This window comes from Chelonia mydas, chromosome 24 (assembly GCF_015237465.2).
Source record: "Chelonia mydas isolate rCheMyd1 chromosome 24, rCheMyd1.pri.v2, whole genome shotgun sequence".
In the NCBI taxonomy this organism is placed as follows: Eukaryota; Metazoa; Chordata; order Testudines; family Cheloniidae; genus Chelonia; species Chelonia mydas.
Window position 1 is genome coordinate 16,032,074 of NC_051264.2, and position 126,261 is coordinate 16,158,334.

At 48.7% G+C, this 126,261-nt stretch overlaps 2 protein-coding genes and 1 long non-coding RNA gene across 6 annotated transcripts; 2 read left to right on the forward strand and 1 right to left on the reverse strand.

The window, feature by feature from the left end:
• Window positions 1–63,411: 63,411 nt before the first annotated feature.
• LOC122463736 lies at window positions 63,412–70,625 on the forward strand. The gene is made up of 3 exons (XR_006287342.1): window positions 63,412–63,585; window positions 67,138–67,140; window positions 70,584–70,625. It is a non-coding gene; the product is annotated as an uncharacterized LOC122463736 (long non-coding RNA).
• An 841-nt stretch (window positions 70,626–71,466) lies between these two features.
• LOC119564204 lies at window positions 71,467–121,337 on the forward strand. 4 transcript variants are annotated; one of them, XR_006287330.1, is made up of 3 exons: window positions 71,467–72,133; window positions 73,551–78,800; window positions 78,951–78,961. XR_006287330.1 is itself a non-coding variant. In XM_043535185.1 (3 exons), the coding sequence occupies exons 2-3, from the start codon at window positions 72,112–72,114 to the stop codon at window positions 120,740–120,742; spliced, it is 804 nt and encodes a 267-aa protein (XP_043391120.1). In that variant the 5' UTR covers window positions 71,467–71,683; window positions 72,017–72,111; the 3' UTR covers window positions 120,743–121,337. The 4 variants fall into 4 exon arrangements, 1 of the variants encoding a protein (XP_043391120.1); XM_043535185.1 differs by lacking the exons at window positions 73,551–78,800; window positions 78,951–78,961 and adding an exon at window positions 119,961–121,337 and having other exon boundaries at window positions 71,467–71,683; window positions 72,017–72,133; XR_006287331.1 differs by lacking the exons at window positions 73,551–78,800; window positions 78,951–78,961 and adding an exon at window positions 100,466–100,934.
• Window positions 102,527–107,314, reverse strand: LOC122463731 (chemokine-like receptor 1). Its single transcript, XM_043535184.1, has one exon. It carries the CDS (start codon window positions 107,116–107,118, stop codon window positions 106,162–106,164), a length of 957 nt encoding a protein of 318 aa, XP_043391119.1. The 5' UTR covers window positions 107,119–107,314; the 3' UTR covers window positions 102,527–106,161.
• Window positions 121,338–126,261: the final 4,924 nt, after the last annotated feature.

A 126,261-nucleotide genomic window follows, 5' to 3' on the forward strand; every position in this document is an offset into this window, starting at 1 on the left:
TTTAAGGTTTTGGGTGCAAGTCATACATTTTAACATTTTTAGAAGGTCTCTTTCTATAAGTCTATACTATATAACTAAACTATTGTTCTATGTAAAGTAAATAAGGTTTTTAAAATGTTTAAGAAGCTTCATTTAAAATTAAATGGAAATGCAGAGCCCCCCGGACCGGTGGCCAGGACCCGGGCAGTGTGAGTGCCACTGAACATCAGTACGCGTGCGTGCCATTGGTTGCCTACCTCTGAGCCTAGACAGATGTGAAAGGATTAAGGCAAAAGACAAAGCACTAGGTTTCTAAATCCAGGAGGGGGGTGTCAATTAATCCAGGTGTTCTTTGCAGTGTCAGCTCTCCCATTATCCAAGTAGCCGGTTTGTTGGGTCTCTGTAGGCTCTTTTCTTTACCACCCTGATAAGAAGTACTGGACAGCGTAATCAGATACACCTGGCACTGTGAGTCACTGGGAACCCTCTCATTCTGCACGTCTGGAGTGAGGATAATAGTATCACCATGAAGAAAAGGAGTACTTGTGGCACCTTAGAGACTAACCAATTTATTTGCGCATAAGCTTTGGTGAGCTACAGCTCATTTCATCGGAGTCACGAAAGCTTATGCTCAAATAAATTGGTTAGTCTCTAAGGTGCCACAAGTACTCCTTTTCTTTTTGCAAATACAGACTAACACGGCTGTTACTCTGAAAAGTATCACCATGGACAATCATAGACATGGTCTCTACTACACGAGGGAGCAGCTCCCCAGCAGCTGTAAATAGGCCTCGAATCACTGAAGTCAATAGAGAAATGCCAGTTTGCATTAGAATAGAATTGAGCCCATTTGAAAAAAGGGGTTTCCTGACATAGAAGCCAGTGAAGCATGTGGGGATCTAGGAAATATTTCAGTAGAAGGGAGGGCGGAAATCGACCAGGGAGCTGGGATATTTCCCACCCCAGGAGCTGCCTGGCTCAGCCACAGCCAGGAAACCAGCATCATTTCAATGATATCGGAGAAGGAGCAGCACTAAATCGCTCCTGCCTTTGTCTTCCTAGCGGTTTGTGGGCACACTGAGCCCTGCTGGTGCTGCTCTCCAAAGACAGTTGACTCTGAGAGTCTGACAAGTGATTCTGGTGCATGTAGCTGTGACCGATCAGATTAAGTGAAGGAAGGCCAAGAGAAGACAAAAGAAAGGCATAGAGAAGGGCAGCGACTCTTCTAAAGTGACTGGGCAAGTCAACAGCAGAGCCCAGAATAGATCCCCGAGCGCTTGTCCCCCAGCCCAGCTCCCTTTTTACCAGACCACACCGGCTCCCATTTCCCAACCAGCAGACGTTTGAGTCCAGTGCCTTTCAGGACATCGTTGTCATTTCACGGCCGCCAGAGAAAGAGCAGCAACAAGTAATTCATCTTTTAGTAACTTGCTTTTTTCCTGTAGGTTAATGGAAGACTTGGAGACAGCGTGTCTGTGAGTATTCAGAATTTACTCTCCTTTGGAGCTTTTACATTAATCTGCTACCTGTAAATCAGATTTGAATTCAGATTAAACATAGCTCCGGAGGTGGGCTGAGAGGTTAGGCTAACCGAGAGAGCTCGGGGAGTCCAAAGGCAAGAAGCGCAATCTATTTAGTTTACCACAGCGACAGTTAAGAGGTGACGTGATCCTGGTATACACCTAACTGCAGGGGGGAAGAGATTTCCGATGGGAGATGGCTCTTTAATCAAACAAAGGAAGACGAGATCCAATAATCTACAACTGAAGTTAGACAAGTTGAATTAAGAAAGAAGGTGCAAATTTTAAACTATATTTATTAACCCTTGGCTATGTCCACAGTAGAGAGCTTACAGCGGCACGGCTGTACCGATCCAGCTGTGCCACCGTAAGATCTCTCGTGTAGCCGCTCTATGCCGACGGGAGAGAGCTGCCTCGTTGATGTAATTAAACCACCCGCAACGAGCGGCAGGAGCAATGTCGGTGGGAGAAGCTCTCCCGCCAACATACCGCCGTGCACACTGCCGCTTCTGCTGGCGAAACGTATGTCACTCGGGGGGGGGGGTATTTATTTCACACCCCTGAGCGACATAAGTTTTGCTGACATAAGTGGTAGTGTAGACATGGCCTTAATCCATGAACATCTTGACATCTAGATGGGCTATCTTTTTTTAAAGTAGGCACTCAATAAGACAGAAGTTATGGGCTAAATGCAGGAATCACTGGGTGAGAGTCTGTGTTGTGTTATGCAGGAAGTCAGTCTAGATGATTCTAATGACCCCTTCTGGCCTTAAAATCTAGGGCTATTATTAATGCCACTAAAGAGATGTCAGACTAAATAAAAGAGATCCAGTTCTCATAGATTCTAGAGATTAATGCTGATGAGAAGAATAATGGGTAGGTGGAATGTTTCTAAAAGCAAAGTTTCCTTCTGCCACTGGGAGGAAATTAGCTTTGTTTGGATGATAATGCAGAAAGAGCAGGGTCAATTCTTTCTGGTTTTATTTCCTGTCAGTTGGTGGGGATATCCTTAGTGCCCTGCCAATGACTATTCAGAAATTACTTCGCTGTCAGGAACTCTTATATTATCGTGCTGTCTCTAAGAAGCCCAAATCTTGAGCCCAGTGTTTGGCTGGAGTAACCTGGGCAGTCAGTTATTATTCTTTGTATGACAGTACAGCCCGTACAGCTCTCCTGACTCACGATCCAGTGACCTAGCCACTGAACAACACTGCCCCGAGCACTGCTGGGTGCATAACTGCTCCTTGTGCCTTTCAGAATCTCCTCCTAACCTACATGAGAGTCCAGGAAAGACCCTCGTCTCTCCTCAGGAGAAATAAGACTCAAGAAAAGAGCTTCTAAATTCATCTTTTTCTTCTAGTTTTAAAAATAGCCCAGGGAATGTTGTTGGTTTCTTAATTGAAAAAGAGAACCATGCAGTTTTGGTTTTCAAAACACATTTTGAGCGTTTCAGCAAAAATATTTAGTTTTGGAAAACCAAAATCACCCACATTTTAGATTCTTATTTTTCATTTAAATGATTTTTTTCCTACAAAAACTTGGCTGAAAAACAACTTTTAAGTTGAAAAATTATTTTGATGAAAACATTTCAACCAGCTCTAGCGAACTCAATATATATTTTTGGTCAATATGAAAAGTTTCATGGAAAAATTGGTGTCTTCCAATTTCTTCTGATTTTTAACAAAAAGAATGAACACCAAAACATGGGGAAAGCTTTGGTTTTAGATCTCCCGCCCTTGTCAGTGGAAAAGCAAAGGGGGGGAGGGGAACAGGACATTTTCAGTTTTTCATTAAAAAAACAAAGAGTTCCAAAAAATGTTGCAAAAAGGTTGAAACTCGCAATTATTTTTTAATTTCTAAAACACACATGATTGTTCGAGCACCTCCAGAAAACAGGAAATAATGGGTGAAAGGAAAAGGGGGGTGGGAATCATAAACGAAACCCCTGCAAACAATTTTCATTTCTGAGTTTGTCCAAAGAAGAAAAAAATTTGAAAAACAATGGACAACATATTTATAAAAATTCATTTGGAAACATTTCAACCAGCTCGAATTGTTATCTTGAGGAGTAAGGAAACTGCCAAACTCTGGAGGTTAAACCCATCACTGAGAAAGAAGGGCAGTGGGAGTGTTGACTATCTGAGGCCTTGTCTGCACGACAGACTTCTGCTGGCACTGTGGTGTTCGTCTGGTGAAGATGTTTGATCTCGGACCGACATGGCTGTGCTGGCAAAAGCCCCCGGACACAGTTATAGCAGCAAAAGTCTGCTTGTGCCCATACAGGTTATATAGTTCAGAATGCGCTAGAATAACCTACCCCCACAAAAGCGCACTACTACGCTGGGATAGCTAGACTGACAAGGGGCTCCTAGCTTGGCCAGGGTGTGGTTAACCTATGGACAATGGGAGGGAAGTAGCTATTTTGTGATGATACTGGAGAAAGCGTAGGATCGAGTAACTCCCAGCTTTTTCCTTCCAGGTTGAGGAGGGCCTAGCTGGGAGCGTTCCTGGGGTGAGCATTCCAAATTTGATTTGCTGTCAGCCTGTCTCATAGTACCGCAGGACCACTTAGCATGCCCAGATCCTCAGCCAGTGCTCAGATGTGGAAGGGCTGGGGCAAAAGACAAAGAATGGTTTTCTAAATCCCCAAGGGGAGTCTCAGCAGTGGTGCAAGTAAACCGGTACGGTCAGGTACACAGAGTCAACAGAGTAGTGGCAGTTTACACCGGAATAGAATTTGGCCCACTTGGAAAAGAGTTTCCTAATATGGCAGATAATGAAGCATGCAAGTGGGGGCATCTACGAGATATTTCAGTGGGAGGGAGGGTGGAAATCTCCTGAATGGCTGGGAAATGTCCAACCCCAGGAGTAAAGTTTCAACGAGTTCTAATTCTTATCCTGAGCAGTAAGGAAACTGCCAAATGCTGGAGGTTAATCCGAGCACTGACAAAGAAGGGCAGTGGGAATGTTGACTATCTGAAGACTTGTCCACACGACAGACTTCTGCTGGCACAGCAGTGCTGGTCTGGGGTGTGAAGATGTTTGATCTCTGACCGAGGATGGCTGTGCTGGCAAAAGCCCTTTCTGTAGCTATAGTTATAACTGCAAAACTGTGTTTTCCCTGTATAGATTATTTAGCTTCGAAAGGGCTAGAATAACCTACACCCACAAAAGCGCACTACTACGCTGGCATAGCTAGACTGACAAGGGGCTCCTAGCATGGCCAGGGTGTGGTTAACCTATGGACAATGGGAGGGAAGTAGCTATATTGTGATGATACTGAAGAAAGCTTAGGATCAAGTAACTCCCAGTTTTCCCTTACAGGCTGTTGGGGGCGTAGCTGAGAGCGTTTCTGGGGTGAGCATTCCAAATTTGATTTGCTGTCAGGCTGTCTTATATTACCGCAGGACCTCTTAGCAGGCCCAAATCCTGAGCCCGTGGTCAGATGGAATAACCTGGACAGATGTGGAAGGGCTGGACCAAAAGACAAAGGATGGTTTTCTAAATCCCAAAGGGGTGTGTCAGAGTTAATTCAGATGCTCTCTGGACTTTCAAGTCTCCTTTTATACTAGTAACCATTTGGTTGGAGTTTTATGTGGCTTCTGTTCTTTACAACCATGATAAGAACCACTTCCTAGTGGAGTCATGCACACTGGGAGGTGTGATTCGCTGGGAAGAGTGTGACCAGATGTCCCAATTTTATAGGGCCAGTCCCAATATTCGGGATTTTGTCTTATATTGGTGCCTATTACTTCCCACCCCTGTCCCGATTTTTCACACTTGCTATCTGGTCAGCCTAGCTGGGAATCCTGTCATTCTGCACCATTGGACCTAGGGATAATAATATCACGACTGGACAACCACATACATCGTCTCAATTCTACAAGGGAGCAAATCCCCAGCACATGTAAATGGGCCAAGCTCCACCGAAGTCAGTCGAGTAGTGCCAGTTTACACAAGAACAGGAATTGGCTTGTTTGAAAAAGGTTTCCTACATGGCAGGTAATGAAGCATGCAAGTGGGAATCCAGGAGATAATTCAGTGGGATGGAGGGTAGAAATTGACTCGATAGCTGGGAAATTTCCCACCCCTGGGAAAATAAAAAAACATTGTAGGTAAATTTATGAAGTTTTCAACGCAAATATTTTCTTTTGGAAAACCAAAACCAGGAACATTTCCCCCCCAAAATCTTCAGATCTTAAATTTTCATCTAAACGATAATTTTTTGAACAGCTTTGTCTTTTATTGAAAACCCATTTGTCAGTTGAAAACTTACTGTGATGAAAAAATGTCAATCAGCTTTAGTGAGCCAAGAAAATTTTTCTTAAATGAATATTTTCATGGAAAAAAATTTCTTCCAAATGTTTCTGAATTTTTAACACAGAGAATGAAAACCGAAAAAAGGAAACAGATTTGGTTTTTGATCCACTGCCATTCTTTATTTTCCCTTTTCCCGCCCGTTATCAGTGGAAAAGTAAATGGGGGGAATTTTTAGTTTTTACATAAAAAAACCCTGTTTCTCCGGTTTCAAATTTTTTTGGAAAACCTTGAGACCTGGTATTTTTGGGGGGCGGGAGTGTGTGTGTGTGTGTGTGTGAATTTACCAAAGAAACATAATTATACAAAAAACCTCTACTTCAGACTTCTGCTGGCATAGCATTTTAAAAGAGTTCATGTGGAAAAACTTGAACCAGCTCTAATTCTTATCCTGAGCAGTCAGGAAACTCCCAGACTCTGGAAGGGAATCCCAGCACTGAGAAAGAAGGGCAGTGGGAATGCTGCCCATCACAGAGCTGTCTGGACACATGTCTACACTACAGACTTCCCCTGGCAGAAGTCCCTTGTGTAGACACAGTTATAGTAGCAAAACTGTACTTTTTCCTGAAAAGATTATTTAGCTCAGAATGTGCTAGAAGAGGGGTCGGCGACCTCTCAGAAGTGGTGTGCCGAACCTTCATTTATTCACTCTCATTTAAGGTTTTGGGTGCAAGTCATACATTTTAACATTTTTAAAAGGTCTCTTTCTATAAGTCTATACTATATAACTAAACTATTCTTGTATGTAAAGTAAATAAGGTTTTTAAAATGTTTAAGAAGCTTCATTTAAAATTAAATGGAAATGCAGAGCCCCCCGGACCGGTCACCAGGACCCGGGCAGTGTGAGTGCCACTGAACATCAGTACGCGTGCGTGCCATTGGTTGCCTACCTCTGCACTAGAATAACCTACCCCCACAAAAGCGCACTACTGCGCTGGGATAGCTAGACTGACAAAGGGCTCCTAGCGTGGCCAGGGTGTGGTTAACCTATGGACAATGGGAGGGAAGTAGCTATTTTGTGATGGTACTGGACAAAGCGTAGGATCGAGTAAGTCCAAGATTTTTCCTTACAGGCTGTTGAGGACTCAGTCGAAGGCGCTGTTGGTGTGAGTATTCATAGTTGTCTTCCAATTTTGGCTGATGGTTTAACAAAGAGATTTAAAAGCAAAACATGGGGAAAAATTGGGTTTTTGATCCTCTATCTCGCTTCACACACTCCGCCCCCCAGTTTTAACCTCTGATTTTCAGTAAGAAAGGAAAGGGGGAAAATTTTCAGCTTTTCTTTAAAAAAAACACTTTCAAAACATTTTCAGAAGTGTTGTCACACGCAATTACTTTGTGTGGAAAATGTCCTAAAACACACCATTTTTCAAACAGCTCTAGTCAAAGGGAAATAAGGAGTGAAAATCTAGGAAAGGGGGTCGGAATCTTAAATGAGGAAATTGCAAACCTTTTTCCTTTCTGATTTTGTCCAAAAAGGGGGCGAAATTGAAAAACAATTGACAATTTCTTTCAAAAAATGCATGCGGAAAAACTTCAACCAGCTCTAATTCTTATCCTGAGCAGTAAGGAAACCCCCAAACTCCGGATGTTAATCCCAGCACTGAGAAAGAAGGGCAGTGGGGATGCTGCCCATCACAGAGCTGTCTGGAGACGTGTCTACACTACAGACATCCCCGGGCAAAGTGGTGCTGGTCTGGGGTGTGAAGATGTTTGGTCCCTGGCTGACACGGCTGTGCTGGCAAAAGCCCCTTGTGTGGACACAGTTATGGCAGCAAAACTGTGCTTTTCCCTGTAGAGATTAGTTAGCTCAGAATGTGCTAGAATAACCTACACCCCCAAAAGGGCGCTAGTACGCTGGGATAGCTATACTGACAAGGTTCTCCTAGCGTGGACATGGTGTGGTTAACCTATGGACAATGGGAGGGAAGTAGCTATATTGTGATGATACTGGAGAAAGCGTAGGATCAATAATCAAGTAACTCCCAGCTTTTTCCTTACAGGCTCTTGAGGACGTAGCTGAGAGCATTCCTGGGGTGAGTATTCCAAATTTGATTTGCTGTCAGGCTGTTTTCTACTATCGCAGTGGCTCTTAGGTTTCAGAGCAAGCCTGAACCCAAAGCCAGTGGTCAGTTGGAAGAGCCTGGACAGATGTGAAAGGATTGGGGCAAAAGACCAAGCAATGGGTGTCTAAATCCCAGAGGGTGTGTCAGAACCAATCCAGAAGTTCTTTGCAGTTTCAATTCTTCTATTATACTAGTAGCCATTTTCTGGGGATTCCGTGAGACCTGTTCTTTATACCCATGTGAAGTACCACTGCCTAGTGGGGTCATACACACTGGGAGCCGTGATTGGCTGCAAATGCTGTCATTCTGCACCTTTGGAGTGGGGACAGTAGTATCACCATAGACAGTCATATGCATGGCCTCAACTAGACAAGGGAGCAGCTCCCCAGCAGCTATAAATTGTCCTCGCACCACTGTTATCAATACAGGAATGCTGGTTAACAGCAGCATAGCATTTGGCCCATTTAAAAGGGGTTTCCTAACTTGGCAAATAAGGAAGCGTGCAAGTGGGGATGTAAGAGATATTTCAGTGGGAAGGAAGGCGGAAATCGCCTGCATGGCTGTGAAATGTCCCACTCCAGGAGCTTCCTGTCTCAGCCACTGCCACTCTGATGAAACTAGCATCATTTCAATGATATTGGAGAAAGAGCAGCATTAAAGAACTCCTGCCTTTTTTCTCTCTCGTGGTTCGGGGGCACAGTCAGCCCTGTTGGTGGTGCTCTGTCCATAAATACACCAAACACAGTTGGCTTTGAGTCTCTTAAGTAATTCTGGGAGATTAAGCAGTTACTGGTCAGCCTAATGGAGGAAGGCAGAGAGAAGAAGAAAGAAAGGCACACAGAGGGGAAATGACTTCTCTAAAGTCTAAATCATCAACATTTGCCGTCCCCCCTCCACGCAAAATGGAGTAGAGCCATTGTGAGGGAATCAGCTACATTTGATGACACTGGAGAAAGAGCAGATCAAGTAACTCCAAGATTTTTCCTTCCAGGCTGTTGAGGACAGAGTCGAAGGCGCTCTTGGTGTGAGTATTCATAGTTGTCTTCCAATTTTGGCTGATGGTTTAACAAAGAGATTTAAAAGCAAAAGATGGGGAAAGTTTTGGTTCTCAAGCAATAAAGAAAGCCCCAAACTCTGGAAGTTAATCCCAGCACTGAGAAAGAAGGGCAGTGGGAAGGCTGCAGACTTCCCCTGGCAGAGTCGTATTGGTCTGGGTGTAAAGATATTGGTTCGTGGCGGACACGGCTGTGCTGGCAAAAGCCCCCAGTGTAGACACAGTTATAACAGCAAAACTGTGCTTTTGCTTACATAGCTTATGTTTCTCAGGGGGGACTAGAATAATCTACAGCAATAGAAGTGCACCAAAACAGCTATACTGACCCGGCGCTCCTAGTCTGGCCAGGGTGTGCTTCAGCTATGGACAATGTGAGGGAATTAGTTAAATTATGATGGTACTGGAGAAAGAAGAGACTCAAGTAACTCTCAGCAATTTCCTTTCACGCTTCTGGGAGCGTCTCTGGAAGCGTCTCTGGGGTGCTGTCCAGCTGTCTTATATTATCACAGTACCTCTTCTCAAGCCCCAGCTATGAGCACAGTGGTCAGCTGGAAAAACCTAGACAGATGTGAAAGGATTAAGGTAAAAGACAGAGCAATGGGCTTCTAAATCCAAAAAGGGGGCATCAGCGTTAATCCAGGTGTTCTTTGCAGTGTCAGTTCTCCCATTATCCAAGTAGCCAGTTTGTTGGTTCTCTGTGGGCTCTGCTCTTTACAGCCATGATAAGAACCACTTCCCAGCAGAGTCAGACACACTGAGAGCTGTGATTCACTGGGAATCCTCTCATTCTGCACCTTTGGACTGGGGATAATAGCATCACCATGGTCAATCATAGACATGGTCTCAACTACATGAGGGAGCAGCTCCCCAGCAGATGTAACTAGGCCAAAAACCACTGAACACAGTATAGAAATGACAGTTTACACCAGGATAGAATTTAGCCCAGGTGAAAAGGGGGTTTCCCAACATGGAAGCCAGTGAAGCATGCGGAGATCTAGGAAATATTTCAATAGAAGGGAGGGCAGAAATCGACCGGGGAGCTGGGAAATTTCCCACCCCAGGAGCTGCCTGCCTCAGCCACTGCCATGAAACCAGCATCATTTCAACAATATCGGAGAAAGAGCAGCACTAAATAACTCCGGCCTTTGTCTCCCTAGCGGTCTGGGGGCACGTTGAGCCCTGCTGGTGCTGCTCTGTCCATAGATCCTCCCGAGGCAGTTGACTCTGAGAGTCTGTAAAGTTATTCTGGCTGATGTAACAGTGACCGATAAGACTAAATGAAGGAAGGCAAAGAGAAGAAGAAAGGCAGGCACAGAGAGGGGAAGCGACTCATCTAAAGTCACTGAGAAGTTCAGCAGCGCAGCCCAGAACAGATGTTCCCCGAACTCTTGTCCCCCAGCCCAGCTCCCTTTTTACCAGACCACACCGGCTCCCATTTCCCAACCAGCCGACATTTGAGTCCAGTCCCTTTCAGGACATCGTTGTCATTTTACTGCTGCCAGAGAAAGAGCAGCAACAAGTAATTCATGTTTTAGTAACTTGCTTTTTTCCTGTAGGCTGATGGAAATCTTGCAGGCGATGTGTCTGAGTATTCAGAATGTACTCTCCTTTGGAGCTTTGACATGAGCCTTTAAATCAGATTAAACATAGGAAGGCCATTGGCCTCCGGAGGTGGGCTCAGAGGTCAGGCTAACCCAGAGAGCTTGGGGAGTCCAAAGACAAGAAACGCAATCTATTTAGTTTACCACAGCCACAGTTAAGAGGTGACTTCATCCTGGTATACACCTAACTGCAGGGGGAAGACATTTCTGATGGGAGATGGCTCTTTAATCAAACAAAGGAAGACGAGAGCCAATAATCTAAAACTGAAGCTAGCTAGACAAATTGAATCAAGAAATAAGGTGCAAATTTTAATAGTATTAATTAACCATTGGAACAATTAACCTAGGATGTGGTGGAGTCTCTGGCTATGTCTGCACTAGAGAGCTTAGCTGAGAGGTTAGTTGGAAGAGCCTGGACTGATGTGCAAGGATTGGGACAAAAGACAAAGCAATGGGTGTCTAAAGCCCAAAAGATGTGTCAGAATCAATCCAGATGTTCTTTGCAGTGTCCATTCTTCTATTATACTAGTAGCCATTTTGTGGGGATTCTCTGGGGTCTGTTCTTTATACCCATGTTAAGAACCACTCCCTAGTGCAGCGGTTTTCAAACTTTTTTTCTGGGGACCTAGTTGAAGAAAATTGTAGATGCCCGTGACCCAACGAAGCTGGGGATGAGGAGTTTGGGGTGTGGGAGGGGCTCAGGGCTGGGGCAGAGGGTCGGGGGTGTGGGGATGAGGGCAGTAGGGTGGGGCCAGGAATGAGGAGGTCAGAGTGTGAGAGGGGGCTCTAGGCTGGGGCAAGGGGTTGGGGTGCAGGAGGGGGTGCGGGCTCTGGGCTGGGGGTGCAGCCTCGGGGGTGCGGCCGGGGATGAGGGTTTGGGGTGCAGGAAGGGGTTCCAGGTTTGGGGGGGAGTGCGGAGCCGGTGCTCAGGGCAGGGGCAGCGCGCGGAGCCCCGTGGCCCCCCTGCCTGGAAGCCGGACCCGCTGCTGGCCGCGTCCGGGGCACAGCGCGGTGTCGGAACAGGTGGGCACTAGCCTGCCTTCGCCGGGCGGCAAAGCCGACGGGACTTTTAACGTGCTGACCAGAGCGAGCCAGCGCCTGACATGCCGTGAGCCAGGACTGGGTCGCGACCCGAACTCTGAGAAATGCTGCCCGAGGGGGATCGTAGACCCTGGGAGCTGCGATTGGCTGCCAGTGCCGGCAGTCTGCACCTTTGGGGTGGAGATAATAGTATCCCCAGGGCCAGTCATATGCAGGTTTCAACTACGCTCCCAGCCACTGAACGACACTGCCCCCTACAGGGCTGGGTACAGCAGTGCCCTTTGCGCTTTCGAAGCTCCTGCTCACCTAAGTGAGAATCCAGGAAAGACCCTCATCTCTTCGCAGGGTGTGTCCTAAGATTCATTAAACAGCTTCCATGTCTTCCTTTGCTTCGAGTCTTACAAATAGCCCAGGCCCTTCTTTTGGTTTTCCAACAGAAAACAAAATCATCATTTTTTTTTGATTTACAAAAACCATTGTTGTTAAATTTTTGAGGTGCTGACTTTCTAATGTGCTGGGGGTGCGGGGGGTACTCAACCCCCAGCTCTGCCCCAGGCCCTGCCCCCACTCCACACCTTCCCCCAAGGCCCCACCCCCGCTCTGCCTCTTCCCGCCATTTCTGCCCCCGCCTTGCTGCCCCATTCTGCCCCCTCCCCCAAGCATGCCCCACCCTCGCTCCTAGCCCCTCCCCCCAGCCCCTCCTGCACACCGCTGCACACTCCTGGGGGCAGAGGGGAGAAGCTGATGGGCGGGGCTCTGACTCCCCTTTCCAGTTTATCAATAACACAGTTTGCAAAAAGAAAAGGAGTACTTGTGGCACCTTAGAGACTAACCAATTTATTTGAGCATGAGCTTTCGTGAGCTACAGCTCACTTCATCCGATGCATCCGATGAAGTGAGCTGTAGCTCACGAAAGCTCATGCTCAAATAAATTGGTTAGTCTCTAAGGTGCCACAAGTACTCCTTTTCTTTTTGCGAATACAGACTAACACGGCTGTTACTCTGAAACCTGTCATTATGCAAGACAGTTTGCAAAGGATGTAAAATGCACCCAGCTGGCTGGGGATAGAAAGGGGTGGAATTCCTTCCGGGTATAGGGGAGGGTACTTGTCTTATTCTCAGTGCGTTCCTGGGACCATAATTGCTGTTTGCCATCTCTCCCTGGCCCTGCAGATCCTGGCATGTTGAATTAATAAGAGACACGGTGATGAAACCAGATTTGCTGATCATGGCGATGATGCCTGCCATTATGCTTCCCATCCTGCTGCCTCACACCTCTCCTGATCAATCAAATCCCACATGAGAATCATCAATCGGCTGATTGGGTCTCTAACTGAGGACTGTGCTGTTCCTTGATTGTGGTGTCTTTCGATGTAACAGAGGGCAAAGAGTTCTGTCCCTCTGTTGCCCTGGGGAATGGCAAGAGCTATGCAAAAATAAAAATAAATCCAACTGCACAAAAAGCTTTGGAATTGTTTGTTGTTTAAATGGTTCTCGGTAAATTAATTTTACTTCCAGACTGGCACGGGATTTACTCCATTCTAAGGGCATGTCTACACTACAGCCCGAAGTTGACCTATGTTAGTAATTCCTGTGGTGGCTGATGTCCACACTACCCTCCTTCTGTCCATGATGTGTGTCCTCACCAGGAGCGCTTCGACAGACTAAAGAGGGGCAGTGTGGGAGGCTGAGAGCCAAAGCTCTCAGTTCCCTGCAGCTCCCCTCCAGGAGCCCAGCTGCCTCCCTCCCTCCCACCCGCCACCCCTGACTCCCCACTGGGAGCAGGGGCCAGAAGCCCAGAGTTGTTGACTCCCTGAATGGGGAGCAGGGAGCCTCCAGGCAGCAGCCTGGCTGGGAGTGGGGAACCGTGGGTAGCCGGGCTCAAGACAGCAAGCAGCTGATGTTAGTAACACAGCGTCTGCACAGACACTGCGTCACCTTAACTACCCCAACATAAGTGCTACGCCTCTCGTGGAGTTATGATGTCGGTGTAGGAGGGCACTTCCACCAGCGGGACACGGCTGCAGTGTGTACACGGACATAATTAGGTTGAAGTAAACTGCCTTACACTTAGACCAGGCCTAAATGCTGTCATTTCTGTTAGGGAATTCTGAACTGTGTGTAGGTGAGGCAGGGGGAATAGGTTGTGCTCTCCGATATCCTTCCCTCTTCCTCGGTTGGGAAGCACCGAGAAAAAATAAATAATGGAGCAACTCACAAATCCAATAGAGCAGGAAGGAAAAGGGTCTGTAACTGAGCTAGAGAGCGACAGTTCCCAGGGCTGTGACTGGGAGAACAAGTCGCAAGTTTCCCTTCAGGGCAGATGTTCCAGCACATAATCCCCAGAGGTCTGGAGATGTCTCCTTGCACTCAGTAAAACGAACCCTGTCCAGAACAGTTACACTCTTTTGGCCTGAACATCACACAGGCATTCGCTCCCATCAAAACAACCCATACGCTGCACCTCAGTCTTGCTTCTTCAAAGGACACAAGTTATGGCACAAACTTATGAGAAGGCTTCATTTGTTGGAAATTATTTTGGGCTTCAGCCCTTTCCACTGGCTTCTCAGCCTCATCCGCTCCTCCTCTCTGCCCAGACCAGCACTATCTATCCTTCACAGGAGAAACAAAATCTTTTCAGAAAAAACGACATTAGGGTGGCATTTTTCAAAGGAGACTAAAGGAGTGAAAGGAGCTGGACACCTAACAGCCTTAGGCCTGTCTGACAATCCCTGTCTAGGGTAGTAGAACAGTAGTTTTGCAAAAGAGAGGGATGCAGGGTTGCTGTTTGGATCATTTCAGGAAGGGCAATGTCGAACACTATTGGGGGAAAGAGTCGTAGCTCCTTCCAGAGCCCTTCTCCTCACTCTCCTGGATTGTGACACACAAGCAGCCACACCCACACAACCTGCTCGGAAGCGGCTGTCACAGCTCGGATTGAGCGCCCCCTCTTGGCCACTCACCACACTGCTGTAGGGAGACCCAGCAACTGCCTTCCATATTTTAAGCCTCCAGCGTCTGAACAGAGCCCAGGCACTGCCCATTTTGAGGTCCCTATGCATGCTCTGGGGGTGCTGATCCTCTATCTAGCATCCCATTGTGAGAGTTGCAATGCAGTCCAACCACACCCCCCCCCCCGGCCCCGGAATCAGAGCAGCCCACTCAATTTACGCTGTATCTTAGAGGGGCTGCCGATCTCGCCACTCCCGTCTGCTCCTGCAGCCATCCCTCCTCCTGCTTCGCCCCCAGTGCCTCAATTACTGCCGCCTCCTTTGTCTTCCCTTCTGGAGCTGGTGTGTGATCACCGTCCCCCCGTGGGGCCCCATGCTCCGGGGCCCCCTGGGGGGTCGTCCGCGTCTGCTCAGGGGCTTTCGCTGGTGCAACAAATGGTTCACGCAGCGAGGACTCGCTCAGATATTACAGCAGAGGAATTAGCTGATCTGGTCTCAGTTTGTCCGGTGACCTGGCAGGATGATGGCCAGGGCAACCAGCTTGCAAACTGGGTCAGTCTGCCTTACTCGGTGATCAGAGAGGTAAAGAAAGCAATTCGCGAGTTCGGCCTGACTAGCACGTATGTGCGCGGTCTCATTGAAGGGCTAGGTAGTGGGTACACCCTGGTCCCTGAAGACTGGAAGGCGCTGTTGCGCATGATGCTGACGCCCAGTCAGTACGTTATTTGGCTTAGTGAGTATCGGCAGATGGCGGAACGCCAAGCCCAGGTATACAGAGAGCAAGGTATCATTTATGAGCACTTGGCAGGGGAGGGCCAGTTTGCTACTGTTCAGCTGTCTCAACTCCCTCAGGCTGTCTTCCCCATTATTTCCACCTGCGCCCAGCATGCTTTCCGGAAGGTCCCGGATTCAGGCAAGCCTACCAAAAGCTTTGCCAGTATCCGTCAGGGTGCGTCAGAGTCCTTTCTGGATTTTACCAACAGATTGCAGGAGGCCATCCTCCGACAGGTGGATAACCCGGCAGCAGCTCAGGAGATCCTGTTAAAAATGGCGGTTGAAAATGCGAACGAGGATTGCCGCCGTGCTCTCCAGGCGGCACAAGCCTCTGGAGTTCTAGAGCTGTCGGACATGCTGCAGGCGTGCCAAAACATCGGCACGCAAGCACATAAAGCTGGGGTTCTGGCCGCCGCCCTGCGGAAAAGCGGGAAGGAGGGGAAGCGTTGTTACCGCTGTGGTAAGGAGGGTCACTTTCAGCGGGAGTGCCGCTCATCGACGGCGCCCGCCCGCCCTTCAAAGAAGTGCCCCAAGTGTCGGAAGGGCTATCACTGGGCTAATCAGTGTCGTAGCGGGTCGGGAAACTGCACGACGGGTCCCCCCCGAACCCAGGGCCAAACGGGGGTGTTCCCCACTCAGACAACTGTTCCTCTGCCTTACAATCCATAGACTCCATGAGGACGGCGACTGCCAGAAGTGCAGGGCTTGATTTGATTATGCAGGAAGACGCTGATTTTCAGTTGCCGGGGGAGGTTTGCGCCATACCTACACAGGTGATGGGACCTCTCCCTGCCGGATTTGTAGGTCTGGTCCTCCCTCGCTCACACGTAGGGAAACAGGGTTTTTTTGTCATCCCAGGGGTCATTGACGCCCATTACACCGGCGTTATTAAGGTTCAGGTGTGGACCCATCTTCCGCAGTCACTCCCGCGTGGACGGTTAATTGCACAATTGATTTTAGTCCCCTATCAGGTGCCAGCCGCAGAGGAACGGATCCGGAGCGGGGATGGCTTTGGATCGATGCTGTCTCAGTCGCCGCCTCACGACACGTCCTCTCCACTTGTTGTTCTAACAATGTCGATCCGCCCCTCAAAACCTCAGTTAACACTTCTTTTAAATAATTTTCCTTTTACAGGACTGGTGGACACTGGAGCTGATGTTACGGTGATTCGTGATCAGGACTGGCTGGTTAGTTGGCCAACAGTTCCTTCTAAAGAGTTGTGGGGGATCAGGGGTAGCAAACCCGGGTGCCAAAGTTTGTCTTGGGTCACGGTCTCTAAACCAGGAGGCCGTGCCCTTGCTACAATCCGCCCTTTTGTGCTCCCTGTCCACCTCAATATTTGGGGCCGTGACTTACTTGCCAAGCTGGACACCACCCTCGATATTAATATATAATGGCCCCAAACCCTCCCACACCCACCTTGCCATCCGCATTGCCATTGGTATGGCAATCCTTAGAGCCCGTATGGATTGACCAGTGGCCCCTCCCCCTAGAAAAACTGAAAGCGCTTCATTCACTTGTACAACAACATTTGCGTGAACGGCGCTTGGAGAGCTCCACTAGTCCTTGGAACTAGCTGCTGTTATTTTGGCCTTTCAATTTTTTGCTGATTGTCCCTTTAATTTGATTGTGGACACGCATTATGTTTATCAGGTAATCGATCTTTTACCCCTTGCCCTCATTACCCCTCAGATTGATGCGGACCTCCTTCGCCTGTTTTTGTCCTTACAGTATCTTATCACCACTGGTAATTTTCCTTATTTTGTTGCTCATATTCGCAGTCATACCCCTCTGCCTGGGCTGCTCGCTGAGGGCAATGCGCGCGCCGATCACGTGTTACGTGGTCAGGTAAATTCCCTTTTTTCTGACCCCATTGAAAGCCATGCCTTTTTTCATCAGTCTGCCTCTGTTTTGGCCCGACAGTTTCACATTCCTGCTGATCATGCACGTTCTATTGTTTGTTCCTGCCCCCACTGTGCTGCTGCTGCCCCTTCCTTTTCTTATGCCGTTAACCCCAGAGGTACCGCAGCGAATCAGCTGTGGCAAGTGGATGTCACTCACGTGCCACAATTCCGCCCCTATTCGTTTCTTCATGTCTCCATTGATACCTACTCTGGATTTCTCTGGGCGACCCCACAGCGTGGGGAAGCCACTCCCAAAGTTATTCACCATTTGCTAGCCTGTTTGGCTGTTATGGGTCGCCCGAGCCACATAAAAACAGATAATGCCCCAGCCTACTGCTCCACAGCCCTCTCCACCTTTTGTGCCCAATGGGACATCCGTCTCAAACACGGGATCCCTTATAATTCCACAGGCCAAGCTATTGTTGAACGTGCGAATCGCACGCTAAAAGCCTTGCTTGACAAACAATTAAAACAAGGGGAGCTGCGTCTCCGAACCTTAGGAGACATTCAGCAACAATTGCATATCCTTTTGTTTACTTTAAATAATTTAACACTGAATGCAGATCAGCAGACCCCCGCGGATCGGCATTTTCATAAGTCTGAGGTACTGGAAAGACCGCGTGTCTATTACCGTCAGCTGCCCGATCCGCAATGGTTGGGCCCAGTACCTTTAATTACTTGGGGTCGGGGATATGCCGCTGTGTCTCTCCCTGCAGGACCGTTGTGGGTTCCGGCCCGGTGTGTGCGACCAGCACTGAAACAGCATGGCGTGGCACCAGGGGCTGTCGAACCCCATACCGGAGTTTCAGCTGACCTTGGAGGAGAACGCGGTGCCTCCCGGGTCGACAATGGCGGGACGGAGACGGAGGAGAAGTAGCGTCCCAAGCCAGCCCGTGACATGGGGAGCAGTGAAAGCATTGGTCGCCGCAGCTCAAAGAAGACTGGCAGCAAACCAACAGCCAGAGACTCCTGAGACTCTGTTTGTGGCCATTCTCGCCCAAATCACTGCTAATTCTGTATTGATTGTGTGCCTTTTGTGCCTGCTATTTCCTGTAGGGGTTGACTCGGGAGCGCCTCCTCCGTTACGGGCCCGAATGACATATAACCTATGGGAAAGATTGGCTTTAATAGGAAATGTTACCCACTTTTGTTTATTTGATTTTGTAGCAGCTGAAGAATTGTTAGGTACGTGCCTTATTTCAGTATGTCATCACCCTGAGGAAATAGGGAATGAGACGATGCTCGCTGCTTACATGAACCTCTCTTCCCAGTACTCTAGCATGGCTAATTGGGGCCCGGCCAACTACATTTTACCTTTTTGGGCTTATTTTTTGCTGTTGCTGTGTGCAATTTATTTCCTCTTTGTTAAGGCTTTGTCGAGACCCGCCCTGGCAGGCTCCACGAGTTATGACCTTGTCTGTCCGGGAGTTAAATGGCTTGCAAAAGCAAATTGATAGCTACCATGAGATGGCCGAGCACAAATAAACAAAAAAGGAGGGGATGAAGGGTTTATGCAGGGTTCATGCGCTTGGCAACATTCAGGGCACACGCTGAGTGCTGTGTAGGAGCAGTGCACACATGGCTCCTCTCAGGGGCATGAACCTTGGGAACTCGCCCAAGGGACATGAACCGTGGGAAGCCTCCCAGGACTGGGCTCAAGGCCCGAGAGCAAGGAATGTGGTAGATAGAAATTGGTAAATAAGAATATTAAAAAAAGCCAGTGTATTCCTTTTATCTGTTGGAGTATGTAATGCGCAGGAGGGGGGAAAGAATAAAAGACAGTGTGGAAAGCTGACAGGCAGACCAGCCCGTCAGCAGACCAGCCTGCTTGCTTGCTTAAAGCTTTGTTCTGTCTTGTATTTGGACCTCAACAATCTTAAACACAGCCTCTCCCAGAATCCCACTGAAGACACAAGCCTTACAGTTTAACTCTCTCAGGGGGTGCAAGATAAGGATCACAAGGATGATTAAAGGATTAAAAAGCATGCCTTAGAGTGCAAGACTCAGGGAACTCAATATACTTGGGTTACCAAAGAGAAGGTTAAGGGGCGACTATATGTACCCACAAGGGGAACAAATAATGAACCATCTTGCAGAGAAAGGTTTCAGAGTAACAGCCGTGTGAGCTGTAGCTCACGAAAGCTCATGCTCAAATAAACTGGTTAGTCTCTAAGGTGCCACAAGTACTCCTTTTCTTCTTGCAGAGAAAGGTGTAACATGATCCTGGATTCAGTGTTCTGTCCCATATAGTGGCACAAAGACCACTGAGAGAGAGAGATTAATGAGTTTTCTCTACAGCCTTAGCTAACAGCCAGTTGGCTTTTAACTCATGCTGTAACGACTCATGCACTAGGGTCCAGAGGTCCCCGGTTTGATTCCGCCCACCAAGGACTGGGGTCTGTGGGGGTTCCACAGGCACAACACCCTCCAAACTCCCATTGGCAATGGTTCCCAACCTATGGGTCTGCGGCGCCGGTGCTCAGGGCAGGGGCAACTCGCGGAGCCCCCTGGCCCCCCCGACCTAGGAGCGGGACCTACTGGTGCCTTCCAGGATGTAGCGTGGTGCCAGCCAGGACAGGTAGGGACTAGCCTGCCTTAGCCCCACAGCACCACCGAGCGGACTTTTAATGGTCAAAAACCGGACACCTGATCACCTACCAGCAAGGCATGTTACACGGCCCAGCAGCCCCCATCCCGCTGCCTGTGTGAACACCCCAGAGAGGCTGTCTGGGGGGAGTGAGAGCTGCTGTCGCCTGAACTAGCAACTCCGTGAGCTCAGGGGCCATAACAGAGACAGGAGGGATGAGCTGGGGGCGCTACATGTGGGAGGAGAGATATGGGGGGGTGTCTGTACAGCACCTGGCGCAACAGGGCCCGATCTCGGTAGGGCAGGGTCTGTCTTTCACTGTGCGACTCTGCACAATGGTTCCCCGATCTTTGAGGCCTCTGTGTCCTATCCAATCCACCTCAGAACACAATCCATTGGTCTGAGCTGTGGGAGCACAGCGTGTGCTCCACCCACAATGGTGTGAAGTTCAGTATTTCAGGGTGTCCTGTAGCACCCACCAGGCAGCAGAAGGAATCCCTGGAGCTGGATGGATTTAGCCTGGGTGTTCGGCGGGTGCTAGTTATAGAGAATTCCTTGGGGATTCGCCTTGGCATGGTTCTCTGCAATGCCACGCAGCTACTCTGGCAGCGTCGCTGCTCCAACGGGACCAAAACCTGCCCCCTCCTGAGGAGAGTTCAGGGACGGGCTTTGTTTGTGCAAGGACATGACAAGTGCTGATCAAAAATCTCCAGGGCGTGAAGGCACCCCGTCCCGCCTCTTTTCTAGGAAGCCCAGCCCATGCCCTGACCTTCTCCCAGGCTAGCAAACCTTGGGGTGGCTTGGGGGTCTGTGTCTCATTGTTGGGTGATTGGGGTGGGGGTCTGTGTCTCATTGAGGGGTGATTGAGGTGCAGGTTGCTGGGGGGTCTGTGTCTCATTGAGGGGTGATTGGGGTGGTGGGTGGCTTGGGGAAGGTTCTCTGGGTAACGTGTGATTGGAGTGGTGTGTGTTTGCGGGCGGCTGTGTCTCAGTGAGGGATGGTTGGGGTGAGGGTTGCTGGATGATCTGTGTCTGAGTGAGGTTTGATGGTGTATAATCCTGTTGTCGAGCTAATCTTAAGACAGTAACAGACCTTTGAGTGTCACCGCTTTGTTGTAGGTTTAGCATTTTAAAGTAAGTAAAAGAATGCCATGGTTGTTTTTCTTTCACATTGCAATTTGATGTTCCTGTTCAAAATGTTCTGTGTAAAGTATTTCTGTTTTGTGTGTAAGTAAAAAATGTGTGTTAAAAAACCATGTATAAAAGCCATCGCTGAACCAGATGTTCTCAAAAAAACCTGGAAACAAACAAACGAGCGTCAGGAGGCTGCAACACGCCCCTATTAAAATGTCAAAAAAAAAAAAAGAGGCAAATTAACAAGTCTAAAAATAAAACAGGCATCTAACAATAAAAACAAAATTACTGTAATCAAAACCTGCATAAAAGAACTCCCTACAAACATAATACAAAGACAAAATAAAAATATATTAAAAAAACAAGCACTCGTCAAACAGCAATGAATTACAGCATAATGGTGCAGAACTCATTAAACAATAAAAAAATCACTATATAAACAGGGTGCCTTGCCATAAAACTTGGGGTTCATCCTGCCAAGACTTCCCCGGAGCATCGTGTCGTGACTGACAGAACCCAGCTCCTACCTACCCGTGATCAACCGAGCTGGCCACTAGAGTGATCCGGACTCTAAACTCGTCACTATAACATCATCTGGTGGGACACTGTGTGTGTGTGTGTGTGGTGTGATTGAACGCATACGCTAATTGTTGTATGTTCAATAAACGCAGCGTATTGCCTTTTCCCCTAAGAAAGATCCCGTGTGCTTCTTATCAGCATAACACTTTTGGTGGAGAACGCAGTATAACAGATCCGCATAAAATCTTTAATATTGAACTTTAACAAAAACTGTGGTACGCCACCTCATACATTTAATAACTAAACAATGGAATAATTTCCCTTAAACCCTTAGAAAGTAGAAGCCATTAAAACCTGGCCTGCCTATAAAACAAAAACACAGGAAAGTATGGGAGTAATTCTTCTGTTTTGCCTGCAATCAGCAAGGGTATTTGTAAAAAAATGGATATTTTAAGCAATAATCTGCCACCCCTATGGGGGTAAAAACATTCTTTTTGTCTTTCAGAAAATCAAAGAAAGCTGGTACCAGCTAAAGAGCAACCCAGAATGCCATAAATCTGCTGTTGTGACAAAGATTGTGTTTTATGTTGTTTTGTGGTGTTTGTCTTGTTGCTAGCATTGTTATGTATTGTGTTACAAAAAACCCACAAACTACTGCATTAAGCAAAACAAAATTAATAAGCATTTTAAATGCATTTACAAAAAAACCAATGTTGCAGAAGGGTGGAGGTCAAGAAATGCCAGTCTTAACAGGGAAATATCCTAATGTAGCAACCACCATATTAGGAGGGATTGGTTTTAAAGCAGGAATTATAAATATTACAGACCTAAATGTAATTAAAAATAAATTAAATTAAGTCAAAACTGCAAAATAGTCGCATTCACAAGCTGGCAAATACTACTATAAACTTGGTACAAATAGGTCTGGGAAACCTAAAAGCAAGATGGAATATGTGGCGTGGCTGAACACCACCTGTCTGCTGCATCAACAACAAATACAATTAGGGAATACAACTGCCATAGCCATAAAATATACTAAAATGCAAATTGTTAGTTTAGCATAAAGAAATATAGCAACCACTTGTACTATTTACCAAAAATAAAAAAGCTGACTCAGTTTTTACCACAGACACTAATTTCAAGGCAGTAACAGACCCTTGAGGGTCGCCACTTTGTTGGAGGTTTTGCATTTTCAAAGAAGTAAAAGAAGTAAAAGAATGCCATGGTTGTTTTTCTTTTGCATTATTGCAATTTGATGTTCCTGTTCAAAATGTTCTGTGTAAAATAATTCTGTTTTGTGTGTAAGTAAAAAATGTGTGTTAAAAAACAAGTATCAAGGCCGTCGCTGAACGAAATGTTCTAAAAAAAACCCCGGAAAGAAATGCAAGGGCGCCAAAAGGCTGCAACACGCCTCTCTTAAAATGTCAAAAAAAGGCAAATTAAGAACTCTACAAATAAAACAGGCCCCTATCAATAACATCAAAATAACTATAATCAAAACCTGCTTAAAAGAACTCCCTAAAAACTTAATAAAAAACAAAATTTAAAAAATTTAAAAAACAAGCACTCATCAAAAAAATTAATGACGGCAAAACGGTGCACAACTCATTAATCCCAATTTAAAAAATCACTATATAAGCAGGGTGCCTTACCATGAATCTTTCAGTTCGTCCTGCCAAGACTTCCCCGGAGCATCGTGTCATGACGAACAGAACCTGGCTCCTGCTACCCGTGATTAACCTAGCTGGCCACTAGATTGATCTGGACTCTAAACTGGTAACTATAAAAACAACTGGCTGGATTGTGTGTGTGTGTGTGAGTGTAGTGTAATTAAATCCATATGCTAATTATTGCATCTTCAATAAATGTGGCATATTGCTTTTTCGCCTAAAAAAGATCCCGTGTGTTTCTTATAAGCATAACAACTGGGGTGGAGCGGGGTCGTTCCGGGGGGTATGTGTCTTAGTGCGGGGTGACTGGGGTAGCGGGTAAATGGTGGCTCTGTGTCTCAGCGAGGGGGATTGTGGTGGGGTGTGGGAGTCTGTGGCCAATTGAGAGGTGATTGTGGTCGGGAGTATCGGGGGGGGGGGCGGGGTCTGTGTCTCACTGAGGAGTGATTGGGATGGGTGGTGTCTTGCAGGGTCTGTCTCTCAGTTGGGGGCTTGGGGTGTGATGTGGTTGGGGGGTGTCTGTGTCTCAGTGAGAGGTAATTGGGGTAGGGGATGTCTAGTGGGATCTGTGTCTCACTGAAGGGTGATTGGGGTGGGGGTTGCTGGATGATCTGAGTCTCAGTGAGGGGAGATTGAGGTGGGGGGTGGCTTGGGGGGTCTTTGTCTCATTGAGGGGTGATTGAGGTGGGTGGTGAATCGTTTGTCTTTGGGCCATTGAGGGGTGTTTGCGGTGAGGTGTGTGTGGGGAGGCCTGTGTCTCTGTGAGCGGTGTTAGTGGTGGGGGTTTTCCTGGGGGTCTGTTTCTCATTGATGGGGTGATTGGGGTGGTGGGTTGCTGGGGGGGTCACTGTCACAGTGAAGGGTGTTTGTGATGAGAGGCGCCTGGGAGGGTTTGTTTCTTAGTGAGGCGTGATTGGGGTGGGGGTGGCTGGGAGCTCTGTGTCCAAGTGAGAGTTGACTGGTGTTGAGGGTGTCTGGGAGGTTTCTGTGTCTCATTGAGGGGTGGTTGGGGTGGGAAGTGGCTGTGGTGGGGTGGGGCTGGAGAATGGATACCCCAGCGAGTGGTGACTGGGAGGCGCAGCTCGGGAGTCACAGCCAGTTCCGGCCAGTGGGAGAAGAATGGGGTGCGGAGAGAGGACCCCGGTGACCTGACCAGCCAGTTCCAGCCAGAGGGGGATAGAGGACGGATGAGAGGAAAGGCTGAGAGGAAAGGCTGAGAGGAGAGGGGGCCCAGGCAGCCTGTTTACCTGGGACAGAAGACAAAGGACAGAGATGGGTCTTGGGGGAGGTGATGTCAGATGCCCAGCTGGAAGGAGGGGTTTTCTGGGCGAGGAGGAGAGAGCAGCCAGAGACCATCTGGAGGCAGGACAGATCTAGATGTAAGGTGCTGAGGGAGGCCAGGCCTGTGGCCATGAGTGTTTCCGGTGCTGTGTTCAGAGGCTCAATAAACCCTCCTGTTTTACACTGGCTGAGAGTCGGTCCGGTCTAGAGAACAGGGTGGCATTATTCCTTCTGGGCGTGGAAGCACCGGGGTCCAGAGTGAATGGACTTGCTGAGGGGGCCCGCAGCAAGAGACAGGCGTGCTGGAGGCTCAGAGAGGTGCAGTTCCAGGAGGCGGAGGGGCTTAACCCCTGTGAGAGAGCGGATCCCCGAGAAGGGCTGTCCCCTGAAGGGGGTTCCCCCAGGGACCGTACAGAGCCGAGAGAGCACGAGTCCTGAGAGTCTGTGACAGGCGGCCCTAGACCCCAGACCCTGCGTGCCCTGGGCTCCCTGACTCTGGGGCTGTCCACCTGCCACGCTGCCCTGGAGGCCAGAGCCGGTAGGCCCAGGGCGCTGAGGAGCTGCAAGTCTAGGGCCATCACAGCCAGTGCTGCCAGGGGGATTCCGGGCACGTCGAGGGGTACGGGGCCCTGGCAGGCTGGGGAGAGACTCCCACAGTTTGTACCTCCTCTGCACAGCAGCAGAGTAGGAAGGGGCATCTCGCACCCTGGGAGCTGCACATGTATGGGAGCAGTGAGACCGTCTCCTCTCCTAGAAGAATGTCCCGCATTCCCCAGAATGGAGCGGTTTGATACCTGTCTGGGCACAGAGGGTGCAGAGTGGCCGGGTGCAGTTCCTCAGAGCTCTCAGGGGGCAGGAGCGAAATCCCTTGGCACGTTACACAGCTCGGTTCTTTCCCTCCATCTCGCTCAGTTCCAGGGAACTCTGCAGGGGCCTCAGCAAGTGACCCGGCCATGAAGGGAGCCCAGATCCACACACAGCCTGACGGTGAAGCACTTTCTGCCCCCTTCACACCGACGATTTCACGGCCTCCCACGGACACGTCCTGAGTGAATGGTAACCTGCTCGCCCCTTCTGCACCCGCAGCAGATGCCCAGGGGCAAGGGGCTCTGGTACAGTCTAGGCCCTGGGGGCTACTCTGCCCCATGGACTTGTGGGGTCTCCCGGGTCATCGTCCCAGATGCACACTGAAGCACTCGGCGCTGCCTGTCGACCCTTCTGCTGCCTCGTCTGCATACCCCGAGCTAGACGTGCTCTGAGCAGGGCTGTAACATCAATATATGTAACAGACAGCAGCGGGGTGAGGAGGAGGCTCTGTATGTGGAAGGAGAGATATGGGGGGTGTCTGTACAGCACCTGGCACAACAGGACCCGATCTCAGCTGGGGCAGGGACTGTCTCTCACTGTGTGACAGGGTAGGGCCTGGTTGCAGGGGTGGAGGGGAGAGGGCAGGACAAGCCCACAAGATTTTGGCACCTGAGGCGGGGAGCTCAAATGACGCCCCCATGTCCCTTTGCTTGGGCCAAAACTTTGAAAGGTCTCAGTTCTGCCTTCTTCCTGTTCTACTCCTCTCGTGGTGCTGCTCTGCTGCCTACCCCAATAAAGGAGAACTAACAACGTAAAATGCCAATGTTCAAACATTTTAAGTAACACTTAACTTTCAAACGCCTGAACAGCGAATGTAACTTTTCTTGTCTGCATAGTAAACACGGACATTTGTATCTGTTTGAATAATCAAAGTGGTGCTTTCTGTGGCTTTGTGGTTGGAAAGTTTTGAACTGCTTCCTGCTGAAGGTCCACAGTCTGGGCCAGCTAATGCTTATCTTGAGATGGTTGCAAGGCCGACCAGCCTCTCCTGTGTCATTGTGGAGCGTAGACGTGTTTTTATTAACTTCAGCTTGGAGAAGCTGCGTTCTCTACTGGCAACTGGTACAGGAAGCGTTAGAAGAATGCGCAGAGCAACAAAAGCATTTGGAAAGAGGGTGGCCATCTTCTTTGTGCACATATATTCCAGAACAGCCTTTGGAGTTAATCCTGCTGAAATGTATCTTGAAAGGGCTTTCAGTTCATCACCTAAATCACTCCCATCAATATCGCTCATGTCATCGTGTCAACACTGTCTCTAGTGCCCTCCATTGCTGGTGTCGGTCTTCTTCAGGTATAGTGAGGAGTTTTGGAATATCATACAACATCCCAAACATATCGCTGTGTTCCCTGTGCTGCATGAAACGTTCTCGCCCAAGCTAGCAACTCCGTGAGCTCAGGGGCCGTAACAGACAGAGGCTGCATGAAACGTTCTTCAGCTGACTGTATTGCACAATCTAGCACCTGGTTAAAGAATTCAACTTTGAATTGCTGTTTGGGTCTCTTATGGGATTATCCCGTGCCTCGTAATCAAAATGTCTTCTTCTTTGGTGACTCTTGTATTCTTGAAGGGGTGGGAAAATAGCTTCAGTGCGAAGTTCCTCTGCCAACTTCTGGGCACTCTTCAGAACCTTTTGAAATCCCTCACCTGACCGGTAAGACTGTAGGTGTGACTTTGCTTTGTTCAGTTGTTCCATTGCTCCGGATATATCAAGGTCAACACCTTGCAGTCTCTTGCTTACAACATTTATTTCAAACAGTTTGTCATGCCACAACACTAAGCCACACCGAAATTTGAAGTGATGTATGTTTCTGGTGATTCCATTTCCCTCTGCCACTGTTCTCCCACAAACAGTTCCTGTCATAGCATTATCCTCCATAATGGCAACTATGGCATCATCTATCTTCCCAATTTGGTGTTTGATAGGCTTTATCGCCTCCACTTGACTTTCCCATCGTGTGGCACTCAGTGGTTTCAGTGTCAGAGAGGATGTTCCCAGATGTTGCTTCAAAATTTGCCATCCATGAGTTGATGCAGAGAAAAATACAGAGATGCTCTGAATTACATTAAAAAGTTCAGCAGCCTCCCTAGAAGCTGATGCTGCATCACTGACCACCAAGTCCAATGAATGAGAACTGCATGGGACAAAAAAAGCTCGAGGGTTTAACTCTCGGATCCGTGTCTGCACTCCTCTTTTCTTTCCTCTCATGTTGGCACCATGATCGTTGCCCTGACCTCTCATGTCAGCTATCGCAATTCCCGTATCTTCCAGCTTTTTAAGAAGCACTGTGACGGGTTGGATGACAGAAACCCCCTTGGGGTTGCCAACTGATGTGCCAAGACTACTTCTGTCCCTGATTTCCTGCCCTGGCAGCTTGGGACTTCTATGCCCTGCCTGGTTTGAGCCAGACCCGCTAGCCTGCTGCAAACCCAGACCCAGGCCTCAACCACGTCCCCTAACAGCTGTGGGCTTAATTGAAAGCAGCTCAAGAAGTGTCCCTGTCTTTAACACTCAGATGCCCAACTCCCAGTGGGGTCCAAACCCTAAATAAATCCGTTTTACCCTGTATAAAGCTTATACAGGGTAAACTCATAAATTGTTCGCCCTCTATAACACTGATAGAGAGATATGCGCAGCTGGTATTAATACAGAATTAATTAGTAAGTAAAAAGTGATTTTATTAAATGCAGAAAGTAGGATTTAAGTGGTTCCAAGTAGTAATAGACAGAACAAAGTGAATTACCAAGCAAAATAAAATAGAACACGCAAGTCTATGCCTAATACAGTCAGAAAACTGAATACAGAAAAAACCTCACCCTTAGAGGTGTTCCAGTAAGCTTCCTTTTACAGACTAGTCTCCTTCTAGTCTGTGTCCAGCAATCAATCATGCCTCCCTGTAGTTACTGTCCTTTGTTCCAGTTTCTTTCAGGTATACTTTGGGGGTGGAGAGGCATGACCCAGAACTTACAGGTAGCAGCCATGGCTCACATGCTACCTTGAACGTCCTCAGATAGACTTCTTATGTGGATTGGAGCCTTCCAAGATCCATTGTCCATTAAGTGCTTCTTGACTGGGCACTTAATTTCCATATTCCTTTCTCAAGAAACTGACCAGATGCTTTACCAAGGCTACTTAAAAGCAAGCAAGTACACAGCCAATATTCACAACTTCAAATACAAAAATGATACATGCCTACAAATAGGAGGAATAGATTCAGTGATCATAACCTTTACAGAAATATGTTACACGGCATATGTAGCATGAAACATATTCCAGTTTTGTCATATATATACATTCAGAAGCATATTTCCAGAAAGCCTTGTGGGGTGCACCGTCACAAGCACATTTGTCATACCAGCTCCTGTAGTATCATCAATGTCAATAAATTCTAGAAAATGCTCTCTGACAGTCACATTGCAGGGACATTTTCACTAGGTTCTGTGGTTGTTACAAAACGCACCATTAAAGTCATTTGTTCCATACAGCTGATGTCAGGTGTGCAGTCCAGAATAACATAGTAATATCTTGTTGACTTCACATCTGCCACAATCTTCTGTTTGACTTTTGTTGCCAGTAACCGGATGATCTCATTTTGAATTGTTTTTCCAAGGTAGTGGTGTGTGTACATTTCTTGGGTGGTGACTCTTCTTAGATGCTCCTGGAGTACAGCATCAAACTCAGCTATCAGCTCCACAATTTTAAGGAAGTGTCCATTGTTTGGCACATACAGCTGATCTGAAGTGCCACGCAGGGCTAGGGTTTGGGTCGCAAGCATTCTCACCATGGCAATGAGCCTTTTCAGAACATTTTGCCAGTAAAGAGACTCTGACGCAATCTTCTCTTGATGCTGATCATCTCTGGTGGCCTTTAACCTTAGTCTCATCTCAAGCTCTTTCCACCTACGGAATGCTCTCTGCTGATTTGCTGCCTTCTCATGGCATGCCAGATTTCTAGCCCGATTTTTCCAGTCCTTTGTTCCTTTAGAACCCAGTGTGGCTGGAACATTAGACTGGAAGAGTTGGCAACAAAAACAGTATGGAGCATTCTGGGTTTTTGAGTACATAAGCCATGGCCTCTCCACTTTGTTACCATTGGGGATTTCACGCCAGTAATGTGTTGGATGGAAACTTTTATAAGAACATAAGAATGGCCATAGTGGGTCAGACCAAAGGTCCATCCAGCCCAGTATCCTGTCTGCCGACAGTGGACAATGCCAGGTGCCCCGAAGTGAGTGAACCTAACAGGTAATGATCAAGTGAGCTCTCTCCTGCCATCCATCACCACCCTCTGACAAACAGAGGCTAGGGACTAAACAGAGGCTATTTTCATTGTCTTTGGGGAACATGAAGTTTTTCACTTGCTGTGGCCCGTGCAGTACCAGGAAGTCCCTCAGGCTACTGCTCAGGGGGGTCCACAGTCCTGGATCATCTAGACTTAAGGAACTAAACTCAGCAGCAGCTGTTTCTTGTGCCCCCACCACACTCTTCTCTGATCTACACTTTTCTTCAGGACTGTGCCTGGTTACATCCATTGGAGATGGAGATACGGATGCTGCAGTAGCTGCCAGGTCACCCGCACTCTGACTAACTGGAAGATCAGGCCTCTCCTCACCACTCACATCCTCACTGGGGCTGGAAGGCTCACCGTGAACATTTGTGTCTATGTCTCTCAGGAGAGCTCCTTCCTGCTTAGATAGAAAAGCTTCCTTTGCGTGCTTTCTTTTTCTGAATGCTGCCCCAGAGGGGCGTTCTCTTCTTTCACTCATGGCTGCTGTTCTGTGCCAGCTAAAGTGGCTCTCAACACTCAGTTGAAGGGGAGAAATAAGCAGGCTGGTAGCAGGGCCTGAGTGAGCGAAGATATCAGCTTCTTAACTGGCTCCTACTATATCAATTGACGGCCTGTTCTCCTCAAGTGGGTTCAGCGAAGCAGCAGGAAACAGGAAGCTCCCTGAGAAGCTGGGGTTAATCAGTCCAGGCTCCTGGGGGTGCTCGAGAGGTACATAAGAGGCTCCTCCTCCTCTCTCTCCCTGCAGCTCCTGCTCCTTTCAGTTATTGCCCCTCACTTTTCTCCTGCCTCCCTGTTCTGTTTCTTGTGCCCTCCTTCCTCCAGCACAGCACTCCCTCATCTCTGTGCATCTCGAGCAGAGAGAATACAGATGCACCAGCAGCAGACACAATTTTCTACACTCTGGGCCCTAGTGGTGCCCCCCATACAATCTAGCACCCAAGGCGGACGCCTCAGTTTGCCTCATAGTAAGGCCAGCCCTGCAGGGGGGTGGGGGGGGCGGTATATTTTGCAGATGGGTTTTTACTGTTTTACCATTTTGCAGTAAAAGGGTGATTGGGGTCAATGGTGGCTGGTGGGGTCTGTATCTCAATGAGGGGTGATTGGGGTCAGTGGTAGCCAGGGGTCTGGGTCTCAGTGAGGGGTGATTGGGGTGATTAGGGGCTGAGGTTTCTGCCAGTCCTTTAACAACCCACTCCTCCTACCCCAGAAAGTGACACAGACCCCTCAGTCTCCTCCTCCGCCCCACAGCCAGCTGTTTAACCCTTTGGCACCCCCTGGATAGAAACCCCTAGACAAGTCAATCCCTGCCAGGCATCTCAACCAAAAAAACATTGCAGAGAATTCCTGCTTCCCCGCCAGACACAGAAACCCTCTCTCCTCTTGCATACTCAGCCTCAGGCTCAGACAATCAGGTTCCCCTCCCCAGGCTGCCCATGTCCGAGGCTGATGGGGTCTCTGAGAGTGAGGGGCCCCTACGTGGGCTGAGGGCAGACGCCCCCTCTCTGCTCATTGCCAGAAGTTCTGTGATTGGCGAGGTCACCTGCCCTGCCCAGGTGTGAGGTCAGACAGACGGGGGTGAAGGGTAGTGGAGGCCAGAGCTTCCCAGAGCCAGCGTGCTGAAGCCTTCGGCTCCCACACACCCACCCAAGAGATGCCGGCACAGACCGGGCTGCAGGGGCCAGGTCACTGGAATCCAGGTCGAGTTTCTGGAGACTGGGTCGAGCCATCGCTCAATGGTGGGTGCCAGTGCCAGGTGCTCACGGTGCCTCTTGCTCTTGCCCTAACTCTCTTCCTTAGCACGGCCGATGCCGGGTGCCAGCGCAGCCCCCACCCAGCACTGCATGGTCCAAACGTATCCCTGGCACGGCCAGTGCCTGACTCTCCCAGTGTCTAACCCCAGCTGTGAACAGAAGCTGGCCCGGCTGCCAGAGCTGTGTGGGGACCGGTAATTCCACTGCTGGGAGGAGACGCTAGCTCAAAACCCGGCTTGGTTCCCATTTGGGACAGAACCTGAAATTGCTGGAATTTGCCATGAGGGGGAAGTTCTTGGGGTCCGTGTCTCTGGAGATGCCCTAGACCCCAGACCGTGTGTGCCCTGGGCTCCGTGACTCTGGGGCTGTCCACCTGGCACGCTGCCCTGGAGACCAGAGCCTGGAGGCCCAGGGTGCTGAGGAGCTGCAAGTCTAGGACCGTCACAGCCAGTGCTGCCAGGGGGATTCCGGGCACGTCGAAGGGTACGGGGCCCTGGCAGGCTGGGGAGAGACTTCTCCAGTTTATACGTCCCCTGCATAGCAGCAGAGCAGGAAGGGGCATCTCGCACCCCGGGAGCTGCACACGTATGGGAGCAGTGAGACCATATTCTTTCCAAAAGCAATTTCAAATATTCCCCAGAAGGGAGTGGTTTTATAACCCAGGCACAGATGGTGCAGTGTCCGGGTGCAGTTCCTATGAGCTCTCAGGGCGGTAACAGTGAAATCCCTTGGCACGTTACACAACTGGGTTCTGTCCCTCCCTCTTGCTCAGTTCCAGGGAACTCCGCAGGGGACTCAGCAGGTGACCCGGCCATGAATGGAACCCAGATCTGCACGCAGCCTGTGGGTGACACCTGTTCTGCCCCCTCCATACCAAGGATTTCACGGACTCCCACAGACACATCCTGAGCGAATGGGACCCTGCCACCCCTTCTGCACCCGCAGCAGATGCCCAGGGGCAAGGGGCTCCAGTAGAGTCCAGGCCCTGGGGGCTACTCTGCCCATTGGACTCGTGGTGTCTCCCGGGTCACTGTCCCAGATGCACACTGAGGTACTTGGCGCCTCCTGCCGACCCCTCCTCCTGTATTGGCGCTCCTTCAGTATTGCAAGGGATTAATGAAAGCTGTAAGTCACTTCCATTCACAGGTTCGAGCCGCCTGGCCCACGGAACCCACCTCCGACGCTTGCCACAACCTCGAGCCAGGTGATTGGGTCTACGTACAGCGCCATCATCGAAAGCACACCTTGGAGCCCCGGCAGAAGGGTCCTCATCAGGTACTGCTTACTACACAGACGGCTGTTAAACTATCTGGCATCGCAGCGTGGATACATGCTTCACAGTGTAAGAAGGCACCATCCCCAGAGAACCAATCATCACCTCAGGATGACGCAGAGTCAATTTTGACTCTAGAAGAAGACGTAGAGGAACAGTCTGCAATACCTTACAATCTACACTCTCGTAAGGGTTAGAATCATAGAATCATAGAATATCAGGGTTGGAAGGGACCTCAGAAGGTCATCTAGTCCAACCCCCTGCTTGAAGCAGGACCATGTCCCAGTTAAATCATCCCAGCCAGGGCTTTGTCAAGCCTGACCTTAAAAATCTCTAAGGAAGGAGATTCTACCACCTCCCTAGGTAACGCATTCCAGTGTTTCACCACCCTCTTAGTGAAAAAGTTTTTCCTAATATCCAATCTAAACCTCCCCCACTGCAACTTGAGACCATTACTCCTCGTTCTGTCATCTGCTACCATTCAGAACAGTCTAGAGCCATCCTCTTTGGAACCCCCTTTCAGGTAGTTGAAAGCAGCTATTAAATCCCCCCTCATTCTTCTCTTCTGTAGACTAAACAATCCCAGCTCCCTCAGCCTCTCCTCATAAGTCATGTGTTCTAGACCCCAATCATTTTTGTTGCCCTTCGCTGGACTCTCTCCAATTTATCCACATCCTTCTTGTAGTGTGGGGCCCAAAACTGGACACAGTACTCCAGATGAGGCCTCACCAATGTCGAATAGAGGGGAACGATCACGTCCCTCGATCTGCTCGCTATGCCCCTACTTATACATCCCAAAATGCCATTGGCCTTCTTGGCAACAAGGGCACACTGCTGACTCATATCCAGCTTCTCGTCCACTGTCACCCCTAGGTCCTTTTCCGCAGAACTGCTGCCTAGCCATTCGATCCCTAGTCTGTAGCGGTGAATTGGATTCTTCCGTCCTAAGTGCAGGACCCTGCACTTATCCTTATTGAACCTCATCAGATTTCTTTTGGCCCAATCCTCCAATTTGTCTAGGTCCTTCTGTATCCTATCCCTCCCCTCCAGCGTATCTACCACTCCTCCCAGTTTAGTATCATCCGCAAATTTGCTGAGAGTGCAATCCACACCATCCTCCAGATCATTTATGAAGATATTGAACAAAACCGGCCCCAGGACCGACCCCTGGGGCACTCCACTTGACACCGGCTGCCAACTAGACATGGAGCCATTGGTCACTACCCGTTGAGCCCGACAATCTAGCCAACTTTCAACCCACCTTATAGTGCATTCATCCAGCCCATACTTCCTTAACTTGCTGACAAGAATACTGTGGGAGACCGTGTCAAAAGCTTTGCTAAAGTCAAGAAACAATACATCCACTGCTTTCCCTTCATCCACAGAACCAGTAATCTCATCATAAAAGGCGATTAGATTAGTCAGGCATGACCTTCCCTTGGTGAATCCATGCTGGCTGTTCCTGATCACTTTCCTCTCATGCAAGTGCTTCAGGATTGATTCTTTGAGGACCTGCTCCATGATTTTTCCAGGGACTGAGGTGAGGCTGACTGGCCTGTAGTTCCCAGGATCCTCTTTCTTCCCTTTTTTAAAGATTGGCACTTCATTAGCCCTTTTCCAGTCATCTGGGACTTCCCCCGTTCGCCACGAGTTTTCAAAGATAATGGCCAATGGCTCTGCAATCACAGCCGCCAATTCCTTCAGCACTCTCGGATGCAACTCATCCGGCCCCATGGACTTGTGCACGTCCAGCTTTTCTAAATAGTCCCTAACCACCTCTATCTCCACAGAGGGCTGGCCATCTCTTCCCCATTTTGTGATGCCCAGCGCAGCAGTCTGGGAGCTGACCTTGTTAGTGAAGACAGAGGCAAAAAAAGCATTGAGCACATTAGCTTTTTCCACATCCTCTGTCACTAGGTTGCCTCCCTCATTCATTAAGGGGCCCACACTTTCCTTGGCTTTCTTCTTGTTGCCAACATACCTGAAGAAACCCTTCTTGTTACTCTTGACATCTCTTGCTAGCTGCAGCTCCAGATGCGATTTGGCCCTCCTGATATCATTCCTACATGCCCGAGCAATATTTTTATACTCTTCCCTGGTCATATGTCCAACCTTCCATTTCTTGTAAGCTTCTTTTTTATGTTTAAGATCCGCTAGGATTTCATCGTTAAGCCAAGCTGGTCGCCTGCCATATTTACTATTCTTTCGACTCATCGGGATGGTTTGTCCCTGTAACCTCAACAGGGATTCCTTGAAATACAGCCAGCTCTCCTGGACTCCTTTCCCCTTCATGTTAGTCCCCCAGGGGATCCTACCCATCTGTTCCCTGAGGGAGTCGAAGTCTGCTTTCCTGAAGTCCAGGGTCCGTATCCTGCTGCTTACCTTTCTTCCCTGCGTCAGGATCCTGAACTCAACCAACTCATGGTCACTGCCTCCCAGATTCCCATCCACTTTTGCCAGAAGCAGACGCTGTTCCTCGGCTGCTGGTATCTTATGGTCTGGGGAGACCACGATGACAATTCTTTTATCCAGCAGCAGGTGTGGATAGCTCAGACCTTTAATATTTCTAGTTGCCGGGTCTGCAGCCACATCCCAGCCCACTCTCAAACTGGTGTTCCTGTCCTGGCTATCCCACTCAAGTCCCCAGACCTCACTGGAGGGCCTCGTCCATTTAACAAAATATGGAACAGCAATGACACTTGGGAAGCGGTGGGAATAAATGCATCTAAATGGTTAAGTGTGGTGATGGGAAAAGGTCATTGGTGTTGGGTGTGTAATGGGACAGGGCTGGATCTGGGGCAAAGCCGTTGCCTTCAGCATATTGTGGCCAATGGTGTATGGGATTATTCAAACAAAACTAAAAAGTGGCGGGCCGGGTATGGAGATATGATTTTTTTCTCAACCTGGGATCAAACAGAGAAATCAGTCTCATGTTCCCCCTACAGTAACCTTAGTGAAAACAATACAATCTTTCAATGTCATGCAAATAACACCACTCCTCGTAAGGAGAATTACCCTGTACCCTTTGGGGGATACTCCTCCTCCTTTGCAAACACCTATATGACAAATGGGTGCAACCGACCCTTCCCGGCCTTAATAGGCCATCACTGGGTGTGTGGGACCAGAGCTTATACCGCACTACCAGCTAATTGGTCAGGAATCTGTTATCCCGCCCGACTCTTCCCACAATTCCGAGTGCTAGGAACCTTCCCTCGAGAATGCCTCCGCAATTTCAGGCGAAAAAGAAGGTACTTAACACATGCCCAGTGGTATGTAAATAATTAAATAAGCCCCTTAACCTGGGAAGAGGCCATTGGCGGTTCCTTCATACCATTAGGGGGAGTAATACATCATGCAAAAAGGCTCCTAAGGTTACAAGCAGTAGTTGAAATAATGGCAAATGAAACCGGAGAAAGTTTAAGAGTCCTGGCCAAAGAAACAGGGGCAATCCGACAGATGGCCCTCCAAAACCGTCAGGCATTGGACATAGTGCTGGCGGCAAAAGGAGGGACTTGTGCTCTCGCTGGAAAAGACTGCTGTGTGTATATACCAGACAACACCAATGAGGTAATAGGTCGTGCTAGCCACTTAGAACAAATCGCATATCTTCCCCACGAAGAGCCAAGTTCTTTATGGAAGTGGCTAAGTAATCTTTTCAATTTCTCTGGCAGAGGAAACTGGTTGTTTCAGGGAGCCCTAACTCTCCTGTTTGGAATCCTAATAATTTTTGTATGTTTTCAGTTATTTTTCTGTTGTATCCAAAATTGTGTCAGGCATGCTACACAGACAGCTGCCCCAAACCAGAGTGCTAATTTGATGATTTTAAATATCACTGATGAACAAAGAGATAAAGAACGATTGATATGTGGAACCCAGTCATTGTTGGTCATTGCGTAGCTTGACCAAAAGGAAGGATTGTGAAAGTAGAATGAATTATATTGAAATTATTGTTCATTAAAGAAATGCATCTGGTGGGTTTGTTGAAATATAGTTGTCAGGAAGAGAAACATTAAGGAGTGTGAGACAATGGGTCCTCAAACTAATTAACTTAGAGCTCCTACTGAGCTAGGAGATTGGTAAATGTTAGTATGCAAATAAGATATGTATGTATATTTGTCAGTTTCTGCTTCCTTTTGTCTCTTATGTGAAATTGGCTTTGGCTTATCTGTAGAAATAAGTTAGCTTCAGCTTTTGCAGAGGGCTCACATATCTGGGTGCATTGGCAAAGCGCTTTGCTAATAAACAGAGTGGTCTGACAAATTATGTGAGTTCTGAATCTGACTTTGACACCTAGGACCATCACAGTCAGCGCTGCCAGGGGGATTCCGGGCATGTCGAGGGGTACGGGGCCCGGGCAGGCTGGGGAGAGACTTCCCCAGTTCATACCTCCCCTGCACAGCAGCCGAGCGGGAAGGGGCATCTCGCACCCCGGGAGCTGCACACGTATGGGAGCACACGTATGAGAGCAGTGAGACCATATTCTTTCCAAGAACAATTTAAAATATTCCCCAGAAGGGAGTGGTTTTATAACCCAGGCATAGATGGTGCAGTGTCCGGGTGCAGTTCCTATGAGCTCTCAGGGCGGTAACAGCGAAGTCCCTTGGCACGTAACATAGCTCGGGTTGTTTTTTTTTTTTTTTTTTTTTTTGAAGGTTAGGGTTGGAAGGGACCTCAGGAGGTCATCTATTCCAACCCCCTACTTGAAGCAGGACCAATCCCCAATTTTTGCCCCAGATCCATAAATGGCCCCCTCAAGGATGGAGCTCACAACCCTGGGTTTAGCAGGCCAATGCTCAAACCACTGAGCTATCCCTCCCCTGCTTTCTTTCCCTCCCTCTCGCTCAGTTCCAGGGAACTCTGCAGGGGTCTCAGCAGATGACCCGCCTGCCGACCCCTCCTCCTGCCTTGTCTGCAGCCCCCGAGCTGGATGTGCTCTGAGCAGGGCTGTCCCTGCCCCTGCCTCTGCTGGCTGCCCGCTGCATGGCAGGGAAGGGCAGTGGGGAGTGCTGGTGACCCGTTGCTTGCTGCCGGAGGGGCTGTGGGAGCCCCAGGGAGAGCTGGATGGGAGCTGGGCCTGAGCCAGGGGATGGTAACATGTGGCACATGGCCCCGCGACCTTTCTGCAGTAAGATCGTTGGGTGTCAGCCTAGGGAGGTCGGACCCCCCTGGGCTGGCTCACAGGGTCCCATCCTGGGGGCTCCACCAGGGGATCGTAACCCCCCTGCTTCCCCCTCAGGGCGGCTGAGAGAACCTCAAAAGTGCGAGCGGAGCTTGAACCGAGGCCTCCATGTGAAGCCAGCCTGCAGCAATAGCTCCCCTAGGCCCAGCCCATGGGTCTCAGCCCAGGCTGGGGGCTCTGCCAGTCTGTGCTCTGCGAGCTGGGTTTTGTTCCCTGGGACACAGAGTTCAGCCCTTTCCCCAGGCAGCACCAGGCTCTGCAGACAAGCGCCTGGCAGGACACCTGGGTCGTTAGCTGCCCAACTGGCAGGTTCCAGCTGGATGGTAGGGGGACGCTGGTACGGAAAGGGCTGAGAGACCCTGGGCAAGATTATTGTCCACAGAGACTGCCGAGGGCTGGAGAGGAGCCGTGACGTTGGGGGGAGGAGAGGGTCGGTTCTACCCGAGGCAAGAGACGGCCAAGATGAGGGGCTGATGTTCCCCCATGCTGAGAACCCGGCCCCCCAGGGAAAGAGAGTGGGAACTGCAGACAATGCACCTGGGAGGTTATTGAGTCCCGCAGGAAGCAGAGGGGACACGAGCTGGGAAGGCGCAATTAGGAAGATGTCAAAACAGCGACCGTCTCCCCTGCCCTTCGCTGCCTCAGGGCGGGGTTGGTGAATGGGATGATCTGTTTTGCAGTGAAGGGGTGATTGGGGTAGGGGTAGTGGGGCGGCGGTCTGTATCTCTGTCAGTGAGGGGTGATTGGGCGCAGTGGGGGCTGGGGGTCTGTGTCTCAATGAGGGGTGATTGGGGTGAGTGGGGGCTGAGGTTTCTGCCAGTCCTTTATCAACCCACTCCTCCCACCACAGAGAGTGACACAACCCCCTCCGTCTCCTACTCTGCCCCACAGCCAGCTGTTTAACCCTTTGGCACCCGCTGGGTAGCAACCCCTGGACAAGTCAGTCCCTGCCAGGCATCTCATCCAGAAAAACATGGCAGAGAATTACCGCTTCCTGCCCCGCCCCCCCACCCCCAGACACTGAAACCCTCTCTCCTTTTGTCAGGTCTGAGTCAGATGGGGTCTCTGAGAGTGAGGGGTTCCTCCGTGGGCTGAGGGCAGACGCCCCCTCTCCTCATCGTCAGAAGTTCTGTAATTGGCGAGGTCAATACGGTCTCCATTCCCTGTCCAGTTGTGAGGTCAGACAGACCGGGGTGACAGGCAGCAGAGGCTGGAGCTTGCCAGAGCCAGCGTGCTGCAGCCTTCGGCTCCCCCACACCCACCCAAGAGAGGCCGGCACAGACCGGGCTGCAGGGGCCAGGTCACTGGAATCCAGGTCGAGTTTCTGGAGACTGGGTCGAGCCATCGCTCAATGGTGGGTGCCAGTGCCAGGTGCTCACGGTGCCTCTTGCTCTTGCCCTAACGCTCTTCCTTAGCACGGCCGATGCCGGGCGCCAGCCCAGCCCCCACCCAGCACTGCAGGGTCCAAACGTATCCCTGGCACTGCCAATGCCTGACCTTCCCTGGGTCCGTCCCCAGCTGTGAACAGGAGCAGGCCCGGCTGCCAGAGCTGTGTGGGGAACGGTCATTCCACTGCAGGGAGGAGACGCTAGCTCAAAACCTGGCTTGGTTCCCATTTGGGACAGAACCTAAAATTGCTGCACGTTCCCAGGAGGGGGAAGTTCGTGGGGTCTGTGACTCTGGAGCTTCCCTAGAACCCCGAACCTGCGTGCCCTGGGGTCTGTGACTTTTGGGCTCCCCTTAAGCCCAGACCCTGTGTGCCCTGAATCCCCTGACTCTGTGGCTGCCCTCGAGTCCAGACCTTACTTGCCCTGTGGTCCGTGATGCTGGGGCTTCCCTTGAGCTCAGACCCTGCATGCCCTGGAGTCCGTGACTTGAGGGGTGTGTGACGAAGCTGGGGCTTTTCTTTTTGTTTTCAATGGTTTTCATGCAGAGGGCGTGGGACTCAATTTCCTGTGTGTGACTGGTTTAATAAGGTGGTGGAAGAGGGAGTTTGTTGTTACAGAGGGCCAGCGAACGGCCTGGAGAATGGATACCCCAGTGACTGGTGACCGGGAGGCCTAGCTCAGGAATCACAGCTGGTTCTGGCCAGTGGGTGGATAATGGGCTGCGGAGAGAGGACCCCGGTGACCTGACCAACTGGTTCCAGCCAGTGAGGAACAAAGGACGGATGAGAGGAGAGGCTGAGGGGAGGGGAGGCCCAGGTAGGGTGACCAGACAGCAAATGTAAAAAATCGGGACAGGCGGTGGGGGGTAATAGGAGCCTATATAAGAAAAAGACCCAAAAATTGGGACTGTCCCTATAAAATTGGGACATCTGGTCACCCTAGGCCCAGGCGACCTGTCTACCTGGGACAGAAGACAAAGGACAGAGGCGGGACTTGGGGGAGGTGATATCGGATGCCCAGATGGAAGGAGGGGTTTTCTGGGCTAGGAGGAGAGAGCAGCCAGAGCCCACCTGGAGGTGGGACAGACCTAGATGTAGGGTGCTGAGGGAGGACAGGCCTGAGGCCTCGAGAGTTTCCTCTGCTGTGTTCAAACGCTCAGTAAACCCTCCTGTTTTACGCTGGCTGAGATTCGCTCCCATCTAGAGAACAGGGGGCATTATTCCTTCTGGGAGTAGAGGCCTCGGGAATCCAGAGTGAGTGGACTCGTTGAGGTAGCCCATGGGAAGAGACAGGTGTGCTGAAGGCTCAGAGAGGGGCAGATCTAGGAAGCAGAGGGGCCTACGGCTCTATCCCCGAGAGAGTGTAGACCCCCGAGAAGGGCTGTTGCACTGAAGGGGTTTCCTCCCAAGGACCGTACAGAGCCAAGAGCTCGAGTCCTGTGAGTCCGTGACAGGCTGCCCTAGAGCACAGACATGTGTGTGCCCTGGGGTCCATGACTCTGGGGCTGTCCACCTGGCATGCTGCCCTGGAGGCCAGAGCCCATAGGCCCAGGGTGCACAGTCTCTCAAAGGTGCTGAAATATTCGGCAATATCACTGGATTCATCATACTGAGGGCATAATCGTTCCCATCTGTGGATTTTTGGGGAAGCAGAGCCAGCTGCTGAAGGGTTCTTTCTCTTCCACTCCATTACAGCCAGTTCATGCTTATGGGTCTCAATTTGGGCCTGTATTTGTCTGTCTTTTAACTCCAGGGTTAGCTGCCTCTCTCTTTCCTTCTCCTAAGCATGTTGCCTCTCCCTTTCCTTCTCCTCCTGGGCAGTTTTTTGTGCCTCAATTTCTTTCTCTTTTAAGTCCAGGGCTCTTTTCTGAGCAGCTTCCTCCCTGGCTGCCTCTGCTTCTTTGAGCCTCATTTGACAACAGCATAAATAAGAGTGATTCCCTCCTCACGTCAAGTAGCTTTATACAAATCAGGTCAAAAAACCCTGTTCCAGCTCCTTTCTTCTCTTGTAAAGGTTACCAAGCAAGGAACATTTCCCACCGTTTTTCCATGTTACAAAGGCAATTTAGAAATGCCACCTGCTGCAGGGTGCTTATGAAAATCTCTGCAGACCTGTGGCAGATTGACCATCTCTGCCAGAGTTCCCCTGCATGGCTATAAATACGCCCCAAGGGGATTTCCAATATCACCCATCCAAGACATTGCTACTTGGAGCTACTTTAGAAGGTCCCCATCCCATGTGAACACAGAGTAGGTTACAGGAGGTTTATGGGAGATTGTAGGGGCTGATGGGAGGTTGACAACTCACAGTTCCCTTGGGCACCCATGAAATATCTCAAGAGGGGGGGTTTCTGTAATCACACTTACTGTACTGCACCTAGAAACCAGGCTAGATGGAGTAATTTCTCTACCCCAGCTTAGGCAGGGATATCAAGATAGACTGGCCAATTGTTCGGATCATGTATGTAAATTCTTTAGTTACTCAGTGATACAATCCCAGATACCCTGGTGGGGAGTAGAACAGTACGCTTTGCTAACTTTTCCTTCTCTTGCAGCAGAACAACCCGTTCTGGTCAGCTGTGACGATCAGCAGTCATCTTTGCTATCGGAATATAATGCTTTGCCTCAAGGGCATCCTGAATCACTGCTCACTAAGAGGCGAATCCTTTGCTGGCAAAAAAAAATTGAGGAAATAGACTTCCTGCCACCCTTTACCCCATCAGTCAGGTTCGGGTAACAAATAGGCAGAATTGGGATATCGCAGCTTTCCAAGGATTCTCTCTTGGTTTCCATCATCTTGGGGCTGATCCCCAGTTGATGTAAATTTGTCATAGCTTCACTGGAATCAACGGGGCCAGGTTCACACTGGTGTAAATTCTCCACAGAAACACTGGAATCAATACGCCACATCCCCAGATACTATAAATTGTCCATGGCCCACTGGGCAGATGGAATATCCGTTCAAGGCCTATTGCTGTTACACAATAAACATAACAAACATTCCTCATCTTGCAGGACTCCGGTAGCGTAAAGACCGGCAACATCCACGGCGGCAGCTTTAACGACAAGAGCGTAAGTAGCAGAGAATACCTCTCCATGCTCTGTAGTTTCACACACATCAGTGAATGGACCCTGTTTCAGCTAGTTTGATGTCTGGTAACGTTTGCCTTCGAGGAGCATTGGCTGCATTTGCCCATGTCGTGAATGCAGCATGGAAAGTCATCCCACTCCACAGGGCATATGAAAATTTCCAGAGGGTTATAGCAGGTTCACCTCCCTCTCCCCAGTAACCGGGGTAATAATGAAGCATACCAGAAGAGGCTTTTTGATGTCACTCAGAAGGCACTTCTGTTGGGAGCTACCTCCAAGGGTCCCCAGGTGAACACATATTTGGGAGGTTTATATGAGATTGCCAGGGTTGATGGGAGGTTGTCCTCTCCACAATTTCTTTCGGCACCCATGAAATGTCTTGCAAGAGAGTCTTTGATATCACCCACAACACATTGCACATGGGAGATATCCCAAGAGTTTTGGGATACAAGCCCATCCCCACTGGGAGCCTCATGAGAATTTCCCATGGCTTCATGGGAGGATGATCTCTTCTACTACAAGTCCACTGAACAGGCACGAAGTGTCCACCAGTTCCTTTGGGTACCCACTAATTATCTCCCAAGAGATCTTTCCGAAATCACACCGAATGCACTGCTCTTGGCAACAGTCCTAGGAACTCAGGGTAAATTGTGTCCGATCAAGGATACCTTGGCTGACTCCTTTGCTATTAGATTAATTTTGCCTTATGTCATCTGAGTGGGAATAGCATGTGGCTTGTTTCCTGAAGAACAAAAGAGGAGAGCCAGATATCTATGAATAAGAAACGTACTTAGCTGGGAGGGGATCTAAGCATAGCATAAGAGTTAAAGTGCTAGATTAGCACCGAAGATGTATTATCTATGTCTACAGCATTGATGAGGTCAGCACTGGAATACTGGGCATTTTGGGAGATATGATTGAGGGGCCCATTCCTCCGTTCCAGCCCGGGGAGGGACATTAGGGTAGATTGGCCTATTGGTCTGATCTGGTGCAGCTATTCTGAAGTTACTCACTGGTACAACCTCTGCTACCCTTGTCGGGGGGTTGAACAGTGTGCATTCCTAACTTCTCTTTCTCTTGTAGAAAAACAACAAATTCTTGTCAATGGTGAGTATCAGCAGTTATCTGTCCTATCTGACTATCTTGCTTTGCCTCAGTACTATTCTGTATCGCTGCTCACTAACAGCCCAACCTTTTACTGGCAAAACTCTCTACGCAACTGCCACCCTGAACCCTTTTATTCCATCAGTACAGCCTTGTATAACAAATTTACAGCCTTGAAATGTAGGAGTTTTACCAAAGATTCTCTCTTGGTTTCCATTAGTGGGTGAGAATGATGTTGGGGGAGAACCTCAGTTCATGTAAATTTGCCCAAGTTTCATAGGAATCAACGGGACCAGGCTCCCACTGGTGTAAATTGCCTAGAGAAGCACTGGAAACAATATGCAACATCCCGAGATGCTATACATTTGCCATGGCCCACTGGGTCGATGGAATATCCATTGCACCCTATTGGTGTTAAACAATAAAAATAATAAACATTCCCCATCTTGCAGGGTAATGTAGACTTCGGAGGCAACAACAATAGAAACAACGTAAGTACCAGAGATTACCTCTCCGTGCTCTGTAGCTTCACACACATCAGTGAATGGAGCCCGTTTCAGCTAGTTTGATGTCTGGTAACATTTGCCTTCGAGGAGCACTGGCTGCATTTGCCGGAAAGTCCTCCCACTCCACAGCCCTTAAGAACATCTCCAGAGGCTTAGAGCAGGTTCACCTCCCTCTCCCACAGTACCAGGGGTAAGAATGAGGCATCCCAGAAGAGGCTTTCTGATATCATTCGGAAAGCATTTCTACTGGGAGTACCTCAGAGGGTCCCCAGATGAACTCATATTTGGGAGGCTTATATGAGATTGCCAGGGTTGATGGGAGGTTGTCCTCTCCACAATTCCTTTGGGCACCCATGAAATATCTTGCAAAAGGGTCTTTGACATCAGCCACATTGCACTGCACCTGGGAGATATGCCAAGACTTTTGGGGTACCTGCCCATCCCCACTCGGGGCCTCATGTGAATTTCCCAGGGCTTCATGGGAGGATGATCTCTTCTACTACAAGTCCACTGAACAGAAACGAAGTGCCCCACAGTTCCTTTGGGCACCCACTAAATATCTCCCAAGAGATCCTTCCGAAATCACATGGAATGCACTGCTCTTGGCTACAGTCCTAGGAACTCAGGGTAAATTGTGCCCTATCAGGGATACCTTGGCTGACTCCTTTGCTATTAATTTTGCTTCATGTCACCTGAGTGGATATAAGATGTGGCTTGGTTGCTGCAGAACAAAAGAGGATACCCAGGTATCTATGAATGAGACATACTTCGGTGTGAGGGGATCTAAGCATAGCATAAGAGTTAAAATACTAGATTAGTACTGAGGAGATATTATCTATGTTGATAGCATTGAAGAGGTCAGCAGTGGAACACTGGGCCTTTTAGGAGATATGATTGGGGGGCCTATTCCTCTGTTCCAGCCCCAGGGAGGGACATCAGGGTAGACTGGCCTATTGGTCTGACCTGGTGTGGCTCTTCTGAAGTTCTTAGATGGTACAACCTCCGCTACCCTTGTGGGGGGCGGAACAGTGTGCATTCCTAACGTCTCTAGAAAAACAACCAATTCTGGTCAGTGGTGAGTATCAGCAGTTATCTTTCCTCTCGAACTACAGCCTTGGAGTGTCGGAGCTTTACCAAGGATTCTCTCTTGGTTTCCACCAGTGGATGAGAATGATGCTGTGGCCGATCCCTAGTTCATGTAAATTTGTCGTAGTGTCATAGGAATCAACGGGGCCAGGTTCCCACTGGTGTAAATTGTCCAGAGAAGCACTGGAATCATTACGCCACATCCCCAGATGCTGTAAATTGTCCATGGCCCACTGGGTCGAAGGAATATCCATTCGAGCCCTATAGCTGTTACACAATAAACATAATAAACATTCCCCATCTTGCAGAACTTCGGTAACAACAACATCGAGAATGGGGGCATCGGCAACAAGAACGTAAGTAGCAGAGAATACCTCTCCATGCCATGTAGCTTCACACACATCAGTGAATGGACCCCGTTTCAGCTAGTTTGATGTCTGGTAATGTTTGCCTGCGTGGAGCACCGGCTGCGTTTGCCCATGTTGCAAAGGCAGTATGGAAAGTCCTCCCGCTCCACAGGGCTTATGAACATCTCCAGAGGTTTGCAGCAGGTTGACCTCCTCTTCCACAGTACCCGGGGTAAGAATGAGGCATGCCAGAAGAAGCTTTCTGATATCACTCGGAAAACACTTCTGCTGGGGGCTACCACAGAGGGTCACCAGTGAACACATATTTGGGAGTCTTATATGAGATTGCCAGGGTTGATGGGAGGTTGGCGTCTCCACAATTCCTTTGGGCACCCATGAAATATCCTGCAAGAGAGTCTTTGACATCACCCACAATGCACTGCACATGGGAGATATCCCTAGAGTTTTGGGATACAAGCCCATCCCCACTGGGAGCCTCATGAGAATTTCCCATGGCTTCATGGGAGGATGATCTCTTCTACTACAAGTCCACTGAACAGGCATGAAGTGTCCGCCAGTTCCTTTGTGTACCCTCTAATTCTCTCCCAAGAGATCTTTCCGAAATCACACCGAATGCACTGCTCTTGGCAACAGTCCTAGGAACTCAGGGTAAATTGTGCCCTATCAAGGATAGCTTGGCTGACTCCTTTGCTATTAGATTAATTTTGCCTTATGTCATCTGAGTGGGAATAATATGTGGCTTGTTTCCTGAAGAACAAAGGAGGAGAGCCAGATATCTATGAATAAGAAACGTACTTAGCTGGGAGGGGATCTAAGCATAGCATAAGAGTTAACGTGCTAGATTAGCACCGAAGATATATTATCTATGTCTACAGCATTGATGGGGTCTGCACTGTAATACTTGGTATTTTGGGAGATATGATTTCGGGGCCCATTCCTCTGTTCCAGCCCGGGGAGGGACATCAGGGTAGATTGGCCTATTGGACTGATCTGGTGCGGCTATTCTGAAGTTACTCACTGGTACAACCTCTGCTACCCTTGTCGGGGGGTTGAACAGTGTGCATTCCTAACTTCTCTTTCTCTTGTAGAAAAACAACAAATTCTTGTCAATGGTGAGTATCAGCAGTTATCTGTCCTATCTGACTATCTTGCTTTGCCTCAGTACTATTCTGTATCGCTGCTCACTAACAGCCCAACCTTTTACTGGCAAAACTCTCTACGCAACTGCCACCCTGAATCCTTTTATTCCATCAGTACAGCCTTGTATAACAAATTTACGGCCTTGCTATGTAGGAGTTTTACCAAAGATTCTCTCTTGGTTTCCATTAGTGGGTGAGAATGATGTTGGGGGAGAACCTCAGTTCATGTAAATTTGCCCAAGTTTCATAGGAATCAACGGGACCAGGCTCCCACTGGTGTAAATTGCCTAGAAAAGCACTGGAAACAATATGCAACATCCCGAGATGCTATACATTTGCCATGGCCCACTGGGTCGATGGAATATCCGTTGCAGCCCTATTGGTGTTAAACAATAAACATAATAAACATTCCCCATCTTGCAGGGTAATGTAGACTTCGGAGGCAACAACAATAGAGACAACGTAAGTACCAGAGATTACCTCTCCGTGCTCTGTAGCTTCACACACATCAGTGAATGGAGCCCGTTTCAGCTAGTTTGATGTCTGGTAACATTTGCCTTCGAGGAGCACTGGCTGCATTTGCCGGAAAGTCCTCCCACTCCACAGCCCTTAAGAACATCTCCAGAGGCTTAGAGCAGGTTCACCTCCCTCTCCCACAGTACCAGGGGTAAGAATGAGGCATGCCAGAAGAGGCTTTCTGATATCACTCGGAAAGCATTTCTGCTGGGAGCTACCTCAGAGGGTCCCCAGATGAACTCATATTTGGGAGGCTTATATGAGATTGCCAGGGTTGATGGGAGGTTGTCCTCTCCACAATTCCTTTGGGCACCCATGAAATATCTTGCAAAAGGGTCTTTGACAACAGCCACATTGCACTGCACCTGGGAGATATGCCAAGACTTTTGGGATGCCTGCCCATCCCCACTGGGGGCCTCATGTGAATTTCCCAGGGCTTCATGGGAGGATGATGTCTTCTGCTACAAGTCCATTGGACAGAAACGAAGTGCCCCACAGTTCCTTTGGGCACCCACTAAATATCTCCCAAGAGATCCTTCCGAAATCACATGGAATGCACTGCTCTTGGCTACAGTCCTAGGAACTCAGGGTAAATTGTGCCCTATCAGGGATACCTTGGCTGACTCCTTTGCTATTAATTTTGCTTCATGTCACCTGAGTGGATATAAGATGTGGCTTGGTTGCTGCAGAACAAAAGAGGATACCCAGGTATCTATGAATGAGACATATTTCGGTGTGAGGGGATCTAAGCATAGCATAAGAGTTAAAATACTAGAGTAGTACTGAGGAGATATTATCTATGTTGATAGCATTGAAGAGGTCAGCAGTGGAACACTGGGCCTTTTAGGAGATATGATTGGGGGGCCTATTCCTCTGTTCCAGCCCCAGGGAGGGACATCAGGGTAGACTGGCCTATTGGTCTGATCTGGTGTGGCTCTTCTGAAGTTCTTAGATGGTACAACCTCTGCTACCCTTGTGGGGGGCGGAACAGTGTGCATTCCTAACGTCCCTAGAAAAACAACCAATTCTGGTCAGTGGTGAGTATCAGCAGTTATCTTTCCTCTCGAACTACAGCCTTGGAGTGTCGGAGCTTTACCAAGGATTCTCTCTTGGTTTCCACCAGTGGATGAGAATGATGCTGTGGCCGATCCCTAGTTCATGTAAATTTGTCGTAGTGTCATAGGAATCAACGGGGCCAGGTTCCCACTGGTGTAAATTGTCCAGAGAAGCATTGGAATCATTACGCCACATCCCCAGATGCTATAAATTGTCCATGGCCCACTGGGTCGAAGGAATATCCATTCGAGCCCTATAGCTGTTACACAATAAACATAATAAACATTCCCCATCTTGCAGAACTTCGGTAACAACAACATCGAGAATGGGGGCATCGGCAACAAGAACGTAAGTAGCAGAGAATACCTCTCCATGCTCTGTAGCTTCACGCACATCAGTGAATGGACCCCGTTTCAGCTAGTATGATGTCTGGTAACGTTTGCCTTCGAGGAGCATTGGCTGCATTTGCCCATGTTGCGAAAGCAGCATGGAAAGTCATCCCACTCCACAAGGCTTATGAAAATTTCCAGAGGGTTATAGCAGGTTCACCTCCCTCTCCCCAGTAACCGGGGTAATAATGAGGCATACCAGAAGAGGCTTTTTGATGTCACTCAGAAGGCACTTCTGTTGGGAGCTACCTCCAAGGGTCCCCAGGTGAACACGTATTTGGGAGGTTTATATGAGATTGCCAGGGTTGATGGGAGGTTGTCCTCTCCACAATTTCTTTGGCACCCATGAAATGTCTTGCAAGAGGGTCTTTGATATCACCCACAACACACTGCACATGGGAGATATCCCAAGAGTTTTGGGATACAAGCCCATCCCCACTGGGAGCCTCATGAGAATTTCCCATGGCTTCATGGGAGGATGATCTCTTCTACTACAAGTCCACTGAACAGGCATGAAGTGTCCACCAGTTCCTTCGGGAACCCATTAATTCTCTCCCAAGAGATCTTTCCGAAATCACACCGAATGCTCTGCTCTTGGCAACAGTCCTAGGAACTCAGGGTAAATTGTGTCCGATCAAGGATAGCTTGGCTGACTCCTTTGCTATTAGATTAATTTTGCCTTATGTCATCTGAGTGGGAATAATATGTGGCCTGTTTCCTGAAGAACAAAAGAGGAGAGCCAGATATCTATGAATAAGAAACGTACTTAGCTGGGAGGGGATCTAAGCATAGCATAAGAGTTAAAGTGCTAGATTAGCACCGAAGATATATTATCTTTGTCTACAGCATTGACGAGGTCAGCACTGGAATACTGGGCATTTTGGGAGACATGATTGAGGGGCCCATTCCTCCGTTCCAGCCTGGGGAGGGACATTAGGGTAGATTGGCCTATTGGACTGATCTGGTGCGGCTATTCTGAAGTTACTCACTGGTACAACCTCTGCTACCCTTGTCGGGGGGTTGAACAGTGTGCATTCCTAACTTCTCTTTCTCTTGTAGAAAAACAACAAATTCTTGTCAATGGTGAGTATCAGCAGTTATCTGTCCTATCTGACTATCTTGCTTTGCCTCAGTACTATTCTGTATCGCTGCTCACTAACAGCCCAACCTTTTACTGGCAAAACTCTCTACGCAACTGCCACCCTGAATCCTTTTATTCCATCAGTACAGCCTTGTATAACAAATTTACGGCCTTGCTATGTAGGAGTTTTACCAAAGATTCTCTCTTGGTTTCCATTAGTGGGTGAGAATGATGTTGGGGGAGAACCTCAGTTCATGTAAATTTGCCCAAGTTTCATAGGAATCAACGGGACCAGGCTCCCACTGGTGTAAATTGCCTAGAGAAGCACTGGAAACAATATGCAACATCCCGAGATGCTATACATTTGCCATGGCCCACTGGGTCGATGGAATATCCGTTGCAGCCCTATTGGTGTTAAACAATAAACATAATAAACATTCCCCATCTTGCAGGGTAATGTAGACTTCGGAGGCAACAACAATAGCGGCAACGTAAGTACCAGAGATTACCTCTCCGTGCTCTGTAGCTTCACACACATCAGTGAATGGAGCCCGTTTCAGCTAGTCTGATGTCTGGTAACGTTTGCCTTCGAGGAGCACTGGCTGCATTTGCCGGAAAGTCCTCCCACTCCACAGCCCTTAAGAACATCTCCAGAGGCTTAGAGCAGGTTCACCTCCCTCTCCCACAGTACCAGGGGTAAGAATGAGGCATGCCAGAAGAGGCTTTCTGATATCATTCGGAAAGCATTTCTGCTGGGAGCTACCTCAGAGGGTCCCCAGATGAACTCATATTTGGGAGGCTTATATGAGATTGCCAGGGTTGATGGGAGGTTGTCCTCTCCACAATTCCTTTGGGCACCCATGAAATATCTTGCAAAAGGGTCTTTGACATCAGCCACATTGCACTGCACCTGGGAGATATGCCAAGACTTTTGGGATACCTGCCCATCCCCACTGGGGGCCTCATGTGAATTTCCCAGGGCTTCATGGGAGGATGATGTCTTCTGCTACAAGTCCATTGGACAGAAACGAAGTGCCCCACAGTTCCTTTGGGCACCCACTAAATATCTCCCAAGAGATCCTTGCGAAATCACATGGAATGCACTGCTCTTGGCTACAGTCCTAGGAACTCAGGGTAAATTGTGCCCTATCAGGGATACCTTGGCTGACTCCTTTGCTATTAATTTTGCTTCATGTCACCTGAGTGGATATAAGATGTGGCTTGGTTGCTGCAGAACAAAAGAGGATACCCAGGTATCTATGAATGAGACATATTTCGGTGTGAGGGGATCTAAGCATAGCATAAGAGTTAAAATACTAGAGTAGTACTGAGGAGATATTATCTATGTTGATAGCATTGAAGAGGTCAGCAGTGGAACACTGGGCCTTTTAGGAGATATGATTGGGGGGCCTATTCCTCTGTTCCAGCCCCAGGGAGGGACATCAGGGTAGACTGGCCTATTGGTCTGATCTGGTGTGGCTCTTCTGAAGTTCTTAGATGGTACAACCTCTGCTACCCTTGTGGGGGGCGGAACAGTGTGCATTCCTAACGTCTCTAGAAAAACAACCAATTCTGGTCAGTGGTGAGTATCAGCAGTTATCTTTCCTCTCGAACTACAGCCTTGGAGTGTCGGAGCTTTACCAAGGATTCTCTCTTGGTTTCCACCAGTGGATGAGAATGATGCTGTGGCCGATCCCTAGTTCATGTAAATTTGTCGTAGTGTCATAGGAATCAACGGGGCTAGGTTCCCACTGGTGTAAATTGTCCAGAGAAGCACTGGAATCATTACACCACATCCCCAGATGCTGTAAATTGTCCATGGCCCACTGGGTCAAAGGAATATCCATTTGAGCCCTATAGCTGTTACACAATAAATATAATAAACATTCCCCATCTTGCAGAAATTCGGTAACAACAACATCGAGAATGGGGGCATCGGCAACAAGAACGTAAGTAGCAGAGAATACCTCTCCATGCCATGTAGCTTCACACACATCAGTGAATGGACCCCGTTTCAGCTAGTTTGATGTCTGGTAATGTTTGCCTGCGTGGAGCACCGGCTGCGTTTGCCCATGTTGCAAAGGCAGTATGGAAAGTCCTCCCGCTCCACAGGGCTTATGAACATCTCCAGAGGTTTGCAGCAGGTTGACCTCCTCTTCCACAGTACCCGGGGTAAGAATGAGGCGTGCCAGAAGAAGCTTTCTGATATCACTCGGAAAACACTTCTGCTGGGGGCTACCACAGAGGGTCACCAGTGAACACATATTTGGGAGTCTTATATGAGATTGCCAGGGTTGATGGGAGGTTGGCGTCTCCACAATTCCTTTGGGCACCCATGAAATATCCTGCAAGAGAGTCTTTGACAGCACCCACAATGCATTGCACCTGTGAGATATCCCTAGAGTTTTGGGATACAAGCCCCATCCCCACTTGGAGCCTCATGAGAATTTCCCATGGCCTCATGGGAGGATGATCTCTTCTACTACAAGTCCACTGAACAGGCATGAAGTGTCCACCAGTTCCTTCGGGAACCCATTAATTCTCTCCCAAGAGATCTTTCCGAAATCACACCGAATGCACTGCTCTTGGCAACAGTCCTAGGAACTCAGGGTAAATTGTGCCCTATCAAGGATAGCTTGGCTGACTCCTTTGCTATTAGATTAATTTTGCCTTATGTCATCTGAATGGGAATAATATGTGGCTTGTTTCCTGAAGAACAAAGGAGGAGAGCCAGATATCTATGAATAAGAAACGTACTTCGCTGTGAGGGGATCTAAGCATAGCATAAGAGTTAAAGTGCTAGATTAGCACCGAAGATATATTATCTATGTCTACAGCATTGACGAGGTCAGCACTGGAGTACTGGGCATTTTGGGAGACATGATTGAGGGGCCCATTCCTCCGTTCCAGCCCGGGGAGGGACATTAGGGTAGATTGGCCTATTGGTCTAATCTGGTGCGGCTATTCTGAAGTTACTCACTGGTACAACCTCTGCTACCCTTGTCGGGGGGTTGAACAGTGTGCATTCCTAACTTCTCTTTCTCTTGTAGAAAAGCAACCAATTCTTGTCAATGGTGAGTATCAGCAGTTATCTGTCCTATCTGACTATCTTGCTTTGCCTCAGTACTATTCTGTATCGCTGCTCACTAACAGCCCAACCTTTTACTGGCAAAACTCTCTACGCAACTGCCACCCTGAACCCTTTTATTCCATCAGTACAGCCTTGTATAACAAATTTACAGCCATGAAATGTAGGAGTTTTACCAAAGATTCTCTCTTGGTTTCCATTAGTGGGTGAGAATGATGTTGGGGGAGAACCTCAGTTCATGTAAATTTGCCCAAGTTTCATAGGAATCAACGGGACCAGGCTCCCACTGGTGTAAATTGCCTAGAGAAGCACTGGAAACAATATGCAACATCCCGAGATGCTATACATTCTCCATGGCCCACTGGGTCGATGGAATATCCTTTGCAGCCCTATTGGTGTTACACAATAAACATAATAAACATTCCCCATCTTGCAGGGTAATGTAGACTTCGGAGGCAACAACAATAGCGGCAACGTAAGTACCAGAGATTACCTCTCCGTGCTCTGTAGCTTCACACACATCAGTGAATGGAGCCCGTTTCAGCTAGTTTGATGTCTGGTAACGTTTGCCTTCGAGGAGCACTGGCTGCATTTGCCGGAAAGTCCTCCCACTCCACAGCCCTTAAGAACATCTCCAGAGGCTTAGAGCAGGTTCACCTCCCTCTCCCACAGTACCAGGGGTAAGAATGAGGCATGCCAGAAGAGGCTTTCTGATATCACTCGGAAAGCGTTTCTGCTGGGAGCTACCTCAGAGGGTCCCCAGATGAACTCATATTTGGGAGGCTTATATGAGATTGCCAGGGTTGATGGGAGGTTGTCCTCTCCACAATTCCTTTGGGCACCCATGAAATATCTTGCAAAAGGGTCTTTGACATCAGCCACATTGCACTGCACCTGGGAGATATGCCAAGACTTTTGGGATACCTGCCCATCCCCACTGGGGGCCTCATGTGAATTTCCCAGGGCTTCATGGGAGGATGATGTCTTCTGCTACAAGTCCATTGGACAGAAACGAAGTGCCCCACAGTTCCTTTGGGCACCCACTAAATATCTCCCAAGAGATCCTTCCGAAATCACATGGAATGCACTGCTCTTGGCTACAGTCCTAGGAACTCAGGGTAAATTGTGCCCTATCAGGGATACCTTGGCTGACTCCTTTGCTATTAATTTTGCTTCATGTCACCTGAGTGGATATAAGATGTGGCTTGGTTGCTGCAGAACAAAAGAGGATACCCAGGTATCTATGAATGAGACATATTTCGGTGTGAGGGGATCTAAGCATAGCATAAGAGTTAAAATACTAGAGTAGTACTGAGGAGATATTATCTATGTTGATAGCATTGAAGAGGTCAGCAGTGGAACACTGGGCCTTTTAGGAGATATGATTGGGGGGCCTATTCCTCTGTTCCAGCCCCAGGGAGGGACATCAGGGTAGACTGGCCTATTGGTCTGATCTGGTGTGGCTCTTCTGAAGTTCTTAGATGGTACAACCTCTGCTACCCTTGTGGGGGGCGGAACAGTGTGCATTCCTAACGTCTCTAGAAAAACAACCAATTCTGGTCAGTGGTGAGTATCAGCAGTTATCTTTCCTCTCGAACTACAGCCTTGGAGTGTCGGAGCTTTACCAAGGATTCTCTCTTGGTTTCCACCAGTGGATGAGAATGATGCTGTGGCCGATCCCTAGTTCATGTAAATTTGTCGTAGTGTCATAGGAATCAACGGGGCTAGGTTCCCACTGGTGTAAATTGTCCAGAGAAGCACTGGAATCATTACACCACATCCCCAGATGCTGTAAATTGTCCATGGCCCACTGGGTCAAAGGAATATCCATTTGAGCCCTATAGCTGTTACACAATAAATATAATAAACATTCCCCATCTTGCAGAAATTCGGTAACAACAACATCGAGAATGGGGGCATCGGCAACAAGAACGTAAGTAGCAGAGAATACCTCTCCATGCCATGTAGCTTCACACACATCAGTGAATGGACCCCGTTTCAGCTAGTTTGATGTCTGGTAATGTTTGCCTGCGTGGAGCACCGGCTGCGTTTGCCCATGTTGCAAAGGCAGTATGGAAAGTCCTCCCGCTCCACAGGGCTTATGAACATCTCCAGAGGTTTGCAGCAGGTTGACCTCCTCTTCCACAGTACCCGGGGTAAGAATGAGGCGTGCCAGAAGAAGCTTTCTGATATCACTCGGAAAACACTTCTGCTGGGGGCTACCACAGAGGGTCACCAGTGAACACATATTTGGGAGTCTTATATGAGATTGCCAGGGTTGATGGGAGGTTGGCGTCTCCACAATTCCTTTGGGCACCCATGAAATATCCTGCAAGAGAGTCTTTGACAGCACCCACAATGCATTGCACCTGTGAGATATCCCTAGAGTTTTGGGATACAAGCCCCATCCCCACTTGGAGCCTCATGAGAATTTCCCATGGCCTCATGGGAGGATGATCTCTTCTACTACAAGTCCACTGAACAGGCATGAAGTGTCCACCAGTTCCTTCGGGAACCCATTAATTCTCTCCCAAGAGATCTTTCCGAAATCACACCGAATGCACTGCTCTTGGCAACAGTCCTAGGAACTCAGGGTAAATTGTGCCCTATCAAGGATAGCTTGGCTGACTCCTTTGCTATTAGATTAATTTTGCCTTATGTCATCTGAATGGGAATAATATGTGGCTTGTTTCCTGAAGAACAAAGGAGGAGAGCCAGATATCTATGAATAAGAAACGTACTTCGCTGTGAGGGGATCTAAGCATAGCATAAGAGTTAAAGTGCTAGATTAGCACCGAAGATATATTATCTATGTCTACAGCATTGACGAGGTCAGCACTGGAGTACTGGGCATTTTGGGAGATATGATTGAGGGGCCCATTCCTCTGTTCCAGCCTGGGGAGGGACATTAGGGTAGATTGGCCTATAGGTCTAATCTGGTGCGGCTATTCTGAAGTTACTCACTGGTACAACCTCTGCTACCCTTGTCGGGGGGTTGAACAGTGTGCATTCCTAACTTCTCTTTCTCTTGTAGAAAAACAACCAATTCTTGTCAATGGTGAGTATCAGCAGTTATCTATCCTATCTGACTATCTTGCTTTGCCTCAGTACTATTCTGTATCGCTGCTCACTAACAGCCCAACCTTTTACTGGCAAAACTCTCTACGCAACTGCCACCCTGAACCCTTTTATTCCATCAGTACAGCCTTGTATAACAAATTTACAGCCATGAAATGTAGGAGTTTTACCAAAGATTCTCTCTTGGTTTCCATTAGTGGGTGAGAATGATGTTGGGGGAGAACCTCAGTTCATGTAAATTTGCCCAAGTTTCATAGGAATCAACGGGACCAGGCTCCCACTGGTGTAAATTGCCTAGAGAAGCACTGGAAACAATATGCAACATCCCGAGATGCTATACATTCTCCATGGCCCACTGGGTCGATGGAATATCCGTTGCAGCCCTATTGGTGTTAAACAATAAACATAATAAACATTCCCCATCTTGCAGGGTAATGTAGACTTCGGAGGCAACAACAATAGCGGCAACGTAAGTACCAGAGATTACCTCTCCGTGCTCTGTAGCTTCACACACATCAGTGAATGGAGCCCGTTTCAGCTAGTTTGATGTCTGGTAATGTTTGCCTTCGAGGAGCACTGGCTGCATTTGCCGGAAAGTCCTCCCACTCCACAGCCCTTAAGAACATCTCCAGAGGCTTAGAGCAGGTTCACCTCCCTCTCCCACAGTACCAGGGGTAAGAATGAGGCATGCCAGAAGAGGCTTTCTGATATCACTCGGAAAGCGTTTCTGCTGGGAGCTACCTCAGAGGGTCCCCAGATGAACTCATATTTGGGAGGCTTATATGAGATTGCCAGGGTTGATGGGAGGTTGTCCTCTCCACAATTCCTTTGGGCACCCATGAAATATCTTGCAAAAGGGTCTTTGACATCAGCCACATTGCACTGCACCTGGGAGATATGCCAAGACTTTTGGGATACCTGCCCATCCCCACTGGGGGCCTCATGTGAATTTCCCAGGGCTTCATGGGAGGATGATGTCTTCTGCTACAAGTCCATTGGACAGAAACGAAGTGCCCCACAGTTCCTTTGGGCACCCACTAAATATCTCCCAAGAGATCCTTGCGAAATCACATGGAATGCACTGCTCTTGGCTACAGTCCTAGGAACTCAGGGTAAATTGTGCCCTATCAGGGATACCTTGGCTGACTCCTTTGCTATTAATTTTGCTTCATGTCACCTGAGTGGATATAAGATGTGGCTTGGTTGCTGCAGAACAAAAGAGGATACCCAGGTATCTATGAATGAGACATATTTCGGTGTGAGGGGATCTAAGCATAGCATAAGAGTTAAAATACTAGAGTAGTACTGAGGAGATATTATCTATGTTGATAGCATTGAAGAGGTCAGCAGTGGAACACTGGGCCTTTTAGGAGATATGATTGGGGGGCCTATTCCTCTGTTCCAGCCCCAGGGAGGGACATCAGGGTAGACTGGCCTATTGGTCTGACCTGGTGTGGCTCTTCTGAAGTTCTTAGATGGTACAACCTCCGCTACCCTTGTGGGGGGCGGAACAGTGTGCATTCCTAACGTCTCTAGAAAAACAACCAATTCTGGTCAGTGGTGAGTATCAGCAGTTATCTTTCCTCTCGAACTACAGCCTTGGAGTGTCGGAGCTTTACCAAGGATTCTCTCTTGGTTTCCACCAGTGGATGAGAATGATGCTGTGGCCGATCCCTAGTTCATGTAAATTTGTCGTAGTGTCATAGGAATCAACGGGGCTAGGTTCCCACTGGTGTAAATTGTCCAGAGAAGCACTGGAATCATTACGCCACATCCCCAGATGCTGTAAATTGTCCATGGCCCACTGGGTCAAAGGAATATCCATTTGAGCCCTATAGCTGTTACACAATAAATATAATAAACATTCCCCATCTTGCAGAAATTCGGTAACAACAACATCGAGAATGGGGGCATCGGCAACAAGAACGTAAGTAGCAGAGAATACCTCTCCATGCCATGTAGCTTCACACACATCAGTGAATGGACCCCGTTTCAGCTAGTTTGATGTCTGGTAATGTTTGCCTGCGTGGAGCACCGGCTGCGTTTGCCCATGTTGCAAAGGCAGTATGGAAAGTCCTCCCGCTCCACAGGGCTTATGAACATCTCCAGAGGTTTGCAGCAGGTTGACCTCCTCTTCCACAGTACCCGGGGTAAGAATGAGGCATGCCAGAAGAAGCTTTCTGATATCACTCGGAAAACACTTCTGCTGGGGGCTACCACAGAGGGTCACCAGTGAACACATATTTGGGAGTCTTATATGAGATTGCCAGGGTTGATGGGAGGTTGGCGTCTCCACAATTCCTTTGGGCACCCATGAAATATCCTGCAAGAGAGTCTTTGACATCACATCACCCACAATGCATTGCACCTGTGAGATATCCCAAGAGTTTTGTATACAAGCCCATCCCCACTGGGAGCCTCATGAGAATTTCCCATGGCTTTATGGGAGGATGATCTCTTCTCCTAAAAGTCCAGTGGACAGGCATGCAGTGTCCCACAGTTCCTTCGGGCTATTCTGAAGTTATTAAATGGTGCATCCTCTGCTACCCTGGTGAGGAGTTGAACAGGGGGCATTCCTATCTTTTCTTTCTGTTGCAGGAAAACAGCAATTTCTAGTCAGCGGTGAGTATCAGCAGTCATCTTTGCCTTCTGACTTTGCTTTATTTTGTCTCAAGAGTATCCTGCATCGCTGCTCACTATCAGCCTAACCCTTTGCTTGCAAAATTCTCGAGGCATCTTCTTTCGCCCTGTGTCTCCTCTATTGAATGTGGTGAAAATATTTCTGCAGCCTTTGGATGTATGAACTTTTGCAAGGGTTTTATTTCTTTTCAGCAGTGAATGAAAATGATGTTGGGGCCAGATACCTAGCTGGTTTAAATAGTCCATAGCTTCACTGAGTCATTTGATTATCAGTTGGGGACCTTTAGGTTTTACCATAAGACACATAGTAAATATTCCGCAACTTGCTGGGCTTCGGTAGTTTCAACACTAATACCGTAAGTGTAAACAGCTTTAAAGACAACAGTCTCAGTGGCAGAGATTACCTCTGCATGTCATTTGTCTTCACATAGAGCAGGGGAATCAACCAGGTTTTGGCGGGATTGTTGTCTGGTAGCATTTGCCAAGTAAGGAGCATTGGCTTTGTTTTCCAATGTTGCAAAGGCGCTTTGGAAACACCAGCTGCTCCAGAGGGCTTACCAGAGGTTGACCTTCTCTCCGACCACTCCCAAACCCATCCCCAGCTATCCATGATGCAGAACACAAAAAGCTTTCTGTATCCCCCAGAAGGCAGTGTTGCTGGGAGTTACCTCAAACAGTCTTCTAGTGAACACACAGTAGCTCCAGGGAGGTTATGGGAGATTGCCAGGGGTGATGGGATGTTGACATCTCTACAGTTCCCTTCAGTACTCATGGAACATCTTGCAGCTGGGAGATGTCCCAGGAAATCTAGAATACACAATCAGCTGGCAGCAGGGGCCTCATGACAATTTCCCACAGCCTTATTGGAGGATGACCTCTTCTCCCACAAGTCCACTAGAGAGGCATGAAAGTGTCCCATGATTTCTTCTGGGTACCCATGAAATCTCTTGAAAGAGGGTCCTCTAAAATCACAGAAAATTGTTGATGCCAGCGACCCAATGGAGCTGGGGATGAGGGGTTTGGAGTGTGACAGGGACTCAGGGCTGGGGCAGAGGGTTGGGGTGCGGGTGTGAGGGCTGCGGGGTGGGGCCGGGACTGAGGGGTTCAGGGTGTGGGAGGGGGCTCTGGGCTGGGGCAGGGGGTTGGGGTGCAGGAGGGGGTCAGGGCTCTGGGATAGCGGTGCAGGCTCTGGGGTTGGGCCGGGGATGAGGGGTTTGGGGTGCAGGAATGTGTTCCATGTTTGCGGGGGGCGGGGCTCAGGGCTCGGGCAGGGGGTTGGGGTGTGCGGTTGTGGCACAGGGTTACCTCCGGCGGCTCCCGGTCAGCCGTGCAGCCAGGGTGCCAGGGCAGGCTTCCCACCTGTCACCTGCCAGTGCTGGGAGTCTGCACCTTTGGGGTGGAGATAATAGTATCCCCAGGGCCACTCATATGCAGGTTTCAACTACGCTCCCAGCCACTGAACGACACTGCCCCCTACAGGGCTGGGTACAGCAGTGCCCGTTGCGCTTTCGAAGCTCCTGCTCACCTAAGTGAGAATCCGGGAAAGACCCTCATCTCTTCGCAGGGTGTGTCCTAAGATTCATTAAACAGCTTCCATGTCTTCCTTTGCTTCTAGTCTTACAAATAGCCCAGGCCCTTCTTTTGGTTTTCCAACAGAGAACAAAATCATCATTTTTTTTCATTTGCAAAAAACACTGTTGTTAAATTTTTGAGGTGCTGACTTTCTAATGTGCCGGGGGGGGGGGGGGTACTCAACCCCCAGCTCTGCCCCAAGCCCTGCCCCCACTCCACACCTTCCCCCAAGGTCCCACCCCCGCTCTGCCTCTTTCTGCCCCCTCCCTGCCTCTTCCCACCCCCCCTCTGCTTCCCCTCTTGCTGCCCCATTCTGCCCCCTCCCGCGAGCATGCCCCACCCTCGCTCCTACCCCCTCACCCCCAGCCCCTCCTGCAAGCCGCTGCATGCTCCTGGGGGCAGAGGGGAGGAGCTGATGGGCGGGGCTCTGACTCCCTTTTCCAGTTTATCAATAACACAGTTTGCAAAGGGCACTGATGTAAAATGCACCCAGCTGGCTGGGGATAGAAAGGGGTGGAATTCCTTCAGGGTATAGGGGAGGATACTTGTCTTATTCCCAGTGGATTACTGGGAACTTAATTGCTGTTTGCCATCTCTCCCTGGACCTGCAGACCCTGGGATGATGAATTAATAAGAGACACGCTGATGAAACCAGATTTGCTGATCATGGCGATGATGCCTGCCATTATGCTTCCCGTGCTGCTGCCTCACACCTCTCCTGACCAATCAAATCCCACATGAGAATCATCAATCGGCTGATTGGGTCTCTGACTGATGACTGTGCTGTTCCTTGATTGTGGTGTCTTTCGATGTAACAGAGGGCAAAGAGTTCTGTCCCTCTGTTGCCCTAGGGAATGGCAAGAGCTTTGCAAAAATAAAAATAAATCCAACTGCACAAAAAGCTTTGGGATTGTTTGTTGTTTAAATGGTTCTCAGTAAATTAATTTTACTTCCAGACTGGCACGGGATTTACTCCATTCTAAGGGCATGTCTACACTAGAGCCCGAAGTCGACCTATGTTAGTAATTCCTGTAGTGGCTGATGTCCACACTACCCTCCTTCTGTCCGTGATGCATGTCCTCACCAAGAGCGCTTCCACAGACTAAAGAGGGGCAGTGTGGGAGGCTGAGAGCCAAAGCTCTCAGTTCCTTGCAGCTCCCCTCCAGGAGCCCAGCTGCCTCCCTCCCTCCCACCCGCCACCCCTGACTCCCCACTGGGAGCAGGGGCCAGCTGCCCAGGGTTGTTGACTCCCTGAACGGGGAGCAGGGAGCCTCCAGGCAGCAGCCTGGCTGGGAGTGGGGAACCGTGGGTAGCCGGGCTCAAGACAGCAAGCAGCTGATGTTAGTAACACAGCGTCTGCACAGATGCTGCGTCACCTTAACTACCCCAACATAAGTGCTACGCCTCTCGTGGAGTTATGATGTCGGTGTAGGAGGGCACTTCCCCCAGCGGGACACGGCTGCAGTGCGTACACTGACATAATTAGGTTGAAGTAAACTGCCTTACGTTTAGACCAGGCCTAAATGCTGTCATTTCTGTTAGGGAATTCTGAACTGTGTGTAGGTGAGGCAGGGGGAATAGGTTGTGCTCTCCGATATCCTTCCCTCTTCCTCGGTTGGGAAGCACCGAGAAAAAATAAATAATGGAGCAACTCACAAATCCAATAGAGCAGGAAGGAAAAGGGTCTGTAACTGAGCTAGAGAGCGACAGTTCCCAGGGCTGTGACTGGGAGAACAAGTCGCAAGTTTCCCTTCAGGGCAGATGTTCCAGCACATAATCCCCAGAGGTCTGGAGATGTCTCCTTGCACTCAGTAAAACGAACCCTGTCCAGAACAGTTACACTCTTTTGGCCTGAACATCACACAGGCATTCGCTCCCATCAAAACAACCCATACGCTGCACCTCAGTCTTGCTTCTTCAAAGGACACAAGTTATGGCACAAACTTATGAGAAGGCTTCATTTGTTCAAAATTATTCCCCTTCCACTGGCTTCTCAGCCTCATCCACTCCTCCTCTCTGCCCGGACCAGCACTATCTATCCTTCACAGGAGAACCAAAATCTTTTCAGAAAAAAAGGCATTAGGGTGGCATTTTTCAAAGGAGACTAAAGGAGTGAAAGGAGCTGGACACCTAACTGGCTTAGGCCTGTCTGACAATCTCTGTCTAGGGCAGTAGAACAATAGTTTTGCAAAAGAGAGGGATGCAGGGTTGCTGTTTCGATCATTTCCAAAGGGCAATGTCAAACACTGTTGGGGACACTGGGGCATGGCCACTAGGTAACTCGAGGGGATGGAAGACCACGAGTGTCGATGAAGCCCCCTCGCACTAGGCCCAAGTGTCCTTGCCCCCCGCACCCCTCGCCTGGAGGCACTCGCAGCAGCTCTGTGTACTAGGCCCAAGTGTCCTTCGCCCCCCAGCCTGGAGGCACTCGCAGCAGTTATGCTGAGGATCTGCAACAATATGTTGCAGAGTCAGACTGCCTGAAACTAAACAAGGCCACACAGGGCAGATATGGAAGAACAATGCTGAATAAAGCAGCTTTATGTATGGTTTAAGAAATGATACAGAGAACCAGGGAACTAGCTGGGAACTGGATTGGCTCACTATATGGATACTTAGGGCAGCTTGCTATTGGATAAGTATGCTGGGAAAAAGGATGTATAAAAGCCTGTGTAACTTCCTGCTCTGGTTGCAGGATTTGAGATTCTATTCTCCCTGTACCTTGTTTGCAGCTGCAAATAAACTTTTCTGTTTCTCCACCCCTTTGTGATTCTTGGGGATGCATACCGGGCAACGAACCTTGCTGTTGTTCGCCTCTGGCACTGGGTGCCGGCAACAGCTTTTGGTGTCCCTGGGTGGGCGACGAGGCTGCTATTTAGCCTTACCCAGACCCCTCCTGGAGGTCAAGGACTGCGGCGAGAACCGACGCCCAGCGCACACCGGTGAGTTCATCGCAGGCCTCGGAGGAGACGCGATTTTATCGGCCCAGGAGGGCACAACGGTGCAACGCACTCATGTAGTGGAGTAGCAGCTGTGGGCGACAGTGAGGAACCGATCCCTTGAACATAGGGGAGGAGCAGCTGCGGGCGACAGTGGGGAACCGGTCCCTTGGATAAGGTAGGAACCTTTTGAAATCCGGATTGTATGCTCTGTTGGAACCTGGGGACGCCCAGAGTTACCCTGTAGGTATGGGACAGGGACAGAGCTCAGGAGGCAGGGCACAGTGTACGCCCTAGAATGCATTCTAGCAAACTGGAAAGTGTTTGGATCAGATCCAATGACTAAAAGTAAATTGAAAAGGTTTTGTACAGTAGGCTGGCCTCAATATCGGCTAGAGGACCAGGAATGGTGGCCACCGGGAGGGTCAATCAATTATAATACGATCCTCCAATTAGTTTTATCAGCGAACGGGTAAATGGAATGAACATCTGTATGCACAAGCGTGTATGGCTTTAAGAAATAGAACAGAGCTGTAATTCTGCAGAGCTGTAATTTGACTCCGACTGGTTCGGTAGCAGCTAATGTTAGTCCCCAGACCCCCACCTCCACTGTAATGGCAGAGCCGGTGTCCCCTTCGGCCCCCATATCCCCACCTTATAAGGGTAGAATGCCTCAGGTTACAGAGATTGCCCCCTCGGTGGGACTCTATCCTTTGATTACTGAGACTGTTGTGGCTCGCCCAGGGGCAGACGGACGTCAGGCTACCACTATGCAAGTTTACACCCATGTGCCGTTCAATCCCATAGACCTAGCAGCTTGTAAAACACAGGCTGGGGAATTTTCCATGAACCCAAGCTGGTTTATTTCAGTCTTTGAGGGGTGCCTCAGTAGTCACAAGCCAGATTGAGACGACTGTAATATCCTCCTGAGAACCCTGTTGTCTGAGGTGGAGCGGAATCAGGTTACAGCTAAGGCAAGGGGAGCGTCAGCTTTCAAGCGAAAGAAAGGAAGCTATATGCCAAGTTCCTACCCCAAGTAATCGTAAACGGCTCAGAGCTTTTCTGGGTATGGCAGGCTTTTGTAGGATATGGATCCCAGAGTTTGGACTATGGGCTAAACCCCTTTATGACTGTGTAAAAGAAGCAGATCATGACCCCTTCTATTGGACCCCAGAGGCTGACAGGGCATTTAAAATCTTGAAGAGGAAGTTGATGGAAGCTCCAGCCCTGGGTCTGCCGGATCTCTAACGAAAAGGGGTGCCCCTGGGAGTGCTCACACAACTGTTAGGAGCATGGAGACATCCCGTGGCTTATCTTTCTAAGCAACTGGATCAGGTTGCAAAGGGTTGGCCGGCATGTTTACAGACAGTCTCAGTTACTGCCCTAGTGCTTGAGGAAGCCAAGAAGCTATCATTGGGAGGGGTTATGCAAATCTATACTCCCCATATGGTCCGAGCCCTGCTAGACACCAAGGGTGAGCCAGAGCCCAGATAGCTTGGTGTCAGGCTAAGCTGTTAGAGAACCCCGAGGTCACCCTGCAGTCTTGCCCCTCCCTTAACCCAGCCACCCTCTTGCAAGAAACAGAGGAACAGGAACATGACTGTTTAGAGATCATAGATGCCCAGTACTCTAGCCGTCTGGATTTAAAGGATGTACCCCTCCCAAATGCAGATTATGAGTGGTACACTGATGGTAGCAGTACTGTAATAGATGGGCAAAGGAGGGCGGGTTATGCTGTTGTGACGCTCCATGACACTGTGGAAGCTGAAGGTTTGCCTACTGGGACCTCTGCCTAGCTTGCCGAACTAATAGCCCTGACCCGTGCACTTGAACTGTCAAAAGGAAAGAGGGTCAACATTTTTACTGATTCAAAATATGCTTTTGGGGTGCTGCATGCTCATGCTGGCCTGTGGAAGCAAAGGGGAATGCTGACAGCCCAAGGCTCCCCAGTCAAGTACGGGCCCCAAATCCTCCGGCTTCTAGAGGCCGTACAACTTCCCTCGGAAGTGGCGGTGGTACATTGTAAAGCCCATCAAAGTGAAGATCAAGATGTGGCCAGAGGTAACGCCCGGGCAGATAGAGAGGCTAAGCATGCTGCCACCCTGCCATCCCCTCAGACTGAGAACGCCCATATGCATGCCCTTATCCCATCAGTAGGGGAGCTTCCAACCCCTCAGTACTCTGGGGAGGAGAGACAGCTAAATGACAAACTCAGTCTCCGGGAAAAGGCGGGATGGCTCCGTTCCCTGGAAGGGAAGGTCCTCCTACCGAAGGGCCTGATCCGGCCGGTGCTGCAGAAACTACATCAAACCACTCACACTGGTAGGGAAGCACTTATCCAACTAATGGGAAAATATTTTATCACATCCGGATTCCGACCCCTGGCTGCCCAGGTACAAGCGGACTGCTTAGTCTGCCAAAAGAATCACCCCCGACCGGGACATCCTGTGCCACCAGCTGCCCTGGAACCCACTCCGGGCCCTGGACAAGTGTGGCAAATAGACTTTACTGAGTTTCCCCGGACCCAAGTGTTCAAATATCTCTTCGTCTTAGTGGATCGGTACAGCGGATGGCCAGAAGCCTTCCCATGCCATAATTGCACTGCCAGAACAGTGGCCCTCAACTTTGTTAAAGAGATCATTCCTCGCTTTGGACTCCCCCGGTGGATGGAATCTGACAACAGGACACACTTCACATCAAAAATCATCCAAAGCATCTCACATGCCTTACAGATCCCCTGGAAACTCCATACGCCCTGGAGACCGCAAGCCAGTGGTGTAGTGGAGCGTACCAATCAGACCCTTAAACGGCATCTCTCAAAAGTGTGCCAAGAAGCCTCACTGCGATGGCCTGATGCTTTGCCCCTCATCCTACTTCGGATCCACGTTTCCCAAAGGGTAGATTAGGGCTTAGTCCCTTTGAAATTATGTTTGGAAGGGCATGGCCTATGAATGGCACCCCGGTTCTGTCAGGGGAATGGGAGTGGGGTAATGTTTTTTTGTCTCAGTATATGTGTTCCCTGTCTGCTGCTCTCTTGTCTCTTCACAGGTATACCAAGGATTCCCAGCCTCTCCCCTTGGACTCTCCCGTCCACTCCTTACAGCCTGGTGACTCCGTGCTTGTTCGTACCTGGAAAGACAAGCCTCCCCAGGAAAAGTGGAAAGGACCCTATACCGTCCTGCTGATCTCCCATACAGCGGCAAAGGTCAAGGGACACAAGGACTGGATCCATCACTCTTGTCTGAAGGCAGTACCCGCCCCCTTGTCAGCAGAACAGTGGACCGTCCAACCTGCTGACTCCTCATCTAGTGACGATCTCGAGCTAAAGCTACTGTTTAAGAGACACAAATAGCGGGCACCTTAACGCCAAAATGAGCCCACCCAGGTACTGGAGACCCTGGGTTAAAAAAACTATGGTAATAATTAATTGGGTAACATTGTTATTCTCTGTATTATTTCCAAACTGTGCATATCGGGAGCATAACTCCTTTGTTTCGCTTGCGCACCATGTTGCTACTTTAACAAACCTGAGTGATTGCTGGGTATGTGCTCCAACTCCACTGTCCCCCAAAATAGGAATGCCCCTTGACATGCTGCCCTTGACCCTACCAGAATTAGCCGCCACCAACGAGCAGGAAAGAACGGACTCGCCGTTCTGGAACAAGCCCTCCTTACAGCAAGCCACCTATCAGGACCAGGAGTATTCAGTTGCAGTACTCACTAAGGGCATATTATGTTTTACCCAAAACCAATCTGATCACTATGGGCGTCCCGTGAAAAAAAGCTCCTGTATTATTACACAGTGGGCTGATGGGTAGTGGATAAAGACCAAGAGGGGAGGCCAGCAGTGTGGGTGTAATGGTTCCTCCCCTTTTAGGGAAACTCTTACGAATAATCTTACCACAAAAGAAGGCTTTGGAAATATAACTTGCCGTCCAGTCAATATCTCCAATGTAGCAAGCCAATGGTGGGTTTGTAGTGGTCCCTATGGCGAGTGTAATTTGAACGGCACAATTAGAAACACTCCCACTTGTACCCAATCAGGAGGATGGGATGCCCCCTTAGGGGCATATGAACTGTTTGGAAAAGCAGCCAAAGCAGCCTTAAATATCCCAGGAATCCCCTTAAGAAACAGTCCTTACTGGGCCCTACAGGGTCACTATTTTATATGTGGCCGAAAGGCTTACAAGGTGCTGCCAGCCAACTGGACAGGTAGCTGTTATATAGCTCATGGAGTTCCTCATCTGTCAATAACTGCCACACTGCCCAAAGGAAAGATTAGAAATGCCCGAGATACCTCTGTTGAGTCACGAGAAAAGACCCTGAGGCGACTGACTACGGCTAGATTGTCGGGCTCAACGGGTAGTGATCAATGGCTCCATGTCTAGTTGGCAGCCGGTGTCAAGTGGAGTGCCCCAGGGGTCGGTCCTGGGGCCGGTTTTGTTCAATATCTTCATAAAGGATCTGGAGGAAGGTGTGGATTGCACTCTCAGCAAATTTGCAGATGATACTAAACTGGGAGGAGTGGTAGATATGCTGGAGGGCAGGGATAGGATACAGAGGGACCTAGACAAATTGGAGGATTGGGCCAAAAGAAACCTGATGAGGTTCAATAAGGATAAGTGCAGGGTCCTGCACTTAGGACGGAAGAACCCAATGCACCGCTACAGACTAGGGACCGAATGGCTAGGCAGCAGTTCTGCGGAAAAGGACCTAGGGGTTACAGTGGACGAGAAGCTGGATATGAGTCAGCAGTGTGCCCTTGTTGCCAAGAAGGCCAATGGCATTTTGGGATGTATAAGTAGGGGCATAGCGAGCAGATCGAGGGACGTGATCGTTCCCCTCTATTCGACATTGGTGAGGCCTCATCTGGAGTATTGTGTCCAGTTTTGGGCCCCACACTACAAGGACGTGGATAAATTGGAGAGAGTCCAGCGAAGGGCAACAAAAATGATTAGGGGTCTGGAACACATGACCTATGAGGAGAGGCTGAGGGAACTGGGATTGTTTAGTCTGCAGAAGAGAAGAATGAGGGGGGATTTGATAGCTGCTTTCAACTACCTGAGAGGTGGTTCCAGAGAGGATGGTTCTAGACTATTCTCAGTGGTAGAAGAGGACAGGACAGGGAGTAATGGTCTCAAGTTGCAGTGGGGGAGGTTTAGGTTGCATATTAGAAAAAACTTTTTCACTAGGAGGGTGGTGAAACACTGGAATGCGTTACCTAGGGAGGTGGTAGAATCTCCTTCCTTGGAAGTTTTTAAGGTCAGGCTTGACAAAGCCCTGGCTGGGATGATTTGATTGGGGATTGGTCCTGCTTTGAGCAGGGGGTTGGACTAGATGACCTCCTGAGGTCCCTTCCAACCCTGATATTCTATGATTCTATGATTGGAGGGCAATATAAAGAATCCCCTCACAACCGAGAAGCTTGTAGGGTGCTCTGTACTGAGAATAGCGCCACTGTTTACCGGGCCAGCCATGGCATGCATAGGCCGCTATACTGTAAGGCTGTAAATAGTACTTGAGAAAGTTGCCTTAGAGTTAGAGGACTCGGTTAGTGATTTAGGATCAGCAGTAAAAACATTAAATAAAGAGGTACAGCAGCTCAGGACATTTTCCGATGAAGTGAGCTGTAGCTCACGAAAGCTTATGCTCAAATAAATTGGTTAGTCTCTAAGGTGCCAAAAGTACTCCTTTTCTTTTTCCCTCCAAAACAGGCTGGCTTTGGACTATCTCTTGGCATCCCAAGGGGGGGTTTGTGTCCTCGTCGGGCCCCAATGTTGTGTATATGTAAATGATAGCAGTTATGAGATCTATGAAAAGGTGGTACAGGCTGAGGCCCATGCCTGAGCCGGAGCACAGGTTGCCTATACTGCCCCAGAGAACGATTGGTTGCAAACCTTGTTTTCAGGCTGGGGTTTGTCATTTTGGCTTGGTGGTTTATTTAGCCTGTTATTGAAACTTCTCTTTCCTGCTTTGCTTGTATTAATGGTATTATGCTGTGCAGTATCATGTGTCAGGGCCCTTTTGCAAAAGTTAATAAGTCATTCTCTTCAGGGCTATCACAAAGTGCTTATGCAAAGTCCTATTGTAAAGAAATAAGTAGCCCAAGTGAGAAAACTCAGAGCCAAGGCTGTTGAGTGTTCTCAAAGGAGGGAATAGTTGTTGGGGACACTGGGCATGGCCACTAGGTAACTCGAGAGGATGGAAGACCACGAGTGTCGATGAAGCCCCTTCGCACTAGGCCCAAGTGTCCTTGGCCCCCCCAAGCCTGGAGGCACTTGCATCAGCTATGCTGAGGATCTGCAACAATATGTTGCAGAGTCAGACTGCCTGAAACTAAACAAGGCCAAACAGGGCAGATATGGAAGAACAATGCTGAATAAAGCAGCTTTATGTATAGTTTAACAGATGGTACAGAGAACAAGGGAACTAGCTGGTAACTGGATTGGCTGGCTATATGGATACTTAGGACAGCTTGCTATTGGATAAGTATGCTGAAGAAAGGATGGATAAAAGCCTGTGTAACTTCCTGCTCTGTGTGCAGGATTTGAGCTTCTATTCTCCCTGTACCTTCTTTGCAGCTGCAAATAAACTTTTCTGCTTCTCCACCGCGTTGTGATTATTGGGTGACACACACCGGGTAACGAACCCCTGCTGTTGTTTTGCCTCTCAGCACTGGGTGCTGGGAACACCTCCTCACACCACCCCCCAAGCAGGACCTGCCCCATACACCTCCTCATGGCCCCCCCGCCAAGCGTGTCCCCTCAGGACCTGCCCCATACACCTCCTCACACCCCCCCCTCAAGCCTGTCCCCTCAGGACCTGCCTCATATGCCTCCTCACACCCCCTAGTGTGTCCCCCCTCAGGAGCCCCCCACAAGCACTTTCAACACCTCTTACCCCCTCTCTAAGAAAGAAACCCCCACATAATTCTCCTTATGGCTCCCCAATAAGCCCCTTCACAGCTCCCCAACACGTCCCCTCGGCAACCCGCACAACTGCTTCGGGACCCCGCCAGCGTCCCATCCCGTCCCGTCCCGTCCCCCATTCTCCCCGCAGACCCTCGAGACCCCTTCCTGGCTCCTCGTGTCCCACCCCCACCCCGGGACTCCCCGTGCCGCGGATACACCGAGCCCAGGTGGGTGGGCGAGGACCCCGCCGCGAGGCAGCGACCGCGGGGCTCTCGCGCCCCGTTTCTGCCCCGCCCCCTCTGCTCAGCCCGGCGCGCGGCGGTAGGTAGCGGTGGGGGGGCAGGGGAGGGGGCGGAGCTTTGGAAAAGGCGGGAAGAACCGGGGGCGTTCGCGAGTCTGCGGGGTGGGGAGGAGACAGCGCGAGACGCGGAGAGGAAGCAACGGCGGGGGGCGGGACCATGGAACAGCCTCCTGCTCCTCCCCGGACCGTTCAGTGGGCGGGGCAAAGGAACAGCCCCGCCGCCTTTCAGGCAGCCAATTGGGAGGCTTAGCATGGGGGACGCATTAGAACAGACTCCTTCTGCCCCCTCCAGATGTTTCAGCCCTCTCCTGTCTCCTCATGTAGCCCGGGGGGCGCAAGGGAACAGCTCGCTTCTTCCAGCCTGGAGGGAGAAGTCGCAGGGGGAGGGGCAAGGGAACAGCTCGGCTTCTTCCAGCCTGGAGGGAGAAGTCGCAGGGGGAGGGGCAATGGAACAGCTCGGCTTCTTCCAGCCTGGAGGGAGAAGTCGCAGGGGGAGGGGCACTGGAACAGCTCGGCTTCTTCCAGCCTGGAGGGAGAAGTCGCAGGGGGAGGGGCACTGGAACAGCTCGCTTCTTCCAGCATAGAATCATAGAATATCAGGGTTGGAAGGGACCTCAGGAGGTCATCTAGTCCAACCCCCTGCTCAAAGCAGGACCAATCCCCAACTAAATCATCCCAGCCAGGGCTTTGTCAAACCTGACCTTAAAAACTTTCAAGGAAGGAGATTCCACCACCTCCCTAGGTAACGCATTCCAGTGCTTCACCAGCCTCCTAGTGAAAAAGTTTTTCCTAATATCCAACCTAAACCTCCCACACTACAACTTGAGACCATTACTCCTTGTTCTGTCATCTGCTACCACTGAGAACAGTCTAGATCCATCCTCTTTTGAACCCTCTTTCAGGTAGTTGAAAGCAGATATCAAATCCCCCCTCAATCTTCTCTTCTGCAGACTAAACAATCCCAGTTCCCTCAGCCTCGCCTCATAAGTCATGTGTTCCAGTCCCCTATTCATTTTTGTTGCCCTGCGCTGGATGTTTTCCAATTTTTTTCACATCCTTCTTGTAGTGTGGGGCCCAAAACTGGAGACAGTACTCCAGATGAGGCCTCGCCAATGTCAAATAGAGGGGAACGATCACATCCCTCGATCTGCTGGCAATGCCCCTACTTATACATCCCAAAATGCCATTGGCCTCCTTGGCAACAAGGGCACACTGTTAACTCATATCCAGCTTCTCGTCCACTGTACCCCCTAGGTCCTCTTCTGCAGAACTGCTGCCGAGCCATTCGGTCCCTATTCTGTAGCGGTGCATGGGATTTTTCCGTCCTAAGTGCAGGACTCTGCACTTGTCCTTGCTGAACCTCATCAGATTTCTTTTGGCCATGGAGGGAGAAGTCGCAGGGGGAGGGGCAATGGAACAGCTCGCTTCTTCCAGCCTGGAGGGAGAAGTCGCAGGGGGAGGGGCACTGGAACAGCTCGCTTCTTCCAGCCTGGAGGGAGAAGTCGCAGGGGGAGGGGCAAGGGAACAGCTCGGCTTCTTCCAGCCTGGAGGGAGAAGTCGCAGGGGGAGGGGCACTGGAACAGCTGCCTCCCCACTGCTCCCCTCCCAGCCTTGGGGTGGGGGTTAAAGGACCAGCTTCCTCCCTTTAGTCCTCTCGCCACACAGCGTGGACAGAATTGGTGGGTGTCACCCCCATTGCCCTGCTCTCAGGGAGAGGGGTCACAATACCCTCTGAACCTGGGGGCTGAGGAGGTTTGAGCCCCCTTCCCGCAGCAAGGAGTGATGGCATTGGAAGGTCTTTGGTCACCAGAGAAACCCACCTCCATGACTGGACTCGGCACCAGGCCTCCATCCTCCAGGCTTCATGTCTGGCCTCTGGTAGCCTGGGGTCCACGGGGGGGCCTAAGTGTTTTGTCTCTGGCTTCAACACCTGGACTCAACACTTGGCCTCCTTTCCCTGCCTTCGGCATCTGGACTTGATACCTGGTGTCCATGTCTGATTTCTGTCTCAGCTTCAAATATCTGGCCGCAGCCTCTGGTCTGAACATCTGGCTGAAACATCTGCTCTCTAAGCCACCCGACTGCAGCCTGCATTTGACCTCAGCATATGCCGTCGACATCTGGCACAGGTAGATCAGGTTTTTTAGGTACATTTCTTTCTTCTGCCTCTTTTTAACGAGTTCCCGGGAATACTCTGGTCTGATATTGATAATTGGCTGAGGTGGCAGCACTTTTGCAATCTCCTGCACCCTCTAATCTAACAAGAGTGAGGCATTTACATTTTCAGATTAGTGCACCCATCACCCCATTATTTACACTACAGCACTGAATAATACTGTACCAACAAATATTTTCCACCCGCACCTGGTAGCGAGCAGAGCCTACTGCATGTCTAGAAAGTTTTTGGCCTCGGGACATTTGAGGAAAATGTGGTTGTTTGTTGTTGTCTTCCCTAAACTTTATATCAGAGTTTAGGGCATGGGTTCCCACATTTTTGACTGGGACGACCCCATTGTAATGAATTATTTCCTTTCGGGGCCCCAGATAGCATGGAGGACACCATTTTGGAGAGCAAAATGGCATCCTCAGCACAGTGTGAACTCACGTGTATGGCGCATGCGACACCACGCCTCGTAGAGGATGACAGTTTTCTCTACCAAATGGCATCTTCCATGCTGAATGACCTCATATGTGTGGTATGTGCACAGTCATGCTGTGTGGAGGATGGCACATTGTAGAGCAATATGGCATTCTCAATGCCTCATGATTTCGCATGTGTCATACATGTGAGGTCACGCTGTGCGGAGCAAAATGGGTTGCTGGAACTCCATCTGCTGATGGCTGGGGTCGAGACACACAGTTAGGGAACTGCTGTGGGGAAGATTGAAGGTACTTTTCAGGCCAGGGACTAATGGGCTGCTTTGTTCGATTGATTGATATGGGTGAGTTAATTCATTTTCTTTATGTGATTGTCCTGCTTGGCAGCCATCATTATGTGATTAACAGTTGGGGCACCAGGAGCTTTTCCTTTGGGCATTTGTTTTATGGTTATTTAAATATATTTTCAGAAGTGACTTGTGATTTTGGGAGCCCAACTCAAAACACCTTGTGCAGAGCAGCCAACCTGTGAAAATCAGCTCTCTTTGAAGGCTTGGGCTCCCCAGAATCACTAGTTACTTTTGCAAAATATTGGCCTGATTATTAAGTTATATAAAGGGCGCTTTAAAATGCCTTGCTTATGTGAAGATACGTTGTAAGTATAAAAATCACAATTCCATGGAGTGTCACCGACAATCAGCTCTTTAGGGTACAGTCTTCATTGCTGTCCAGAAAATCTAAATGAAATGGTTTGAATTGTAACTTGGATATTTTCTGACATGTATATGCCTTAAAATGGCTGGGAATTTAGGGCCAAATATGTCACATAACCTCTAATGCTGCGTTACTGGAGCCAAAAATCATGTTGGCAAACGTGATCTAAGCCCTGCAGGTGATTATTGCATCCTAATGGGTGATGTAATTATTGCCATTTCTGTATGCATGCAGAACCACTAAGACGCCTGCTGCTACCCAGTTTGTTCGAGCCATTCTTGCCCCATTGTGCACTACGCTTACACAGAGCAGGTCTGTGCTCCTGTCTGGTGGCTGGAGTTTGAGCTAAGAGACCCTGAGCTAAAGAATCCTAAAATAGGGGATTCATAAACTGCTATATGTGGACTAACCACGAGAGGGAGCCGAAAGCCACAATGTCTACTAATGGTGGTAACAGTACCCCCATCACCAAGAGCTAAAAGCTGCCCTCGCGGCGAAAGCTCATCCCAACTTTCAGAGTTCCACTGCGGCTCAAATCCTCAAATGGACCATCTCTTCGGACAAATCTCACCTGGGAAGGAGCCACTGGGGGGGACTGAACCCTGGCTAGCTACATCTGAAATCATGCAAGAGCTGAAAGAGTTATATTTGTTTGCGCAAAGTCAGTTGCTGACTAATACACCTGTATGTTGTCCTGCTGCTAGAGGGCACACAGCCACACAGGGTAGGTATGGGTTACACCTTCATTTTTTTTAAGATTTGATAGTGGACTCTAGCCTTTGTAGGCACATTTTTGGCATGGCTTCTTGAGGATTTGGGAATCTGCCCATGCAGTTCATGAATTCTGTGTGAGCTTATGAACTGTCCATCTGTACCTTTATTAGATCGCAAACCCCATTTTGAATGGGGGGGGGGGGCGGGTCTTCTCTGTGATCTTGTCTCCATGGTAGACTGAAAGTCCAAGGTGTAATGATACAGCACTGACAGAGGGTCATTAAATTGGGATGGTCCCCTATGGAAATAAAGACTGGCTCCCAACCTGGGGGATCAGTTTGTCAGGGGAGTGGTCCACTGGCAATGAAATTGCCTGAGGAAACAGATCCAAGAGTCACCTGACAGGGATGGGAAGATTAGAAAGGCAGGAGTTGATCTATTTGGGGTCTTTGGCTGTTGTCACCAGTTCAAGCCGAGGGGAAGTGATGCAGGAGCCTGATGAGGCAGGGGAACCCTGCCTACCTGAAGTCGGATGGTTCCCAAAGGATTCCCAAGGGAAGGGTGAGCCAGAGTGAGGGGCAATGTGTTTAGGATGTTTGTGGGTTTAGATATGAGCTGCTCTCTCTGTCTATTTCTTGTGCTTAAGTAAAGTGCAATAGTATTTTAGAATCCTATGCAAAGTGTCTCTCTCCATGTTACGTGTTTCACCTCATCATGGGCCCCCTGGGAGAGTTAAACTGGAAGGCTTCTATCTTCAGTGGGATTCTGGAAGAGGGTGAGTTTAAGCTACAGGGGAGTCAGAGGAGTCAGCACTGATTCTAGCAACTGGGTGGTTGGACCCCCTGGCTGCAATTCTCAGGAGGGGGTGCTAGATAGATCAGCCCCCTGGGAGTGTGCATAAGGACCCCAAGACAGAGCCAGTGTCTGGGCTCATGTCTATTCAGACTCTGGAGGCTTGAAAGACATGGAAACCAGTGTCTGGGTCCCCTCACAGCAGTCTGGTGGGGCACTGGATCAGAGCTTTGACAGCTTCCTAACAGGTTGTTTGGAAGTGGCTGCTTCTGTGCTCACAATCCAGTAGAGTCATGAGAACGTGGAGAGGGGTTCAGGAAGAGTTGCCACTTTTATTTCCAGCAGCATTTGACACGTTAGTGGAATGACCAAACAGAGCAGCCCTGCCCCCATCTGCTTTGCAAAATATTGCTCTGTTGCCCTAGGCTGGGATTCTCAGACAGACCGAAGGAAATTAGGATTCTTTGCAAATCCCAACCCCGGTGTCTTTTGGGGGAAGAGATTTTGTGTCTCACATGAAGGATAGAAGGTGACAGTCCGGATGTAGGGAGCTGGGCTGGATGAGGCAGAGAAGCCAGTGGAAGGGGCTGAAGCCCAAAATAATTAAGAACAAATTAAACCTTCTCATGAATTTATCTGTAATCTGTGTCCTTTGAAGAAGCAAGACTGAGGTGCAGTTTATGGGTGGTTTTAATGGGAGTGGTTTCTTGTCCGACGTTCAAGCCAAAAGAGCGTAACTGTTCTGGAAAGGGATCATTTTATGGAGTGCAAGGAGGCACCTCTAGATTTTTGAGGATTATGTGCTGGAGCATCTACCCTGAAAGGAAAACTTGCCACATGTTCTCTAGCCCTGGTAGTGTAGTTCTGTAGCTCAGTTAATGGATACTCTTCCCTCCTGCCCTTCTGGATTTGTGAGCCACTCCATTATTCATTTTCCCCAGTGCTGCTGCTTCCCTGGTTTCACCACTGAGGGAGAGAGAGGAATACTGGAGAACAGTGTCTTCCCGCACCCCCCATACAGTAAACATTGCCTAAAAAGAGTTTAGAATTGACTCACAGTCATGTCAGCGTTTACAGTGGAGCGAATCCTATCCCAGCCTGAAAGGAAATTTAGTTTACTAAAATGTAAAAAAACCAACAGTTACTGAACCTTTTTTGTGCATTTGTATTTATTTTAATTTTTGCAAAGCTCTCGCAATCCCCCAGGGCAGCTGCGGGACAGAGCTCAGTGTCCCTCCGCTCCCTGTTACATCAAAAAGCATAAAAATCAAGGACTGTCACAGTAATCAGCTAGAGGCCCATTCAGTAGGATTCATGATTTTCAGTCAGCATTTGATTGGTGGGAGAGTTGTGAGGCAGCAGCACAGGGAGCGTAATGGCAGGTGTCATCATCGAAGTCAGCCAATCCGGTTTCGTCAGCGTTTGAGTTAGTAATTCATAATTCTTAGTCCTGGGGAGAGATGGCAAATGGTCATTATGGTCCCAGTAACCCACAGGGAATCAGACAAGAACCCTCCCGCACTCCCTGGAGGAGTTTAGTCCCTTTCTAGTCCCCTACGGCTGTGTGCGACCGCCAGCATTCCACTTCCAGTATTGTGCATTGTACAGCAGTGCCCTTTACAAACTGCTATTGATGGCACTGGATGGGGAAATGAGGGAGGAGAGGGCCAGGGGAGACTTGGGAGGGCTGGAACTGAGCTCTTGGATTTGTTAAAGGGAAGGGTAATTTTGGAAATTAAAACTTTCTTTCGGGGATTTGAGCTGCCACTGGGATTTATGTGCTGGTTATCACACACTCGTCAAATCCCTGCCACTGTGTCAGTATTTTCCCACACAGAGTTTATTCTGTCTGCCACGGGAATGCTGTTTCAATGAGACAGCATTGCACTTCCCAGCATTGCATTCAATGGAGAGGGTGACAGGAGGAAAGGGGAAGAAGTCTTGTGTGCTTGAAGGGGGCAGCTCAGGGATGTTGAGAGTAGCCCTCTGCCCTGCTCCTGATCTGTGGTGCATGATCCTGGTGGTGAAGTGGCTCTCTCCTAGCAATTCTTAACAGCTCCCTGCATGGAGGCCAGGTGCCTTCTATCAGGACCCACTGGGAGGGATCTAACTAATTACAGGTGAACTGGACCCATTCCCTCTTACATGAACCAGTCTTAAATGAACACAGCCATCAAATGGGGAAGTTACCAAGGGACAAGATGGAATCTCCTTCACTCAAAGTCTGTCAGTCAACTCTTGGTATAACATGTGCATAAGCATCTAGGGGATTTAGGAGTCCAAGTCCCACATTCAAAATTGACGGAGGCACTTAAGAGCCTGAGTCCTGGTGAAAGTCTGGGGATATGAAGTACCGAAGTCTTCCTCACTTTTGAAAATGCAACTTACAGTCTTAACACATGTAGGCACTGGTGAGGATTTTGCCAGGATATCTTTCTTTTGGGTGTGCCCTAGCTCACCTAGAAATCATGGGCTAGTTGCAGGAATGACTGGACGAAATTCCCTGGACTGTGTTATGCAGGAGGTCGGACTAGCTGAATTGAATGGTCCCTTCTGGCCTTAAAATGTGTGAACCTATGAATTGTGCTAGTGGTGTTCTCTGTTAACATAAATTTGAGCCTGTCACTCCCCCATCCTCTCTCTAACTGCCAGACAAGCAGGAAAATAATATCTCATAAATGAAAAGGTAAAGCTTTGTTTCTGCTCGCTAGTTGTTACTCCTTGGCATGGACTAAAGGCAGCAGCTGAAACAAACAGTTTCATGCCATTGGCAGATGCTGCTGGGTGGGGGACCCTTCTGTGTCAGGGCTGGTGGGCAGCAGCAAGAGCGGGGGGCACTTTTTTCCTTTCACTGAGGTTGTACCATGAAATATACTGAGGGTGCCTCCTTTAACTCAAATGGCTCCAGTCTCCATTCCCATTATGAGAGCTGCCAAGATAATGCAAGAGATTCTCAAAGAGAGAGAACTTGAGATACTCACCACAGATCATTGCCCCATTAACCATTTAGAGAGAAAAAAACAAGAAAGTTATTTTTTTCCATTGACTTCCTGTGACATTGGAATGAGGGTGGTTTGCTCCTATCCCTGGCAGAAGCAGCTGAGGTGCTTGTGTCATGGCAAACTTTGTTGTTGTCCCAGAGCTGCTACTGACTTCTGGTGTAGCCCAGGGAGTTTAGCACCTTTTGAAATCGAGCCCCGGGCATCTGTACTTGAAACCCTCAACTGTGAGACCCCTTAAATGAGAGACAACTTTTCCTCCTGGTGGCCTAAATGTGTAAGGGAAACGGCATAGTAAGCTAACGTCAGTCAGTGAGGGCCTCTCTATTTCTCCGGCACACAAACTTCTTAGAACCGAATCTGTACACACCGAATCTGAGATTTGGACAAAAGTGGCTTTTAATCTATCTAAACACACGAATAGATGTAAAGAGTTTTCTTAATAAGTGAGGAGAACCTTTTGTCCTCCTTTCTGCTCACTCAAACAATCCAAACTCAGCTACAGGGAATGGTAAAAGTTCACCTTTGGGCAAAGAGGAAAGCGCAGACATATCCAATCCTATTTCTGAGAGAGAATCATCATTATAATAGCGAGTATGTTACTCCTACCATTACTTTCATTGTTACCACCAGCATTTGTACTGGCCCAGCGCTGCTTCCCTTTGGGCAAGGGACGGAGACGAGGAGAATGGCAGCTATAGATTCATCTTGACCGTCCCACCAGGTTATAAAGCAACACCTGAAACTCCAGATTTTGAAACATGGGTGTGACACTCTATACCTTGGGGGAGCATCCTGTAACCCCCATATTCCTCATTTTTAAATAACTGTGATCTTGCATATAAAGCATGCCTGGTAAGGTATCAGGGGAAAGGTTATGATCTGCTGAAAGACATTGTTCTATCTAAACATGTGTAGCACCAATGCATATGAAATTATAAGAATTGTGTTGTATGGTTTTCACTAAAATATGCTGTGGGTTTGGGAGGCGCCCAGATACTAGCTACACAGAGACAATGACAAGGGAGGTAACCAACACCGGGGTGGGTGCTGTTGAACAGACATCACTAGCCATTGTCCAGCAAGGGAGCTACAGTGCAATGACTCACCTGCATGAGGCCACACCAAGGGAATTGCTCAACCTTGGCTGGGGACTCATGACACAGGGGCCCCATGCTTGGCTTTCTCCTGCCCCCACCTTTGCTGCAAGCAACAAAGACACTCACTGAAGACTCCAGCAGAGGAGATTGGCCCAGGTTTCAAGGGTGAAATCTGTACATGAAGGACTGCAATCTCCAGTGGGGTGAGAAAAACTGCTTAATCTAGATGTTGGGCAGTCTAATAGGGTTGAGAGCTTAGACTGCATGCTTATATTTTATTTTATTTTGGTAACTAACTCTGACTTTTTGCCTATCACTTAATGTCACTTAAAATCTATCTTTTGTAGTAAAAAAATTTGTTTAACTGTTTATCTTTACCAGTGAGTTTGTACAAAGTGTGTGGCAAACCTGCTCAGGTTTGCAAAGCCTGGTGTCTATCCCCTTTCCATTGATGAAGTGGTGAACCAATTAATAAATTTGCACTGCTCATCTTGATATACTGGTATATTCCTGAGGTACAGTGCTGGGAGCTGGGGGGATTTGGCTCTGGTGTCTTTCTCTGTGTGACTCATGAGTGGCTCTGGGAGCGTTCCTGCAACCTACCTGGGTGTAGGGCTCCACATGCGGTTGTGCTGAGTGATAACAGTACCTGAAGGGGTTTGCTGCTGGTCACTAGCAAGGTATTGGGAGAGATAGCCCAGGCTGGAGGGAGTTAAGGGGGCACAGCGGTCCCACAGACCCAGGCTGCACCCCGGGGATCCCGTCACAATGGGAACCATTTTATTGGTCTGATTTCCCATCATGAGAGAAACTAGGACTGCCAGGGATCTCTGACATAGGAGAATTGCTCACCCTACCCGTTAAGGGAATGGGCTTCCATCCCTTAACTTGGCCTCTGTCAAAATTATCATGGTAATGTAGCAGACTCGTAAAGCAAAGTGAATTTGCAGTGCTCACAGGCACCGCACCACTGATGCTGCGAACCACTGCTCTGACTCCAGTGGAGCTACATCCGTTTACTCTGGCGTATCTCCAATGCAGAGATGTGGATTTACACCCATTTGGAATTTGAGCCATTGAATCCCCTGGAGTTTTGGATAATTTACACCAGCTGGGGATTTGGCCCCACTCAGTTTATTGGCGCTAAGACCGATTTCCATCAGTTGGGCATTTGGACCCACTAACTTTCATTGAACTATAGATGAGTGACACCAGTTGTTGATCTGGCCCCCCTTATTTTATTGAGGCAACACCAATTTACATCATCTGGGAATCTGCTCCCTTGTATAGATGAGGTCATGTATGTGATTGCCTATGGGGATACTATTATCCCAGTCTCAGGTAGGCAGCTTCACAGGATTTCCAGTGAATCACAGCTCACAATATGTATGACTCCATCTGGGACCCGGTCATAATGAAGAGAGACCACAGAAATGCAATCAATTGCCTACTTCTATAATAGGAGAATTGAATCCACAAAGAACACCTGGATTAACTCTTAGACACTCCTGTGGGACTTGGAAACCCATAGCTTTGTGTTTTGCCTCACTCTTTCCATGCCTGTCTAGGCTATTCCAGCTGAACACTGGGCTCAAGGTTCAGGCTTGCTAAGAGGTAATGAGATAATATAAAAGAGCTGGACAGCAAAATCATTTTGAGTACTCACCCCAACAAAACGTGGAGCTCGATTCATGACCTCCTGGAAGGAAATAGTGAGAGTAGGATCAAGAAACGCCCTTCTCCAATATCATTTCAAAGAAGGTGATTCCTCACAATAGCAAAAGCCTTACCAGCCAGTTCTACACTAGGAGCGCTTTCCCAGTACCGTTCTACCAGTATCCTAGTGTGCTTTTGCTGGTATGGCATATTCTCCTCTGAAATGAGGCCATGTCTACACTACAGAGCGTATGCCTGCATAGTCCCTAGAGTACAGGCTGCATATGCTGACGTAAGGACTTGTTCCGACATAATAAGACCACCTCCCCGCTTGACGTTCAGTAAGCTGAGAGACTCACCCTTGAGTCGGTATAGTTGCCTCTATACTGGGGATTTTTCAGCAGAGCGTTTTTCACACTGCTAGCTGATATAGCGATGCTGGCCGAACACTGAAGTGGACACCAGGCCCAGCAATACCAGCAAAAGCAGTTTTGCTGGTTATAACTGCAGTTACAATAGTCAGGCCTGACCAACCTGATTGCCTTCTATGATGAGATAACTGGCTCTGTGGATATGGGGAAAGCAGTGGACATGATATATCTTGAATTAGCAAAGCTTTTGCTACGGTCTCCCACAGTCTTCTTGCTAGCAAGTTAAAGAGGTACGGATTGGATGAATGGACTATAAGGTGGACAGAAAGCTGGCTAGATAGTCGGGCTCAACGGGTAGTGATCAACGGCTGGATGTCTAGTTGGCAGCAGGTATCAAGCAGAGTGTCCCAGGGGCCGGTCCTGGGGCGTGTTTTGTTCAATGTCTTTATTAATGATCTGGAGGATCGGATGGATTGCACCCTCCGCAAGTTCAGAGATGACACTAAGCTGCGGGGAGAGGTAGATATGCTGGAGGGTAGGGATAGGGTCCAGAGTGACCTAGACAAATTGGAGGATTGTGCCAAAAGAAATCTGATGAGTTTCAACAAGGACCAGTGCAGAGTCCTGCACTTAGGACGGAAGAATCCCATGCACCGCTACTGCCTGGGGACCGACAGGCTAAGTAGCAGTTCTGCAGAAAAGGACCTGGGGATTGCAGTGGATGAGAAGCTGGCTATGAGTCAGCAGTGTGCCCTTGTTGCCAAGAAGGCTAACAGCATCTTGGGCTGCATTAGTAGGAGCATTGCCAGCAGATTGAGGGAAGTGATTATTCCCCTCTATTCAGCACTGGGGAGGCCACATCTGGAGTATTGCGTCCAGTTTTGGGGCCCCCACTAGAGAAAGGATGTAGACAAATTGGAGAGACTACAGCGGAGAGCAATGAAAATGATTAGGGGGCTGGGGCAGGGGATTTACGAGGAGAGGCTGAGGGAACTGGGCTTGTTTAGTCTGCAGAAGAGAAGAGTGAGGGGGGATTTGATAGCAGCCTCCAACTACCCGAAGGGGGGTTCCAAAGAGGATGGAGCTCGGCTGTTCTCATTGATGGCAGATGACAGAACAAGGAGGAATGGTCTCAAGTTGCAGTGGGGGAGGTCTAGGTTGGATATTAGGAAACACTATTTCACTAGGAGGGTGGTGAAGCACTGGACTGGGTTCCCTAGGGAGGTGGTGGAATCTCCATCCTTAGAGGTTTTTAAGGCCCGGCTTGACGAAGCCCTGGCTGGGATGATTTAGCTGGGGATTGGTCCAACTTTGAGCAGGGGGTTGGACTAGATGACCTTCTGAGGTCTCTTCCAACCCTAATCTTCCATGATTTTATGACTTTTGCCAGCTCAGCTATGTCGTAAGGAATCAAACGTCTTCACACCCCATACAGATCGAGCTATGACAGCCGAAGTCCGTATTGTAGACATGGCCCCAGACAGCTCTGCCATGGGAAACCGTTCCGCTATCCTTGCTTCTCAGGGGTGAGATTAACCTGCAATATGGGAGCTTCCTTTCGTGACTCTGATCCCTCAAGATAAGAATTAGAGATGATCAACGGTTTTCGTAATGAATTTTTGCAAGCAAATTGTCACTTTTTACCAGAAAATTAATCACTTCTTTTTTGACAAAATCAGAAAGGAAAAAGTTTTCATTTTTTCATTTTCTTTCCCCCCTTTCTTCTTTGATGGAGCTCTTTGAAAAATTATAAGTTTGTTTGTGGCAAATTTCAAAGAAAAATAGCATTGGAACTCTACTTGCAAATAGGACTCTGGGGAATCAACAAAATTCAAAACATTTTTAGTTCTATTTTGCATAATTTTCATTGGAAAAAAAAATCTTTCTTGAGAGGCAACAGCTAATTTAGATCCTATCCTTTTATATTATAGTTGGGATTTTGTTTTCCCATGTGCCTTACTTTGCATTTATCAACAAGGAAGTTCATCTGCCATTTTGTTGCCCAGTCACCCAGTTTTTGTGAGATCCCTTTGTAACTCTTCGCAGTCTGCTTTGGACTTACAAAACTACTCAAGATATTTATCATCTACAAATTTTGCCACCTCACTCTTTATCCCTTTTTCCAGATTGTTTATGAATATGGTGAGTAGTACTGGTCCAAGTACAGATCCCTGCAGGATACCACTCTTTCCTGAAAATTGACCATTTATTCCTACCCTTTGTTTCCTATCTTTTAACCAGTTGCTGATCCATGATAGGACCTTCCCTCTTATCCCATGACAGCTTATTTTGCTTAAGAACCTTCGATGAGGGAGCTTGTCAAAGACTTTCTGGAAATCTAAGTACACTATATCCACTGGATTCCCCCTTGTCCACGTGCTTGTTGACCCCCCTCAAAGAATTCTAGTAGATGGGGAAGGCATGATTGCTCTTTACAAAAACCATGTTGACTCTTCCCCCAACAAATTGTGTTCATCTCGGTGTCTGGTAATTCTGTTCTTTACGATAGTTTCAACCAGCTTGCCCGGCACTCAAGTTAGGCTTACCAGCCTGTAATTACCGGGATCACCTCTACAGTCTTTTTTTTAAAAATTGGTGTCACGTTAGCTATCCTCCAGTCATCTGGTACAGAAGGCGATTGAAATGATAGGTTACGTACCACACTTAGTAGTTCTGCAATTTCACATTTGAGTTCCAAGAGAACACTTGAGTGAATGCCATCTGGTCCTGGTGACTTATTACTGTTTAATTTTGCAATCTCTTCCAAAAGCTCCTCTAATGACACCTCAATCTGGGACAGTTCCTCAGATTTGTCACCTAAAAAGAATGGCTCTGGTTTGGGAATCTCCCTCACATCCTCAGCCGTGAAGACCGACGCAAAGAATTTATTTAGTTTCTCCGCAATGGCTTTATTGTCCTTGAGTGCTCCTTTAGCATCTCAATCGTCCAGTGGCACCACTGGTTGTTTAGCAGGCTTCCTGCTTCTGATCTACTTACAAACATTTTGCTATTACTTTTTGCGTCTTTTGCTAGTTGTTCTTCAAATTCTTTTTTGACCTTCCTAATTGTATTTTTACACGTCACTTGCCAGAGTTTATTCTCCTTTCTATTTTCCTCAGTCGGATTTAACTTCCACTTTTTAAAGGATGCCTTTTGCTTCTCAGTGCTTCTTTGACTTTGTTTCGCCATGGTGGCACTTTTAGGAATCTCTAATTATGTTTTTTAATTTGGGGGATACATTTAAGTTGAGCCTCCATTATGGTGTCTTTACAAAGTTTCCATGCAGCTTGGGGGGATTTCACATTTGGAACTGTACCTTTTAATTTCTGTTTAATTGACTTCCTCATTTTTGTGTTGTTCCCCTTTCTGACATTAAATGCAGCTATGGTGGGCTGCTGTGGTTTTTCTCCCACCCGAGGGATGTTACATTTCATTATATTATGCTCACGATTACCAAGCAATCCAGCTATATTCCCTTCTTGGACCAGATCCTGTGATCCACTTAGTACTAAATCAAAGATTGCCTCTCCTCTTGGGGGTTCCAGGACTAGCTTCTCCAAGAAGCAGTCATTTAAGATGTCAAGAAACTTGATATCTGCATCCCGTCCTAAGATGACATGTACCCAGTCAATATGGGGATTGTTGAAATCCCCCATCATTATTGAGTTGTTGTGTTGTTTTTGTTTTGTTTTATAGCCTCTCTAATCTCTCTGAACATTTCACAGTCACTATCACCATCCTGGTCAGGTGGTGGGTTGTCTATGGAATTACTATCCATAGAGATTCTATGGTCCAGTTTGCTTCATTTAAGATTTTTATTTCATTTGACTCTGGTTTTTTTCACCTCTAGTGCCACTCCCCCACCAGTCCGACCTGTTCTGTCCTTCCAATCTAAAGAAATAGTATTTTTCAATTCACCTCATACAAGTACTGTAGTGCAATCTCTTTCATATGAAAGTGAAACTTTCAAAGGTAGATTTTATTTTAAAATAACTGCACTCAAAAACAAAACCATGTAAAACTTTAGAGCCTACAATTCCACTCAATCCTACTTCTTGTTCAGACAATTTCTAAGACAAAGAAGTTTGTTTTCATTTACAGGAGAGAATGCTGCCCGCTTCTCACTTTCAGGTGAGATTGTAAATAAGAAGAGGCATTCGCATGGCACTTTTGTAGCCGGCATTGCAAGGTATTTACGTGCCAGAAATGCTAAACATTCGTATGGCCCTTCATGCTTTGGCCACCATTCCAGAGGATACGCTTCCATGGCAGCTATAGATTGATCTTGACCACCCCACCAGGTTATAAAGCAAGACCTGAAACTCCAGATTTTGAAACATGCGTGTGACACTCTATACCTTGGGAGAGCATCCTGTAACCCCCATATTCCTCATTTTTAGATAACTGTGATCTTGCATATAAAGCATGCCTGGTAAGGTATCAGGGGAAAGGTTATGATCTGCTGAAAGACATTGTTCTATCTAAACATGTGTAGCACCAATGCATATGAAATTATAAGAATTGTGTTGTATGGTTTTCACTAAAATATGCTGTGGGTTTGGGAGGCGCCCAGATACTAGCTACACAGAGACAATGACAAGGGAGGTAACCAACACCGGGGTGGGTGCTGTTGAACAGACATCACTAGCCATTGTCTAGCAAGGGAGCTACAGTGCAATGACTCACCTGCATGAGGCCACACCAAGGGAATTGCTCAACCTTGGCTGGGGACTCAAGACACAGGGGCCCCATGCTTGGCTTTCTCCTGCCCCCACCTATGCTGCAAGCAACAAAGACACTCACTGAAGACTCTAGCAGAGGAGATTGGCCCAGGTTTCAAGGGTGAAATCTGTACATGAAGGACTGCAATCTCCAGTGGGGTGAGAAAAACTGCTTAATCTAGATGTTGGGCAGTCTAATAGGGTTGAGAGCTTAGACTGCATGCTTATATTTTATTTTATTTTGGTAACTAACTCTGACTTTTTGCCTATCACTTAATGTCACTTAAAATCTATCTTTTGTAGAAAAAAAAATGGTTTAACTGTTTATCTTTACCAGTGAGTTTGTACAAAGTGTGTGGCAAACCTGCTCAGGTTTGCAAAGCCTGGTGTATATCCCCTTTCCATTGATGAAGTGGTGAACCAATTAATAAATTTGCACTGCTCATCTTGATATATTGGTATATTCCTGAGGTACAGTGCTGGGAGCTGGGGGGATTTGGCTCTGGTGTCTTTCTCTGTGTGACTCATGAGTGGCTCTGGGAGCGTTCCTGCAACCTACCTGGGTGTAGGGCTCCACATGCGGTTGTGCTGAGTGATAACAGTACCTGAAGGGGTTTGCTGCTGGTTACTAGCAAGGCATTGGGAGAGACAGCCCAGGCTGGAGGGAGTTAAGGGGGCACAGCGGTCCCACATACCCAGGCTGCACCCCGGGGATCCCGTCACAATGGGAACCATTTTATTGGTCTGATTTCCCATCATGAGAGAAACTAGGACTGCCAGGGATCTCTGACATAGGAGAATTGCTCACCCTACCCGTTAAGGGAATGGGCTTCCATCACTTAACTTGGCCTCTGTCAAAATCATCAGGGTAATGTAGCGGACTCGTAAAGCAAAGTGAATTTGCAGTGCTCACAGGCACCGCACCACTGATGCTGCGAACCACTGCTCTGACTCCAGTGGAGCTACATCCGTTTACTCTGGCGTATCTCCAATACAGAGATGTGGATTTACACCCATTTGGAATTTGACCCATTGAAACCCCTGGAGTTTTGGATAATTTACACCAGCTGGGGATTTGGCCCCACTCACTTTATTGGAGCTAAGACTGATTTCCATCAGTTGGGCATTTGGCCCCAATAACTTTCATTGAACTATAGATGAGTGACACCAGTTGTTGATCTGGCCCCACTTATTTTATTGAGGCAACACCAATTTACATTATCTGGGAATCTGCTCCCTTGTATAGATGAGGTCATGTATGTGATTGCCTATGGGGATACTATTATCCCAGTCTCAGGTAGGCAGCTTCACAGGATTTCCAGTGAATCACAGCTCACAATACGTACGACTCCACCTGGGACCCGGTCATAATGAAGAGAGACCACAGAAATGCAATCAATTGCCTACTTCTATAATAGGAGAATTGAATCCACAAAGAACACCTGGATTAATTCTTAGACACTCCTGTGGGACTTGGAAACCCATACCTTTGTGTTTTGCCTCTCTTTCCATGTGTGTCTAGGCTATTCCAGCTGAACACTGGGCTCAAGGTTCAGGCTTGCTAAGAGGTAATGAGATAATATAAAAGAGCTGGACAGCAAAATCATTTTGAGTACTCACCCCAACACAGCGTGGAGCTCGATTCATGACCTCCTGGAAGGAAAGAGTGAGAGTAGGATCAAGAAACGCCCTTCTCCAATATCATTTCAATGAAGTTGATTCCTCACAATAGCAAAAGCCTTACCAGCCCGTTCTACACTAGGAGTGCTTTGCCAGTACAGTTCTACCAGTACACTAGTGTGCTTTTGCTGGTATGCCATATTCTCCTCAGAAATGAGGCCATGTCTACACGACAGAGCGTATGCCTGCATAGTCCCTAGAGTACAGGCTGCATATGCTGACTTAAGGACTTGTTCCGACATAATAAGACCACCTCCCCGCTTGACGTTCAGTAAGCTGAGAGACTCACCCTTGTGTCGGTATAGTTGTCTCTATAGATGCTGCATATGCTGACATATACTTTTTCACACCCCATACAGATGGAGCTATGCCAGCAGAAGTCTGTATTTTAGACATGGCCCCAGACAGTTCTGCGAAGGGAAACAGCCCCCCATCCTTGCTTCACAGGGGTGAGATTAACCTCCTGAATCTGAATATGGGAGCTTCTTTTCTTGACTCTGGCCAATCAAGATAAGAATTATAGCTGGTCAAAAATTTTCCTAATGAGTTTTTGTTTAAAAAAAAAAATTCTCAAGCTTTTTCCAGAAAATTGATTAATACTTTTAAGAAAATCAGAAATGAAAGGTTTTTGCATTTTAGCCTTTACTTTCCCTCCCTTTTTTTTCTTCTTTTCTGGAGCTCTTTGAAAAATTATAAATGTGTCAATTTCAAAGAAAAATAGCATTTCAACTCTATTCGGAAATTGGACCCTGGGGAATCAAATAACAAAATTCCAAACTTGTTTTGTAAAAAGAAAAGGAATACTTGTGGCACCTTAGAGACTAACAAATTTATTAGAGCATAAGCTTTCGTGAGCTACAGCTCACTTCATCAGATAGGCACTCAACCTCCCCGATGGATGTTCGGTATGCTGATAGACTCACCCTTCTCTTGGTCTAGTTACGTCTATGCTGGGGATTCTCCAGGAAAATAGCTGTGTTGCCCAAGAGGGGTGATTTTTGCACACAGCTAGTTGATATAGCTGTGCTGGCAGAACTTTAGAGTATAGACCAGGCCCAGCAAGGCCAGCAAAAGCACAGTTGTGCTGATTACAACTGCTGCTACAGTAGGGAGAGGCTTTTGCCAGCACAGCTGTGTCAGTCAGGAATCAAACCTCTTCACACCCCATTCTATAGAGCTGTGCCAGCAGAAGTGTGTATTTCAGACATGGCCCCAGACAGCTGTGGGATAGAAGACATCCCCTCTACACTTCCTTCTCAGTACTCAGATTGACCCCCAGAATCTGGAATTTGGGAACTCCCTTTCTTGAGTCTGACTTTTCAAGATAAGAATTAGAGCTGGTTCAATTTTTTCGAAGTCAATATTTGTAATAAAATTGTCATTTTTTTCCCAGAGAACAAATTCATTGTTTGATAGAATCAAAAATGAAAAAGTTTGACATTTTTTCATTCACTTCCCCCTCCCCCACACCCCGCTTCTTTCTTCTTTACTGGAGCTGCTTGAAAAATTATAGAATCTTTTTGGGATTTTTCAATGAAAAATTACATTTCAACTCTATTTCCAAAAATGGATCTTGGGAATCAAATGACACAACTCAGAACTTTTTTGTTTCAGTTTTCATTTATTTCAATAATGTTTCAAAATGCTTGAGCCCGCAAAGAATGAGACCTCCTGAATCACTGACCACTGCTGCACTTGTTGGCCTAAATGTGGAAGGACATGGCAGAGTAAACTGTTGTCAGTCAGTGAGAGCCTCCCTCTGTCTTCTGCACACAAACCACTTTTAACCATACATGTACACATCAAGTCTGAAATTTGGAACAAAAGCTGCTTTTGAGATATCTGAGCACAATAACATCTAGACAGTTTTCTTAATACGTGATGAAAACCCTTCAGCCTCCTCCCCCCACTGCTGTTACTCAGCATCTGTCTACACTTAAAACGCTACAGCGACACCGTGCAGCGCTAAATTTGCACACTGAAGCACTTCAGTGTAAACACTCGCTACCGTGACGGGAGGGGTTCTCCTGTCGCTATAGTTAATCCACATTCCCATGGAGCAGTACCTAGGTTGAGTGTACAATTCTTCTGCCTAGCTAGCACTGTCTACAATGAGGATTAGGTTGGGATAGCTGCTACTTTCAGGGGTGTGGATTTTTCACGCTCATGAGAGACGTAGCTCTATCAATGTGAGTATTCAGGATAGATGGGGCCTGAGACAATTCAAGCTCAGCTCCAGGGAATGCCAGGAGATCGTCACAGAACAATTCACCATTGGGTAGAGAGAAAAAGGAGACATTTATGTTAATATATCACAGAGAAAATCATCTTTCTAATATAAAGTATTAATCCTAGTAGTACTTTCACCTTTACCAGCACAGCTTCTACCGGCAAAGCACTGCTTCCCTTTCGGTAAAGGGTGGAGATGGGGGTAAAGGCAGCCATGATTTGGAGCTTAATGTTGGTTTCTGTTTGTTTCTTCCAGTTATGAAATCCACTTTGAGGCTGGGGAGGTTTAGCAGCTCCATTGATACCGTGAGTCGTCTATGATGTTAAAAGCCTGATTGCCCAAACCCAACACCTTGCTTGTTAAAGAGACCAATGGCCTTTGTCAATGAGGAAAGGTCAGAGTTGATTTACCTCCTGGTGTAATATGGCTATATGCTGTCCCTAGAGTTTCTGAACATAGCCTTTATGGTGTGGATGGGGTCTGTAATCATAAGAACGTAAGAATGGCCATCCTGAGTCAGAACAAAGGTCCATCCAGCCCAGTATCCCATCTACCAACAGTGGCCAATGCCAGGTTCCCCAGAGGGAGTGAACCTAACAGGCAATGATCAAGTGATCTCTCCCCGGCCATCCATCTCCACCCTCTGACAAACAGAGGCTAGGGACACCATTCCTTACCCATCCTGGCTAATAGCCATTAATGGACTTAACCTCCATGAATTTATCCAGTTCTCTTTTAAACCCTCTTATAGTCCTAGCCTTCACAACCTCCTCAGGCAAGGAGTTCCACAGGTTGACTGTACGCTGTGTGAAGAACAACTTCCTTTTATTTGTTTTAAATCTGCTGTCCATTAATTTCATTTGGTGGCCCCTAGTTCTTATTACGGGAACAAGTAAATAACTTTTCCTTATTCACTTTCTCTAATCCACTCATGATTTTATAGAGCTCTATCATATCCCCCCTTAGTCTCCTCTTTTCCAAGCTGAAAAGTCCTAGTGTCTTTAATCTCTCCTCATATGGGACCCATTCCAAACCCCTAATCATTTTAGTTGCCCTTCTCTGAACCTTTTCTAATGCCAGTATATCTTTTCTGAGATGAGGAGACCACATCTGTATGCGGTATTCAAGATATTCTCCGTCTTATTCTCTATCCCTTTTTTAATGATTTGTTTGCTTTTTTGACTGCCGCTGCACACTGCATGGACGTCTTCAGAGAACTATCCACAATGACTCCAAGATCTTTTTCCTGATTAGTTGTAGCTAAATTAGCCCCCATCATATTCTATGTATAGTTGGGGTTATTTTTTCCAATATGCATTACTTTACATTTATCCACATTAAATTTCATTTGTCATTTTGTTGCCCAATCACTTAGCTTTGGTGAGACCTTTTTGAAGTTCTTCACAGTCTGCTTTGGTCTTAACTATCTTGAGCAGTTTAGTATCATCTGCAATCTTTGCCACCTCATTGTTTACCCCTTTCTCCAGATCATTTATGAATAAATTGAATAGGATTGGTCCTAGGACTGACCCTTGGGGAACACCACTAGTTACCCCTCTCCATTCTGAAAATTTACCATTTATCCCTACCCTTTGTTCCCTGTCTTTTAACCAGTTCTCAGTCCATGAAAGGATCTTCCCTCTTATCCCATGACAACTTAATTTACATAAGAGCCTTTGGGGAGGGACCTTGTCAAAGGCTTTCTGAAAATCTAAGTACACTGTGTCCACTGGATCCCCCTTGTCTACATGTTTGTTGACCCCTTCAAAGAACTCTAAGGCCTGGGCTACACTGGGGCGGGGGGGGGGGGGGTTCGAACTAAGATACACAACTTCCGCTACGCTAGTTGCATAGCTGAAGTCAAAGTATCTTAGTTTGAGTTACCTGGCCGTCCTCACGGTGGCAAGTCGACTGCGACAGCTCCCCCGTCGACTCCGCTTACTCCTCCTGCCGAGGTGGAGTACAGGCGTCGATTCGGGGATCGATTTATCGCGTCTAGACGAGACGCGATAAATCGATCCCTGATAGATCGATCGCTACCCGCCGAGCAGGTGGGTAGTGAAGACGTGCCCTAAAAGGTTAGTAAGACACTATTTCCCTTTACAGAAACCATGTGGACTTTTCCCCAACCATTTATGTTCTTCTATGTGTCAGACACTTTTATTTTTTACTATTGTTTCAACTAATTTGCCCGGTACTGACGATAGACTTACCGGTGTGTAATTGCTGGGATCACCTCTAGAGCTCTTCTTAAATAGTGGAATTACATTAGCTATCTTTCAGTCCTTGGGTACAGAAGCTGATTTAAAGGACAGGTTACAAACCATAGTTAATAGTTCCGCAATTTCACATTGGAGTTCTTTCAGAACTCTTGGGTGAACGCCATCTGGTCCTGGTGACTTGTTACTGTTAAGTTTCTCAATTAATTCCAAAACCTCCTCAAGTGACACTTCAGTCTGTGACAATTCCTCAGATTTGTCACCTACAAAAGATGGCTCAGGTTTGAGAATCTTCCTAACATCCTCAGCCGTGAAGACTGAAGCAAAGAATTCATTTAGTTTCTCTGCAATGACTTTATTGTCTTCAAGTGCTCCTTTTGTATCTCAATCGTCCAGGGGCCCCACTGGTTGTTTAGCAGGCTTCCGGCTTCTGATGTACTTAAAAAACATTTTGTTATTACCTTTTGAGTTTTTGGCTAGCTGTTCTTCAAACTCCTTTTTGGCTTTTCTTATTACATTTTTACACTTAATTTGGCAGAGTTTATCCTCCTTTCTATTCACTAGGATTTGACTTCCACTTTTTAAAAGATGCCTTTTTATCTCTCACTGCTTCTTCTACATGGTTGTTAAGCCACAGTGGCTCTTTTTTAGTTCTTTTACTGTGTTTTTTAATTTGGGTTTACATTGAAGTTGGACCTCTATTATGGTGTCTTTGAAAAGTGTCCATGCAGCTTGCAGGGATTTCACTCTATTCACTGTACCTTTTAATTTCTGTTTAACTAACCCCCTCATTTTTGAATAGTTCCCTTTTCTGAAATTAAATGCCATAGTGTTGGGCTGTTGACGTGTTCTTCCCACCACAGGAATGTTAAATGTTATTGTATTATGGTCACTATTTCCAAGCGGTCCTGTTATAGTTACCTCTTGGACCAGATCCTGCGCTCCACTCAGGACTAAATCGAGAGTTGCCTCTCCCCTTGTGGGTTCCTGTACCAGCTGCTCCAAGAAGCAGTCATTTAAAGTATTGAGAAATTTTGTCTCTGCATTTCGTCCTGAGGTGACATGCACCCAGTCAGTATGGGGATAATTGAAATCCCCCACTATTATTGAGTTCTTTGTTTTGGTAGCCTCTCTAATCTCCCTTAGCATTTCATCATCACTATCACTGTCCTGGTCAGGTGGTCGATAATAGATCCCTACTGTTATATTCTTATCAGAGCATGGAATTACTATCCAGAGAGATTCTATGGAACATGTGGATTCATTTAAGGTTTTTACTTCATTTGATTCTACATTTTCTCCCTCCCCGACCTCCCGCCCCCGCGCGACCTGTTCTGTCCTTCCAATATATACTGTACCCCGGAATGATTGTGTCCCATTGATTGTCCTCATTGCACCAATTTTCTGTGATGCCTATTATGTCAATATCCTCCTTTAACACGAGGCACTCTAGTTCACCCATCTTATGATTTAGACTTCTAGCGTTTGTGTACAAGCACTTTAAAAACTTGTCACTGTTTATTTGTCTGCCCTTTTCTGATGTGTCAGATTCTTTTTTATGTGACTGTTTCTCATCTGATCTGGCCCCTACTTTATCCTCTTCCATCCTCTCCTCCCAACTAAAACCTAGAGAATCTCTATCAATAGACCCTCCTGTAAGAGAAGTCTCTGTCCGATCCACGTGCTCCTCTGCAGCAATCGGCTTTCCCCCCGCCCCCATCTCTTAACATTAAAAAGTTTGCAGAGCAGTTTTTAAACTAAGTGCCAGCCGTCTGGATCCACCTTGGTTTAGGTGGAGCCCATCCTTCCTGTATAGGCTCCCCCCATCCCAAACATTTCCCCAGTTCCTAATAAATCTAAACCCTGCCTCTCTACACCATCATCTCATCCACGCATTGAGACTCTGAAGCTCTGCCTGCCTACCTGGCCCTGCGCGTGGAAGCATTTCTGAGAATGCCACCATAGAGGTCCTGGATTTCAGGCTCTTTCCTACCAGCCTAAATTTGGCCTCCAGGACGTCTCTCCTACCCTTCCCTGTGTCACTGGTACCTACATGTACCACAACCACTGGCTCCTCCCCAGCACTGCACATAAGTCTGTCTAGATGCCTCGAGAGAAATCATAGCTGGCCCTATGACCACCATCTGAAACTCCAGATTCGGAACATGATGGGAAGCCAGATGAATAAAAGAGAGAGTAGGATTGCCAGGGATCTCTCACTTAATAGATTTGCTAACCCTAACCGTTAAGGGAATGGGCTTCTGCCATTTAATCTGGCCTCTGTCTGTTAAAAGTATCAGGCTAATATAACAGACTCTTGAAGCAAAATGAATTTGCAGTACTCACAGGCAGAGCATCACTGACGCTGCTCACCACTGCCCTGCCTCCAATGGAGCTACCTCGGTTTAGCCTGGACCATTAACTCCAACACAGGAATGTTGATTTACATCCATTTGGAATCTGGCCCATTGACTCCAGTGAAGCTATGGATAAGTTACACCAGAAGGGGATCTGGCCCTGCTGACTTTACTGGAGCAATGGTTGATTTACACCTGTTGTTCTGTCTCCACTTACTTTGATAGAGCAACACTAATTTACACCAGCTTGGGATCTGCTCCCTTGTAGACATGAGGCCATGTACGTGATTGCCCATGGGGATACTATTATCTGCAGTCTCTCGGATGCAGAATGACAGGATTCCCAGTATATCACAGCTCCCAGTATGTATGACTCCACCTGGGAAGTGATTATAATGAACAGAGCCCACAGTAACCCAGCAAATTGCCTACTTTTATAATGGGAGACTTGAAACTGCAAAGAACACTTGGATTGACACTTACATGCCCCCAGGGGACTTGGAAGCCCATTGCTTTGTGTTTTGCACCAGTCTTTGAACATGAGTCCAGGATACTCCAGTTGACTCTGAATCTCAGGGTTCGGGCTTGCGAAGAGGTACTGAGATAATATAAAACAGCCTGACAATAAAGTAAATCTAGAGTACTCACCCAAACAGCTTCTTCAAATGGAGTCTCGAGATCCTGTAAGGAGATAGTTAGGAGTTATTTCACCCTGCTCTTTCTCCAGTATCATTTCAATGTAGCTGATTCCTCACAATGGCAATAGCTTTCCCAGCTCAGTTCTACACAAGGAGCGCTTGGCCAGTGTGGCTAGACCGGTAGACTAGTGCGCTTTCACCAGTGTGGCATCTTCCCCGCAAAGCAAAATAAGGTCACGTCTGCATCACACTGCATTGCCCCATGGAACATGCTGTGCACGCCAACAGAAGGTCTTTTTCTGCAATATCAGCACTCCACCTCCCCAGTCGAAGTTCGGTACGCTGACAGAATCACCTTCTCCTGGTCTAGTTACGTCTGTGCTGGGGATTCTCCAGGAAAATAGCTGTGTTGCCCAAGAGGGGTGATTTTTGCACACAGCTAGTTGATATAGCTGCGCTGGCAGAACTTTACAGTATAGACCAGGCCCAGCAATACCAGCAAAAGCACAGTTGTGCTGATTACAACTGCAGCTGCAGTAGGGAGAGGCTTTTGCCAGCACAGCCGTGTCAGTCAGGAATCAAACCTCCTCACACCCCATTCTATAGAGCTGTGCCAGCAGAAGTGTGTATTTCAGACATGGCCACAGACAGCTCTGCGATGGGAAACAGCCCTCCTACACTTCCTTCTCAGTACTCAGATTGACCCCCAGAATCTGGCATTTGGGAACTAACTCCCTTTCTTGAGTCTGACTTTTCAAGATAAGAATTAGAGCTGGTTCAAATTTTTCAAAATGAATTTTTGTAAAAATATTGTCATTTTGTTTTGCAAAATCAACAATGAAAAGAATTTGTGGTTTCTTTATTTATTCCCCCCCCCTTCATCTTTTCTGGAGCTGTTTGAAAAATTATAAGTGTGTTTTGGGGACATTTCAAAGAAAAATAGCATTTCAAATCTATTTGCAAAAATGGGTCTGAGGAATCAAAGAACAAACCTCAAAACTTTTTTTCTTTTTCTTTTTCATTATTTTTATGGAAAAATTGGGGGAAAAGGAAGAAACAAATTTTTCTCTGCAATTTTGCATTTTGAAAAAAATCATTTTGGGTTAAAAATAAAAAAAGATTAGATTGACAAATTTCAACTAATTCTACTTTTTTCTTCTTTCAAAAATGACTGATCATCCTACGTGTTGTTTTAAAAAATTATTGAAAATGGAAGAGGGGAGCTCATTGCATAGCTGGGTGTGTGCAGCACTTTTGGGAATCAAGCCCAAGTCATGTCTGCTCGAGTCACTAAAGAATGAGCCCCCCGAATCACTGACCACTACTGCACTTGTTGGTCTACGTGTGGAAGGACATGGCAGAGTCAGCTGTGGTCAGTGACTGAGAGCCTCTCTCTCTCTGTTCTGCACACAAACCACTTTTAACCACACACGTACACATCAAGTCTGAAATTTGGAACAAAAGATGCTTTTGAGATATCTGAGCATAACAGCACATCTAAACAGTTTTCTTCATAAGTGATGAAAACCCTTTAGCCTCCTTCCCCCACTGCTGTTACTCAGGATCTGTCTACACTTAAAACGCTACAGAACACAGCCATGTCATGCCATGGCGTGTCAGTCAGCCATGCCAACACAGCCATGTCGGTCACGGATCAAAGCTCTTCATACCCCAAACCAACATAGCCGTGACAGCAGAAATCTGAAGTGTAGACATGGCTTCAGCAAGTTCTGGGATGAGAAACCTCATCCCTACCCTTCTTTCTCCGTGCTGGCAGTAACCTCCAGAATCTAGAATTTGGGAGCTTCCTTACCTGAGTCTGATTCCTCAGGAGATGAATTAAAGCTGGTGAAAATTTCAGAAAAGAATTTTTTCCCCATCTTTTACAGAAGAACATAAAACGGTCATACTCGGTGAGACCAAAGGTCCGTCTAGCCCATTATCCTGTCTTCCAACAGTGACCAATGCCAGGTGCCCCAGGGGGAATGAACAGAAGAGGTCATCAAAAAGTGATCCATCCCCTCTCGCCCATTCCCAGCTTCTGGCAAACAGATGCTAGGGACACCTGGCTAGTAGCCATTGACGGACCTATCGTCCATGAATTTATCTAGTTCTTTGTGAACCCCGTTATAATCTTGGCCTTCACAACATCCTCTGGCAAGGAGTTCCACAAGTTGACTGTGCACTGTGTGGAAAAACTTTCCATTTACATTCCCCTCCCTTCTTTTATTTCCCCCCTTATTTTCTCTTTTGAGAGCCATTTGAAAAATGTTGTGTATTTTTGGAAAATTTCAGGAAAATTGGGGGTTTTAGTAATTTTTGCAAAAATTTTTGAAACTGCTTGCATATTTTTAAATGAAAAAATAATAGCTGAAAAATTTTCCCCGATTGCTTTACCACTCAGGGTGGGGGGCTGGGAATCAATAGCCAAAACTCAAAACATATTTTGTTTTTTGGTTTTCACTTGTTTATTCTTTTCCATTAAAATGTTCATTTTGAAAAAACAAAATCATTTTTGGTCTCAAAATTGGCTGAGCATCCTCTGTTATTTTCAAACATTTTAGAGAATGGGGTGGGGGGTGGGGGGGTTCTTTGCACAGCCCAGGATGTTTAGCACTTTTGGGAATGAAGATCAGGTCATCTCTGCTTGAGCCTCTAAAGAATGAGACCCCAACCCCAGCCCAAATCGCTGACCACTGGGGCACAAGTTGGCCAAATGTGTAGTGGAAATGGCATAGTAAGCTAATGTCAATCAGTGAGGACCTCTCTATTTCTCCAGCACGCAAACCACTTTGAACCATATGTACACATTGAATCTGAACTTTGGAACAAAATGCGCTTTGGGGATATCGAAGCATAATAACAGATCTAAAGAATTTTCCTAATAAGTGAGGAAAACCCTTTAATCTTCTCCCCCCATGACTGTACTCGGCCAATTCAAACTCAGCACAGTGCTAAGACACTGTCCAAGAACAATTCACTTTTGGGCAGAGAGGAAAGTGGAGCCATTTCAGATCCTATTTCACAGAGAAAACCAGCATTATAATAGAAAGTATTATACTGCTCGTAGTGATCGCATCCTTACCTGTGCGCGGAGCTGCTGCTCGCTGCTTGTCTTTGGGGAAAGGATGGTGACGAGGAGAATGGCAGCCACAATCTGGAGCTTCATCTTGGCAGCTGAAAGATTCTTCCAGGTCCTGATATCCCCAGCGTGCAGCTGGAGGGTTTAGCGTCTATATTTATACCATGTGCGGTAGGTGACATTACAAGCTTGATTGCCCAAACTCCATGCCCGCATTGTCAAGGAGACCAATCACCTTTATCAATAAGGAAAGGTCAGACACCTCATTTATCACCAAAACTCACCCTGTGGAATCTGATTTCTGCTTCCAAAGGCCAGGATCCAACTTCAGCTGGAAAAAGAAACTGTTCTTCTCCCTAAACTTATCAAAGTGACTTATCTTTTCCTTTCTGGCATGGAGAGGCAGAACCTGCTTTATCTTTCTCATCTGCCCCAATCCCCATGCCCACCGTTTCTGCTAACTAATCAACTAGCCCATCCCTAGCCCTGCAGCCTCTCAGTTTCCCCTGCGCCCTACGGGCTGTTCCCTTGAAGGGGCCACGAGCCTGATCTTACCCTACTCTCTCAAGCGCAGTATCTTGCGCCACTGGTTCTGCCCAGTAGAACCAACAAGTCTCTCTTTACCCTCCCATGATTGCCCAGACTTTGCAGCCTGCAACTCCTGCCACTTTATTGTCTGGTTCAGGTCATGAACATTTCTTCTTTCCCTCTGCGAAAGGTCTGCCCCCCACAGTAGAGATGTGTCTACCGTAGGTGAAGATATGTCCGCCCATAGCTGAAGTATCTGCCAATCTTTCATATCCTTAACCTTCCAACCCCCCTGCAAGGACAGGTAGTGCTATTGTCCCTGTCTTACAGATGGGAAACTGAGGCACAGAACGACTCAATAACGTAATCAAGGTCACACAGGAGTCTGTGGCACCACAGGGAATTGAGCTGTCGTGTCCTGAGTCCTAAGCTAATGCTCTAACCACTGGGCGACCTCCTTCCATAACCTGAGTCCCAAAAGCCACCCCTGGAGGCAGGAATGTAGCAAGTAATAAAATCAGAGGCACTCCAAAGTATAAGGGGACTGTTGCCCCCTTACTAACATTCAGTGGGGGTGTTTTAGTTGCTAGCTGCCAGTACTAAAAAGGGGGAACGGTGGATGGGGAATCAGGACCCGGAGACTGACAGCCCCCAGGAAGAATGGGGAGAGGCCAATGCTCCAGGTCAGCCTGAATGACAGGGCGAGCAGGCTAATCAGGGAGTCAGGAGGCCAGGGAGATCCCGTCCTCTGTGTGAGCTGGATTTGCCTGGGTCAGACAGAGTGGGGCCGAGCTAAGGAGAAAGCAGGGGCCCGAGCTAAGCTGGGGAGCAGAGCTGGGCCAGATCCAGAGGGGCCAGAAAAGCAGCCCAGAGAGAGCAGACCCTGTCCTGGGAGCAGAGCTTCAGCCCCAAAGGCAGAGGCCCAGCCAGAGAGAGCAGACTTGCCCTGGGAGCGGAGCTGCAGCAACCAGAACCAGAGGGGCCAGAAAAGCAGCCCAGGAAGCAGGTCAGTGCTGGGAGCGGAGTCACAGAAGCAGCCTGCAGAGCAGACTTGCCCCGGGAGCAGAGCTGCAGCAACCAGAGCCAGAGGGGCCAAAGAAGGAGCCCAGGGAGCTGGAGGCAGCAGCAGCAGTGAGAGACCGAGCGGTGCAGCTGGGGCTGGAGCCGTCCGGAGCTGGGTGCGGTGAGCAGCGGGGGAGAGCGAGGGGGACCCTGGGCAGTGGGCCCAGCACAGGGAGACGCCTCAGCCAAGAGGCTCTGCAGGCCAGGCTTGGATCATAACCCCGCCAGGGCGGGGGCGACACTGGGCAGAAGGGTCCTACCACTTAGAGCCTGAGAGCGTGTGGCCACCACCAGAGCAAGTGTCCAACCCCCAGCATCCCTGCAGCACAGCCAGGGCCTGAGAAGAAGGCCTGGGACTTACGAGGAACAGACTGTGAACTGCCCTGACGTTCCAGAGACACTGTTTGTGATGTTCCCTGCCACAGAGCAGGGTGATGTGTTTCCTTTAACCTTTCTCATTCTTCCTCACTCTTTTTAAAATTAATTGTTGATTAAATAACTTGTATTTGCTTTAACTTGTATGTAATGGTCAGTGGGTCAGAGAAGTGCCCAGTGCAGAGAGAGTACCCCGGAGTGGGGACACCCTAGACCCTGTCCTAGGTGACCACAGCAGGGTTGGGGGTCGAGCCCCCCCGGAATCCTGGGCCCAGCCTTGTTGGGGTTACAAGGACTCTGCCAGACAGGAGAGTGGAAGGAGAGTCCTCAAGGGCAGGGAGGCCACTGGGTAAAGGAAGTGGGAGCGAGGACTCGGATCCTTTCGCTAGCCCACTTCACCGGGGTCGTGCAGAAGCCAGGAAAGTTCCCCACAAGAGCAGGACTATTTCCCCACTTACACAAGCATGCTCAGACTTTATGTACAGCAGAGACATCAGTGGAGTATGCTTCCATTGGCTGTACTCAGCTACTGGTTTACTGGCTGACAATAGTGTAGCAAGAGAAGGCTGAGAGTTATCCAAGTCTTCCGTCCCAAGTAATGCTCTCCTAAACTTCTCTCCCGCAGCCATGGCTCTCAGGTCATCCTCCTCAAAGATGTCCGCCATTCTTGGCCCCCGCTAGCAAATGGCAAATGCTTTTCTGGAGGAAAGGAATGGCAAGACTGAATTAGACCCAAGAGCCATTTCCTCCAGTATCCCATCTCCGGCACTGGCCAGCACCCACTGCTTCCAAGGAAGGTGTAAGAACCCCAGTGTGGGAGAATCTGCCCCCATGAAAGTCTCATCCTTATCCCTAAGCAGGAGGTTTCATCACCCTTCCAAAATTAGGATAATGCAACATAAACCTGATTTGAATGGAAGAAGAGCCTGCACACAGGGGTTTTCATGGTTGAACTAACTCAGATTAAAATCCCACAAAATTGGTCAAATAATGTATCTTTCTTGTGTAGACAAAGCCTGAGAATCTGGGCCTCTGTTTTCTCTCTCTCCGCCCACAACCGGGACCCAATCCAAGCCCAACAAAGAGCTACTACTGAGGCCCCTCTTTGCCTCGCTGGACACCCCACCTTTCACCTGTCGCTGGCAGCATTGCTATGTTAGCACAGCTCTTTCATGCAAGAGCTCTTCTGAAAACACAGCCACACCCGACAGCCCGTTCCCCCTGTCTGCCCTTGCTCACCTCCGGCAGGCACCAATCTTTCGCTGATAAGAGCCATGGGTTCTGCTTCCTCCTCTTAATGACTGACTGTTCCCATTCTTAAAAACCCCATGAACTGTCCTGTCAATAAACAATAGGAGCCTGTTTAGAGTCTGATCGGGCATCACCTCAGAACAAGAGCTTTAGCCGTTTACCATTCAGAGACGGTGATATAAAAAGGCACTTATTTTGGTGGGAGCCAAATTTAAATGAAGACACTTACACAGATAGGTCGCCACGAGGCAGCTTATGTTTACCTAACTGTGTAGTGTAGACCAGGCCTTAGCATGGGTCACTCACCCTAAAAGGAGTTGCAGGAGGTTGTTCTCAGGATCACTCCTGCTAATTCCCCACTGTTCAGGGAGACTTTTTTCCAGATTCTTTCAGGCTGTGTAGCTCCTGGTACTCTAGGGTTTGAGGTACACGACTGAACCCCAAGTACCTGCCTTTTCAGTCCTTACCTGGTTATTCCCTGTGGATCTGTGTGGCACAGAGCTGGGTGGTATTACCAAGTAGCCCGGGGAAACCCTATAGGAATTCCCATAGCAGATGAGATGACTATAATTATTTATCATATGTCTTATGGTAGCGACTAGGGGGCAGATAATAGGACACTGTTGTGTCAGGCACTGAACAGTCACAGAGCCCAGTGTTAACCTGTAAGTTAACCCTGCAGTGAAGATGCACCTTAAGGTCCTTTTGAGCCGAATGGCGACAAAAAGGTGCCTTAAACTCACACCCATTTTAAGGCCTTTAGACAGGAAGCATGATCCAGTGGTTAGGGCCCTAACCCAGGAGCTGAATTCCTTGCTCTGCTACAGAGCTCTTGTGTGACCTTGGGCGAATCACAGAGGCTCTCTTTGCCAGCTGCAAAATGGGGGTAGCAGCATTTGCTACCTCCTGGGGAAGTCTTCAGGAGAAATTTGTCAATGATTGTGACCTTCCCAGCTATTAGGCTCTCAGGGGCCACGTAAGTCCTGAAGAGAGACAGAGCAGTGTAAGGTGAGTCAGTTGGAGCAGTGCTACAGACTGGTTGGTGGATACTTGTTTCGATTTAGCAGTGGTGTGTTTCAGTTCAGCTGGTCAATTTAGGACAGAGGTCCCCAATCTGTGGGACATGCCCCACTAGTGGGGCGCAGAGGAAGATTAAGGGGGCACTCCTGGGGCACAGGCCAGCCCCCATGTGGGGTGGGGATAGGGCGCCTAGTCCCGCCCTGACTGCCAGCCACACACCCAGGGATCCGCTACTAGCCGCCGGGCCCACACGCGGGGTCCCAGCTGGTGGCCCCACGCCCGGGCATCTGCTCTCAGCCCCGCGTCTGGGGATCCACCCCCACCCAGCTGTGACCCCAGCCTCAACCCCTTACCCCTGTCCACGTCCCCCCTCCCCGAGCTGCGACCCCGCTCCCAGCAGGCAGGGGGGGCGTAGACAGGAGTAAGGGGGGTGCAAGGTAAAAAGTTTGAGGACCACTGATTTAGGATAACGCAACATAAGCCTGATTTGAATGGAAAGAAGAGCCTCCACACAGGGGTTTTCGTGGTTGAACTAACCCGGATTAAAATCCCACCATTGGTCAAATAATGTATCTTTCTTGTATAAACAAGGCCTGAGAATCTGGGCCTCTGTTTTCTCTCTCTCCTTCCACAACCGGGACCCAATCCTAGAACAACAAAGAGCTTCTATTGAGGCCCGTCTTTGCCTCACTGGACACCCCACCTTTCACTGTCGCCGGCGGCATTGCTATGTTAGCACAGCTCTTTCATGCAAGAGCTCTTCTGAAAACACAGTCACACCTGACATCCTGTTCTCCCTGTCTGCCCTTGCTCACCTCTGGCAGGCACCGATCTCACGCTGATAAGAGCCATGGGTTCTGCTTCCTCCTCTTAATGACTGACTGTTCCCATTCTTAAAACCCCATGAACTGTCCAGTGGACAAACAATAGGAGCCTGTTTAGAGTCTGACCGGGCATCACCTCAGAACAAGAGCTTTAGCCGTTTGCTGTTCAGAGACGGTGATATAACAAGGACAGGCCACGTCAGCAGCCAGAAAGGACATTTCTTCGCATGGGTCACTCACTCTAAAATACCTTGCTGTAGGAGGTTCTCAGGATCACTCCTGCTGATTCCCCACTGCTCATGGAGACTTCTCTCCAGATTCTAGCAGGCTGTGCAGCTCCTGGTACTCTAGCGCTTAAGGTACATGACTGAACCCCAAGTCCCGGCCTTTTCAGTACTTACCTGGTTCTTCCCTGTGGATCTGTGTGGCATAGAGCTGGGTGGTGTCACCAAGTAGCCCAGGGAAAGCATGTAGGAATTCCCATACCGGATCAGATTATGATTATTATTTATCATCTCTATTATGGTCGTGACTAGGAGGCAGATGAGATCAGGACCCTATTGTGCCAGGTGGTAGACACACAAATGGTGAGAGACAGTCCCGGCCCCAGCTGAGATCACGGCCCTGTGATGCCACATGCTGGTGGGGATGTTAGTGGAGGTGCAACCACAAGTGGTTTGTAGCGTGAGGACATGGTCTGCTCACATCAACATAGGCACAGGCAGATGTTCCTTGGGAGGCTGGAAGGGTGATGTGGGGTCCCTGGTACGGGAGGGGATAGATGTCGAGGGGCCTAATGAGGGAGCTGAGAGGACTCTATTAGCTCCACTCCAAATGCCGCCTGGAGTCACAAGGCCATTTTTAAAGGTCTCATGAAACAACTGAGCCTGGAATGATTTGGGCTAAATTGTTCTTCAGTCCTCAAAGAGCAGAGTCACTTTGTGAGGTTGCTTAGAACCAGCCATAACTGACTAAAGCAGTTTTGTGTTTGGACGGAAAGTGTTTTTCAAACGCTACTGAAGAGGGTTAAATGTGATAGTGTAGAGCAGAAGTCGATCTGGAGAGACACCAAAAGTAGTTCAGGAAGCAGCTCACCTGAGAGAACCGCATTGTTTCATTCATATTTAACATCTGTATAGTCATCGGTTGATGCCTTGTGTGTGCTAGGGCCCTGTTTTGCCGGGCGCTGTACAAATACAGTGGGAGACAGTCCCTGCCCTTAGAGAGACTTGGGCCTTGTTGTGCAGGGTGTTGCCCAGATACAGAGGGAGACACAGTTCCTGCCCCAGCTGAGATCAGGGCCCTGTAGTGCCTGGCACTGCCCAGATACAGCGAGAGACAGTCCCTGCCCTTGCTGAGATTTGGGCCTTGTTGTGCCGGGCGTTGTCCAGACACACAGTGAGAGACTGTCCCTGCCCCAGCTGAGATCAGGGCCCCATTTGCTGTGCATTGCGCAGACACACAGCGAGAGACAGTCCCTGCCCTTACTGAGATTTGGGCCTTGTTGTGCCGGGCGTTGCCCAGACACACAGCGAGAGACAGTCCCTGCCCTTACTGAGATTTGGGCCTTGTTGTGCCGGGCATTGTACAAACCTAAATGAACAGAGAGTCACAAAGAGTTTACAGATAAATAAACAAGACACACAAAAGTTGTATTTCCAGTTCTGGGAGGGAAGTTGTGTCTCCTCATTAGAGTCAGGGAGGCGGGGGTCTGAGAGTCAGGACTCCTGGGTCCTATCCGCAGCTCCGGGAGGGGATTTAGGTCTGCAGGGTTAGAGCAGAGGAAGTGGATAGAAAGGATTTGGTTCCCATCGCTGCCATTGCCTTACAAGTCAACTTCCCACCACACACAGGCATGAAGATTTAGCTAATGGCTGCCTATAATGTGCTCCAAGTTCCACCAAAGAAAGGGGAACAGAAGAGCAAAGTATCCTCATAATTAAACTGCATTATTTATGGCCCACTGTATAAGAAAGCAAAACCACTAGCCCTACAAACCACTGCAGGATAAAGCAACCTTGCTCTGAGCACGGGCACAGGGGACCACGGACCCAGTGTCATTGCAGCTGCCTGCTGGAGGGAATAAAGAGCACAGACAGTCTGGACTCCCATGGTCCTTGTGGCTGCTGCTCAGTAGTCTCATCGGGTGCCCCTGACTCCCACCAGCCCCCCACAACCACTAGACCCCATTCCCCAGAGTTGCGGGGTAGAACCGAGGAGTCCTGACTCCCGTACCCCCTGCTGTCACCCACTAGATCCCATTCCCATTCCGGAGGTGGATAGAACCCAGGAGTCCAGATTCCCAGGCCCTATGCTCTAATCCTGAGACCCTACTGCCCTCCAAGAGCCACGAGATCTGCTTTGGAGCATATTGTGCATATACCGGCAGCTCCATCTTTGAGAAAGCCCTCCTGTATGTACTGTAGGTTTGTGTGGGGAAATAGATTGTGTATGTCCACAGCACCCCTCTTGCATATTGACCTTTCTCCTGGCTCATCTGGGACAGCTATTGTCTTTGAACTCCACTGTGGTCTGGGCTTTGAGCCTCACTCACACTAACATCGGTGAGGGAAGCTGCAGGATTAGACTCTGTTACACTTGAATTTGTTCCCTTCAGCCATCTGAGCCACCAGGGATGCTGCTAAGAGAGAACATGCCCAACGCAGAGCCACTGTAAATTATTTCAAATGAGAGCATCACTTGAAGAAAATTTCTTTCTTGGCCAAAGAAAATCACCACATCTGTTCTGTTGAGCAATTTGATGTTGACACTGAGCCTAGAAAATCAGCAGGGAAGCAAACACCAGAGAATGCTACAGACCAGCATTTAAGTGGCACAATAGCAAAGCATTTTGAGCAAGCTTTGCTCCCAATGGTCTGATCCAATGCCCACTGATATCGGGGGGAAGACTCCCCTCAGCTCAGGCCCGTGCTCAAGTGCCCCAAGCGCTGCAGGCCCAGCCATTCCTTATGAATTTAGATCCCTTTCTGTGTCGTGATCCCCCTCCCCCAGTATGTGCCATCAGCAGGGATTGAACCTAGAACCTTCAGCACCACACTTTAAGCACAGATGCTAAAGACACCCTATGTTAATTCGCAGTAGTAGGCTGTCATCTTCTCGTACAGTTCAGTTACTATAGGGGGACACAACACACTTCGGAAGCTTGTTATCTTGAGCTAGCATATAGTTTGTGAATGGATCCCATCTCCCCTTGAACATTTCTCCCCTATTCAGCTGGCTCTCCTTCCAAGGGAACAGCATTTTGGTAGTTACATGCATTTTCCCTGCAACCCATGAACTCCTGGCCCATGGAAAGGAAGACGATGGGAGGGAGGCAGCTGTTAAAATAGAGCAGGCCATCAGCAAAGAGGATGCCCATGTCCAGGGATTTTTTCATCACTGAATGTAGTGCATCACCTGAGACCTGCAGGAAGTAGAAGACGTGATATGGCAGCCAGCAGAGGTAAAAGATCAGGATCAAGACAAGGTGGATGTTGAGGGGCTTCCTGGACTGAGTGAGATGGCTTCTCCTCAGCTTGGCAGCTAGAAGAATGTAGCAGGTCATGATCAAGGCTAATGGGACCAGGAACCCAACCAGGAAGTGGATAGCAACACTGGCCATCATCCTTCTTTTTCTCAGACAGAGGTTCTCTTGGACACTGTTCAGATTGCCAGAGGTGACGTTCCACTCTGAAGATGAGCTCATGAAATCCCAGAGATCAGGGTACTGCAAGCTCAATGCAAGGGATAGGATCCATATGGCCAGAATAACCAAAGAAGCCATACGGGGTGAACTGTGGTTCTGGGACCACACAGGGCAGGCCATGGAGATAAAGTGGTTGGCATTGATGACAGTGAGGAGGAAAACCCTAGTGAACATGTTGAGTGAGGTGACAGTAATGGTCAATTTATACATCATGCTGCCCAAGGGCCAACGAAAGCCCAAGGCTATGCAGATAACTCTGAAGGGTAGGAAGCAGGTGAAGATGAAGTCAGCAATGGCCATGTTAAGGAACCACATTGGAGTGACTGTCTTCTTCACCTGGAAGCCAGTGATGACGATGATCCAGCCATTTCCCACCATGCCCAAGAGGAAGGCCAGGCTATAGGCCACCATGAAGATTATGTTAGTCATGTCCATGAGAACTGGATTATGAATAAGCGCTGCTTCATGGGTTGCCATCCATGTGTAGGTTCAGGCAGTGCAGATCTTGTACTGACCAAACAAAGAACAAATATCATGTCGCTGAAAGCTTATCTTGATGAGGATAAAAGATGAGGGGTGCTGGAACAATTTGTATAGTGGGGGTGCTGACAGCCATTGAACCAAACTGTAACCCTGTTTATGATGGAAAGCACTTCAAGCCAGAGGGTGCAGCAGCCCCCCCAGCACTCCTAGTTCCAGCACGTGTGTAAAAGGTTGGGGTTTTAGATAGCAAGTTGTCAATAACACACACAAACCCTAGCTTAGCACTGTTAATAACTCTAGAAAGTGCTAAGGTGCCCAAATAAAGTGTAAATTGCCGGTCTACTCTGGAGCTTGTGAACACATTTGTTAGAATGCGCTAGCTAATCGGACTTCTTGGAAATTTTTCGTCAAAATGATTTTTCAGTGACAAATGGTGTTTCAGTTGAAATCAAAATATCTAGAAAAACATCCTGATTTTGATAAAATTTCCTTTTTGGAAACCAAAAGAAAGTGAAGCATTTCAACATTTTCAGAATGGAATATTTCGATTTTTTATTTAAAAATGAAATTAATTATTTTTCATATAAAAATGTTAATGTTTTAAAAGTTCAAAGTTGAAACAAAACATTTCAAATGACCTAAAGCACAAAAAAAAAAAAATTCAGAATTTTCTTTCATGGGAAATATTGAATGTTTTTATTTGTGTTTCGGTTCAGACTAGAATTCTTTTTCATAATCACAGTATTTCCTGAGAAATGAAATATTTGGTTCCTGCCCAGCTCAACTAGCTAATATGTTCTAAAATAATTCCACAATATATCTTAATCCATACCGTCCTAATGAAGGTAAGTGAATGTCTACAGGATTTCTAAACGTCTCACAAGCTACTGAGGAAATATATAAACTCCCCTCTGCATCCCAGGACCAAGGCAGAGCTCCGAGAGCTTCAAATTTTCATAGCAATTGGTGCTAACATTTTAAACCCAAGTTTGCTAAAATAAACCCCAATTCTGTGGATTTGATCAGGGCTTCTCAATCTTTTTCATGGACTTAAGAGAGACTGTCTCATAGACACCTCTCTGACCATTGGCCATTTCCAGGTGAAAACGCCTCCCCTCCCATCTCCACTTTCATTCCTATTCACTTGACTCCTGACTTCTCATTCCCCATCACCTAGCCACCACCGTCCCCACCCTCCAAGCTTCTGTCTACCCTCCTGTTTCTCCTTGCCTGGCCCCACCAGCTCCACCTCCCTTCACATTCCCCCTCACCGGACCTTGTCTCCCCTCCCGTTCCCTCTTGCCTGACCCCACCGGCCCTCTGGTTGCCCCTTGACTGCCTCCCATCTCCTCACCTGGTCTCTAATACCCAACCCTGTCTCCCTTCCCATCCCCGTCTGCCCTCCTGTTGCCCAGTGCCTTGCCCTCCCCACTCTCCCATTCATGGCTTCATGATGTCACTGTGGCAACTACAGAAACTGCTTCCTGAAAAAATACTTTTCAGAAAACATTCCATGTGTTTCTGGCTCCTATTACCATGATTTAGCTGCTAGAAATAGGACGGGTCAGCAACATGTAACCAGCCAGCTCCCTATAGACCACCATCAAGGGCTCCATAGAGCCCCAGTGAACGGGACCTATTCCCAGTACTGATCCAGCCTCCGATGTACTGAGGCAGGGTTGAGGGGTATGGTACTTTCTTACCTGCGTGTTGGTGAGATGTGGCTTCTAAGAGTTAATCTCTGTCCAGGGTCAGGTCCCTGACACAGTCCCTGAAGGCTACACAGACGGACTCTGCATGGGGCGGAAAGCTCTTCTTTTGTGGGTTTCTTAAAGGGAAGGAAGGGGCGTTCGCGACTGAAAGGTGCAGAAGGGTTTGGTTTTGATGGTCTCTACTGAGTGTTACAGACAGGCAGATGTCCTGCGATTGTGGACTTCTAAAGATTCCTTAAAACTCACATTTCCTCTGTTGTGTGGAATGCTGAGCCCTAGTGCCCTGCTCTAACCACTAAACACCGTATCCCTCCCAGAGTCAGGGAGAGAACCCAGGAGTCCTGTCTCCCAGGCCCCCCTGCTCTAACCCACTAGACCTCACTTCCCTCCCAGCAGGGGAATGCGCAGAAATTTAACTTTGATGGCTTTTTTGAGGGGGGCATGTTCTGTGCCCCCCCACACACTTGCCCAGGCCCAGGGAGGAGCTCACTCTTCCCTCCTCCTCCCTGCATCCCCAGGGCTGGACAGGTTCTGTGCCCCTGGCCATTATTGGGGAGGGGGAGTGCCCCTGCTTGCCCCTCCGTGTGCGCCTCCTGCCTCCCACAGTTGGAAGTAGAACCCAGGAATTAACCTAGTAGATTCTACACCCTGCGCAGCACTGAGAATAGGACCCAGGCGTCCTGACTCCCAGCCCTGCATTTCTCACCAGACTGAAGACTGTATATCTTTTTAAAAGATAATTTCTGATTGGTCTGTAACTTATGGGCTTGATGCAGAAATGATGGGTGAGACTGGCCTGTTCTGCCCGAGGCCAGACTAGATGATCCTAATGGTCCTTTCTGTCCTTAAAAGCTATGAATCTATTAACCACTAGGCCCCACCTTCCCACCACCACTGGGAATAGAACGCAGGTGTCTTGCTTTACAGTCTCACTGCTGTAAGTCACTAGATTACATTCATTAGTCCAAGAAACTCTTGCGGCTTGATACAGAAGATACAGAACTGGATTTGGATAGACAAGACTAGTTCTAATTAGACTGGTTTGAGAGTAGCAGCCGTGTTAGTCTGTATCCGCAAAAAGAAAAGGAGTACTTGTGGCACCTTAGAAGCTGTTGCCGGCACCCAGGGCCAGAGGCGAGCAACAGCAGGGGTTCGTTGCCCGGTGTGCATCACCCAAGAATCACAACGGGGTGGAGAAGCAGAAAAGTTTATTTGCAGCTGCAAAGAAGGTACAGGGAGAATAGAAGCTCAAATCCTGCACACAGAGCAGGAAGTTACACAGCCTTTATACAGCCTTTCTTCAGCATACTTATCCAATAGCAAGCTGCCCTAAGTATCCATATAGCCAGCCAATCCAGTTACCAGCTACTTCCCTTGTTCTCTGTACCACCTGTTAAACCATACATAAAGCTGCTTTATTCACCATTGTTCTTCCATATCTGCCCTGTTTGGCCTTGTTTAGTTTCAAACAGTCTGACTCTGCAACATATTGTTGCAGATTCTCAGCATAACTGCTGCGAGTGCCTCCAGGCTGGGGGGCCAAGGACACTTGGGCCTAGTACGCAGAGCTGCTGCGAGTGCCTCCAGGCAGGAGGGGGGGCCAAGGACACCTGGGCCTAGTGCGAGGGGGCTTCATCGACACTCGTGGTCTTCCATACCCTCGAGTTACCTAGTGGCCATGCCCCAGTGTCCCCAACAACTCCCTCCTTTAAGAACACTCAACAGCCTTGGCTCTGAGTTTTCTCACTTGGGCTACTTATTTCTTTACAATAGGACTTTGCATAAGCACTTTGTGATAGCCCTGAAGAGAATGACTTATTAACTTTTGCAAAAGGGTCTTGACACATGATACTGCACAGCATAATACCAGTAATACAAGCAATACAGGAAAGAGAAGTTTCAATAACAGGCTAAATAAACCACCAAGCCAAAATGACAAACCCCAGCCTGAAAACAAGGTTTGCAACCAATCGTTCTCTGGGGCAGTATAGGCAACCTGTGCTCCGGCTCGGGCATGGGCCTCAGCCTGTACCACCTTTTCATAGATCTCATAACTGCTATCATTTACATATACACAACATCGGGGCCCGACGAGGGCACAAACCCCTCCTTGGGATGCCAAGAGATAGTCCAAAGCCAGCCTGTTTTGGAGGGAAAACGTCCTGAGCTGCTGTACCTCTTTATTTAATGTTTTTACTGCTGACCCTAAATCACTAACCGAGTCCTCTAACTCTAAGGCAACTTTCTCAAGTACTATTTACAGCCTTACAGTATAGCGGCCTATGCATGCCATGGCTGGCCCGGTAAACAGTGGCGCTATTCCCAGTACAGAGCACCCTACAAGCTTCTCGGTTGTGAGGGGATTCTTTATATTGCTCTCCAATGCCGTAGTCAGTCGCCGCAGGGTCTTTTTTCGTGACTCGGAGGTATCTTTCCTTTGGGCAGTGTGGCAGTTATTGACAGATGACGAACTCCATGAGCTATATAACAGCTCCCTGTCCAGTTGGCTGGCAGCACCTTGTAGGCCTTTTGGCCACATACAAAATAGTGACGCTGTAGGGCCCAGTAAGGACTGTTTCTTAAGGGGATTCCTGGGATATTTAAGGCTGCTTTGGCTGCTTTTCCAAACAGTTCATATGCCCCTAAGGGGGCATCCCATCCTCCTGATTGGGTACAAGTGGGGGCGTTTCTAATTGTGCCGTTCAAATTACACTCGCCATAGGGACCACTACAAACCCACCATTGGCTTGCTACATTGGATGTATTAACTGGACGGCAAGTTATATTTCCAAACCTTTCTTTTGTCTAACGACATTCTTTTTATTTGTAAGAGTTTCCCTAAAAGGGGAGGAACCATTACACCCACACTGCTGGCCTCCCCTCTTGGTCTTTATCCAATACCCATCAGCCCACTGTGTAATAACACAGGAGCTCTTTCGCACAGGATGCCCATAGTGATCAGATTGGTTTCGGGTGAAACATAATACTCCCTTAGTGAGTACTGCAACTGAATACTCCTGGTCCTGATAGGTGGCTTGCTGTAAAGAGGTCTTGTTCCAGAATGGCGAGTCCGTTCTTTCCTGCTCTTTGGTGTCAGCTAATTCTGCTAGGGTCAAGGGCAGCATGTCAAGGGGCATTCCCGTTTTGGGGGACAGTGGAGTTGGAGCACATACCCAGCAATCAGTCTGGTTTGTTAAAGTAGCAACATGGTGCGCAAGCGAAACAAAGGAGTTATGCTCCCGATATGCACAGTTTGGAAACACCAATACAGAGAATAACAATGTTACCCAATTAATTATTACCAGAGTCTTCCCAACCCAGGGTCTCCAGTACCTGGGTGGGCCCATTTTAGCGTTAAGGTGCCCGCTATTTGTGTCTTTTAAACAGTAGCTTTAGCCCGAGATCATCACTAGATGAGGAGTCAGCAGGTTGGACGGTCCACTGTTCTGCTGACGAGGGGGCGGGTACTGCCTTCAGACGAGAGTGATGGATCCAGTTCTTGTGTCCCTCGATCTTTGCCGCTGTATGGGAGATCAGCAGGACGGTATAGGGTCCTTTCCACTTTTCCTGGAGAGGCTCGTCTTTCCAGGTACGAAGAAGCACGGAGTCACCAGGCTGTAAGGAGTGGACGGGAGAGTCCAAGGGGAGAGGCTGGGAATCCTTGGACAGGGAACACATATACTGAGACAAAAAAACATTACCCAACTCCCATTCCCCTGACAGAACCGGGGTGCCATTCATAGGCCATGCCCTTCCAAACATAATTTCAAAGGGACTAAGCCCTAATCTAAACGTAGGGAGAGCGCGGATGCGGAGCAGGACGAGGGGCAAAGCATCAGGCCATCGCAGTGAGGCTTCTTGGCACATTTTTGAGAGATGCCGTTTAAGGGTCTGATTGGTAAGCTCCACTACCCCACTGGCTTGCGGTCTCCAGGGCGTATGGAGTTTCCAGGGGATCTGTAAGGCATGTGAGATGCTTTGAATGATTTTTGACGTGAAGTGTGTCCCGTTGTCAGATTCCATCCACTGGGGGAGTCCAAAGAGAGGAATGATCTCCTTAACAAAGTTGAGGGCCACTGTTCTGGCAGTGCAATTATGGCATGGGAAGGCTTCTGGCCATCCGCTGAACCGATCCACTATGACAAGGAGATATTTGAACCCTTGGGTCCGGGGAAACTCAGTAAAGTCTATTTGCCACACTCGTCCGGGGCCCGGAGTGGGTTCCAGGGCAGCTGGTGGCACAGGATGTCCCGGTCGGGGGTTATTCTTTTGGCAGACTAAGCAGTCCGCTTGTACCTGGGCAGCCAGGGGTCGGAGTCCAGATGTGATAAAGTATTTTCCCATTAGTTGGATAAGTGCTTCCCTACCAGTGTGAGTGGTTTGATGTAGTTTCTGCAGCACCGGCCGGATCAGGCCCTTCGGTAGGAGGACCTTCCCTTCCAGGGAACGGAGCCATCCCTCCTTTTCCCGGAGACCGAGTTTGTCATTTAGCTGTCTCTCCTCCCCAGAGTACTGAGGGGTTGGAAGCTCCCCTACTGATGGGATAAGGGCATGCATATGGGCGTTCTCAGTCTGAGGGGATGGCAGGGTGGCAGCATGCTTAGCCTCTCTATCTGCCCTGGCATTACCTCTGGCCACATCTTGATCTTCCCTTTGATGGGCTTTACAGTGTACCACCGCCACTTCCGAGGGAAGTTGTACTGCTTCTAGGAGCCGGAGGATTTGGGGCCCGCACTTTCCTGGAGAGCCTTGAGCTGTCAGCATTCCCCTCTGCTTCCACAGGCCAGCATGAGCATGCAGCACCCCAAAAGCATATTTTGAATCAGTAAAAATGTTGACCCGCTTTCCTTTTGACGGTTCAAGTGCACGGGTCAGGGCTATTAGTTCGGCAAGCTGAGCAGAGGTCCCTGCGGGCAAACCTTCAGCTTCCACAGTGTCATGGAGGGTCACAACAGCATAACCCGCCCTCCTTTGCCCATCTATTACAGTACTGCTACCATCAGTGTACCACTCATAATCTGCATTTAGGAGGGGTACATCCTTTAAATCCAGACGGCTGGAGTACTGGGCATCTATGATCTCTAAACAGTCATGTTCCTGTTCCTCTGTTTCTGGCAAGAGGGTGGCTGGGTTAAGAGAGGGGCAAGGCTGTAGGGTGACTTCAGAGTTCTCTAACAGCTTAGCCTGATACCGAGCAATCCGAGCCTGGGTGAGCCAGAGCCCACCCTTGGTGTCTAGCAGGGCTCGGACCATACGGGGAGTAAGATTTGCATAACCCCTCCCAATGTTAGCTTCTCGGCTTTCTCAAGCACTAGGGCAGTAGCTGCGACCGCCCGTAAACATGCCGGCCAACCCTTTGCAACCTGATCCAGTTGCTTAGAAAAATAAGCCACAGGACGTCTCCATGCTCCTAACAGCTGTGTGAGCACTCCTAGGGCCACCCCCTTTCGTTCATGTACATACAACTGAAACGGCTTAGAGAGATCCGGCAGACCCAGAGCCAGGGCTTCCATCAACTTCCTTTTCAAGATTTTAAATGCACTGTCAGCCTCTGGGGTCCAATAGAAGGGGTCATGATCTGCTCCTTTTACACAGTCGTACAGGGGTTTAGCCCATAGTCCAAACTCTGGGATCCATATCCTGCAAAAGCCTGCCATACCCTGAAATGCCCTGAGCTGCTTACGATTACTTGGGGTAGGAACTTGACAGATAGCTTCCTTTTTTTTTTTTTCTGCTTGAAAGCTGACGCTCCCCTTGCCTTAGCTGTAACCTGATTCCGCTCTACCTCAGACAACAGGTTTCTCAGGAGGATATTACAGTCATCTCAATCCGGCTTGTGACTACTGAGGCACCCCTCAAAGACTGAAATAAACCAGCTTGGGTTCATGGAGAATTCCCCAGCCTGTGTTTTACAAGCTGCTAGGTCTATGGGATTGAATGGCACATGGGTGTAAACTTGCATAGTGGTAGCCTGACGTCCGTCTGCCCCTGGGTGAGCCACAACAGTCTCAGTAATCAAAGGATAGAGTCCCACCGAGGGGGCAATCTCTGTAACCTGAGGCATTCTACCCTTAAAAGGTGGGGGTGTGGGGGCCGAAGGGGACACCGGCTCTGCCATTACAGTGGAGATGGGGGTCTGGGGACTAACATTAGCTGCTACCGAACCAGTCGGAGTCAAATTACAGCTCTGCAGAATTACAGCTCTGTTCTATTTCTTAAAGCCATAAACGCTTGTGCGTACAGATGTTCATTCCATTTACCCATTCACTGACAAGACAAAACTAATTGGAGGATCGTGTTGTAATTAGTTGACCCACCTGGTGGCCATGACTCCTGGTCCTCTAGTTGATATTGAGGACAGTCTATTGTACAAAACCTTTTCAATTTGCTTTTTGTCATTGGATCTGATCCAAACACTTTCCAGTTTGGTAGAATGCATTCTAGGGGCGTACATGGTGCCCTAACCCCCGAGCTCTGTCCCTGTCCCATACCTACAGGGTAACTCTGGGCGTCCCCAGGTTCCAACAGAGCATACAATCCGGATTTCAAAAGGTTCCTACCTTATCCAAGGGAACGGTTCCTCACCGTCGCCCGCAGCTCCTCCTCCCCTATGTCCAAGGGACCGGTTCCTCACCGTCGCCCACAGCTGCTTCTCCACTACAGAAGTGTGTTGCACCGTTGTGCCCTCCGGGGTTGATCAAATCGCATCTCCTCCAAGGCCCGCTATGAACTCACCGGTGCGCGCTTGGCGTCAGTTCTCGCTGCAATCCTCAACCTCCAGGAGGGGTCCGGGCAAGGCTAAATAGCAGCCTCGTCGGCCACCCAGGGACACCAAAAGCTGTTGCCGGCACCCAGTGCCAGAGGCGAGCAACAGCAGGGGTTCGTTGCCCGGTGTGCATCACCCAAGAATCACAACGGGGTGGAGAAAAAGAAAAGTTTATTTGCAGCTGCCAAGAAGGTACAGGGAGAATAGAAGCTCAAATCCTGCACACAGAGCAGGAAGTTACACAGGCTTTTATACATCCTTTCTTCAGCATACTTATCCAATAGCAAGCTGCCCTAAGTATCCATATAGCCAGCCAATCTAGTTACCAGCTAGTTCCCTTGTTCTCTGTACCATCTGTTAAACCATACATAAAGCTGCTTTATTCACCATTGTTCTTCCATATCTGCGCTGTGTGGCCTTGTTTAGTTTCAGGCAGTCTGACTCTGCAACATATTGTTGCAGATCCTCAGCATAGCTGCTGTGAGTGCCTCCAGGCGGGTGGGCCAAGGACACTTGGGCCTAGTGCGAGAGGGCTTCATCGACACTCGTGGTCTTCCATCCCCTTGAGTTACCTAGTGGCCATACCCAGTGTCCCCAACAAGACTAACAAATTTATATGAGCATAAGCTTTCGTGAGCTATAGCTCACTTCATCGGATGCATTCAGTGGAAAATACAGTGGGGAGATTTATATACACAGAGAACATGAAACAATGGGTGTTACCATACACACTCTAACGAGAGTGATCAGGTAAGCTGAGCTATTATGAGCTACTATGAGCAGGAGAGTGAGGGGGGGACTTTTTGTAGTGATAATCAAGGTGGGCCATTTCCAGCAGTTGACAAGAACATCTGAGGAACAGTGTGGGGGGGGGAGGGTGTGGGGGGGAATAAACATGGGGAAATAGTTTTACTTTGTGTAATGACCCATTCACTCCCAGTCTTTATTCAAGCCTAAGTTAATTGTATCCAGTTTGCAAATTAATTCCAATTCAGCAGTCTCTCGTTGGAGTCTGTTTTTGAAGTTTTTTTGTTGAAGAATTGCCACTTTTAGCTCTGTAATCGAGTGACCAAAGAGATTGAAGCGTTCTCCAACTGGTTTTTGAATGTTATAATTCTTGACGTCTGATTTGTGTCCATTTATTCTTTTACGTAGAGACTGTACAGTTTGGCCAACGTACATGGCAGAGGGGCATTGCTGGCACATGATGGCATATATCACATTGGTAGATGTGCAGGTGAACGAGCCTCTGATAGTGTGGCTGATGTGATTAGGCCCAGTGATGGTGTCCCTGAATAGATATGTGGACACAGCTGGCAACGGGCTTTGTTGCAAGGGTAGGTTCCTGAGTTAGTGGTTCTGTTGTGTGGTGTGTGGTTGCTGGTGAGTATGTGCTTTGGGGGGCTGTCTGTAAGCGAGGACCGGCCTGCCTCCCAAGGTCTGTGAGAGTGATGCGTCGTCCTTCAGGATAGGTTGTAGATCCTTGATGATGCGTTGGAGAGGTTTTAGTTGGGGGCTGAAGGTGATGGCTAGTGGTGTTCTGTTATTTTCTTTGTTGGGCCTGTCCTGTAGTAGGTAACTTCTGGGTACTCTTCTGGCTCTGTCAATCTGTTTCTTCACTTCAGCAGGTGGGTATTGTAGTTGTAAGAACGCTTGATAGAGATCTTGTAGGTGTTTGTCTCTGTCTGAGGGGTTGGAGCAAATGCGGTTGTATCATAGAGCTTGGCTGTAGTCAATGGATCGTGTGGTGTGGTCTGGATGAAAGTTGGAGGCATGTAGGTAAGTATAGCGGTCAGTAGGTTTCCGGTATAGGGTGGTGTTTATGTGACCGTCACTTATTAGCACCATAGTGTCTAGGAAGTGGATCTCTCGTGTGGACTGGTCCAGGCTGAGGTTGATGGTGGGATGGAAATTGTTGAAATCATGGTAGAATTCCTTAAGGGCTTCTTTTCCATGGGTCCAGATGATGAAGATGTCATCAATGTAGCACAAGTAGAGTAGGGGAATTAGGGGACGAGAGCTGAGGCAAGGTTGTTCTAAGTCAGCCATAAAAAGGTTGGCATACTGTGGGGCCATGCGGGTACCCATAGCAGTGCCACTGATTTGAACCCTAATTAGACTGTTGCACAAATCATTACAAATCATACGCAGGATCCATAGGGTCAGCAGAGAAACATTCCCTATGAAGCTCTCTTGCTTAAAGGGAGATCTATTGAGAAAGAGTGCTGCGATGAAAAGGGGCCACTGCTGGGTAAAGCTGGCCTTCAATGGGTGAAGTAACGGGAAAGAACATCCTGTACCAGTGAGCGGAATTCTGAGATAGACTGGAAAGGGAAACCTCTGCAGCAGCAGCTGGCTCAGTAGCAGATATATAGGCCAAGGCCTGTTCCACCCAATTCAGGACATTTTAACCCCTGAGAAGCCTAAGGGAACTGGTAAGCCAGTAGTATGAAGATAGACAAAAGGATGGATGTGTGTCAACTGTGGACAGCAAGACCATTTAGTACAAGACTGTGAGAACTCACCTCACCCCAATTTAGCGCAACAACGGCAAAGCTGCCTGCTGGAGGATTTGTGTGACGGGGACAGCCAGCAAAGCAGTCATGTAGATGCACAGAGTACAATCTGGATCTCATGAGGACAATCCTGGAGAAGACTCAGCATACTAAAAGAGTTTCAGACAGCAAGACCATAGCCTGGAAGGACAAATGTGCAAGATTCTGTTCCTGTTGATTGGAAAGTTTTGCAGTGACAAGATAGGCATATGGGACACTTGATTCACTTTCTGGAGTCTGGCCCTAGGCCCAGTCAGGGTGAGGAGGAGAAGGAGAAATATAAGACCTGTCTCTACTTACGAGACTGGCCAAAGCTTTTTGTGCCCAATGGGGTTTTGTACAGAAAGATTCAGAAAAGAGTAGATTTGGGATAGCTAGTGATTCCCTACACGCATTGAGACAGCATTAGAAGGAATCCCTGGGAAGATATGCACCACATGGGAATAGAAAGAACACTAGAGTTGCTAGAGGTCAGTTTTATTTGCCTTAAATGACCCGAGCCGTAGAAAGGAAATGTCTGCAATCAGAACTCAATCCTCAGTCAGCAGAATTTGACCCAAACAAGAGGAGTCAACTTCATGAAGATCAACTGGAAGGGACACAAACCAGGGAAATTTCCCACCACAACATCTGAAGAGAGTACTGCAGAGGCATCTATTGGATCTCACAGAACATGGCAAGTTAGAAGCCAATTAGTCCAATTTGGGGACCATCTCCCTCACTCTGTTATTAATCCAAGGGCTGGAATATAAGGAGCCCTAGACTTTGGTTTGCTGACAAGGCAAGTGTTTGGGAAAGAATCAAGTTGCTGCTGTTCTTTTCAAGTGGTGAAGGTGACACATGCTACGTGTTATGAAGACTGAGACCTCATCTCAGAAAGAAGATCAGAGAACACTATGTTTGCTATGTGTGTGCTAACGTGTAAAGGCTATGTTGAAAGCTTGTATTTAAATATATGCAACAGCACCAAAGTGGGAAGGCTGTATAAGGGCTAGATTTAATACCAAATAGCTTGTGTTTAAAAATTATTCAGAAGAATTCCAGATACAATTTGCAGGGTGTTTGCATGTGTTCAGTGTTAGTTTATAAGACATTGCACTGGACTCACTCTCTCTCTCTCTCTAGCTGCCTGGGAACTGTTAACACCTATGTTCAATGTTTTACATACAACAGCCCTGAGGTTTAACTCTGTGCAAAAGCTCGTGCTTCAACAAAGGGCTCAGCTGAGGAAGTGCAAGAAAGAGGGGTGTGTAAGCAAGTTACACATCCTAGTGGCGCAGCAACCCTTATCCTGTTATGTGTTGTCTTCAGATACCACCTCCCCTCTCCTTTCTCCTGTGTGATGTCACCCCAGAGCCCCTGTTGTTTCCCAGGCGATTGTAGTAAACAAGTCCCTGGAGGTTCTGCTATGCCATGTGAGTAATGGCTTCCTCAGCCCCGGGCCAATTCAGTTACTCACCTCAGAGCCAAGGTACTGAATGGAAAATACAGGGGGTGGTGTGTGGGAGGGACCCAGTTGTTTCTGGAGCTGACTAAGAAGAGGGCATGGTAGAATAACATGCAGGCCAGAGGGCTCTCCCACTGTCAATGGAGGTGGATCATGCCCATGTTCAAGTCAGCCAAGACCTTCTCTGCCTCCCAACTCACCACTCCATCCTACATTCCTTCTGCTGTCTCTCTACCTCTCACCCCCATCACTGCCCCTCCACTCCCTTTGCTGTTCCCATGTTGGTCTCCCCTCCACACAAGACTGCCTGTTCCCCGTTCCCCTCCCTGGGACTCTCACCTTGTTGTTTTGGGCAGGCAATGGAGGGAACCCAGCTGCTCCGGCCTCAGCCATCACCTCCAAGCCCAAAGGAGGAAGAGTAGGGAGCGGCCAGCAAGAATTGCTGCTCCCCCCACCACCCATCTTCAACCAGACAGCTCTGCCAAGCAACAACCCAGGGCTCATCTACAGCCTGATGGATGCCACTGTGTCCTCGCCCTCAGTGCTGGTCCAGACCCTGCCGGGGTCCTTCCCAGACATCTATGATGGAGACACCAAGAAGTGGGAGGAGCATTTCCACAGCATCCAGAGGGCCTACAAGGAATTTGGCAAGGATGATGACTTGGCCATCCGGGTGCTGACCGAGGACTTCACCCTGCCGTTCCCATTTACCTGGCCGGCTGAAGGTGAGGCATCCCTGCAGCCATCCTATGACCCCACCGACTGCTCCAGCTTCGACTTCTTCCTGCACCCAGGCAAACCCGTGCCTCGGATCCTGCAGCCACTGCATGCCACCACCCAGGCCTTCTTCAAGAAGAGACGCCTGGAGCAGCTGGCCCACAGCTATACCAGCCAGGCTACCCAGGGGCCATCGGCACAAGGAGCCACTCCCCCGATGCGGACAGATGTTGTGATGATCACCAGCCTGCCGCATGTGAGCACCTCCACCATTCCTGGAGAACCCACCTTCCTCCTAAAGGATGTCAAAGGCCTGAGGAACATCCAGCCTGCCCCTGTGGCAGTCTCCAATCCTGCCCCACCACAGCTAGGAAATCCTGGGTTCCTTACCCCAACCATTTCCCATTTAAACCTTCAGTAATGCTCCAGATGTGTATGAACCCAAACGCAGCCCATCTGAATACTCCAGATGTTTATGAAACCTCGACACACCCCATGTGAACAATCAGTAATGCTCCAGATGTTTATGAACTCCAGCGCTGCCCATCTTAATGCTCCAGATGTTTATGAACTCCAGCACTGACCATAACACACACTGATGTTCCAGATGTTTCTGAAGCCCAGTGCTGCTCACCTGACCACTCGGGTAAATCTACATTGCAAAAAACCAACCCCATGGCAGCGAATCCCAGAGCCAAGGTCAACTGGTTTGGGCTCATGGGGCTCATGCTGCTGGGCTAAAAATAGCAGTGTAGATGTTCGCACCCAGGATGGAGCCCAGGCTCTGAGACCCTCTCCCCTTGCTGGGTTTCCAGCCTGGCGTGGAACGTCTACACGGCTATTTTTAGCCTTATAGTGTGAGCTCCGCAAGCCCGAGTCAGTTGACACAAGCTCCGAGAGTCGCTGCTGCAACGTAGACATATCCTCAGTGATGATCCGGATGTTTGTTGTCTAGCTAGGATCTGTATGTTACAGCCTGGGTTGAAAGTTTAATAAAAATCGTCCTATCTGCTGAAGAGGGACCCTACCAGCCTAGCCTGTATATGGAGAGAGCATCCCGGGGCGAAGATTAGTAAAATCGAATCAACTTGGACTCATCTTTGATCTTAGAATGGGCTCAGCAGACAGAAACATAGATCCTCTTCCATACCACAGCCAGGTCTCTCGCCATGGGAATTCAGAGACGAGTTGTGGGAGGCTCAGTCCCGTTACCAGCAGGACAGGTGTCAACACAACTCAGCCCTCCTTTTCCCTATCACCTTCAGCACCATGGTCAGGGATGAAAATAGGCCCAGGACACTGAAGCTGCAGCATCCAGATGAAGGCTGGTCAAAAACTTGCCATCAAAAACGGTATGTCCCAAAACTGAAATATTTCCATTCTCAAATGCCACCAGGGTGCCTCATGGGAGCTGTAGTTTGGGTGACTCGTGCTTTTGGGCTAGGCCCTGGTCAGGCTCCCATGATACACCATGGTCATACAACTGCCATGATGCATGGCCTCCCCTTGCTAAGCGAGGAGCTGGCAGTCCCTCGTGGGCGATGTCCAGATGGGGATCCTGGTCCCCACAGCAGAGTATGAGGCACCATTTCAGAATGGAAATCCTGCAATTTTTTTTCCCCAAAAAACTCCAAATTTAATCCCATTTTCCAGCTCTAATCCAGACCTCTTCCTACTCTCCAACTGGCAGGTCCAGCCCCTCTCTCTCCCCTGCAAATCCATATCATGGGTGTGTGTATGGGGAGCTGAGCTCTCAGTCATAGGGTGGATGAGGATGAATGCACCAAACAATTCCTAAATTCTGCCCCCCCAGCACTGGCGAACCCCACTGTGACACTTCCCGGGGATACCCAGGGCTGGGAGACACCCTGCTACCCTCTGCTCTTCCCGTGCGGGAGCCACCTGTGGTAGCCATGGGTCAGCTCCCCACCTCCACCAGCCACAGGTGACACAAGCAGTCAATCCTCAGTCTGTGCAGACCCCACTGTCCCTCTGCAGGTTAGCGAGAGGTGCACTCCAGCTCCCAAGCCTGCCAAGCACCTTCAGCATGGACCCCCTGGTGCACTGGACACTCACTGTGTTTTCTCCCAAGGAACAGCACCCCGCAGCTTGCCAGTTATACCTCAGATCACCGCTCTCCTTAAACACAGCCCTTAGAGCTGCTTAGGGAGAAAGCAAGCAAACATTTATTTAACAAAGAGTAGATTTCAAATAATAGCAAGTAGGAGTAACTGGAAACAAAAAGTTGCATGTAAAATAAAATCACAGCACATATCCTAAGGCCTAGGCAATTAACCAAATACTAAGGGTTGCTCCCCCAAAGATCCTCACAGCGATTTAAGGCCTGCTTGGCTGTGACCTTCTGTTCATAGGCAAACACACAGCTTGCTTCCTAGGAGAAGGATCCGGCCTGTCTCTTTGCAACCCCAGATCTCTCAAAACAGTCCTTTGATCTTTGTTCATAAACTGTGCGCTCCTTCTTGTAGATTTCACGGTCTCTTGGCGATGTCACAATCTTGATTAGCTGGTGGCTGTATATGAAAACAAACTTACATTCTGAGATGCACAGTACACAATGATCAGACAGAGAGATAAGCACCTGCTGCCCCCTGCCTGGACAAAGCCTGTCTGAGGCATGTCACCACCTGGTGACCTGCCTTTGACTTCAAAAGCTTGAGGACATAATTTCCAGTATAAATACATCACTCCTTAAATATGATCCTACATACATTTCACAAAGATGATGATCACTACTGGCTCTCAGCAGACACCTTATGACATCCTTCGGTGAATTCTTCTGCATATACTTGACCCAGGGAATTCGTGTAAAAGCCTCCCCCATCACCCCCGTGCCTTCTGCCAGTTGGCATAAGGAGGTTTCTGTGTCACATGTCACACAAGACTTTGGGAAGTCCTGGGCCAAATCTCATTCAGTGGGACCTGCGTTCTGTGACCCTAGTGCCCCCGTGACCCCCCACAAACATGCCTCTGCTTCTCCCTCAGCAGCCGCCTCTCCCTGAGCTATCCCAATGAATCCCTTCACGTTCCTTTCTACAACCCTTCGTCACCGGTGTCGGGATTACAATGGCGCCAGTGGCTCCATGGAGCCAGGCCCATGCTGAGAAGGGGCCCCGGCCTGCTCTGCTTGCACTGCGCCCCAAGACCCTGCCAGCCGGCTGGCTCCCCCCTGCCCAGCCAAGGGCTCCTCTCCACCCCCTGGCCCCACCCTTCTGCTCCTCTCTGCCGCTGGCTGGACCCCTGTGCACCTCCGGCTCCGGGTATGGCCTGTCTCCCCAGAGATGAGCTGCCTGGGACTGGTGCAGAAGCCTGGCCAGTCTCAGCCAGGTGTGTGTGTGGGGGAGTGACAGTGTGGGGGGCTTGCCTGGGCCCCTCCAGGCACGTGGGTCCTGAGGGAGCCCAGGCGGAGCAGGCCCTGGCCTGGCTGATCGCGGCACTCCTGAGGGGCTGGAGCGATTCCCCGTCCCGGGACCAGCCCGGGCTGCGCTGCCGGCTCACCCCGGCAGATACAGTCGCCTCCCAGCAGGGCCGGTGAGTGCGGCCGGGAGGCAGGGGTGGGGAGTGCGTCTCTGGGGGGTGGTGGGCTGTGAGGGGATGGGGAAGATCTGTGTGTGTTGGGGCACTAGGGAATGGAGTTACCGTGGGGGGTGCTGGGCAGCTGCGGTGGGCAGGGCTGTCCTTAGGCATACGCAGCTGCGTAGGGCACCCGGAAATTTGGGCGACCACCAGGACAGCCGGTAAGAGCGGGTCGGCTCCCGCATTCCCAGCACGCGCTGCAGTCTCCTTAGGGAGGGGCCATATTCACAGAGCCGAATGCACTGGGGGGGAACGCGGGTCTCTGTGGGGAACTGTGACTCTCCACCACCGTGAGGCGTTGCGGGCGGCTTGGTATCCTTTGGTGCCTCGTCCCTCCCGCCCAGGCTGTGAGCCCGGGCTGCATACGAAGCTCAGTGTGTGTCAGCAATGGGTGGGGGGTTCTTCTGGGGGATCCGAGAGCGGGGGTGGTGGCTGTGCCCCAATTCGGGCATGGGGGCACCAGTTTAATAATGCTGCGTAGGACCCCATAAATCCTAAGGACAGCCCTGGTGGTGGGGCTGTGGGCAGGGGGGTGCTGGGCAAGGGTGGTGTTGTGCAGGGGGCTGTGCATTTGTGGGGGGTGGTGTGGGGAGGTGCTGGGCATAGCAAGTCCGGGGGGGCTCTGGCCATAGTGAATCGGGGGAGGGGGCATGTTCTGGTGTTGGCCGGGGGTGCTGTGTGCGACGGCATGGGCCCCCCCAAGGGGAAGGGGCAGGCTGGCAGCACAGGGCCTGGCGGGCCACTTTGCGTCTGGCAACTGCCGGTTTGTAAATAGTGCCCCTGCCACGCCATGCCCCATGGCCTCTGGCCGGCCCCTCGCTCCGGGGACTGACGTCCCTCACCATGCTCCACTGCCTCCAGGGGGCCCCCAAAACGCTAATCCAGCCCTGCGCGTCACCTGACTGTCCCCAATGCCCTGAGTGCCAGCCCCGGGCGGAGTGATGTCATCAAGGGCTGAGGGGCGGGGTCTTTTATCTCCATGGCGACGCTATGAAATCGTGGAACTTGAGTGTGGGTCGGGACGTCTCAGCCCCACCCGCTGACGCCAGCGGAGAGTCCGGGCTGTGATTTCCACAGCTCAGTTGGGTGAAAACAATCCAAACGAGCCGCTTTGGAAAGTCCCGGCGGTGCCCCATCCCCAGGCTCAGCGGAGTGGGGTTTATTCCGGCGCTGGGTGATCTCTGCCCCACAGCCCCGCCCGGACTCTGAATGGCCCCATTTCCATACCTCAGCCTCCATTTCTCTGCCTCAGTGCCCCCTCTTTGAACCAGGGGTGTGATGGTTCCCCGGCCTCCCAGCGGCGTTGTGGGGATAAAGGCAATAACCGCGTGTGAAGGGCAGAGACGCCACGGTGAGGGGCCCCACATCGGTTATAATGATCTAATCACCTTCTGCTGCCTTAATGCAATAAACATCCCAGTTTGCTGAAAGGGCCAGAGCCTCCCTGGTGTCGATCAGGAGTAACTGGAGTATACCGAAAGCGGTTGCAGTGACTTTACACGAGCGGAGGATTTGGCCCCATGAGGAATTTGCTCCATCCCTTGCGTGTGAGGCAAAGCCCAATGAGGGCAGGGGGATAAATCCCATTGGCTCTGGCAGGCACTGGATCAGTCCCGCAATGTGCTTGTCTCCTGTACACTGGCAGAGGTTGTCCTGTGAGTCGGACACTGAGACGGGCCCCAGGAGAGCCAACGTGCCAGGTCTCCGAGGAGAGAGTGACTCAAAACCAGACTCACTCTGGATTAGGGTTTGCCGATGAAGCAAGGGAACTGTGCCCCGCAGGCTGAGCTGGGCTCTGGGAAGGAAAGGGAGACACTGACGGTAGAAAGAATGAGGAGTCCTTGTGACACCTTAGAGACTAACACATTTATTTCCCCATAAGCTTTCGTGGGCTAAAACCCAGTTCATCGGATGCATGGAGTGGAAAATACAGTAGGGAGATATATATATGCAGAGAACATGAAAAGATGGGGGTTGCCATACCAACTCTAACGAGACAAATCAATTAAGGTTGGCTATTATCAGCAGGAGAAAAAAAACTTTTGTAGTGATCATCAGGATGGCCCATTTCAAACAGTTGAGGAAAAGGTGTGAGTAACAGAAGAGTGTTAAACAAACGGTAGGTTTGTGTTGCATTCACCCAGTTGCCGGTCTCCTGCCTAAGCCCGAAGCAGGGTGTGTGTCACTGCTGCCCCGCACGGCTGCCAGGAGAAGGGGGTTTCACTATCGCACAGTGATCGTGGGCAGTGTCCTCGGCTTTCAGGTCGGACAGATACAGCTCACTCTGGGAATCGTCCCTGGAGATGGTGAATCGGCCTTTCACTGAATCAAGGTTGCGTATATCAC

Excerpts from the sequence above, each read along its gene's own strand:
- LOC119564204 (XM_043535185.1), top strand. The coding sequence starts at position 72,112 with ATGCCGTCGACATCTGGCACAG. Across the intron at positions 72,134-119,960 it reads GCCGTCGACATCTGGCACAG|GCAATGGAGGGAACCCAGCT; the intron begins GTAGATCAGGTT and ends TGTTTTGGGCAG.
- LOC122463731 (XM_043535184.1), bottom strand. The coding sequence starts at position 107,118 with ATGGCAACCCATGAAGCAGCGCTTATTCATAATCCAGTTCTCATGGAC.